At 42.8% G+C, this 144179-nt stretch overlaps 1 protein-coding gene across 2 annotated transcripts; it reads left to right on the forward strand.

Annotated features, from left to right (window-relative positions):
• Positions 1–30104: 30104 nt before the first annotated feature.
• On the forward strand, positions 30105–115127 carry GPAM (glycerol-3-phosphate acyltransferase, mitochondrial). Of its 2 annotated transcripts, XM_073595891.1 has the most exons (21): positions 30105–30200; positions 38272–38439; positions 41263–41385; positions 43185–43258; positions 60006–60119; positions 61595–61735; positions 63468–63567; positions 63680–63816; positions 66296–66395; positions 67117–67329; positions 70787–70900; positions 70995–71080; positions 73607–73716; positions 74960–75030; positions 76273–76534; positions 76618–76757; positions 77939–78016; positions 90130–90267; positions 95371–95560; positions 104160–104218; positions 110534–115127. In XM_073595891.1, exons 2-21 carry the CDS (start codon positions 38344–38346, stop codon positions 110648–110650), a joined length of 2463 nt encoding a protein of 820 aa, XP_073451992.1. In that variant the 5' UTR covers positions 30105–30200; positions 38272–38343; the 3' UTR covers positions 110651–115127. The 2 variants fall into 2 exon arrangements, with proteins under 2 accessions (XP_073451992.1, XP_073451991.1); XM_073595890.1 differs by lacking the exon at positions 30105–30200 and having other exon boundaries at positions 38184–38439.
• Positions 115128–144179: the final 29052 nt, after the last annotated feature.

A 144179-nucleotide genomic window follows, 5' to 3' on the forward strand; every position in this document is an offset into this window, starting at 1 on the left:
CTTCAGTTAACAGTTACCAGCATATCACTTATTCTACAGTTTGCTTTCTCTCTGTTTCCCTGTTTGGATTACAAATACTGCAGTTTAAAACTACAGGCTAGCTGAAGATATCTGGAGACAATGAACTTCTATCATCTTTTACAAAGTGTCACGGTTCTACTTTGAAGTTGAGACATTGAATCACAACCTAGGGGGAGCCCTTGAGTAGGTTAATTTTTGCATTGTGTTATTATATGTGAGAAACATTACCTTATAATTTAGTGTGTGTGTGCTAAGGCTTCAGTGGGAAGGTGTTCAATATAGATCTTTGAGAATATTGAACATTTGTTCCACTGTACCCCTGTCTATATACATATATTCTCTATGTTATTATATCTTCAGTTCTTCGTACTGATTGTTATCAACTGACATTTACTGTTTATATTTGAACCCATTGTTCTTTGTGTTTTTATACTCACTTCAGTAAACTTTCCGAGTGGTTAATTGATATTCTTGTGTGTCTCTATTACTACTACAACTGGTGAAGGGACGGGATCCAGGGCTATGGTAAATATATTTTATGGGTTGTCATTACTGTGTTTCTCCCTATTGCTGGGTCCCATACTAATATTACCAAGCAGGTGTGCCAGAGTGGTTCAGACCATTCTTGGGGTTGAGAGGCAGGGTGCAGAATCAAATGTTCATTAGCAGCTCCTACGGGGGTAGTGCTATATATATATATATATATATATATATATATATATATATATATATATATATATATATATATATATAATTTTTTTTTTTTGGAGAATATGTCAGCATTGGTCCTCATGATGTTCTAACACTTTTGCTTTTAAGATCATTTGTTCTTAACAGCAACTTAATTATGTGTATTATACATATACACATGTTCTATTGTTTTTTTCCTATTATTTTGTGTATGTTGTTTTTACCATACAATGATTTTGAATGATGTATTGCGTTTGCTCCAAGTTCATTTGATGTATCAGATTTCTTCTGGACCAAACTCTTCACAGTAGATTTGAGTGTATATACTGTCTACTCTAGCCATGTTTTCTTTGTGATACCTGCTGAGTACTGTTTTTAATTGGTTAGTTCACCTGTAACCTAATGATGACACATTACAGTACTGTATATAGGTGATTGTGGTGACTAGTTCCAATAGGTAATGACTAAGTGCTAAGATTTGCGTGAAACGCGTCTACCTTTTTGTCCCCTGCTCCATCTGTCAACCACCTGTCATTAGAAGCTTCAATAAAAGGATTTTTGGAAGTGCAGCTGTCATTTCCTTATGTTATCCATGTATAGCCTGTGGCCCTCTCACAGAACTTATACACTTTGACCCCATATCTGGCATGCTTGCTGAGGAGAAACTGTTTGAAAGCAAGGAGGCCAGAAAAATTAATGAGGGACTCATCTACGCAGACACTTTGTTGGAGCATATACAAGTCTGCAAATTTTTGGTTAAAATGATTTACGAGGGGACGAATTTTGTGAAGCCGATCATATCCAGGGTCACCCCTAGGAGGAGAGTTCATTGTTGTTGAAGTGCAAAAAGCGCATTATATTTTGGTATCTACACCTGGCCATGCAAGCAGAGAACACGGGCATAGGATGAATCGGGTCTGTGGACCAATATGACCATGACTCATTCTTTTTAGTAAATGCCCATGTTGAGGGTTAGGCCCAAAAAAGTCTTAAATTCTGAAACCGTGATAGGTTTCCATTCGAATGATCTGGCAAGGAACAAATCTGGGTTGACAGCATATAAATTGCTTTGGTCCACAATTGATTGATACAGATTTTCTGTGAAAAACAGCTCCAAAAAGCCAAGGGCAGTTAAATTTGCTGTTTCCACCTGAATTCGTGGTTGGGCAGTGAATGGGGGAAGCATAGTTGCCAACAGTCCCGATTTTCCCGAATTTGGGACCCTCGTCCTGATTTAAGACTGTCCCGATAATTTTCCCGGGGTTTTGAGTTTGTCCCGAGAAAATCGGGAATGTTTTTGCTAAAAAACAGCAGCGGCTACTAAAACATGGCCACCGCCGCCACGAGTGTTATTCCCCCTTGTGTTTAGTGCAGAGGAGAGGGGCAGCCAATCGGCTTCTCTCTTCAGTGTGCCTATTGGCTGCAGGGATTGGCGGCCCCTCCCCGCTCTCCACTGAACACAAGGAGGATGTTATCATCTGCCGCCGTCGCCGCCGCCCCTCTACCCGCGTGTGTCAGCTGCACAGACACTGCATGGGTGTCTGAGGATGAGGTACAGGGAGAGATGGAGCTGGTTTCTGTTAGACCAGGCTCCGCTGGGGACTCCTGATGTGAGGGGGGGGGCTCCGCTGGGGACTCCTGATGTGAGGGGGGGGTCCGCTGGGGACTCCTGATGTGAGGGGGGAGTCCGCTGGGGACTCCTGATGTAAGGGGGGGTCCGCTGGGGACTCCTGATGTAAGGGGGGTCCGCTGGGGACTCCTGATGTAAGGGGGGGGTCCGCTGGGGACTCCTGCCTATTGGCTGCAGGGATTGGCGGCCCCTCCCCACTCTCCACTGAATACAAGGAGGATGATATCATCTGCCGCCGTCGCCGCCGCCCCTCTACCCTCGTGTGTCAGCTGCACAGACACTGCATGGGTGTCTGAGGATGAGGTACAGGGAGAGATGGAGCTGGTTTCTGTTAGACCAGGCTCCGCTGGGGACTCCTGATGTGAGGGGGGGGCTCCACTGGGGACTCCTGATGTAAGGGGGGGTCCGCTGGGGACTCCTGATGTAAGGGGGGGTCCGCTGGGGACTCCTGATATAAGGGGGGGTCCGCTGGGGACTCCTGATGTAAGGGGGGTCCGCTGGGGACTCCTGGTGTGAGGGGGGGGTCCGCTGGGGACTCCTGGTGTGAGGGGGGTCCGCTGGGGACTCCTGGTGTGAGGGGGGCTCCGCTGGGGACTCCTGGTGTGAGGGGGGGCTCCGCTGGGGACTCCTGGTGTGAGGGGGGGCTCCGCTGGGGACTCCTGGTGTGAGGGGGGGCTCCGCTGGGGACTCCTGATGTAAGGGGGGGTCCGCTGGGGACTCCTGATGTGAGGAGGGGGCTCCGCTGGGGACTCCTGATATGAGGAGGGGGTCCGCTGGGGACTCCTGGTGTGAGGGGGGGTCCGCTGGGGACTTCTGGTGTGAGGGGGGTCCGCTGGGGACTCCTGGTGTGAGGGGGTTCTGCTGGGGACTCCTGATATAAGGGGGGGCCCGCTGGGGACTCCTGATGTAAGGGGGGTCCGCTGGGGACTCCTGGTGTGAGGGGGGGTCCGCTGGGGACTCCTGGTGTGAGGGGGGTCCGCTGGGGACTCCTGGTGTGAGGGGGGCTCCGCTGGGGACTCCTGGTGTGAGGGGGGGCTCCGCTGGGGACTCCTGGTGTGAGGGGGGGCTCCGCTGGGGACTCCTGGTGTGAGGGGGGGCTCCGCTGGGGACTCCTGATGTAAGGGGGGGTCCGCTGGGGACTCCTGATGTGAGGAGGGGGCTCCGCTGGGGACTCCTGATATGAGGAGGGGGTCCGCTGGGGACTCCTGGTGTGAGGGGGGGTCCGCTGGGGACTTCTGGTGTGAGGGGGGTCCGCTGGGGACTCCTGGTGTGAGGGGGGGTCTGCTGGGGACTCCTGGTGTGAGGAGGGGTCCACAGGGGACTCCTGGTGTGAGGGGGGTCCGCTGGGGACTCCTGGTGTGAGGGGGGGGGTCCGCTGGGGACTCCTGGTGTGAGGGGCGGCTCCGCTGGGGACTCCTGGTGTGAAAGGGGCTCCACTGGGGACTCCTGGTGTGAGGGGGGCTCCGCTGGGGACTCCTGATGTGAGGAGGGGGCTCCGCTGGAGACTCCTGATGTGAGGAGAAGGCTCCGCTGGGGACTCCTGATGTGAGGAGGGGGCTCCGCTGGGGACTCCTGATGTGAGGGGGGGCTCCGCTGGGGACTCCTGATGTAAAGGGGGCTCCGCTGGGGACTCCTGATGTAAAGGGGGGTCCGCTGGGGACTCCCGATGTGAGGGGGGTTCCGCTGGGGACTCCTGGTGTGAGGGGGGGCTCTGCTGGGGATTCCTGGTGTGAGGAAAATACTCCCCCAATACCACCTCCTAGCACATATCCCCCCCAATCCACCCTCTAGCACATATCCCCCTAATCGCCCCTCCAAGCAAATATCCGCCCAATCCCGCTCCTAGGACATATCCCTCTAATCGCCCCTTCCTAGCAAAAATCCGCCCAATCCTCCTCCTAGCACTTATCCCCCCAATTACTCTCCTAGCAAATATTGACCCCCCCCCCGCACCCCCCCATACCCCCTCCTAGCAAATATCCCCCCAATACCACCTCCTAGCACATATCCCCTTAATCGCCCCCTCCTAGCAAATATCCGCCCAATCCCCCTCCTAGCACAAATCCCCCTAATCGCCCCTCCTAGCAAATATCCGCCCAATCCCCCTCCTAGGACATATACCTCTAATCGCCCCTCCTAGCAAAAATCCACCCAATCCTCTTTCTGGCACTTTTCCCCCCAATTCCCCTCCTAGCAAATATTGACCCCCCATACCCCCTCCTAGCAAACATCCCCCCTAATACCACCTCCTAGCACATATCCCCCCCAATCCACCACCTAGCACATAACCCCCTAATCGCCCCTCCTAGCAAATATCCGCCCAATCCCCCTCCTAGGACATATCCCCCTAATCGCCCCTCCTAGCAAAAATCTGCCCAATCCTCCTCCTGGCACTTATCCCCCCAATTTCTCTCCTAGCAAATATTGCCCCCCCACCCCCACTCCCCATACCCAGTCTTAGCAAATATGCCCCCAATGATGTCACAAGCATCCCTACTCCCGTGTAGGGATGAGCTTCGAGTTCGAGTCGAACTCATGTTCGACTCGAACATTGGCTGTTCACAAGTTCACCGAACAGCGAACAATTTGGGGTGTTCGCGGCAAATTCGAATGCCGCAGAACACCCTTTAAAAGTCTATGGGAGAAATCAAAAGTGCTAATTTTAAAGGCTTATATGCAAGTTATTGTCATAAAAAGTGTTTGGGGACCCAGGTCCTGCCCCAGGGGACATGGATCAATGCAAAAAAAAGTTTTAAAAAGGGCCGTTTTTTCAGGAGCAGTGATTTTAATATTGCTTAAAGTCAAACAATAAAAGTGTAATATCCCTTTAAATTTCGTACCTGTCTATAGCATGCCTGTAAAGGGGCGTATGTTTCCCGTGTTTAGAACAGTCTGACAGCAAAATGACATTTCGAAGGAAAAATTCCATTTAAAACTACCCGCGGCTATTGCATTGCCGACAATACACATAGAAGTTCATTGATAAAAACGGCATGGGAATTCAACACAGGGAAACCCCGAACCAAAATAAAAAAAAAAAAAACGGCGTGGGGTCCCCCCAAAAAATCCATACCAGACCCTTATCCGAGCACGCAACCTGGCAGGCCGCAGGAAAAGAGGGGGGGCGAGAGTGCGGCCCCCCCCCCTCCTGAACCGTACCAGGCCACATGCCCTCAACATTGGGAGGGTGCTTTGGGGTAGCCAAGGGCCTCATCCCCACAACCCCAAAGCACCCTCCCAATGTTGAGGGCATGTGGCCTGGTATGGTTCAGGAGGGGGCCGCACTCTCGTCCCCCCCTCTTTTCATGCGGCCTGCCAGGTTGCGTGCTCGGATAAGGGTCTGGTATGGATTTTTGGGGGGACCCTACGCCGTTTTTTGTTTTTTTTTTTTGGTGCGGGGTTCCCCTTAAAATCCATACCAGACCTGAAGGGTCTGGTATGGAATTTAGGGGGAACCCCACGTCATTTTTTTTTTAAATTTTGGCCGGCGTTCCCCTTAATATCCATATCAGACCTGAAAGGCCTGGTATGGAATTTAGGGGGACTCCCACATCATATTTTTTTTTAAATTTTGGTTCGGGGTTTCCCTGTGTTGAATTCCCATGCCGTTTTTATCAATGAACTTCTATGTGTATTGTCGGCAATGCAATAGCCGCGGGTAGTTTTAAATGGAATTTTTCCTTTGAAATGTCATTTTGCTGTCAGACTGTTCTAAACACGGGAAACATGCGCCCCTTTACAGGCATACTATAGACACCCCTCAGGTACGAAATTTAAAGGGATATTACACTTTTATTGTTTGACTTTAAGCATTATTAAAATCACTGCTCCTGAAAAAACGGCCGTTTTTGAAACTTTTTTTTGCATTGATCCATGTCCCCTGGGGCAGGACCCGGGTCCCCAAACACTTTTTATGACAGTAACTTGCATATAAGCCTTTAAAATTAGCACTTTTGATTATTCATGTTCGTGTCCCATAGACTTTAACGGTGTTCGCGTGTTCGAGCAAACTTTTTTCCTGTTCGCATGTTCTGGTGCGAACCGAACAGGGGGGTGTTCGGCTCATCCCTACTCCCGTGTATACAGCTCATGGGTAGAGCAATGATGTCTGACTTTAGGATCCGGAATGAACCTGGGCTGATCTTGATTCCGTACTTCCTTATGTTGCAGTATCTCTTTCCATCGGTCGCTGACAAAGTCGAATCCAGAGACCTCTGATATTTCAGTTTTGCATTTCGAGAAATCCAATTTTAACTTCTGTGACCGATTCAACGTTGGGCTCTGTGGTGAGAATAAATATATTATAGACAGGAAATAAAGAGTTCAGATAATGCCTAATTATCACTATATGGAATATTGTTATTATTGGGCAACTTCTGTTATTTGCTATGTGCTGAGTGAATATATGAAAGGACCAGTCATGATTGGACCTATGCATCAATACTGTATGAATAATCATTATATCATTATCACTGTACCATAGTTACCAACTGTCCCGGATTTCCCGGGACATTCCCGGGGTTTAGACTATATTCCTGATTTTATAGTTTCCCGGGAAATGTCCCGAGAAATCCGGTTCTTCACGGATTTTCACCGCCGCCGCCTGCCGCCGCTAGAGGTCTGCGGCCGGCGGAGACATTGTCTCTGCCGGCTGCCATTTTTAAGAAGACCAGGAGGACGGCTGTGGGGAGCTAGACGGAGCTCCTGCATCGCCGCCCACCCTTCGCCCCGCTCCGCCTCACCCCGCCTACCCCCCGCCCCGCTGCCGGTCTGTTATGGAAAGGGGCAGGGGTTCTAATCAGGCATGTTTATAAATGATCTTTATATGCTGCACTGATTCTAAATTCTCTGCAGGAACTTGGCAGTTAGAAGTAGGAAGATCTCTATGAAATGTTGATAGGCTTCATACTTTATAGATGCTTTACTTATAAATGGTCTGCTATGGATTGTTTTTCCATCCTAAAGGCACAATCTATTGGATAGCAATAGGTCATGACACTTGCAAAAAAAGGCAATGTAGCTCTTTATACCCGCCTGTAGGGGGCAGAATAGAGAATGCAAAACAGCAGACATAGCACAACTACAGACGTGATCCCATTTCAAATGTCAAATACTTACAGGTTCCATGATGTATGGTGGACGTACGTTCCCAGCTTCCAATTCATCCCAGTTTATCCTTTCAAAGAATGGATGTTGCCGGAGTTGTGTTTGTATGAAAATGCACTGTGGATTTAAAAAAAAAAAAAAATATATATATATATATTAAAAAGATCATCACAAAAGCAAACAATTGAAAATAGCCACATTTGTAGCACAAATTTTTTCTATCTCTGCCAAGAGTAGGGCATTTTCTTACCTCCTCTATTAAGTCGAAGAATTGCAAACTAAGGTCATTGTCCTGGTATAGGCTTTGGACATTGTTCATTTGAAGTAATAAATTCCGGAAGTTTGCGTAGTCGCCGAGATAATAACACCATGGTTCATTAAGGCACTGGAGAAATAAAAAAAAATATATAATAATAACCCAGAGCACAATAAAATGTAATGATACAAATTATTCATTCAAATCCTATAGCAATTAATATGTACAGTATACATCGTAACAGCAGTTGGCTGTGTCATGATTCTGCAACACCAAGCAGAGGTCCAACTCCATTCTGTGGGTCTAAGCAAAGTTTCATTTTTCACCTCCTTTTATTACATTATTCAACTATTCAGCCCTTTGGACGTATCTGGTACGTCCAAAGTCTGAAGGCATTAAACAAGCTCACAACTGTTTCTGTTTTTACCAGCCGGCTTCACCATCTTTTATTACATTATTCAACTATTCAGCCCTTTGGATGTGCCTGGTTTATAAGAGTGATCTAGGCAGCTGTAGACCTGCCCAATCACTTTTATGTGACTCGCAGGTGACCCCCACCCCCCATCAAAGCTCCCCCCACAATGGTTCCTGGGCTCTCCAGCACCTCCTGGGAGACCCCTGATGTCTCATTGGGAGTACCTGTCACCTGCCCAAAGCTATCACAAACAGAGCTTATTAGCCCCCCCACAAGGTTATGGTGCACACATGTTGGTAAATATCAGTTGCGCAACACAAATTTTGTCTCGCTGTGGATGGAGGAGTGGGAGCAATAATTCTAGCTAGATATGTGTGTTTTCATAAGATGTGTTTTTCGGATGATCGAATGTCAACAAATCCGAAAAAGTTATAACAAAATTAAAGAATGCATTTGTTTCATTTGGATGATGTCACATGATAGGAATTTCATTCTTTTCGTTGTCCAATGAGCTCATGCCATCTCTCTTGGTGGGTTGGACTAGCGTCCAAAAAAATATCAAATCCTTCCAATTCGATTCTGTCCTATTTGATAGTATATCAAATATACAGAAAACCTGCAGATTTTTTAAAATCCACCAGGACCAACGAATATATGAAACAAATGCCGAAGATACAAAACAAATTACGAAAATGCATTGGTTAAACATACTGCACGAATATGGCTAAACTAGGGAGTAGTGGTTAAGAACCACTTTGTGACCAGAAAAACACTACAGCACTGCCAATAAATGGACAGTGTGTGCCTTACCTCATCAATCTTAGTGCCCGGGCAGAAAGGAACTCCTGTCATCTCTGCGAAACCAAAATCGATGATCTTTATATGTCCGGTATGATCCAAGAGAACGTTTTGCGAATGTAGGTCACTGTAAAGAAGAAGAAAAGGGTAAGCAGCTTGCTATCACCTAGAACAAGGGTCTCTAAAACTTTCTAAACAGGGGGCAAGATTGGGCTAGATTGCTAGACTTCAGACTAGGGGGCAGACTGTGGCCAGCGGGAATAGAAAATGTCTCTGCATCAGTGGGAGAAAACAATACCTTAGGCTGGCTGGTCATTGGGAGTAGGAAAATTACATTGTGCTTGTGGTCAGTAGGAGGAAGAATAGTGCCCCATTATTGGTATCAGTAGGAGGAGTAATGCTCCATCATTGGTATCAGTGCGGGGAATAATGCTCCATCATTGGTATCAGTAGGAGGAATAATGCTCCATCATTGATATCAGTGCGGGGAATAGTGCTCCATCATTGGTATCAGTGCGGGGAATAATGCTCCATCATTGGTATCAGTAGGAGGAATAATGCTCCATCATTGGTATCAGTGCGGGGAATAGTGCTCCATCATTGGTATCAGCAGGAGGAATAATGCTCCATCATTGGTATCAGTGCGGGGAACAGTGCTCCATCATTGGTATCAGTGCGGGGAATAATGCTCCATCATTGGTATCAGTAGGAGGAATAATGCTCCATCATTGATATCAGTGCGGGGAATAGTGCTCCATCATTGGTATCAGTAGGAGGAGTAATGCTCCATCATTGGTATCAGTGCGGGGAATAGTGCCCCATCATTGTATCAGTAGGAAGAATAATGGCTCATCATTGGTATCAGTGGGGGGAATAGTGCCCGATCATTGGTATCAGTAGGAGGAATAGTGCCCCATTATTGGTTTCAGTGGGAGGAATAGTGCCCAATCATTGGGGTCAGTGGGAGGAATAGTTCCTCATAATTGATATCAGTGGGAGAAATAGTGCCCCGTCATTGGCATCAGTAGGAGGAATCGGGCCCCATCATTGGTATCAGTGGGAGCAATAGTACCCCATCATTAGTGGCAGTGGCACTGGGAGGATTAGTTCCCCATCATTGGTGGCAGTGGGAGCAATAGTGTCCCATCATTGATGTCAGTGGGAGGAATAGTGCCCTATCATTGGTGTCAGTGGGAGGAATATTGCTTTGCACCAGTGGAAGGAATAGCTCCCCAAGGTCTGGATTGGGGCTTCCAGGCCGCAGTTTGGAGACCAATGAGCTAGAAGAATAAAATATGATGGCTGGATTACTTACCAATGTGCAATGCCTCTGGAATGAAGAAATTGTATGGCACACAGCAGCTCCGCAGCAATAAATCTGATGAAAAAAAAGGAGAAAAGATTTATTAGTGATAAACTTACCCTAGTAACCCAGTTCCCGATTAATATTAATACAAAAAAGACGCCACTTGCTCCCATCCATAACTGGCTATAGCAGTAAGAAGCATTGGAAGGCTAACAACAGGTACAAACAAGGCCAAGTATAAATCCAAGGAAAAAAAACAAGCTTAACTTACTGACCAGCTCACAGACAACCAATTAAACCTGTCTAACAGCATGTGTTAAAAGCAGGGGTTTAGTCTGCACACATTTGCAAATGCATGCGTAAGCCACAGAGCCTCGTCAAGGCACCCTGGTATCTGTGGCTTACCTAACTCGATTAATATTGCCTGATCCTAATGCTACAGATAATAGGTATATTTTTGAAGACATGTTGTTAATTGGGGCAATCACTTTAACAAAATATTGCCATAGGGGTATTCAAATTCTTTATATGGTGTAGTTTCATTATGGAGTGAAAGAAATGGCTGTTGTCTAGCTAAGAGCATAACCATGAATGTCTTCATTATACCAATCTCCTATTAGTTAGATCTTCCTGAATCCCATTCCATAAATAATGTCAGTCTAAAGATACCCATGGATATTAGAGTATATTTTTGGAAAGATTAAGCTATGATCTCAGGTCCATGAGTCCCTCCCATGGCTTTTGGCAGACGCCATTGGTCAGGCTACAAAATCTGGCCCAATAGCTAGGATTACTTCCCCATTTAATCGATATAGGCAATGTTTGGCATCTCAGCTATCCTACTTCCCTATTCCCTCTGCATTTTATAATTCTAAGGTCACCCCCTTAACCCCCTTCCCGCCGACCGAAACGCATATATGCGTCCTCGGCTTTCCGGGGTTATACCGGGATGATGCCCGCAGCTGCAGGCATCATCCCGGTACCGTTGTTTTCAGCGGGCGATCGGCTACCCGAATATAACAACCGATGTGGCTAAAAGCCGCTCGGTTGTTATACCGGAGGAGCGGGAGGGGACATCCCCCCCCTCCCGCCGCCTCCCGCCGCTGTTACCGGGGCCTCCCGTGCGATCGGGAGGCCCGGTGTCCGGTCCGCTGCCTTCGGCGGCTGGGGGCGGACTGGAACGAAGCTGCGAGCGGCTTCGTTCCAGCCTTCTTCTTGTAAATGCGGAAGCGACGTCATGACGTCACTTCCCGTTTACTCGGCTGCCAATGGCGCCAAATTTAAAAAAGTACACAGTATTCAGAATCGCCGTTTTCGGTGATCTGAATACTTTGAAGTGTAAAGGAGGGATGGGGGGTCTTTTAGACCCCCCATCCCTCCATAAAGAGTACCTGTCACCACATATTACTGTCACAAGGGATGTTTACATTGCTTGTGACAGCAATAAAAGTAAAAAAAAAAAAAAAAAAAATTTAAACACAATTTATAAAGTACAAAAATAAATAAATTAAATAAAAAAAAAAAAAAATTTTTAAAGTGCCCCTGTACCCGCGAGCTCGCGCAGCGAAGAAAACGCATATGGAAGTCGCGCCGCATATGTAAACGGTGTTCAAACCACACATGTGAGGTATCGCCGCGATCGTCAGAGCGAGAGCAATAATTCTAGCCCTAGACCTCCTCTGTAGCTCAAACCTGGTAACCGTAAAATTTTTTTAAAGCGTCGCCTATGGAAATTCAAAGGTACCATAGTTCGTCGCCATTCCACGAGTGCGTGCAATTATAAAGGGTGACATGTTTGGTATCTATTACTCGGCGTAACATCATCTTTCACATTATACAAAAAAATTGGGGTAACTTTACTGTTTGGATTTTTTAAAATTCATGAAAGTGTCACTTTTCCAAAATTTGCGTTTAAAACACCGCTGCACAAATACCGTGTGATAAAAAATATTGCAACAATCGTCATTTTATTCTCTAGATTCTTTGCTAAAAAAATATATATAATGTTTGGGGGTTCTAAGTAATTTTCTAGCAAAAAATATGGATTTTAACTTGTAAACACCAAATTTCAAAAATAGGCTTAGTCATGAAAGGGTTAAATAAGGAGCCCCATAGTTTAAAACTGACCTAACCACAATTGTCCATTCTACCCCCCCCCCCCCCCCCCCCCGACTACCAATGAGCCCCATTGTAGTACTTACCTTATGGTATCCAAATCCAGAGGATTTCTCTCCTCTATGAATTCACGCAGGGTCACACCATTCACATATTCCATGACATAGAAAGGGAAATTCTAGAAGATAAAACAGATACAAATTATAATGCATTCATTATTCACTAAGGGATTCCATATTCAGCCCTTCACCCTTGTCTTCTCACATTTGGAGACTGCCAGTGAAAATTTAGCAACAAGTCTGTGAAGGGTCTCATTTAGTCATATAATTTTATAGCTAGTAATAGTCACATTTACACATTTATTCATAGAATTTTATAGCTAGTAATAGTCACATGTGATGATAAAGATGTTATGCTCCTTTTTCCAAGCAGCAAGAACCAAAGAGCCTGCTTGGATGACCATCAAAAGCTCTTCAAGGTCACAGAACCAATCCAGTTGACTAGCATGTACCAACACAAGTGATTGAAGAGCTATAAGGACTAGGAGAATGTGATATTCTAATTGATTTGGACTCTCCTGAAATTCTAGAAAAATAAGTGAAAGATAAAGTTGCTTACGTTTTCCTGAAAAGTTGCGTATAATTGTGGAAGAACCTGCTAGGTCCCGTCACTTCCATGGCTTTGCGCTCTAGCAACAGAGTATCAAACGAATCGGAACTTTTATGAACTACTTTTATTGCCAGCAGCTGATCGATGCCAGGATGTGATGCCAGGAACACCTGAAGGAGAAAAAGTAATAAGATATTAGTAGTGTTAATCAAAGGTCATCTCACCCAACCATGATATTTCTTTTTTGGGTCAGATGTAAATATGCCAATCACCAGAGGCTCTTTACATCTCACATGGTCTCCAGTGGTGAAATTTACCCCCTGGAGTTCCTATTAGCACCCTCCCTCTTTTTTAAAATATTGTATCTTGGCACAACCATAACAGGTGTTAAAACACTGCAACGGTGTAAATTCAGCCTTAACCGCTTGCCAATCCACCCCAGTACATTTACTGCAGTGGGTTGGCTCATACAGGCACAATCACGTACCTGTACGTCGCGGCTTTGTTCCGGGTCTGCTCATGCATGTGTGGGCGGATCCGAAAGACTGTGCTGCCATTTGCTGCAGCACAAGCCGATCAACAGGCCCCTGCCAATGATTTGTAAATCTGATCACTTACCTTTCCATATATTCCATCTCCGATATGCTTATGATATTTGAAGCTTTTTGCAGTCAGAACGAAAACTGTGGACTGTTTCTTCCTGATTCCTAAAGCGAAAACAAACAGATTCGTTTACCTTCATCTTCATTTATTTCAATCATTTTTACTGAGTTTTTCCAAGTATGAGTAAAATTAACTGAACAAGTGTAAGTATCGAAGTGACTACATTCTGCTCACTCAATCCTATGGGTGAGCCGTATTCTGCAAGACTGTATTTAACACTGGGGCTGCACTCAAGTAGCCAGGGTTATTTAATAATGCACATGTTTTCTAAAAAATAAAAAAATGTTTTCTAAAAATAAACTTATCCCTTAAGGGTATTTGTTTTAAAGGGCATTGTTCACTAATTGCCTACGCAATAGAAGAATCTTGTACTAAGAACCAATGGAAATTAGACTTTTAAAAAAGGCACCAATAGAAGGGACTCATATTAGGGGAACCAAACACCCACCAGCAATGCAGGATTACAGTAGACACTTCAGGGTGACCATTGAGATAGGTGGTATACTATAAGTCACTGGCCACCACTGGAATTAAAGGCTATAATTAGGGATGTGCAATATAAACTGCTGTTCATTAATTAGAAGTATCAAAAAGCATAGAAAGGATGGCTTGGGGGGACTTTGGGTCCATGTGATTTGTAGATCATCTCTGGTCTATTTAGATGTATACCAAGTCCCCACCAATATGAAACATTGCTAAAAAAAAATATTCTTGTTCAGGCAACTTGTATGTCATATTGTTAATAATTCTTACCATTTCTTCTCATTCTACGGACAAAAGCCTTGACCTCGCTGAAGATTGACCGCCTTCTGCGCGCAGGGGTGGCATTCTGCTGGGTAGGTTGGACAGATTCTCCGCTGGGGTGGGGCTTCTCCTCTGCAGGTTCCTCCACGGTGGTGAGTGGAGGAACACTCTCTTTACCTCGAAGAACGGCGTGGTCTTGAACGTTGTCTGTGCCGTTGGTAACCTCAGTCTTGGTTTCTGAGGTGGACACAGTGTCGATAGTATTGGTGATCTCAATCCTGCTTTCTGGGATTGATGCAGTCTCTGTAGGGATGCTGATCTCCATCCCATCTTTAGGCTCAGCCAAAGTCTCTACAACTGTGGATTCAATCCCATCTGTCAGAGTGGGCACAGTCTCCACAATGTCTGTGGCTTTGGTGGATTGGATTGATTCTTCTGAGTCAATCTTATTGTCTTTAGTAGCGGTGATGTCAATCACACTTTCTGGGATTAATGCAGTCTCTGTAGGGATGCTGATCTCCATCCCATCTTTAGGATCAGCCACAATCTCTACAACTGTGGATTTAATCCCATCTGTCAGGGTGGGCACAGTCTCCACAATGTCTGTGGCTTTGGTGGATTGGATTGCTTCATCTGAGTCAATCCTGTTGTCTTTAATTTCAATCCCGCTTTCTGGGATTGATGCAGTCTCTGTGCCACTGGTGACCCCAGTGTTGATGTTTGACGCATGCACATGTTCGGTGCCTCTGGTAGCTTCAGTCTCTCTTTTTGGGACAGACACAAAGTCTTTGCTGTCAGTAGTCTCAGAAGGGATCGCATTGATTTCTGCAGAAAAAAAAAGAGTTACCTTCCATTAATATGTTTGTTTTTCTAGACCAGTGATGGCGAACCTTGGTACCCCAGATGTTTTAGAACTACATTTCCCATGATGCTCATGCACTCTGCAGTATAGCTGAGCATCATAGAAAATGTAGTTCTAAAACATCTGGGGTGCCAAGGTTCGCCATCACTGGTCCACTGTTCTAGACTATCAACTAGTACAAAACGAATCAAATAAATCACAAGACTGGCTGAACAGAATTAAAACCCCCTTGTCTGGCTGCCTTTTTCAAAATCAATTTCTAATTTTTTTTTTGTTTTTTGCATGTAGGTGTATGCATATGTATGTTGTATGTAAGTGTATGTTTAGCCAAAACTGGGGCAGGAAAGGGTTATAAAACCTATTAGGTTATTTTTGCCATCTGGATGAGGAAATTTCACTTCTCTTCCTGTCCTGGCCATGCAACAGGAAGTGAGAGGAAATCCCTACAATGTGAGGAGTGCAGTTGTTACTGGAACAGGTGTCCCCACTGCAAGAGTGACCCTGATGCCCAATTCTGGTGACAAATCCCACATTTTGGATCACACATATCTTCTTGTTTCAGGGACTACAGTCATCAGGACAAATATGTAGGCAGCTGTAGTGCAGGGCAGCCTAGTTGGCTGCAGGAGGTAGTGGGTTAGCAAGTGTATATTCTCACTTTCCAGCCTATTTGATATGTTTATGTGTACATTAAGCATAAGCACCGGCGTGTTCGCACACTCCACGTGCAGAGCCCGCTAGGAAGTCGGCACGGTGCTAATCACAGGCAGTGAGACATTTTCCCGATGTCCGGCTGCAGAGATTGGGATAATGTCTCACTGCCTGTGATTAGCGCAGCTCCGTGCCGACTTCCTGGCGGGCTCCCCACGTGGAGTGTTCCAACACGCCGGAGCTCATCCTTAGTGTACATATGTTCAGAGCTGTTTGGCCTCTACAATTGTCTCCAGCCCCATTTTGGAGAAGCTTGGTGTCCTGATAGGACAAGCAAATCTCGGTAGATTTGGGCAGCCATTTTTGAGTGAGTACTTTATATAAGGAAGCCCAGCCATGTTTTAGTTCAGTTCACGTGTGTGCATAGACAGGGAGGGAGAACCCGCTTGTCAGGGAGAGTTAGGAGAAGATAGGGAGAGTGTTCCGGCCTGTGAGGGATAGCTCAGGGTTCCTACAGAGTCCTGTATCAGCAATCCTGGTCGGATGAAAGACTCCCCATCACGGATAATAAATCTGGTGTCCTCGCTGTTAGGGAGGGACAAGTGTATCAGATGCCTATATCCATCTGCTGAAGGAATACCGCTGTTACCCCGGGTTTGTGTGTGAATATCAGCCTCTACAGATACGCATTGTGTGCTTGGGTTTATACTGTGTCAGTGGAAAGTGCCTATAGTGCTGACAAATACAACTACCGCTTACATCAGAAGTGACTGTGCTGTGTATCTATGCCTCCATGCTTGGAGTGAAACTACTTGCATTACTGCTGTAAATACTCTTTATACTACCGTCTCTCCGGTAATAAACGTTGCCTGGTTTATAAAGTCAGTACGTGTGATTTCTTCTGTGAAGCCGCTACAAATATATAGGTGAAATCCGCAGCAATATTAATCTGAAAGGGCTTCTAAACCATCACCACTCTTTCTTAATAAAAAAAAATACATTTTGACCCCAAGCAAGACTAAACCTGCCCAATCCATCAATGCTACATGTAATGTGACACTATCAGAGCTTCAAAAAGGAAAAGGCAGCAGATGTAACACTGTCAGTCACCCCTTCTGTGCAGTCAGTGTGGACATCCTTGCCAGAAGCCTGATTTGAAATTGCAGCTGGTGTGCAGAGAATGCTGTGAGTTTAAAGTGGAACTTTAGGCAGAAAATGAAGTCCTGCTAGATCACTTCAGGCTGGCCCCTTTTGCAGGTATAGCTATGTAAATCATTAAAAATAAGTGCCTATACTGTTTAACCCCTTGCCGACCGGTTCAAGCCGATATACGTTGGCCGAAGGGCACGTACAGGCATAATAACGTACCTGTACGTTGCCCTTTAAGACGCGGCATTGTGGGCGTGCGCGCCTGCCGCAAGCTCCGTGAGTGTGATCGTGGGTCCCGCGGACTCGATATCCACGGGGATACCCACGATCGTTTCACGGAGAGGAAGAACAGGGAAATGCTGATGTAAACAAGCATTTCCCCGTTCTGCCTAGTGACACTGTCACTGATCACCGCTCCCTGTGATCAGGAGCGGTGATCAGTGTCGTGTCACACGTAGCCCATTCCCCCACAGTTAGAATCACTCCCTAGGACACACTTAACCCCCACAGTGCCCTATAGTGGTTAACCCCTTCACTGCCAGTCACATTTACACAGTAATCAGTGCAAATGCATTCGCACTGATCGCTGTATAAATGTGAATGGTCCCGATCTGTCCGCTATAATGTTGGGGGATATTTATTAAAGCAAAAAGTAAAAAATATTGTGTTTTTTTCAAAGTTGTCACTCTTTTTTTGTTTATGTCGCAAAAAATAAAAACCACAGAGGTGATCAAATACCACTATAAGAAAGCTCTATTTGTGGGGAAAAAAGGACGGCAATTTTGTTTGGGAGCCACGTCGCACGACCGCGCAATTGTCAGTTAAAGCGACGCAGTGCCGAATCGGAAAAATGGTCCGGGGCTAAAGTGGTTAAACTCCAGTAATACACTATCTCCCCCTGCTCTGCACATGCTCAGTTGCTCTCCATTTTTAGGCACTGCTGAGTTTGTAGAGGCCAAACTACTGACAGCCTTAAAGCAAAATGAAACCCTCCTATCCTTTACAGCCAAGGAAGCTGTTTCTATTTGAACTGCAACTGCTATGGTGCTGCACATGTGATCAGTTATGACACCAGCCAGTGATGGTTTGACAGTTTGCTTGTTGACACAAGTAAATGTGACAGTTTACATTTCCAGCAATCCAGGAATGTAACTGTTTTTTGAAACCGGTAAATTGATGGGTTTAGTTATGCTTTATGATTTACTGCTGGGGTTCTGGGCTGCAGCAAAATTGCAGCCTCCAGTAAGAAGTAACAGGAACAATACGGGATGCAATTTACAGCACACACTAATTTTGATAACATAATTATTAATGTGGAATGTATGTTCCTTGCTAGAGAACATGATTTTTTTTATCAAGTTGTTATGGGTAAAGTTTCGCTGTGTCTCTGTAATTGTGTAAGTTGTACACTTGGGCTATGTTGTTTATATGTGTAATATATGTGTAATGTGTGTGTATATATCTATATATCTAATAATTATCCCCTTCCCGCTGACCGAACGCACATATGCGTACTCGGCTTTCCGGGGTTATACCGGGATGATGCCCGCAGCTGCAGGCATCATCCCGGTACCGTTGTTTTCAGCGGCTACCCGAGTATAACAACCGATGCGGCTAAAAGCCGCTCGGCTGTTATACCGGAGGAGCGGGAGGGGACATCCCCCCCCCCGCCGCCTCCCGCCACTGTTACCGGGCCTCCCGTGCGATCGGGAGGCCCGGTGTCCAATCGGGAATCTCCGTCGGCTGGGGGCAGACTGGAACGAAGCTGTGAGCGGCTTCGTTCCAGCCTTCTAATTGTAAACGCGGAAGCGACGTCATGACGTCACTTCCCGTTTACTCGGCTGCCAATGGCGCCGAATTTAAAAAAGCACACAGTATTCAGAATCGCCGTTTTCGGCGATCTGAATACTTTGAAGTGTAAAGGAGGGATGGGGGGGTTACCACCTATTACTGTCACAAGGGATGTTTACATTGCTTGTGACAGCAATAAAAGTAAAAAAAAAAAAAAAAATTTTAAACACAATTTATAAAAGTACAAAAATAAATAAAATAAATAAATAAAAATAAAAAAAAATTTTTAAAGCGCCCCCGTGCCCGCGCAGCGAAGAAAACGCATACGGAAGTCGCGCCCGCATATGTAAACGGTGTTCAAACCACACATGTGAGGTATCGCCGCGATCGTCAGAGCGAGAGCAATAATTCTAGCCTTAGACCTCCTCTGTAGCTCAAACCTGGTAACCGTAAAAAAATTTTAAAGCGTCGCCTAAATTTCAAAAATAGGCTTAGTCATGAAAGGGTTAATAATTATGTTATAACCCTTTCATGACTAAGCCTATTTTTGAAATTTGGTGTTTACAAGTTAAAATCCGTATTTTTTGCTAGAAAATGACTTAGAACCCCCAAACATTATATATATTTTTTTAGAAGAGAGTCTAGAGAATAAAATGGCGATTGTTGCAATATTTTTTATCAAACGGTATTTGTGCAGCGGTGTTTTAAACGCAAATTTTTGGAAAAGTGACACTTTCATGAATTTTAAAAAATCCAAACAGTAAAGTTACCCCAATTTTTTTGTATAATGTGAAAGATGATGTTACGCCGAGTAAATAGATACCAAACATGTCACCCTTTATAATTGCACGCACTCGTGGAATGGCGACGAACTACGGTACCTATGAATTTCCATAGGCGACGCTTTAAAAATTTTTTACGGTTACCAGGTTTGAGCTACAGAGGAGGTCTAGGGCTAGAATTATTGCTCTCGCTCTGACGATCGCGGCGATACCTCACATGTGTGACTTGAACACCGTTTACATATGCGGGCGCGACTTCCGTATGCGTTTTCTTCGCTGCGCGAGCTCGCGGGGACGGGGGCGCTTTAAAAAAAATTTTTTTTTTTTATTTATTTATTTTATTTATTTTTGTACGTTTATAAATTGTGTTTAAACTTTTTTTTTTTTTACTTTTATTGCTGTCACAAGCAATGTAAACATCCCTTGTGACAGTAATATGTGGTGACAGGTACTCTTTATGGAGGGATGGGGGGTCTAAAAGACCCCCCATCCCTCATTTACACTTCAAAGTATTCAGATCGCCGAAAACGGCGATTCTGAATACTGTGTACTTTTTTAAATTCCGCGCCATTGGCAGCCGAGTAAACGGGAAGTGACGTCATGACGTCGCTTCCGCGTTTACAATTAGAAGGCTGGAACGAAGCCGCTCACAGCTTCGTTCCAGCCCGCCCCCAGCCGCCGGAGATTCCCGATTGGACACCGGGCCTCCCGATCGCACGGGAGGCCCGGTAACAGCGGCGGGAGGCGGCGGGAGGGGGGGGGATGTCCCCTCCCGCTCCTCCGGTATAACAGCCGAGCGGCTTTTAGCCGCATCGGTTGTTATACTCGGGTAGCCGATCGCCCGCTGAAAACAACGGTACCGGGATGATGCCTGCAGCTGCGGGCATCATCCCGGTATAACCCCGGAAAGCCGAGTACGCATATGTGCGTTCGGTCGGCGGGAAGGGGTTTGTGGAATGTATGTTCCTTGCTAGAGAACATGATTTTTTTTTATCAAGTTGTTATGGGTAAAGTTTCGCTTTAATATAAAAAAAAGTGCCACAGCCGCTTACAGTATACAGATAAGGGTGTTATTTTTTTTTTTTTTTTGACTTGTCTCAAAACTGTTTGAAAGAAAATGTACTTCTAACTGTCACATCTACTGTGCAGGTTTTACATTTATAGGACGGCTCTGATTGGCTGCTGCTAGAATGTGCAGCTCAGCTCTGACACACTGCAGAGCTATTTTTAAATTTCTCCTATGCCGGATTACACCTGATTTTCTATTTCTGGGATAATGGAGAAATATAGATGTGAGACCCCCAGAGGAGACACGGCTGACAATAAAGATATGACAGGGCTCCTAACCAAAAAAAAATCGTCTATAGATGCATTTCAACCAATTCAAATATGAGCTGGTAATCCCCCTTAACTCCCATGTTTCAATGCTGTGATAGTTTGACTGATAATCACTCCATCATACAACACTGCACACAAATTATTGTTGAAAATTGAAGTGAATGTTCACACTTTTTATTGTGTGAGAATTCAGTAAATAAGCCTCACAATGTAACTCCTCTACATAAAATTGATTTTGTTCAGCCAGTTTGTATGTTGTACAGATCATAAACTTTACCTTCTGGATCCCTAACTGCTTTGTTCTTTTTTCTACGACGGAACAGATGCCGGAAAACAGCCCCAACCTGGCCAAAGAATGGCCGACGCTTGCCCTTAGGGGTGGGATTCTGATGAGAATCTCTGCTGGGGCTGGAATTCATTTCCATGTCCTGTCTGATTTCTGTAGATTCCTCTGTGGTGGTTAATTGAGGAAAAGATCTATTATTTTGAATTATGCGGTTCACTTTCCAAAGAATTACAATTTCTCTGGGAGCAAAACGATAACACAACCTTCTTCTTGCAATGCAGTCTGAAGAGTGACTGGCTGATCCCAGAGCTCCACTATGATGTCATCAATTTTCCAACTGCCATTTCTAGGAAAGCTGTGATTGGCTGAGCCGTTGCTATGGTTATATGGCTCAGGTCTGCCAGGTGCATACAATTCTTAACAGATCAGAGAGAAAGCTTTTTATTTCTGCTATCAGCCTTTTGATTTGACATAAATAACCTGATGTTTTTCCAGGCAAGGGCTTTTTGCGGTGATATTGTCAGCTAAAGAAATATTTTTTAATGCAATCTATAGACAAAAGTAAGAAGAAAAAATTTTTTTTTTTTTCTTACAGTGACCCGTGTTAGTTTTTTTATACCCAAGGTTGGGATTTACTAAAAACAGTATCCTGGATAAGAGGACATATGATGGGGTCCTGTGTATTTTATTTATTTTTAATTTTTTTGTTGTGGACATCACACAGCTTCTCTATCTATCCTATCTATCGATCGATCGATCGATCGATCGATAGATGTGTGTATAGATAGATATAGATAGATAGATGTATCTATATATATCTATATATATAGATATATCTCTATATCTACACACACATAGCTCCCAATTGTCCCTGATTTGGAACAAAGTCCCTCTGTCCCTCATTCCTCCTCATTTGGGTCTGATCTATATAGTTGCTTATAAAACACATTATTTATCTTTCAAAAAGTGTTTCCCAGTGCTAAACCTTTTATCCAATTTCTAAATTGCTGCATTTGTAAATTCCAAAATCCAGTATGAATGAATGGTAGTGGTAAAAAGAAGTGCTTTTGGGTTTAACTAATCATTTTTTGGATACTTCTCCTTTAAAGGGTAGGTAGCAAGGGCTTTTTCCTATTCTACATATTTTTGCTAATAGGTGTCCCTCGTTCCTATCTCAAAAAGTTGGGAGCTACACACACACACACACACACACACACACACACACACACACTGTACACTAGGACTATGTTAAACCTATGCTTTACACTATAATACATACATATTACACTATAGATTGCCCATAGTTGCTATGGGTTACCCATGGTCCTCTAAAGGTGAATGTTGACAACGCTAAGCTGCTGCCTCATCATTTTTTTAATGGACTTTATTTCCTTTATAAAATGAAGCAAAGCAGTACATTATATGAGCGTATGCAGTATATGTCTTCAGTCCAAGTAGTCAAGATGTCATCAATTAACCACTTGAACACCAGGCCTTTTCTGGAACTTTTTGTTTACAACTTTAGATTAGTATTTTTTGCTAGAAAATTACTTAGAACCCCCAAACATCACATATTTTTTTTTTAGCAGAGACCTCAGAGAATTAAATGCAATATTTTATTTGTGCAACGGTCTTCCAAACGCATTTTGTTTGGAAAAAATACACTTCACCTAAGGACCATGCCTATTTCTGACACATGTTGTTTACAAGGTAAAATCAGTATTTTTTGCTAGAAAATGACTTAGAACTCCCAAACATTAAATACAATTTTTTAGCAAAGACCCTAGAAAATAACATGGCAATCGTTGCAATATTTTATGTCACACAGTATTTGTGCAGCGGTCTTCCAAACGCAATTTGTTTGGAAAAAATACACTTCACTGAATTAAAAAAAAACTAAACAGTAAAGTTAGCCATTTGTTTTTGCATATTGTGAAAGATGGTGTTACGTTGAGTAAATAGATACCTAACATGTGACGCTTTAAAATTGCGCACACTCATTGAATGGCGACAGACTACAGTACTTAAAAATCTCCATAGGCGATGCTTTAAACATTTTTACAAGTTACCTTTTTAGTGTTAGAGGATGTCTTTTGCTAGAATTATTGCTATCACTCTAATGATCACGGCGATACCTCACATGTGTGGTTTGGACACCGTTTACATATGTGGGCGCGACTTACATATGCGTTCACTTCTGCGTGTGAGCACGGAGGGATGGGGCCCTTTAAAAAAAAAATTCTTATTTATTTTATTTTTTATTTTTACACTGTCCCTTAATTTTATTTTTATATCACTTTTATTCCTATTAGAAGGAATGCAAACATTCCTAGAAATAAGGATGACAGGTCCTCTTTATTGAGAGATCTGGGGTCAAAAAGACCTCAAATCTCCCATTTTACCTTTTAAAAGGAAAATATTTTTTTGCATTTTGACTTATAATTTTGCCCCTAGAACTGAAAGTGACGCCAGATATCGCGCCAGTCCTTCAAGAGCGTAGAGATGAGTGGCGGCCATCCTGGCCTCAATTTGATTCCTGCCCAGCAAACATCCGCATGGGATCGTTCCTGGGTTTTACCGATGGTGCTGGTAAACCCAGGAAGGGCAGCAGGAGGGGGGCACCCCTCTGCTGCTTCTAAAAGTTATCCCACAGGACCACTTTTATCTGACGCAGAACCGGCCATAGTAAAAAAAGTAATGACGTATTTTTACTATGGGTCGGTCAGCGAGTGGGCATTATGATATTTCTGAAAACGAATAAAGAAAATTTCCTAAAAAAAAATTCAAAAATTGCGCATACCCGTGAAATCGCGAAAAAGGATGGCACCCAAAGTTCTCCATAGGTGATGATTTAAAGGCCTTTACAGGTTACAGCTAACCATTACTTATGGACCTAGTATTATTGTTCTCACTCTGATAACTCCACGAAAATTTCCCACATGTAGCGCATTTGATGTTTACATACACATGCTTGTCCTACACTACATTTTTTTTTTTTGCTTTATTGCTAACAAGCCCCTATGTGATAGCATGGGCAAGTGACAGGTACTCTTTATGGAGACATCAGGGAATTAGACCCCCAGTGTCTCCCCTGCCTTCCTGTGCAGTTATTCAAACACAGATTGTGCTTGAATAGCTGCATCCTTGGCTACAGTGATGCAAAAAAGGCTACACCAACCAAGGAATGACAGTTGTGACCCCAGAAGTGACATCAAACACACACCAGTTCTTTTTTTTGGGGGGGGCATTCGTCGCAAAAAGGAACGAGGAATGAATGTTCCTTAAGCATGGAAACCACCGTCTGGGGGGGGGGGGTTTGGTGCACACTTTGAGAAGCAATGTGTTTGAGCGGCTCTAAATCCACCCGGTAGAAGAGAGAGGGAGCAAGGGAAATGGGGGGATGTTGGGACCAGAACCAAATGAATCAATTAGAATGTATTATTTAATGGTGCACATGGATGTGGAACAATAAATACATACAGTGGAACCTCGGATTACGAGCATAATCCGTTCCAGGAGAAAGCGAGTTTTCAAGTAAATGGGCTGGCCCTATGCCACACGCAATATCACATGCAAATTGCTCAAACAAAATTACGAGTGGGAATGCTGTAGTGACAGCCATGAACTTTATTTAGCCACTTGCCGTTTATAAACGTATTAAAGTTTAAATGTATTAAAGTGAAAAAAGGGAAAATCTCGGCCATAAAGGGTGTCGGAAGTGGGCAGGGGGCAGGCAGAACAACACCAATTTTTTTTTTTTTTTTTTGCTGCTCTGAAGATTCTTCTTTTTTAGGACGCTCTGGACAGCCGCAGTTTTCCATACTGCACAAGATGCAAAACCTCCGTGGTTTGCATGTTGTTACTCCAGCGACAGATGATTGGGAAACCTTTCCAAGAAAACTTTGGCTGGCTCTTCTGATCGGCCTGCCAACTCCGACATGTCACGTTCCCGTTCCCTTTTATCTTTACTTATGGCCTGAACTGTAAGGATGAGTGTGTTTTTAGGGCTTTGGGTCCCATTTACATCCAGCATATTTGACATTTTTTTGGTTTCCATGGGCTGTCCTATGCGTGGCAAAGTAGCTCATGGAGCTTTTACGTTTCAGCTTGCGCATTTTTTTCCAATGCATAGGTGTGCGCAGCTTCTTGCATTAGGGTGTGCACCCCAAAGCTCAAATACATATGCATGTGTATATGTACAGATGGTGTCAGTAGGGCAGTGGACAGTGTCAGTAGTTTTATTAGATTATTTTTTAAATGATTTTATTTTGTAACATTTTTTTTGGGGATGAAATATCAGTGGCCTAAACAGGGGGGAATATGCACCACACAAGGCGATTAGGGTGTGCCCAGGCACACCTGGCACACCCTGTGCGCACGCCTATGTTCCAATGTGTTTGTTGTGCTTTTTTTGCACGCCGTGTTTGATGTGCCCTTAAGAATTAGTGACTCCCGGAACATGCAGATGTGAATGGAACCTTACTGCTCCCCTTCAACCAGAGGTTTGATCAGAGGTTCCTACAAGCAGTGTTGTATTTTGGTTCTGTGCTGCCATAGGCAGGAATCAAATCGTGAGCCCCGATCTAAGTTATTCAAAGTGTAACTATGTAGTGCAACTTTGGTGCGTTTTGTATGTGGTTTGCATATTTTATGTGGCCTAATTGCACTGTAAATCACACCAAAGTAGCACAGGAGCTCTTTTCAAAATTGCACCAAAGAGAGTCACATTGATGTAAACAGCACCATTGAAAATAATGTGATTTCCATTGTCATTCGATTCTCAAATTGCACAAGTGTGAACCAACACTAACTGACATCATATGCAGATGGAAGCTCAGCCATTTGATCTGCAGATGAAAACAGAGTAAAACAGAGTAGATAGAATAGAAACAATTTTATATGGTGGTGTTCCGCGCTTAGGACAGGCTTGTGACTGAACTGCAGCCCCCCAAATAAAGAAAGCCCCAAAGGTGCGATCCAATAATTGTAAAATCTGAATTAGGGGATTGGCGCTGTTCACTAATATGAAATAAATGAATCCACTATAAACAAACTGCTACTCAAGGAAAGCCTTTTGCCCCAACTGTAAATGAATGAAAAGTGTAACACAAGTGCTCAGAATGGTCACAAAAATGTGCAGACTACCCAAGGTGAAAAATATATAATACATAAAAAATATTAAATATAAAAACTGTAACTCCAAACAATGAGTGATCGATCAAATGTGTATAGAAAGTGATTGTCAATGTCCACTGAAAAGGATGATGTGTATGTAAAAAATGCGATAAAAAATATATCAGTGAGTGATACCTAAAAATGGGGACAAACACACTGTTGCCCACTATAAATAAGTGTGTGTACTGGTGTAGCTAAAAATTGGAAAAAAAAAATTTTTTTTTTGGAAAAAATGTGTGAGAAAAATAGAAAACAAAAATAAAAATGTTTTTTTTTTTTTTCATATGTTTTCTTTTACATTTTTATTTTTGTTTTCTATTTTTCTCACACATTTTTTCCAAAAAAAAAAAAAAAAAAAAAAAAAATTTTTTTTCCAATTTTTAGCTACACCAGTACACACACTTATTTATAGTGGGCAACAGTGTGTTTGTCCCCATTTTTAGGTATCACTCACTGATATATTTTTTATCGCATTTTTTACATACACATCATCCTTTTCAGTGGACATTGACAATCACTTTCTATACACATTTGATCGATCACTCATTGTTTGGAGTTACAGTTTTTATATTTAATATTTTTTATGTATTATATATTTTTCACCTTGGGTAGTCTGCACATTTTTGTGACCATTCTGAGCACTTGTGTTACACTTTTCATTCATTTACAGTTGGGGCAAAAGGCTTTCCTTGAGTAGCAGTTTGTTTATAGTGGATTCATTTATTTCATATTAGTGAACAGCACCAATCCCCTAATTCAGATTTTAGAATAGAAACAATGTTTATAAACACTGTCAGACGGTCTGTTTTATGACAGCAGCTGGAGATTAATAATAAATATATATATATATATATATATATATATATATATATATATATAGTGGCTTGCGAAAGTATTCGGCCTCCTTGAACTTTTCAACCTTTTGCCACATTTCAGGCTTCAAACATAAAGATATAAAATTTTTATTTTTTGTGAAGAATAACCAACAAGTGGGACACAATTGTGAAGTGGAACGAAATCTTTTGGATTTTTGAAACTTTTTTAACTAATAAAAAAATGAAAAGTGGGGCGTGCAAAATTATTCGGCCCCCTTGCGTTAATACTTTGTAGAGCCACCTTTTGCTGTGATTACAGCTGCAAGTCGCTTGGGGTATGTCTATCAGTTTTGCACATCGAGAGACTGAAATTCTTGCCCATTCTTCCTTGCAAAACAACTCGAGTTCAGTGAGGTTGGATGGAGAGCGTTTGTGAACAGCAGTTTTCAGCTCTTTCCACAGATTCTCGATTGGATTCAGGTCTGGACTTTGACTTGGCCATTCTAACACATGGATACGTTTATTTGTGAACCATTCCTTTGTAGATTTTGCTGTATGTTTGGGATCATGGTCTTGTTGGAAGATAAATCTCCGTCCCAGTTTCAGGTCTTTTGCAGACTCCAACAGGTTTTTATCCAGAATGGTCCTGTATTTGGCTGCATCCATCTTCCCCTCAATTTTAACCATCTTCCCTGTCCCTGCTGAAGAAAAGCAGGCCCAAACCATGATGCTGCCACCACCATGTTTGACAGTGGGGATGGTGTTTTGGGTGTGATGAGCTGTGTTGCTTTTACGCCAAACATATCGTTTTGCATTGTGGCCAAAAAGTTCGATTTTGGTTTCATCGGACCAGAGCACCTTCTTCCACATGTTTGGTGTGTCTCCCAGGTGGCTTGTGGCAAACTTTAGACGAGACTTTTTATGGATATCTTTGAGAAATGGCTTTCTTCTTGCCACTCTTCCATAAAGGCCAGATTTGTGCAGTGTACGACTGATTGTTGTCCTATGGACAGACTCTCCCACCTCAGCTCTAGTTCTCTGCAGTTCATCCAGAGTGATCATGGGCCTCTTGGCTGCATCTCTGATCAGTCTTCTCCTTGTCTGAGCTGAAAGTTTAGAGGGACAGCCAGGTCTTGGTAGATTTGCAGTGGTCTGATACTCCTTCCATTTCAAAATGATCGCTTGCACAGTGCTCCTTGGGATGTTTAAAGCTTGGGAAATCTTTTTGTATCCAAATCCGGCTTTAAACTTCTCCACAACAGTATTACGGACCTGCCTGGTGTGTTCCTTGGTCTTCATGATGCTCTCTGCGCTTTCAACAGAACCCTGAGACTATCACAGAGCAGGTGCATTTATACAGAAACTTGATTACACACAGGTGGATTCTATTTATCACCATCAGTCATTTAGGACAACATTGGATCATTCAGAGATCCTCGCTGAACTTCTGGAGTGAGTTTTCTGCACTGAAAGTAAAGGGGCCGAATAATTTTGCACGCACTACTTTTCAGTTTTTTAATTGCTAAAAAGGTTTAAAATATCCAATAGATTTCGTTCCACTTCACAATTGTGTCCCACTTGTTGGTGATTCTTCACAAAAAATTTAAATTTTATATCTTTATGTTTGAAGCCTGAAATGTGGCAAAAGGTTGAAAAGTTCAAGGGGGCCGAATACTTTCGCAAGCCACTGTGTATGTATATGTATATATATATATATATATATATATACATATATATACACACACACACACACACAGTATCTCACAAAAGTGAGTACACCCCTCACATTTTTGTAAATATTTTATTCTATCTTTTCATGTGACAACACTGAAGAAATGACACTTTCCTACAATGTAAAGTAGTGAGTGTACAGCTTGTATAACAGTGTAAATTTGCTGTCCCCTCAAAATAACTCAACACACAGCCATTAATGTCTAAACCGCTGGCAACAAAAGTGAGTACACCCCTGAGTGAAAATGTCCAACTTGGGCCCAAAGTGTCAATATTTTGTGTGGCCACCATTATTTTCCAGCACTGCCTTAACCCTCTTGGTCATGGAGTTCACCAGAGCTTCACGGGTTGCCACTGAAGTCCTCTTCCACTCCTCCATGACGACATCACAGAGCTGGTGGATGTTAGAGACCTTGCGCTCCTCCACCTTCCATTTGAGGATGACCCACAGATGCTCAATAGGGTTTAGGTCTGGAGACATGCTTGGCCAGTTCATCACCTTTACCCTCAGCTTCTTTAATATATACCTATATATAATATTAGTATTATTTTTATTATTATTAATAATAATAATAATAATAATAATCTTACAATCACATTATTGCAAAAAAAAAAAATAAAAAATAAATAAAAATGTATTTATTTTGCAAAATACTAATTACTAACTAATTACTAATACTAAGTACCAGTTAAAAAAATATATTTTATGGCAATCAAATAATATTATTTGATAATATTATTATTAATATTATTAATAATATTAATAGTGAGGATGATGATGATGATGATGATGATGATAATAATAATAAAAATGACATTAATGCAAAATAATACTATAATAAAAAATATATGTATTTGCAAATTACCAATAGTGCCAATAAGAAAGAATAATGTTGTTTATGCTAAAATACTATTACTATAATAATAATACTGCAAAATTATATTAAAATAAAAATGTATTAATTTGCAAATTACTAATATAACTAATATGATTCATGGCGATCATATCATAATAATATTTATAATAATAATAACGATGATAGTATGCCATGCTGTAGCCTTCCCCTCCTGTACATATAAAGTCACCCCATAAAACACAATATACATCAGAACCTGGCTGTGCCCACAATGCCCACACTAAAGATGGCTGGCCGGGTGCTCGGAACGGGGCAGTGACGTCAGTGCGGAGCGCGGCCGGTGGGCCGGGCGGAGGGGGAGCGGCATGTTGCACACATGAGCCGGGCGCTGAATGGAGGAGGATAGAGCGGTGAGTTGTCTATGTGAATACATTGGTGGGGAGAGGTGAGGTGAGAGGTTGGGTGCCCCGCTCTGCCAGCACCGGGTGTCATTGTCTATAGAGAGCGGTGTGTGCGGCATCCCTATACCGTCACCTCCTCCCCCCTCCATAGAGCTGTGTGTAGTATTAATAGCCCAGAGATAAGCCGATCATCTGCTGTGCGGACCCGGAGTGACCTTGGAGCGGCCGATCCCCCCCCCCATAGAGGATCCACCATCTCCCCGATCCATACATCCCATCACAGAGGAGAAGATGGAGCCCCCCTCCCCCCCTACACCATTCTACCCCCGACCGACCGACAGTGTGTGTCCTTCCTATACATCTCTTCTATCACTCTGACACCTCTACAAATCTCCTGTAACATTTCCCACTCTGTGTCCTGCACCACCATTGTATCTGACCACAGCCTGTCCACAATCACCGACCGACAACCAATCTACATAATGAGTCATGACTAGTTTTTTACCATATCTGTCACAACTAATCTACATATGTTGTGATTGGTCTACATCTGTCATGACTGGTCTATACTTTATCTGTCGTGATTGGTCTACATATGTCATGACTGGTCTATACTTTATCTGTCGTGATTGGTCTACATCTGTCGTGATTGGTCTATACTTTATCTGTCGTGATTGGTCTACATATGTCATGACTGGTCTATACTTTATCTGTCGTGATTGGTCTACATCTGTCATGACTGGTCTATACTTTATCTGTCGTGATTGGTCTACATCTGTCATGACTGGTCTATACTTTATCTGTCGTGATTGGTCTACATATGTCATGACTGGTCTATACTTTATCTGTCGTGATTGGTCTACATATGTCGTGATTGGTCTATACTTTACTTTATCTGTCGTGATTGGTCTATACTTTACTTTATCTGTCATGATTGGTCTACATATGTCGTGATTGGTCTATACTTTACTTTATCTGTCGTGATTGGTCTACATATGTCATGACTGGTCTATACTTTCTGTCCTGACAAACTTACATGTGTCATAACTGGTCTATACCTTATTTCTCACAACTGGTCTACATATGTTATGACTGGCCTATACTTTATCTGTTGCGATTAATCTACATGTGTCCTGATTGGTCTACATACATTTTATTACTAAAAGTATTGAGACGCCTGCCTTTACACACACACAAACTTTAATGACATCCCAGTCTTAGTCCGTAGGGTTCAGTATTGAGTTGGCCCACCCTTTCCAGCTATAACAGCTTCAACCCTTCTGGGAAGGCTGTCCACAAGGTTTAGGAGGGTGTCTATGGGAATGTTTCACCATTCTTCCAGAAGCGTATTTGTGAGGTCAGGCACTGATGTGGACAAGAAGGCCTGGCTCGCAGTCTCCACTCTAATTCATCTCAAAGGTGTTTTATCAGGTTGAGGTCAGGTCTCTGTGCAGGCCAGTCAAGTTCCTCCATCCCAAACTCACTCATCCATGTCTTTATGGACCTTGCTTTGTGCACTGGTGCTCAGTCATGTTGGAACAGGAAGGGGCCATCCCCAAACTGTTCCCACAAAGTTGGGAGCATGAAATTATCCAAAATGTCTTGGTATGCTGATGTTTTAAGAGTTCCCTTCACTGGAACTAAGGGGCCAAGCCCAACCCCTGAAAAACAACCCCACACCATAATCACCCCTCCACCAAATGATTTGGACCACTGCACAAAGCAAGGTCCATAAAGACATGGATGAGCGAGTTTGGGGTAGAGGAACTTGACTGGCCTGCACAGAGACCTGACCTCAACCCGATAGAACACCTTTGGAATGAATTAAGAGTGGAGACTGTAAGCCAGGCCTTCTTGTCCAACAACAGTGCCTGACCTCACAAATGCACTTCTGGAAGAATGATCAAACATTCCCATAGACACACTCCTAAACCTTGTGGACAGCCTTCCCAGAAGAGTTGAAGCTGTTATAGCTGCAAAGGGTGGGCCAACTCAACTGGGATGTTATTAAAGTTCATGTGTGTGTGAAGGCAGGCGTCCCAATACTTTTGGTAATATAGTGTAAGTCATGACTGGTCTATACCTCATCTGTCACAACTAATCTACATATGTACTGATGGGTCTACTTTCACCATATCTGGTGTGGCTCCTCAATATCACACCAGATCTGAGTCCGGAGAGGAGTATTGTGACCAGAGATGCTTTTTTATTTGTACAAATTGGCCGGAAGATTTATTCAAAAATATAAAATTGTAGCTCTGGGCTTTCAACATTATGTTCACTGAAAATAGGATACCTGATCGAAACGGTTCTTGGTGATTGAAATCTGCCATGTTCTGTTTTTGGGTCCCCCCCAATCGTACAGCAACCAGTGATCTGGACCCTTGTATGGAATACACAAGTGGGGTCCTTCATCTGTCCGGATACAATGTATCCTTCTTCATCTTCTCCGTCACTTCTACAGACCTGGAGAGATCAGGGAATCGACCAATCGGTGGGAAGATTGCTGCTGGGTGTAGTCACAGTGGGATGTATATAGTGATTTGTATGGATTTGATTATATTTGGACCTTCAGTCATTTTTTCATCTTTCCATCTATTAAATCTTCTGCCCTTGTTGTTTTGGATGGTAAAACATTGTTTTTCTGCCAGTAAATACCTTATATAGCTCACTTCCTGTTTCTTGTCTGGTAAAAAGCCTAGGCTTAGAACATCATGCACAGCTCTCTCTCTCTCACTCTTAGAGTTTGCCAGGAAGGGGGGGTGAGCCATAGGAGGGCCAATGGGAGCTGCAGAGCTGGAGGTGTGTATCTATGGGTAAATCCAGGAAGTGAACAGGCAGCAGCTTCAGCTGCCCACAGTTAAAATGGACACAGCCAGACTTAGAGGAGGGGGCTTTCTGCAGCATATTTGGCAAGTACAGAATCACAGTATTCAGTTGTGCTCATAAGTTTACATACCCTGGCAGAATTGATGATTTCTTGGCCATTTTTCAGAGAATATGAATGATAACACAAACACATTTCTTTCACTCGTGGTTAGTATTTGGCTGAAGCCATTTATTATCAATGGACTGTGTTTACTGTTTTTAAATCATAATGGCAACAGAAACTACCCAAACGACCCTGATCAAAAGTTTATATACCCTGACTTCGGCCCAAAATTTGTCAAGTGGCTCCAACTTCTTTACCAGGCCCCCACTGCCCAGATCCAAGTCAGGTGGTAGGATATCCGACTCATTTGCGCTATCTAGAGGTACTCCCCAGGGTTGCCCTATATCCCCCTTATTGTATGCCCTAGCCGTGGAACCCCTCGCCATTGCCATCAGGGCACACCCCCACATTAAAAGTCTCCGCATGGGACGGGTGACTGAGGTCCTCAGTCTATATGCGGACGATATGCTCCTCTACCTAGAGGACGCCGGCGTTTTCCTTGCCGTGGCTCTACAGCTGATGGGTAATGATTGCCACCCCTGGTGGGCTCTAGTGGGCTTACCTGTGGTCATGGGTAGGCATCCCTGGTGGGCATTCTCGGGGGGGAGGGGGGGCTGCCTTCCTTGCCCCATGCTAATGAGACCTTTAAATAAAACTTTTATATTTTCATTAGATACTGTATCTAAGAGCCAGTAACATCAGTGGGTCTGTGGGCACCTATACAGTGGGGAAAATTGCAGAATTTGTAAGTTTGGCCACTTATAAAGAAATGAGGGTCTATAGTTTTTATCATAGGTGTATTTTAAATGAGAAAGACAGAATATCAACCAAAAATCCAGAAAAAACACATAAAACAAATGTTATAAATTAAGTTGCAGTTCAGTGAGTAAAATAAGTATTCGATCCCCAAGCAATACATAACTTAGTATTTGGGACGAGAAACCCTTGTTGGCAATCACAGTAGTAAGACGTTTCTTGTAGTTGGTGACCAGGTTTGCACACATCTCAAGAGGGATTTTGGTCCACTCTTCTTTACAGATCTTCTTTAAATCCTTAAGGTTTCTTGGCTGTCGCTTGGAAACTCGAAGTTTCAACTCCTTCTATAGGATTAAGGTCTGGAGACAGGCTAGGCCACTCTATGACCTTAATGTGCTTATTTTTGAGCCACTCTTTTGTTGCCTTGGTGGGAAGTTTTGGGTCATTGTCAAGCTGGAAGACCCATCAATGACCCATCTTCAGTGTTCTGGCTGAGGGAAGAAGGTTCTCATCCAAGATTTTACAATACATGGCCCCATCCATTGGCCCCTCAATGTGGCAAAGTCGGTCTGTACCATTAGCAGAGAAACAGCCCCCAATGTTTCCACCTCCATGCTTGACTGTAGGGATGGTGTTCTTAGGGTCACAGTCAGCATTTTTCTTCCTCCAAACACGGTGAGTTGAGTTAATGCCAAATAGCTCAATTTTGGTCTCATCTGATCACAGCACTTTCTCCCAAGCCTTCTCTGAATCATTTAGATGTTCTTTGGCAAACTTCAAACAGGCCTGTACATGTGTCTTCTTAAGGAGGGGGGCCTTGCGGGCGTTGCAGGATTTCAATCCATGGTGGCGTATTATGTTACCAATGGTTTGTTGCTCCCAACTGTCTTGAGATCATTCACAAGCTCCTCCCGTGTGGTTCTGGGCTGATCCCTCACTTTTCTCATGATCATCCTTACTCCATGAGGAGAAATCTTCCATGGAACTCCAGCTTGAAGGCAATTGATGGTTATTTTGTATTTCTTCCATTTGCTCCAATGGTTGTCTCCTTCTCACCAAGCCTCTAATGGTCTTGTAGCCCATTCTGGCCTTTGCAGGTCTACAGTGTTGTCCCTGACCTCCTTTGACATTTGTTTGGTCTTGCCCATGATGGTGAGGTTTGAATGGAAGAAAGATTCTGTGGACAGGTGTCTTTTTTTTATACACATAACGAGATATTAAAAAAAAAATCTATCCACTCATCTGGAGCAATTATAAATACAGAGATCTATAATGAAAAAGAGAATTTGCAAAATGAACAAATGCTGGACAGAAGTAAGTGGACCATAAATAAGAAATAATTACCTTAAATCTCCAACACATGTAATAAGGGCCGGTATGTAGAAATCTATGGAGTAAGGAGAGATGTGTGCTCCACCTGTGTATGGTCTCGATGGACACAACTAGCCACGGTATGTCGCCAATGCCACGCAGCCTTATAAAAGGAAAGGGGGAGGGAAGAGGCGGCGCCAGCACCCGGACATAGATTTCTACATACCGGCCCTTATTACATGTGTTGGAGATTTAAGGTAATTATTACTTATTTATAGTCCACTTACCAAGTTACTTATTTTCTCTACTCTGATCTCCACCCTGGCTGGATATGTGAGCTATATTAACTAGTATATCAATCCACCTGTTTTGGATAGTAATTGTTTAAGGCCAGTTCCGTATACTAATATAGTTATATACTTTTTTTTTATATAGTACATCTACTGGAATTGGCATATACCCTCTATTACCAACAGGAGTTCCTTACATCATCCATGCTCTCCATACTGTTTCCCTGGTTACTTTTCTGGCTGCGGTTTTGTGGCCTCAGCTCCCGTGGGATGTCTGTTTCTCTATGGTGCCCCCAGGTGGCTACAACACCACATTATTTTTTCCATTCTATGTAAAGGTATGAGAGTTCGGTAAATATTTATTCATTTTGCAAATTCTCTTTTTCATTATAGATCTCTGTATTTATAATTGCTCCTGATGAGTGGATAGATTCCACGAAACGCGTAGAGCTTTGCTTTATGCTGCATCATATGGTCATGCGATTCTGAGATTCCACATTAAAAATGCTATGAATTATTGATGGTTTTTTATTATGATCATCAAATAACTATGTTGATTATGAAACCCTACAATTATATTACTGTAGATTTATGTATTGTTATCCTTAAAATGGTTGTAAATTATGATATTACAATGTATAATAAAGTGTTAAGGCGTTCCTTATCTTATCAGGTTATGTTTTTAATCCATGTACATCTGTGTGGAATCCATTATCATGTGACCTTATTTTTCTAGTTGTGCTTCATTTAAAGTCCCAACCCTCTCCTTCCATTGACACACATACTGAGTTGTCGTTAGGAGGACCTTCTTAAAGCGGAGTTCCACACAAAAATGGAACCTCTGCTTTTCAGGACCCTCCCCCCCTCCGGTGTCACATTTGGCACCTTTCAGGGGGGAGGGGGGTGCAGATACCTGTATAATACAGGTATTTGCACCCACTTCCGGGAATAGACTCCCGCGTCTACGCCCCTTCCTGCTACCCCCCCGCTGTCTGCTGGGAAACACACGGGTCCCAGGCACAGCAGGAACCATCCAGATTGCGCAGCGCAACTCGCGCATACGCAGTAGGGAACCGGGAAGTGAAGCTGCAACGCTTCACTTCCTGATTCCCTCACCGAGGATGGCGGCGGCAGCAGCCGAGAGCCGAGCGATTGATCGGCTTCAGCTGCCGACACCGCTGGGACAGGTAAGTGTCCATTTGTTAAAAGTCAGCAGCTGTAACAAACAGTATTTGTTGCTGCTGGCTTTTAATTTTTTTAGGTGGACCTCCTCTTTAAATTGACAGGACTAATCTGTGTGCCACATACTGTGGGAGCCAGAATTATTGTTGGTTGGTAGGGGATCAAATACTTATTTTACTCACTGAACTGCAACTCTATTTCTAACATTTGTATCGTGATTTTTCTGGATTTTTGGTTGATGTTCTGTCTCTATCATTTAAAATACACCTAAGATAAAAATTCCAGACCCTTCAGGCCGGGTTCACACTTGTGCAATCCCAGACATCGCACGTGATTCGCACCACATTGCTGGCACATCACATGCGTCGTCTGTGCGATGTGAATTTAACCATACAGTTTGTATTTTTGAAATCACATCGCATTCGGACCAAAATGATGCTGGACCCTTTTTTTTGGTCTGCACTGGAATCAGATCACATGGGTGTTCAGGCCCTTGCGATTCGATTGCACAGTTCACACTGCGTTCTGCGAACCATTTTGGGGGTGTCATTAACTTTACATTGAAACCCGCAGAGGTTCGCAGATGTCAGTGTAAACTTCCTGCATTTCAGATGCGATGTGGGAACCTGCACAGGAATCGCAGGGGTTCTCTCATAGCACCAGTTGGAGCCCAGCTCTCTTTCTTCGTAAGTGGGCAAACTTACAAAATCTGCAGGGGATCAAATAATTATTTTCCCCACTATGTGCAATGTAGGCAGATCACGGCTGGTGGGAGGAGCCAGCAGGGGGCAGTATAGAAAACATCCCAGCGCCCTGTCTCAGTACTACTCTAAAGTCCCCCAAGATGGATGTAAGCAGTGGGCGGGCTCTTGGGAGGAGTTATGTAAATATCAGAATGCCTTGACAGGTGAATGTCGGTCTGAAGGAGTGGGAGTTACTAGGCTTATGCATACAGACCACCCCAGGTAATACCAACATGTGATGTTGATCCGCCATCAATGAAATAACCGAAATACAATCGGTGAAAGGTCCGGGGCCGGGGACAGGCAGGCTGGGGAGGAAAGGGCTAAATGAAGCTGGGTGTCCAGCTAGGAAATGAGGCAGGCTCTATCTGACATGCTGCAATGTCTTCATCACATGGTGAGAAGCTCACAGTGTGCAGTTAAATCAGCGTAAGCAATTTGAGTCCAGGAGAGGAGCCGGTACACCTGTGCTAGACTGATGGGAATGGTGGCGGTCAGCTCCCTGTAGGGTGAGCTATACAAGTATCATGTAGTAGAAATTCATCTCTAATGATTGCAGATTGGTCAAACTGTGTGCAATTAATTGCAACTATGTGCCACATTGTATAGGGAGCAGGTTTTTTTTTTCCCGTGTGTAATGATTGATCCCTACTATTACTCATTAATCGCGCTGCTCCTGTCCTCCTGGGAGAAAATCAAATCTGATTTTTTTTTTTTTTGGCCCCCCTGTATTTTTTTTTAGACATTGCACCTCCTGAGCTCACATGACCCCGGGACCATTGTAGAAGGGAAGGTCGGAGTGGTCAGCCCATTGCAGCGGCCGGTGTGGTGTGACTAAAGTGTTCTCTATTATTGTGTCCCCGCAGGGAGGGGAGGTGGAGGAGGTAGTGTCTCTGCACTGAGCAGCCTGCAATCCTGGATCTGCTAAGCTGACAAAGATGGAGGATTATTCCCTGGGGGGAGGTGAAGGTCGCTACTCTCCCAGCCTAGTGGATTGTCCGGCGGGGAGGCTGAAGAACTGCGGTGAAGAATGGGTGAGTGAAATCCATCATCTGCCTCATCACTGCCTTACCGGCTGGCAAAGTTTTCCCGTGTGCTCATTGCTGCTCCAGCCTCAACTTTATATAGAGAATGTGCTGTGTGTCCCGCTACATCCCTGATCTCACCGTCCAATCACATGTCTGTTCAGTAAACATTAATATTTATTCTTCTAACAAAAGTTTTACAATATTCTAAATAAACATTTATTTAAGTAAACATTATTTTTTGTAATAGTTATATTTTTAATAGTAAAGCGATTAGGGCTGAAACAACTAATCGATTAATCGACAACTAATCGATTATGAAATTAATCGATTACTATTTTCATAATCGATTAATCGGCCAGTAACATAATGGGGTTAAAAATATAAAATGAGCCCTTTATAGTACAAAAAGAGCAAATAATCGCTACTGTAAATATTACTTTCACAGTTCTACAGTAAAAAAATGAACCCCTTACAGTAGCGATTATTTGCTTTTTTTGTACTATAAAGGGCTCATTTTAGTTTCTTTTAACGCCATTATGTTACTAAACGTCTTAGACCTGGTTCACATCTATGTGTTTTTTGGTGCTTTTTGCAGAAACGCACTACAGTTCATTTAACATGGTTTCTTATGGGACACGTTCACATCTATGCTTTTTTTTCAGCCGCTGCGTATTTGGAAAGGGTCAAGGACTTTTTTTTTTTTACCGCAAAATGGTGCTTTTTAGGTTCAATATACTTCAATGGAGAAGCTGCAGAAAATCATGTAATGCGTTTTTGCAGCAATTTGTAATTTTTAATCTGCAACAAACTGGCCAAAAAACAGTATTTCTCTTCTAATTGTGTATACAGTATATCTCCTCTAATAGTGTATATACAGTATATCTCTTCTGTCTGTTATTCTCAGAGTGGATTCAATATTTTGCTCCCTAACCATATAGTTGGTTGTTTATATTTACCACTGCATAGAGATATTTAAGAATAAATTGTCTTTTTTTTTAAACTTTACATATTAACTAAATTATACACCACACTTTTTTTTTAAGGTTATTAACCGATTAATCGATTAATCGAAACAATAATCGGCCAACTAATCGATTATGAAAATAATCGTTAGTTGCAGCCCTAAAAGCGATTTTCAAAACCGTATGCTCTGATTTTCCCCATTGGGATTTAATATATATAAATGTTTATATATTATTATGTAAACATTATTATTATTATTCCTCAAACTGTATATGTTTGTTTTTGCGTGTTCTTATTTAAATATTTATTATTTCAATTCTCTGAAGATTTAATCAATTGTTTTTGTAAATTAAAAAAGTTTGATTTTTAATTGTGACCAAATTTCTAAATAGAACATAGTTTCTGGTTTTCCCCATTAGTATTTAATACAGATACATTTTTATATTGTTTTTACGTGAACAAACATTATTTCAATTCACCAAATAAACATTATTTTACTAAATGTTGTTTTTTAAATTTTGTTATTATTAAAATGATATATATTAAAATAATACAGGATTTTATATAGCGCCAACAGTTTGCTCAGCGCTTTACAAAATGAAGACAGACAGTACAGTTACAATACAATTTGGTATAAGAGAAATCAGCCCTGCCTGTTATATATATCTATATAGATAGATGCGTGTGTGCATATTTCTGCTTGCCCCCATATGTAATGTAGAGAAATGTTTAGGGTTGCAACGATACCACTTCCCGCCGATACCGTTTACCGACATTAGAAAAATAAAAAGTGTCATGTGACAGTTTTTTTTTTTGTATTATTTTTTAATATATATATATATATATATATATATATATATATATATATATATATATATATATATATATATATATTTTATTATTAATAATATTATTATTATTTTTTTTTTTTTTTACAATTTTACCCTTTAAATGTTTATTATTATTATATCAGCCCTGTTGGGGGGCTTTGGTGAGATATCAGGGGTCTAAACAGATCCCTGATATCTCCCCTTTGAGACAGGGAAAGGGACTGAGGATACAGATTCCCCAGTCTATTTCTCTGTAGCCTCGGCTGCACTGAAAATGAAAGGACAGGAGACAGAGGCTCCTCTCCATTCATAAACTGAGACACAGTTTACAATGCACAGTTATGAATGGACAGTCAGTGATTGCTGAGAAGCGGCTGTCAGATGCTTTATTGAAATCTATACAGGGAGATCGGTGTTTGTAAATCCCCCCCACCACCGCACCAATCACCCCTGACTGCCCAGGTACTCCTGCAAATGCTCGGTATCTGTGTAGCCCTAGAAATGTTTATTGGGTATTATTTAAAATGTATTTAAATAAACATTCTGTAAATGCAATTGTTTTAGAAAAAAATGTTTTACAATATTATATAATATGTTAAATGTGTAATGACATCATGTTTTCTACAGATAAATTTGTTCTGGTGGTTTTGGATAGAGTAGGGAAGGGGTCTAAAACATTAGAAACAAAGAAATAACAAAGAAAGATTCATTTAAAAAAACTAGTGTGATATATATTCTCTAATACGTTTTCACTGCATTACATTTTCTAAAGGGAAATTTGTTCTGGTGGGTTTGTATAGAATAGGGACTTTTATTTTCCACTTTCTGTCCCGCTGGGGATATTTCTCTTCACTTACTGTTGTCCTGGAAATACAGCAGGAAATGAGAAAATCTCTTCAAAATGAATGGAATTTCTTTGGGAGTTGTAATAGGAATAGTAATTGGGAACATTGGAATATTTCCCACGCCTGTTGCTTTAATAACATCTGTAACAATTTGGATTTTCCTCACTTTCTGTCTTCGGGACAATTTTCAGGGCGAGAAGATGTCTGGCCCGGCTGTCTTCAAGTCCACCACACTGAAATGGAAGGAGACCCTGCTGAGCCGGAAGAGGCCCTTTGTTGGTCGATGCTGCTATGTCTGCACCCCTCAGAGCCGGGTAAGAGGACCGAGGCAGATCATTGTCCAATATTGTCCCCCATACTTTCATATAAGTTTCCCATAGAATCATATCATCCCCCCCATACTGTCATTTCATTATCCCATATCATTCACATCATTATCCAATATCATCCCCCCATACAATCTTATCACTATCCCATTGCATCACCCCATACAATCTTATTATAATCCCATATCATCCCCCCCATACATTAATATCATTATCCCATATCATTCATATAATTTTCCCATATCCCCCCATACAATCTTATCATTATCCCATATCATCTCCCCCATACAATCCCATATCATCCCCCATACTATCTTATCATTATCCCATATCATCCCCCCCATACATTAATATCATTATCCCATATCATCCCCCCATACAATTATATCATTATCCCATATCACCCCCCCATACATTAATATCATTATCCCATATCATCCCCCCATACAATTATATCATTATCCCATATCACCCCCCATACAATCTTATGATTATCCCATATCATCCCCCATTATTATTATTCAGGATTTACCATACAATCATATCATTATCCCATATCACCCCCCCCCCATACAATCATATAATTATCCCATATCATCCCCCCCATACAATCATATCATTATCCCATATCACACCCCCCCCCCATACAATAATATCATTATCCCATATCATTATCCCATATCATCCCCTCATACAGTCTTATCATTATCCCATATCATCCCCCCATACAATCTTATCATTATCCCATATCATCCCCCATACAATCATATCATTATCCCATATTATTCCCCCATACACTAATATCATTATCCCATATTATTCCCCCATACACTAATATCATTATCCCCTATCATCCCCCCATACAATCTTATTATCCCATATCATCCCCCCCCCCATACAATCTTATCATTATGCCATATCATCCCCCCCCCATACAATCTTATCATTATCCCATATCATCCCCCCCATACAATCTTATCATTATGCCATATCATCCCCCCCATACAATCTTATCATTATCCCATAGTTATGCAAATATCAAAATGCCTTGAGTGAAAGAACTCAAATACAAAAATTGAAAGGGGCGGGGCCAGGGACAGTCAGGCTGGGGAAGAGAGAGCTGCATGATGCTGGATGATCCTCTAGCCAGGAAAAGACCTTCTGCCCCTTCTAATGCACATTGTAACAAGCTCACAGTGTGCAGTAAGCAATTTCAGTCCAGGAGTGGAGCCTGTACATCTAAGACTGAAGGGAAGGCTGGAGGCCAGATTTAATGTCTAAATAGTAATAGTTTTTTTTTTTTTTTAGATTTTCCTGAATCTTGTTCTGTTCCTCTTTGCAGTAAAAGTTGTCGCCTTTTGTAATCTCCATCTCAAAGGCAATCCCTCCAACATAATACCATTTTTTAAAAAAAAATAAAGGTCTCCAAGCTATCTATACATTTATTTTATGTTACATGCCACATGCTACTGCTATCTGATGCTGTAACAAGATAGAACTTAGCCCCCTTTACTTCTGGACCCCCTTTACTTCTGGGCCCTGTAGCAGTGGCATGGCTTGCTATAAGTGTAGTTGCTTCTTGCTGATGATGTTCCTGGAGACAAGGACATAGCCTCTGTGCAACACTAGGGGGCAGCCATGACAAAAACCTTCCCCTTTCCACGTATCGGAGCTGCTAAATCAACTCTAATCTATGTATGTCAACTGTACGTTTAGCTGGAGTTCCACTTAAAACGCTAATCATTTAAAATAATAATAAAATGCTCACTGGCTTTGATTTGTTGCAGGATAAATTCTACAACCCCAGCATCCCCTCCTTAGGTCTGCGGAATGTCATCTACATCAACGAGACACACACCAGGTGAGCGATGCTCCGCATTTCCTGAAAACCTAAAAATACAAGAGAACCTTATTCCAAAGACCCAAAAAACACTTTCTATTCCTTTTTGTCAAATCCTGAAAAACTTTTTATCAGGATCTGACTTCATTATCATGCTGGTAGGAGGAGAGCGCAGAGTGACAGATGAGTTCATTGCGCTGCTTTTTCTCCTTTCCAGGCACAGTATGGGGGAGAGACCAGACCTGTAAGTGTTGTTGAACTGCAGCAGGTAGGAAATCAGGTCTCCTGCCCTGCCACGCAGGGCCACACTATGTGGCAGAGCTGTGTAAATCCCTGGGCTGGATGAACAGAAATACAAATCATTTGGCAGTTAAAACAGCCCCCTTTGTGTATTTAGCTGTTTGCCTGGAGTGTAGATTTACTTCACTTTAATGATTCGAAACCTGCATGGAGGCAGACTGGCCGCTCATTACATTACTCTTGGCTATGGCTGTGCTTTTACTACTACTTTTTGCACTGCAGATCTGTGAGTTGGCTGACTCATTAAAAACAATGCACTCCATGCGTGGCTGATACTTTAAAGTTTAGTTGAAAAAACTTTTTTTTCTCTACAACTTTAATTACATTACATTTTTTACCTGTAATGAAGGTTGTCCTATAATGTTTAGTCAGCTGGATTCTTTACTCTTTCCGCTTCCTGTACTTCTCTGCAGGGATGCCCTGCCCCCTTCCTGCTGCTGAGCATCCCTGCAATGAAGCTTAGCAGCAGGAAGAGGAGAGGGCATCCCTGCAGTGAAGCTTATCTGTGGGAAGAGGACAGGGCATCTCTGCAGTGAAACTCAGCAGCAGAAAGAGGAGAGGGCATCCCTGCAGTGAAGCTTACAAGTGAAACTGGGAAGAGGACTGGGCATCCCTACAGTGAAGTCAGGAGCGGGAAGAGGACAGGGCACCCCTGCAGTGAAGCTCAGCAGCGGGAAGAGGACAGGGCACCCCTGCAGTGAAGCTCAGCAGCGGGAAGAGGACAGGGCACCCCTGCAGTGAAGCTCAGCAGCGGGAAGAGGACAGGGCACCCCTGCAGTGAAGCTCAGCAGCGGGAAGAGGACAGGGCACCCCTGCAGTGAAGCTCAGCAGCGGGAAGAGGACAGGGCACCCCTGCAGTGAAGCTCAGCAGCGGGAAGAGGACAGGGCACCCCTGCAGTGAAGCTCAGCAGCGGGAAGAGGACAGGGCACCCCTGCAGTGAAGCTCAGCAGCGGGAAGAGGACAGGGCACCCCTGCAGTGAAGCTCAGCAGCGGGAAGAGGACAGGGCACCCCTGCAGTGAAGCTCAGCAGCGGGAAGAGGACAGGGCACCCCTGCAGTGAAGCTCAGCAGCGGGAAGAGGACAGGGCACCCCTGCAGTGAAGCTCAGCAGCGGGAAGAGGACAGGGCACCCCTGCAGTGAAGCTCAGCAGCGGGAAGAGGACAGGGCACCCCTGCAGTGAAGCTCAGCAGCGGGAAGAGGACAGGGCACCCCTGCAGTGAAGCTCAGCAGCGGGAAGAGGACAGGGCACCCCTGCAGTGAAGCTCAGCAGCGGGAAGAGGACAGGGCACCCCTGCAGTGAAGCTCAGCAGCGGGAAGAGGACAGGGCACCCCTGCAGTGAAGCTCAGCAGCGGGAAGAGGACAGGGCACCCCTGCAGTGAAGCTCAGCAGCGGGAAGAGGACAGGGCACCCCTGCAGTGAAGCTCAGCAGCGGGAAGAGGACAGGGCACCCCTGCAGTGAAGCTCAGCAGCGGGAAGAGGACAGGGCACCCCTGCAGTGAAGCTCAGCAGCGGGAAGAGGACAGCTCTGCCGTAAAAATTTTTACAGAATCCAGCAGCTTGCAATTTGTGGGACATCTTTCATTACAGTTAAGTAATGTAATTAGAGCTGTAGAGGAAGAAAGGTTCTTTTTTTTTTTTTTTTTTTTGCTTAACTTTAGCTTCAACAGTTAAGACACTGCACTGAGATCTCCTTACATATTTAATAAAATAACAAAAAAGGATGAAGAATCTGGTAAAAATTTGAAAGTTGAATTTAAAATGACTTTGAGATAAATAATTGGAAGCAGCGCTAACTAAAAATATATAAATTTACTTGGCTTTTAAGCGATCCTGTGCTGCCTTCTATATAATGGAGATCCCTCAGCTGTCTGGATGTATTTCTGGATACACGGGGGGACTACTTGTCTTACATGGCCTCCTCTTGTAACATCAAGACAACGTTTAACCGTTACTTGATTCTGAGATTATCATTGAACGTGTCACACTAGGAAGGGACAAAGGATCATGTGAGCGTCTCGTCTGTCATTTTTAATCTTTCATGAATGCTCCAAATAGTGGGAATGTGCACTTATAGTTCTGGGCTCTTGCTTGCTGGGGCCCCTGTTATTAACTTCAGCTCTTATACCCTTACGCCCCCTATGGGCCAGTGTAAATTTTACATTTTTGCTATGGGCCTGTTTGACAAACTTCTTGCAGAATAAATAAAATATTGATATGTATTATAATATAGTACCTAAAAATAAAAAAAAATTAAAAAAAAGTGTGTGTGTGTATACAATATCTCACAAAAGTGAGTACACCCCTCACATTTTTGAAAATATTTTATTCTATCTTTTCATGTAACAACACTGAAGAAATGACACTTTGCTACAATGTAAAGTAGTGAGTGTACAGCTTGTATAACAGTGTACATTTGTTGTCCCCTCAAAATAACTCAACACACAGCCATTAATGTCTAAACCGCTGGCAAGAAAAGTGAGTACACCCCTAAGTGAAAATGTCCAAATTGGGCCCAAAGTGTCAATATTTTGTGTGGCCACCATTATTTTCCAGCACTGCCTTAACCCTCTTGGGCATGGAGTTCACCAGAGCTTCACAGGTTGCCACTGGAGTCCTCTTCTACTCCTCCATGATGACATCACGGAGCTGGTGGATGTTAGAGACCTTGCGCTCCTCCATCTTCCATTTGAGGATGACCCACAGATGCTCAGTAGGGTTTAGGTCTGGAGACATCCTTGGCCAGTTTATCACCTTTACCCTCAGCTTCTTTAGCAAGGCAGTGGTCGTCTTGGAGGTGTGTTTGGGGTCGTTATCATGTTGGAATACTGCCCTGCGGCCCAGTCTCCAAAGGCAGGGGATCATGCTCTGCTTCAGTATGTCACAGTACATGTTGACATTCATGGTTCCCTCAATGAACTGTAGCTCCCCAGTGCCCTCAGCACTTATGCATCCCCAGACCATGACACTCCCACCACCATGCTCGACTGTAGGCAAGACACACTTGTCTTTGTACTCCTCACCTGGTTGCCGCCACACACGCTTGACACCATCTGAACCAAATACGTGTATCTTGGTCTCATCAGACCACAGGACATGGTTCCAGTAATCCATGTCCTTAGTCTGCTTGTCTTCAGCAAACTGCGGGCTTTCTTGTGCAGAGGCTCCTCCTAGAAGAGGCTTCCTTCTGGGACGACAGCCATGCAGACCAATTTGATGCAGTGTGCGGCGTATGGTCTGAGCACTGACAGGCTGACCCTCCACCCCTTCAACCTCTGCAGCAATGCTGGCAGCACTCATATGTCTTTTTCCCAAAGACAACCTCCAGATATGATGCTGAGCACGTGCACTCAACTTCTTTGGTCAACCATGGTGAGGCCTGTTCTGAGTGGAACCTGTCCTGTTAAACCGCTGTATGGTCTTGCCCACCATGCTGCAGCTCAGTTTCAGGGTCTTGGCAATCTTCTTTTGGCCTAGGCCATCTCTATATAGAGCAACAATTCTTTTTTTCAGATCCTCAGAGAGTTCTTTGCCATGAGGTGCCATGTTGAACTCCCAGTGACCAGTATGAGAGAGTGAGAGCGATAACACCAAATTTAACACACCTGCTCCCCATTCACACCTGAGACCTTGTAACACTAACAAGTCACATGACACCGGGGAGGGAAAATGGCTAATTGGGCCCATCAAAAATAATCACATTTTGTTGCTTGGAAGTCTGAAATGAAGACAGACACAGTTTTTATTTTATGCAGCTGTATTTACCAGTGCAACTTACAACATCCAAGTAGAAGATATAACACTAACATGTCAGAAAAAATACAAATAAATCAAAAACACAATGACTGAGTTGGGTGTGGTAATATCCTGTTATGGGGGTGTTTCTCTGCAGCAGGGACAGGAGCACTTGTCAGGATAGAAGGAAAAATGGATGGGGAAAAATACCATCAAATTCTTGAGGAAAATCTGCTGCCCTCTGCCAGAAAGTTGTCAATGGGAAGAAGGTTTACCTTCCAACATGACAATGACCCAAAGCACACAGCAAAAATGTGGTTGAAGGAGAAAAAGGTGAATGTCCTTGCGTGGCCTAGTCAGAGCCCAGACTTAAACCCCATTGAAAATCTGTGGAATGACTTGAAGACTGCAGTCCACAAATGGTCACCATCAAATTTAACTGAACTTGAGCAGTTCTGCAAAGAAGAGAGGGCAAATAATGCAAAGTCTAGATGTGCAAAGTTAGTAGGGACATATCCCAACAGACTAAAGGCTGGAATGAAAGCAAAATGTGGTTCAACAAAATACTGACATAAAGAGGGTGATCCTTTTTCCAGCTCTGATTCTATTTTTGTTTTTCTTCTGACATGTTGGTGTGTTATATCTTTCACTTGGCTATTACAAGTTGCACTGAGTAAATACTGCTGGATAAAACAAAAGCTGTGTCTGTCTTCATTTCAGGCTGCAAAGCAACAAAATGTGATTATTTAAAGGGGAGCGATTCTTTTCTATACCCTCTGTATAGTTGTATTGTATAATATTTAATATCATGCATTTAAATGAATATGAATATGAATTTATATTTTGTCATTATCGGTACATTTTCGTCTGATGATTTTCGGCGGCCACATTTTTGTGATTGTAAATTCTTGTTAAAAAAAATAATCATTGTCATGTCATACTTGGCCTGCTCTGTGAAGGGGTTTTGCACAGAGCAGCTCCGATTCTCCTCTTCTCGGGTCTCTCTTTGCTGCTCCTGGCCCCTCCCTCCTGTAGAGTGCACCCGATCCAAACTGCAGCTCTCTGTGTCCAATCAGACATGGAACTGCTGTTCGGCCCCGCCCACTCTCTCTCCTGATTGGCTAACAGACTTTGATAACTGCGGGAGCCAATGGCCCTGTTGCTGTGTCTCAGCCAATCAGTAGGAGAGTCCCGGATAGCCGGGGGTTTCATGGACATCGCTGGAGAGAGATGGGGCTCAGGTAAGTATTAGAGGGTGCTGGGGAGGCTGCTACACACAGCAGGATTTTTTATCTTAAAGCAGAGTTCCACCCAAAAATGGTGACCCCCTGACATGCCACATTTGGCATGTCATTTTTTTGTGGGGTGGGGAGCGGATACCCTCTTTTTAGAGGGTCCCACCTCCCACTTCCTCCCCGGCACACCGCGGCACCTCTCCCCCCTCCCTCTCGACAATCATCTGGGACACGTCACAGGTCCCAGACGATTGCCCGGCCAGTCACGGCTCACGCATGCGCAGTGGGTGCCGACTGTGAAGCAACAGCTGGGCGCCCACAGTTACAATGCTGGCGCCGCAAAGAGGAGGGGTAGACGAGCGGGGCTTCCTTCCCCCGCATTGCTGGACCCTGGGACAGGTAAGTGTCCGATTATTAAAAGTCAGCAGCTGCAGTATTTGTAGCTGCTGACTTTTTTAATTTTTTTTTTTTTTTAAGCAGAACTCCGCTTTAATGCATAGAATGCATTAAGATAAAAAAAACCTTCAGCCTTTACAACTTCTTCTTTAGGAGAGTGTTTATTTATTTTTTTTTTTTCTTCAACTTTTGCGCTTATTCTTAATGAGACACTGATAAAAATAGAAAAAAGATTTAAATAATATTAATAGTTAGAAAAATAGAAATAAAAAGCAATAATAATAAAATAAAAAGCAATAAAAAGCAAGAAAATAGTAAAGGGGTTAATTACGGCTGATTAGGGTAAACTAAGGGGTTGTATAGTAATAGTTTTACCTGTCAGGTTAACATATTATGCAAATAAAGGAAGCTCGTCCCTTTTGATCTGCAGGTGAATGAAACAGTGTTGATACAAAAGTAACAGTTACTTTGTATCACTTTACCTCTGGTCTAAACGATGTTTATAAACACTGTGTAAATGTCTCTTTTTCAACAACAGCAGCTTCTACAACTGTTGTATTTACACTGCAATTTCAGTTCCAATTATCAGTAAGTTTGAGGTAGGAGGGGCAGAAGGGAGTTTTTTTTGTCCGTGTGCAATCCATCCTGGGTCCACAACTGGTTATTGATACTTTTTCTGTTAACAAAAAAATATGGGAATATTAAGGGCCAGTTGAAGTTACGGAAATAGATATTCAGTGACTAACAGCCTCTATTTTAGTAAACGTATCTCCACTCTGCTTTTATAGCCCCCGCACACTGACTAGATATGACTGAGTGGTCAGTTATCACCAGAATCTGACCACACTGCAACAACCTGGTCAGACACGCCCTCTATCAGGAAAGACACGCCCCCCCTCCCCTCCATTACACTGAAAGTCTGTATATATAGAAAGTAGATTTGGAATTTCCCGGAACAACTTCATAAATAATAAAGTTGCCAAAATTGATATTCGGGAAAAATGCCAAGAAAGCAATTTGTCCCTTTCTAAGGAGACCCCCTCCCCCCAACACTACCACCATAGTAAATATTAATAGGTCTTTAAATGATGTGATGGGGGGGGGGGGAGACAAGACCTTTGTGTGTTACTTAACTGCAAAGAAAAATCAGGTCTCTTTCCCTGCTAGGCAGGGGTGTTCTGTGTGGCGGAGCAGTGTAAATCTCAGCACTGGATGGCCCGAAATACAAATCATTTGGAAGTAAAACAGCTCTGGTATATGCGTCTTATTTTTGTATTAGCTGTTAGGAGTTCAAGCTTTAAATAAGAAAACAAAGTAGATATGGCGCTGTTCTGCTACTATCACATAGTGGTATAAAAATAATGGGGTGTTTCCTTTGAAAGATCCTAGAACCTAAGAAGATATTACACTGTGTATTATTGATGTGTATTACCAAAGTGTATGAACCAACCAAAAATTATTTTACATTAAAGCTAAAGCCAAACAAGTGATTCCTAGTGCAAAAAAAAAATCTGTATATTCGTAAAGGATGAGTTACTAAGCAAAATTGTGAGACTTGCTGAATCTAAAGTGCAATTACAAATGATATGCTTACATAAAACTTTCCAACATGCTAATTATTAAACTTTTCAACGTGCTGATTATTAAAACCACCAAACAGGCAGATTTCCTAGGTCTGCATTTCTATAGTGTCCATTATCCATATAACAAGTGAAAAAAACATCAAAACCCAAAACTGCTGAATGATGAAAATATGAAAATAAATGAATCAAATAAAATAAAAATAAAAATAAGAATGTAAAAATAAAAATAACGATAATAATATTGGATTTTAAATTATAAAATGCTCTGGTGCTCGTGAAGAAAATCCTCTTTCTAGTCAGATGGACTCTTCAGTGAGGTGAACACACCATGCATATCTTAATTCGCGTTCCTATTGCAGCTGCACTCACCAGATTCTTCTCCCCCTCCTGGGGTTAAAAGCATTCACAGTATGTGCCACTGTGTAGCAATAGTAAAAGACCGTCCTTAGTGCTGGCTATGAGGGGATTCCATTATAGTTGTATACCATGGAAGAGAGAGAGGGGGCCCAAATAGCCTGATACTCCATGGAAATGTTAAGCAGCAATGGAGATGGATGTGTGGGAGGTTATCAACTGGTCCAGGGAAGAGGTATAGAGTGAGAATACGAGAGGCCCAAGGACGGAGCCTTGGGGTACCCCAACAGAAAGAGGAAGGGGAGCGGAGGAGATGGAGTTGTAAGTGACACTGAAAGTGCGCTGAGATAGGTAGGAGGAGAACCAGGATAATGCAGAATCACGGAGGCCAAGGGAGTGTAATCTGCTGAGGAGCAGCAGGTGGTCTACTGTGTCAAAGGCAGCAGAGAGGTCTAGAAGTATGAGTATGGAGTAGTGGCCATTGGTTTTGGCAGTTATTAGGTCATTGGTGAGTTTCAGTAGAATGTTGTAGGCGGAAGCCATACTGTAGGGGGTCGAGAAGGTTGTTGTCCGTGAGGTAGCGACTCATTTGGTCATGAACAAGGCGTTCGATGAGCTTGGAGGCAAACGGGAGAAGGGAGATAGGTCTTAAGTTATTCAAACAGGTGGGGTCTAGTGAGGGTTTATTGAGTATGGGGGTAACCAGTGCATATTTGAGCGGGGAAGGAAAGGTGCCGGAGGAGAGGGAGAGGTTGAAGATGTGGGTTAGGGAGTTGAGGATAGAGTGGGAAGGTGGTCGCAGTAATTGAGAGGGGACAGGGTCCAGGGGACATGTAGTGAGGTGGGCCATAGAGAGGAGTTTATCAACTTCTTCTGTGGTAACTGGGCAAAAGGAGGAGAGTATTGAGTGTGGTGTTGGACCTGATATGTTGGGTAGGGGAGGAATTTGAATGCTGGATATCTCCTTGCGCATTGTGTTGATTTTGCTATTGAAGTGGTTGGCAATATGTTGAGTGGTAAGCAAGTTGGTGAATTAAGATATGCATGGTGTGTTCACTCACTGAAGAGTCCATCTAACTAGAAAGAGGATTTTCTTCACGAGCACCAGAGCATTTTATAATTTAAAATCCAATATTATTATCGTTATTTTTATTTTTACATTCTTATTTTTATTTTATTTGATTCATTTATTTTCATATTTTCATCATTCAGCAGTTTTGGGTTTTGATGTTTTTTTCACTTGTTATATGGATAATGGACACTATAGAAATGCAGACCTAGGAAATCTGCCTGTTTGGTGGTTTTAATAATCAGCACGTTGAAAAGTTTAATAATTAGCATGTTGGAAAGTTTTATGTAAGCATATCATTTGTAATTGCACTTTAGATTTGTTTTTTTTAGATTGGTTCAGCAAGTCTCACAATTTTGCTTAGTAACTCATCCTTTACGAATATACGGATTTTTTTTGCGCTAGGAATCACTTGTTTGGCTTTAGCTTTAATGTAAAATAATTTTTGGTTGGTTCATACACTTTGGTAATACACATCAATACACAGTGTAATATCTTCTTAGGTTCTAGGATCTTTCAAAGGAAACACCCCATTATTTTTATACCACTATGTGATAGTAGCAGAACAGCGCCATGTCTACTTTGTTTTCTTATTTTGTATCATTGCTCCACCCAGTGGTAGTAATTAGTAGAGGCAGCAGTTCTAACCCCCTCCAACCCTTAATTAACCTTTAGTCCGTTGCGCAGAGATTTTTCTCTATTTCTGTCAAGCTTTAAATGTTTGTGTTTAAAACAATATGTGTGTGTGTGTGTGTTTTTTTTTTTTTTTTTTTATGTGTGTCTAGATGGATACGGGCGGCACAGTGGTGTAGTGGTAGCACTCTCACCTAGCAGTAAAAGGGGGTCACTGGTTCGAATCCCAACCACGACACTACCTGCCTGGAGTTTGCATGTTCTCCCTGTGCCTGTGTGGGTTTCCTCCGGGTACTCCGGTTTCCTCCCACACTCCAAAGACATGCTGGTAGGTTAATTGGATCCTGTCTAAATTGGTCCTAGTATATGAATGTGAGTTAGGGCCCTTAGATTGTAAGCTCCTTGAGGGTAGGGACTGATGTGAATGTACAATATATATGTAAAGCGCTGCGTAAATTGACGGCGCTATATAAGTACCTGAAATAATAATAATATGGATTCTGGATAAAATGAGAATCAGGGTTTTTTTGCTTAGAATAAATATCACAATTCTCTCACCATAACATCTTTCACATTATACAAAAAAATTGGGCTAACTTTACTTTTTTTTTTTAATTCATTGAAGTGTATTTTTTTCCCAAATAATTGCGTTTGAAAAACCGCGGTGCAAATACAGTGTGACATAAGAAATCACCATTTGGGTGATTTCTGTTCTCATTATGATTTTAAAAGCAGCCAAAAAACTGTGATAATAAATGGCTTCATGTGATCGCTATCCTTAAATAAAAGACAGTTTTTTTGGCATGATCAGTCATATTTTCAATATTGATGACAAAATTTCACAATTTCTGCAAGTGTGTGCAAACTTTTGAGCACAACTGTGTGTGTATGTATGTATGTATATATATATGTGGATGCCTGCCTATACACGCACATGAACTTTAATGGCATTCCAGCCTTATAATATATAACAGCTTCAACTCTTCTGGGAAGGCTGTCCACAAGGTTTAGGTGTGTGTCTATGGGAATGTCTGACCATTCTTCCAGAAGCGCATTTGTGAAGTCAGGCACTGATGTTGGACGAGAAGGCCTAGCTCGCAGTCTCCACTCTAATTCATCCCAAAGGTGTTCTATCTGGTTGAGGTCAGGACTCTGTGCAGGCCAGTCAAGTTCCTCCACCCCCAAACTCGCTCATCCATGTCTTTATGGACTGTTTTGTGCACAGGTACTCAGTCATGTTGGAACAGGAAGGGGCCATCCCAAAACTGTTCCCACAAAGTTGGGAGCATTAAATTGTCCAAAATGTCTTGGTATGCTGACACCTTAAGAGCTCCCTTTGCTGAAACTTAGGGGCTAGGCCCAACCCCTGAAAAACAACCCCACATCATAATCCCCCCTCCACCAAATGATTTGGACCAGTGCACAAAGCAAGGTCCATAAAGACATGGATGAGTGACTTTGGGGTGGAGGAACTTGACTGGCCTGACCTCAACCCAATAGAACACCTCTGGGTGCGAAGAGTGTGAGCCAGGCCTTCTCGTTCAGCATCTGGAAGAATGGTCAACCATTCCAATAGACACTCTCCTAAACCTTGTGGACAGCCTTGAAGCCTATGGACTAAGACTGGGATGCCATTAAAGTTCATGTGCATGTAAAGGCAGGCGTCCCAATACTTCTGGTAATATAGTGTATGTAATTTGTGAAGTATTTTCGAACGGCTCCGAGTGTCACCGGCACCTCCGCACGTCTGGCCAAATGTGGTACAACACACCGCAGAGGCTTGAATCCTGCTCGTTTTGCAAGACAACACTCGCAAACCGAGTCAGGATTTAAAAAAAAAATAATAGCTCGTATTGCAAAACGCTCATTAATCACGTTACTTGCAACCCGAGGCTCCACCGTTTTATTCAGTTTATATATATATATATATATATATATATATATATATATATATATATATATATATATATATATATATATATATATAGCCTTGAAAAAGTATTCATACCCCTTGAAATTTTCCACCGTTTGTCATGTTACAAACAAAACGTAAATGTATTTTATTGGGATTTTATGTGATAGACCAACACAAAGTGGCACATAATTGTGTCGTGAAAGGAACATGATAAATGGTTTCCAAAATTCTGTACAAATAAATATATGAAAAGTGTGATGTACATTTGTATTCAGCCCCCCTGAGTCAATACTTTGTAGAACCCTTTTCACTGCAATTACAGCTGCAAGTCTTTTTGGGATTGTCTCTGCAAAATATCTCAAGCTCTGTCAGATTGGATGGAGAGCGTCTGTGAACAGCAATTTTCATGTCTTGGCACAGATTCTCAATTGGATTTAGGTCTGGACTTTGACTGGGCCATTCTAACACATGAATATGCTTTGATCTAAACCATTCCATTGTAGCTCTGGCTGTATGTTTAGGGTTGTTGTCCTGCTGGAAGGTGAACCTCAGCCCCAGTCTAAAGTCTTTTGCAGACTCTAATGCCGCGTACACACAGTCGGATTTTTCGACTGGACTTTTCGATGGACACCGACGGACCAAATCCGGTAAAAATTCCGATCGTGTGTGGACTTCACGGGACTTTTCCAGTCACAAATCTTTAGACTTTAGATTTGGAACATCAAATCTTTACGTCGTAACTCCGCCGGACCCAGAAATCCGCTCATCTGTATGCTAGTCCGACAGACAAAAAAACAACGCTAGGGCAGCTATTGGCTACTGACTATCAACTTCCTTATTTTAGTCCGGTGTATGTCATCATGTACGAATCCATCGGACTTTTAAAAACCATTTATCATTTTCCTTCCACTTCACAATTATGTGCCACTTTGTGTTGGTCTATTACATAAAATCCCAATAAAATACATTTACGTTTTGGTTCTAACATGACAATATGTGGAAAATTTCAAAGGGTATGAATACTTTTTCAAGGTACTGTATATATGATTTTTTTTTTTTTTCTTTCAAAGTTGGAGAAAAGCTTTAAAGAATACTTTAGTGAAACAGAAGAACAGTTGAGTTAAGGCTGTTTTAATTGTCAGTTGTGTACTTTATCCGCCCATGTACGGAGGCGTGTGTTTGTTTATATATAGGTATAGCCGTCTATACCTCCTTATATAACACTGCACACAAGTCACTGCCTGGTACATGTCCACAGACTGATGTTTGTTCAGACGGTGACGTTCTTTTCAAATATTGACATAAACCTTTATAATGTCAGCGGGAGTCCTTTCAGAATATAAAAAAAAAAAACTAAAACACATCAGATATCTTTAACCACTTCAGCCCCAGGAGGATTTGCCCCCTTAATGACTCATCACTGTGCTGCTTCTCCTTTCACTGTCCATTCACAGCTGGGAGGGGAGGTCCATGATGACCTGAGCTCAGAGGAAATGGTTTGAATTGTGTAGGGACAATGTATGATCCTTAATGATTCACACTACAGGATACATTAATAGTGGTTAATAATAATGCACATGCATACAGTGGAGATATAAAAAGTCTACACACCCCTATTAAAATGTCAGGTTTCTGTGATGTAAAAAATGAGGCAAAGATAAATCATTTCAGAACTTTTCCCACCTTTAATGTGACCTATAAAACTGCACAACTCAAGTGCAAACAAACTGAAATCATTTAGGGGGAGGGGTAAAAATAAAAAGCTAAAATAATATGGTTGCCTAAGTGTGCACACCCTCTTATAACTGGGGATGTAGCTGTGTTCAGAATTAAGCAATCGCATTCAAACTCATGTTAAATAGGAGTCGGTACACACCTGCCATCATTTAAAGTGCCTCTGTTAAAGTTCAGCTGTTCTAGTAGGTCTTTCCTGACATTTTCTTAGTCGCATCCTACAACAAAAGCCATGGTCTACAGAGAGCTTCCAAAGCGTCAGAGGGATCTCATTGTTAAAAGGTATCAGTCAGGAGAAGGGTACAATTTTTTTTCAAAGGCATTAGATATACCATGGAGCACAGTGAAGACAGTCATTATCAAGTGGAGAAAATATGGCACAACAGTGACATTACCAAAAACTGGGTGTCCCTCCAACGTTGATGAGAAGAAAACTGGTCAGGGAGGCTGCCAAGAGGCCTACAGCAACAATAAAGGAGCTGCAGGAATATCTGGCAAGTACTGGCTGTGTGGTACATGTGACAACATCCCGTATTCTTCATATGTCTGGGCTATGGGGTAGAGTGGCAAGGCGGAAGTCTTTCCTTACAAAGAAACATCTAAGCCCGGCTAAATTTTGCAAAAACACATCTGAAGTCTCCCAAAAGCACGTGGGAAAATGTGTTATGGTCTGATGAAACCAAGGTTGAACTTTTTGTCCATAATTCCAAAAGATAAGTTTGGCGCAAAAACAACACTGCACATCACCAAAAGAACACCATACACACTGTGAAGCATGGTGGTGGCAGCATCATGCTTTGGGGCTGTTTTTCTTCAGCTGGAACAGGAGCCTTAGACAGGGTAGACGGAATTATAAACCATTCCAAATACCAGTCAATATTGGCACAAAACCTTCAGGCTTCTGCTAGAAAGCTGAACACGAAGAGGAACTTCATCTTTCAGCATGACAACGACCCAAAGCGTACATCCAAATCAACAAAGGAATGGCTTCACCAGAAGAAGATGAAAGTTTTGGAATAGCTCTGCCAGAGCCCAGACCTGAATCCCATTGAAAATCTGTGGGGTGATCTGAAGAGGGCTGTGCACAGGAGATGCCCTCACAATCTGACAGATTTGGAGTGTTTTTGCAAAGAAGACGGGCAAATATTGCCAAGTCAAGATGTGCCATGCTGATAGACTCATAGCCAAAAAGACAGAGAGCTGTAATAACATCAAAAGGTGCTTCAACAAAGTATTAGTAAAAGGGTGTGCACACTTATACAACCATATTATTTTATTTTTTTAGTTTTACTTCCCTCCACCTAAAGGATTTCAGTTTGTTGTTCAACTGAGTTGTACAGTTTATAGGTCAGATTAAAGGTGGAAAAAGTTCTGAAATTATTTATTTTTGTCTCATTTTTTTACATCACAGAAACCTGACATTGTAACAGGGGTGTGTAGAATTTTCATATCCGCTGTATATATAAGTTTGCATATATCAATTATGATAATTGTTGATATAGTTGTATCCTCCCTTTTTATATAAGTAGCTAAGATGGCGTTTTTGAAAATCCCACCAGGATGTATACCAGCCCCCGGGACATGTCAATGTGTGCTAATGTCGTGTTACGTGTGTTGCCTTTGATAAAAAAAAAACCCTATAAAGGGGTATCTGAATATTTATGAGATCAAAGCATACTTTGACAGCCTTGTATGTGTGCTCTCCATAATTATGTCATGTAATTGTGTAACAAATTAAACATGGTTTGGAGCTCTCAGTCTGCAGGTTGATTTTACAGGTTTCCTATAAGCTAGGGAATGTGAGATATAAATCTCTGATCAGAATGATGCCAACCATCAGACTAAGGACATCTAGTGGCAGAAAATAGGTACTGTAGGGGAAATGTCTCCATTGAAGAAGAATGTTGTATTAAAAGAGGGGTTTTAACTTATTTTTTAATGGGCTATCTGGAGGTGTTCTGTACAAAGATATGGTATACAGACCCCCCCCAATGTAATTTCCTGCTTGTGTGATTGGCTGACTGATTTTCCAAGGAGTCTGATTTCAGGGATCCCCTGCAACAAAAAGGTCATTTTTTTGGTGAAATACTCCCAATAGGAACACTTGCATTTTGCCTGATCTGCTTCTGGGGGATCATTAACCACTTCAGCCCCGGAAGATTTGGCTGTTGAATGACCAGGCCATTTTTTGCGATATGGCGCTGCGTCGCTTTAACTGACAATTGCGCGGTCGTGCGATGTTGCACCCAAACAAAATTGACGTCTTTTTCCCACACATAGAGCTTTCTTTTGGTGGTATTTGATCATCTCTGCAGTTTTTATTTTTTGCACTACAAACAAATAAAAAACACAATATCTTGTACTTTTTGCTATAATAAATATCCCCATTTTTTAAAAAAAAAGTCAGTCATCGCAACAATTGGCCACGAGCATCGGCACCCCCGCAGTGCAGGCGGCGCGCCTGTGCCTGCTATCCCGCTCATGGGATCGTGCCAACCTGCTGCAGTATAATGACGGCGGCTGGTCGACAAGCGGTTAAGAGAATTTTGGGAATTCGTTTTTGTTTTGATTCATACTTACCTAGGTGGATGTTGCATCTGTCCCCCATGCAACACTGCCGATCGCTTGGTTCTTGTAGCTCCCTGAGCAGAGAGCTGCGTACTGTCAGTCACTGCTCTCTGCTCTGCCCTCGCTCACTGGAGTGCTGGGCTATGGAGGGGGCGGGAGTGGCCGGCCAGTGTGTTTCTTTTTCATGCATTTTACAGCGTTCCAGTACAGGCCAGTGCAGGAAAAATGCAGCATGTTCTACTTTTTTTTCTTCTGGAACTGCGAGCACTGGTGTGAACTATGCCATTGAAAACCATATAACCTACTTTCCATGCGTTTTTGATGCAGAAAACATGTGGTGTGAGCTGGCCCTCAAGGGGGCTGGGGGATCGACTGATGTATTTAGATATTTCGTTTTGGATAGAGGTACTGCCGGTTCACACAGGGGCGGCACAGCTTGCAGGCCAACTCTTAGAGGCGACCTGCACACAACTTCAGCAGCGACTTGCAAAACGACTTCTGTATAGAAGTCTATGCAAGTCGCCTGAAGTCGCCCCAAAAATAGTACAGGAACCTTTTTCTAAGTCGGAGCGACTTGCGTTGCTCCTATTAGAACGGTTCCGTAGTACAGAACGGGACGCGACTTGTCAGACGGCTAGGTCGCCTGACAAGTCGCCCCTGTGTGAACCGGGGCGTAAGGAAAAGTTAAAATTTTTGTTGTGTTTTTTTTTCTTTGAAGAGATTACCATTTACTTCCTGTCCTGTAGACGCAACAAGAAAGATTTCTCCTTCCTGTCCTGTGACCAAAACCTTTTTGGATTTCCCATCATTTATAATCTTGGTTACAATGGTCACCTGTTTAAAAAGAGAGGGTGATTCTCCCCAGCGGGGATACCACAGTAAAAACCTGGCAGAGGGTGTAACGTCCCACCCTTCCATCCAAAAACTACAAAAAAGTTTTGCCAGTTGCTACAATTTATGACAAATGTTCTACATTTTATAGCTCGTTGTAATTTTGTGCCACACTATAAATGTCTCTTCATAGTCTTGGGGTACATATTGTTACTTTATTCTTTATTTAACATTGTGAGTTTGGCACGTTTTTTTTTTTTTTTTTTTTACCTAAGTTTAGAAGGTTCTGTTTTAGTATCTGATGACCATTTGACCGAGGACATTTTTTTTGTTTTGTAATAGTGCCGTGCCTCCACAGGTAATAGGTGATTGTCCCACCCGCCCCCCTCTCTGATTGGCTGCGTTCTCTCTTGCAGACACCGTGGCTGGCTGGCTCGTCGCCTCTGTTATGTGCTGTTTGTCCAGGAACGGGACGTCAACAAGGCCATGTTCTGCAGCAATATGGCGGAGGCGGTGCTGAACCAGAGCAGGTGAGGTCACCAGGACCGGTGTAATGGGGATGTCAAGTAAGACATTAACGGTCAGCTCTTCCCAGAGCCAACATAAATATTTTATAGCAGTAGTTTTTTTTTTTTTTTTTTTTTTTTGCGTAGAAGAATTAGTGCGTGTTTATCCAAAATGTTTTTTTTTGTCTTTATTTTGGGGTTACCAGAGAAGGGTTGGAATCGCAGGCTTTTTTTTTTTTTTTTTTGCTTAGGACCTATGTTTTTATAAAGTTTGAGAATGCCAAACCAAAGATCTAAGGCAAGGGTAATGAATTAAAATTCAAAAAGGTCTGGTTGCTAAAATTTTCTTCCAGCCATCGTCCAAATTTCTATGCTATAAATCAGAAAGATTGTAGTCCTTGTGTGTCTATCAAAAATATATTGTGTTCCCCCATTAGGGTGCCGCCTTAGATCAGGTGTCCCTCCATCAGCGTGCCCCCTTTAGATCAGGTGTCTCTCCATTAGCATGCCCCCTTTAGATCAGGTGTCCCTCCATCAGCGTGCCCCCTTTAGATCAGGTGTCCCTCCATCAGCGTGCCCCCTTTTAGAACAGGTGTCCCTCCAGCAGCGTGCCCCCTTTAGATCAGGTGCCCCCCACCCCGTCTGCTTGCACCCTTAGATCAGGTGTACCTCCATCAGCATGCCCCCATTAGATCAGGTGTCCCTCCATCAGCGTGCCCCCTTTAGATCAGGTGCCCCCCCCCCCGTCTGCGTGCCCCCTTGGACCGCGTGTTCCCTGTCAGTTTCATTTATAGATCTGTTGTGATCAAGCATAATGCATCTAGAGATTGGTAGAGCCCATAAACGTGAATTGTGTACCTGTACTTGATAAATATGTTCCTGGCAGGCAGGCAGGGGCCAGGAACAGGGCGGAGAAGCTTGCTGCAGGGTGCAGGGCACACTCGTGACGTCCTTGATTGCTAGGACTCTGGCCAGTGGGGATCCGGTGCTGCAGACTGGCGGGCTGATGGTCTGGATGGGAGTGTCACTCAGTCCGGGTCCAGACCCCGGTCCACCCTTTTATGACCACTGATCTAAGGGCTCATTCACTCGTGAGGTTGGGGGGTTGGGTGTGCAGAACAACCCCACAGCTGGGTGGTGCTTATACCCCCCCCCAGCTGCTACACCCTCTAGCTGCAGAGGCAGCAAGCGGGAGTGTACATATGTCCCGGCACTTGGCTTTGGGGCCACGGCAGGAATTATACCCCCTGTCGCTTTCAGTGGACATATTGCCGGTCAGTGAATGGGGCCATTCTGCAAATACCCTGCAACCGCGGGATTCAAGCACCTTCACCACCTGTCAAATGCTTTCCAAAGAGCGATCCCAACGCTCAATGTTTTGCCCATTTTTAGACGTCCTGTCTTCACTAAAAGAAGGAAAAATCTGCAGGAGATATCCCGATATCAACACATATTGTGTCTACTCACAATAAATGATTCATGGTCTCCTTCCCCACCAGGGTGAGAGAAGCCATAGAAGCCGTGGCGGCTGAGGCCAGTCCCACTGGAACTGCAGACCCCAAGTCTACTAACAAAGTCAAGAGGAAAGCCAAGTACATCCTGCAGGAGATGGTGGCATCTGTATCCCCAGCATTGATCAGGTCCGGGCTTGTGTCTCACGTAAAGTATTGCAAATTCTGATTTAACCCTCTGCACACTGCTGTACACTTCTACATATTTCTAGCACACTTTTGCATAAAAACAGGGATTCTTGGTTCACATATATGGCGAAACACATTCAAGCCAGACAACTTTGTCACCATGGTACAGTTTGGGGAAAGCTACAGACTCCAGTCTGGTCACTGACCTTCATCATGGAGAGATGTCTGTGCTCAAATCCAAATAGCATTCATATGTAACACACTATGGATATGACCCAAGTATTGTTCTAGGAGGGCTAATTTGGGGGGTGTTCTAGGAGTTGTGGATTTGGGGGATTTGTGCTGGGAGAAGAGGATTTGTGTTAGAAGGCAGGATTTGGGGGGTTTGTGCCATAAAAGTATAATGGTGGAGGGGAAATATTTGGGGAGGGGGATTGTGCTAGTAACGATGACTGGGGGGGGTGTATTTGTGTTAGGAGGGGACATTTGTGGGGGGTTGTGCTAGGATGGGGGATTGGGGAGGGGAATTTGTGCTTTAGGGGGGGGGGGTTTAAAGTGAGGAGAGACGATTTGTGCTTGGAGGGGAACTTTGAGGGGTGGTGGATTAGTGTTAGGAGGGGGGAATTCAGCAATTTGGCATGTACATCCTGGGCACTAGATGACCTTATCTTGGCACTGGTATGATCATATGTTAAGGCTGGGTTCACACTGGTGAGAACACAGACATCGTATGTGATCCGCACCGCATTGCTGTGCAGTTCACATGCGATGCGGATTCAGCCATTCAGTTTGTATGGCTGAATTAGCATCACTTTCGGACCAAAATAGTACAGGACCCTTTTTTTTGGTCCGCACTGGAATCGGATTGTATGATCGTATGGCTAATTCACAATCATGAGATCACAACCTTTAGGCTCCTCCTGTTATGTACAGTAAATTTTATTTGGATTTGAACCCAGACATCTCTTCATTTCTGTTGCATCGTATAAAGTCTGACACACGCTTATATGAGCTTTATCACTAATCCTGGCCATCTTAACCAATCTTATCCATTAGTGATGAGCTTGTTAGACGAGGATCCAAACCCACGTGTGCAAGGCCGCCAGGAAGCTGTCACCTGTACTGGGTCAATCATTTGCAGCCAGGACGTTCCCCTTTAACCAGGGGAATGCCGTGGCCACAGGTGATTTGCCCGTACAGGTAACAGCTTCCTGGTGGGCTCACTCACACACGTGGGTTTGGATCCTCTTATTAACATGCCCAAGCTCACTGCTAACTATGGACATAGCAAGATGTGTTCATAGGTCTAAGCCATTTGTTGGTCAACTTGAAAACTATAGAGGGCCTTCAAGTGTGGTCCTTGACACTTCTAGAGAGCTACACAATGGCAGCACATTTTCGCACCTCAATGCCAAAAAATTTTGGTTATGCTGCATTTTTTTTTTTCAGCGTATCGCAGTGCACACTGAGGAAGTTGGAGTAAAATATCCCCCAGCTTTGGTGCCAGTGAGTGCAATAATAACCCCCAGTATTGGTGTCAGTGCAATGATAACCCCCAATAGTGGTGTCAGTGGATGCAATAGTAGCCCCCAATACTGGTGTCAGTACTATTCACTTTTCCCCAACATAGGTGTTCATGGCAGTAAAAGTTAACGCTCCTGTGATGAACAGGTCCTGAGGAACTCTTGGGATGAGGGGATGGGACAATAATCCAATTTTTATTCCCTTACAGGCTAACAGGCTGGGTGCTCCTGAAGCTCTTCAATGGCTTCTTCTTGAACATTCAGATTCACAAGGGGCAATTAGAGATGGTAAAGAAAGCGGCCACAGAGGTAGGTTGGCCTTTGCCAGCGTATGTTTGTTTTGTTTTTCTGTTTTCATCCACGTTGTTCTCCGCACCTCTCACAACCTAACGTCTCTCCCCTTTTTGTCTTCAACCTGTAGATGAAGGTTCCACTCGTCTTCCTCCCCGTTCACAAATCGCACATCGACTACCTTCTCCTCACATTCGTCTTGTTCTGCCACAACATTAAAGCGCCCCATATTGCAGCAGGGAACAACCTCAACATCCCCATTTTCAGGTCTGTACCGGCCCCTTCCATAAATAATCAGCCTTTCATTTTGGTGACTGTTTGCCCTATTTCACAGCTGTGTCTTTTTGTATAAACGGGAAGAAAATTTCCTGTTATAAGGCTGTTTTCTTTCCAGGTCGAATTCTTTTATTCATAATGAATCAGGAAAATACTACTTTATGACAACTAAATGGAGATGGTGTTAATAGGATATAAAATATTATCTACTATGATTGTCGGCTCCATCTAGTGGCCATAATGAAGTATTTTCTTGAACCCCTCCTTTTTTTTTTTTTTTTTTTTTTTTTTTTTTTTTTTTTTTGAGTGAATGAATAACAATTGAGCTAGAGAGTAAACAAATGTAAGTCCAATGGGCCCTACCAATCACAGTGGTGATGGGTGGAGACTGGCAGCCAAGGCTAGAGCCCCGACATGTCCTGGGAAAGGGTGACAACGCTGCCGATGATAGAAAGGCAGGTTTGTCACCCTTTTACAGGAAGTGGCTGGAGTTACCTTTTTGTTTTTTTTAATAAGAGCTAGAGCTAGTCTAATAAATGAATGAAAGCCTCAAGGGGACTAGAGATTGGCTGCTAGACCCCTTCCCTGTCACATGGGAGGAAGTCTCTTTAACCACTTGTCTACCAAGGTATGTTTATAAATAGAATTATAGACAAGCGGTTAAATGAAGCTCACTGCTGCTGCAGCTGTGAGCCTGGTACTGGCTTTAAATAGCTGGCTGATCACTTTTATCATGCTCTCAAAGTGCCCCCAATGTCTCCATAAAGAGGACCTGTCACCCTTGCTATAAAGTTCTAAAATAAAAGTGTAATAAAAAAAAAATATATATTGCAAGTGGGCACGCTCATGAAACGCATCAATTTTTGATGACGTCGTCCCCCTTTTGCCAACCATCCACTGTGTTCCAAGCTTCGCTCTGAGGCCGCTCTTCCGGAGCCGGCCTTTACATCATTCGGAAGATCCCCGGTCATCATACACAGCACAGATCTTGTCACAGGATGTGGGAATGTCATCTCGACTTTCTGATACCATGCTTTTAATTTATATACCACATGTGAGTTGATCCCACGTTGTCTATTAAATTGATTTAAAAAAAAACGACTGCACCCAGAGGTGCCTCTCCACTTGTGCTTTTTTTCAGCTCCTTGGAATATGGTTTCTTCCCTTAATTGATGGCAGCCTTGTGTGCTTCCTGTGGACGTTTTTTTCCCTCTCCCAATACCACTACATAGCTGATTTGCCTGTGTATGCCAGATAGACTATATTGTCAATTACTAGCAGATTTGTATTGGGACTTTTATGATCTCTGTGTTGATGCGCCTATACTTGTGTTCATAAATGAGTGCACCCCAACTGATTTGTCAGAAAACCTTTTACTTTCCTTTCAACATTTTCTATGGGACATTACAAAATACATACTAATGCGGGCCATTGATTGCAACCAACATTTTGCACACACAAAAAAGTATTTTTCCTAACAAATTCATTCAAGACCATGTTGCAAAAATGAATACACCCCAATGCAAGTCTTAAGGCCCATACACACAATATGAAAATCGGAAGTAAAATTTCATCTGAATGATCTGCCAATTTTCGGATCGTTGGTACGGTGCTTTCAACAGCCGATTCCGGTTTTTCATCTAACAAAAGCTGGATGTGCAGACTATAAAATTTTTGTCGTACGTGAACTCTACGTTCGATTTCCGTATAATTAGTATGGTTTTTCGAAAAAAAACGTAAGAGCAAGACTACGCATGCTCAGAAACAAAATAATGCATACAAAACTATTCAACACATTACGTCACTTCTAAAGTTGTATTCTGTCGTACGAGAATTCTCGTATGGTGAATAATCTCTTCACTTTCCACATGAGACTAGCATGCCACAAAAAATGGCACAAAAAAAACAGACGATCGTCCGAAAATCTGATCGTGTGTACGAGGCTTAAAGTATAACTAAAGGCAAAACTTTTTTTTCTTTTCTTTTTTTTTTTTTTTTTGTGAGATAATGTATGCATTATATATATATATATATATATAATGTGTATATATCTCACAAAAGTGATTACACCCTTCACATTGTTGTAACAACATTGTTGTGACAACACTAAAGAAATGACACTTTGCTATAATGTAAAGTAGTGAGTGTACAGCTTTTATAACAGTGTAAATTTTCTGTCCCCTCAAAATAACTCAATATATATGTAAATATATAACACAAAAAAAAAAAAAATATATATATATATATAATATTTTTTTTTTTTTTTTTTTGTGGGAGGAGGGGGGGTTTACAGTAATTTCTAGCAAAAATGCAGATTTTATCATGTGTGCAAAAAATAATTTTAATTGCCCCGGTAGGCAAGTGGTTTAGCATTTGCTAACAAAAAATTTCATATTTGTGTTAGTTTGTGTGAATATATAATATATGCTCTTGCAAACTAGGAATAAACTGCTGCTTTCTTATTGGACAGTACTTTGATTCGCTTGTTGGGCGGGTTCTTTATTCGGCGAAAGCTCGATGAAACCCCAGATGGCAAAAAAGACATTCTGTACAGATCCTTGTTAAACGGGGTAGGTACAAAAGTAGCCTTACTTTCAGAATAATGTTGTCCACCTTCTCATTTACGAATAGCATTGTTCACTTTCTTACTTGTCATGCTGTATAGTTGAATATTTTTTTAAATGTTTCAGAACATAATTGTCTTCTTATTGGCCGTTTGTTGTAGTTGAATGTTTGGGAAGATCATTGTTTTCTCATTGGCCGTGTCTCTTAGTTAAATGTTTTTGGGAATATTAGTGTCTTTTCATTGGCTGTTTCTCTTAGTTCAATGTTTTTGGAATGTTTAGGAATATAATTTTCTTCTCATTACCCATGTCTCATAGTTAAATGTTTTTGGAATATTTGGGAATATCAGTTTTCTCATTGGCTGTGTTTCATAATTAAATGTTTTTGGAATTCTTGGGAATATTCTTGTCTTCTCATTCGCCGTGTCTCGTAGTTAAATGTTTTTAGAATTTTTGGGAATAATAGTGTCTTTTCATTAGCCGTTTCTCTTAGTTAAAAGCTTTTGGAATGTTTTGGAATATCATTGTCTTCTCATTGGCTGGGTCTCGTAGTTAAATGTTTTTGGAATGTTTGGGAATAGCATTGTCCATCTACTTATTAGCCATGCCTTGTAGTTAAATGTTTGGGGAAAAACATTATCCTCCTTATTAATGGCTGTGCCTTGTAATAGAATGTTTTATATTTGGTAATAATGTTGTGCACCTTCTTGTTGGCCGTGTCTTCCAGTACATTGAACAGCTCCTTTGCAAGCATCAGTTCTTGGAAATCTTTCTGGAAGGAACTCGCTCTCGCAGTGGCAAGACCTCGTGCGGCAGAGCCGGCATCCTGTCCGTCATCGTGGACACTCTGTGCAACAGCTCCGTCCCCGATGTTCTTGTCATACCCGTGGGGATATCTTATGACCGTATAATCGAGGGGCATTATAACGGCGAACAACTGGTGAGTACCAAGTTTCATTTTAATAGTTTTTTTGTTTTGGTTTTTGAACTTGTAAGGTTGACATGGGTAGTTTTGTTTTCTAAGGTAATAATTTGTCACTATTCTCTGACCCTTTCTCATTTTTTTAATACAATATACCAGTTTCTGTGGTGCTCTTATGCTTACAATACAAAATGGTCACCAGAATGACCATAACTCAAATGTAATTGTGGGACTTGCACAATGCAGCTTGTACCAAGCCTCGATAATGCAGCATATCTCAATGAGACACCCAAAATTACCAGAATCCTTGTCTAAGAGCAGCTACCAAAAAAGCAGCTTCTCAATGAATTACAGTTTTTGGGTGGGAGCAACCACAGTGGAGTTTTTTTGGCTTCTTTAACCCCTTCATGACTCCAATCTGTTACATTGCTGTCATTGATTTGTGATAAAGAACCAATCCGCGTGGTTTCTGACTATGTAATCATAACAGCCAATCGTGATGAAGGCATGAACACACAAAACCACTTCTAGCGCTCCAAATCTTGCCACTTGTCCGGTGTGCAGTGAACACTGAATCACAAAGATGATATCAGTCAAGAATGCTCAGCCGATGCTGCCCCTCCTCAGACCAGAGAATCCAATAAAAACTACAAAAAAAATACACCGGAGAGCGCAAACGCCTAGTGCATTACCAGGGATTTATTGAAAGACAAAAATATGAGTAAAGATGAATACTCACAAAGGTAGAAGATTAAGAGCAGGAAACATAATGAGATGCAATCCAACCCAAGAATCATGTAGCCTAACCGGCGATGCCACTATGCTGGTGTGCTGTTGCGTTTCAGGGGCGTGCCACCTTTTTTAGAGCTTAGCTGACCAGCACAATTAACAGAAAATATAGTGTATATACATACTCTCTTATATACTGTATATACTCTTTCCTAACCTCTGTACCACCCCCTGAAGGGGCAGAAGCAAGGCCACAGACAGGGTCAGGGTCTATGATGGCTGTGGCTTCAGCAGAGCAGAGAATTCTCTGCATAGAAAAAATCGTGAAAATACTTTGTCAAGATCACAAGGGGGGAAAAAAATCGAGATAATGATTCTTAACGATTAATCGTGCAGCTCTAATGTGTAGTAATAAACAATTTCTCTAGATTGAATAAGTGATGGTCCAAGGGAGAACATTGCTTCATGTCCTCAGATAGTGTATGCAATGGCCACTGGAACGCAAGCCAGTGCCAGACTGGAAGTGCGTCACGCCAGCTTCCGGTCATCTGCATTCTAAGGCTTGTTGGTCAGTGGGAATAAGAAGAAATGACATAGCACTCCTGTGGTCAGTAGGAATAGTGCTTTATTGCTGGTATCAGTAGGAGGGATAGTGCCCCATCCTTGGTGTCAGTGGGAGAAATAGTGCCCCATCATTGGTGTCAGTGGGAGGAATAGTGCCCCATCCTTGGTGTCAGTGGGAGAAATAGTGCCCCATCCTTGGTGTCAGTGGGAGGAATAGTGCCCCATCCTTGGTGTCAGTGGGAGAAATAGTGCCCCATCCTTGGTGTCAGTGGGAGAAATAGTGCCCCATCCTTGGTGTCAGTGGGAGAAATAGTGCCCCATCCTTGGTGTCAGTGGGAGAAATAGTGCCCCATCCTTGGTGTCAGTGGGAGGAATAGCTCCCCATTAGAGCTGCACGATTCTGGCTAAAATGAGAATCATGATTTTTTTTTTGCTTAGAATAAAGAACAACGATTCTCGCGGTGTAACATCGTCTTTCATATTATGCAAAAAAAAATGTTCTAACCTTACTGTATAGTTGTTTTTTTTTTTAATTAAAGTGTATTCTTTCCAAAAACTCATTGCCCGACGATTACAACCCATTCTGCCCACAATTATTGACTCGGACCAGACTGGGTTTATGGCAGGGAGGGCCACAAATGTGAATTTACATAGGTTATATACTAACATCCACGCCTCACATCTTAATATGGGTACCAGGGTTGTGGCCTCCCTGGACATAGAGAAGGCCTTCTACACTGTTGAGTGGCCTCTTCTGTGGGAGGTACTTCGTAAGTTGGGTTTTCAATTGATATTCATTACATGGATACAGGTTTTATATAGCTATCCTACAGCTGCAGTAAGACTGGGGGGAGGGTTGTCATCCCCTTTTTCTTTATATAGGGGCACTTGCCAGGGCTACCCTCTATCTCCGGCCCTTTTTGCCATTGCGATGGTGGCGGAGGCTCTTCGCATCCCTCTGAATATCAAGAAGTTGCTAGTTGGTTGGCTGGAGAAGAAGGTAGCCCTATATGCGGATGACCTCCTCTTGTTCCTAAACGAGGCTGGTCCTTCCTTTATAGGGTGCTCTACAGATATTAAATTCCTTTTTGTCCATTACCAGGTTGAAGGTTAACTGAACAAAATCATTGTTATTTCCAATAGATATTGAAGCTCGAAATACAGCTCCTTCTAATATCCCATTATAGTGGGTAGAGAATTTTAAGTACCTCGGAGTAGTGATATCTCAGCAGACTTCAGAGTTCATTTCTTTGAATTTGGCCCCAGTTTTGAGTGACATGCGGTTGAAGGCATTGGAATCTTTACCGTTATCCCTATTGGGATACATTAATCTTCTGAAAATGAAAATTATTCCAAAATTTACTTACTATTATAGACATTCTCCTCAGTGGATCCCTAGATTATTTTTGTAAGACTTAATCAACTATTTTCCTCTTTTTTTATGGGGCCCAAAAAAACCGAGATATAAATTGACAACTTTGATGCGCCCCTGTAATCAATGCTTACTACTATTCGAGCTTGGGGGGCTGGCCTTGGATGTGAGCATTATCCTAGAGCAGCAATTTCTCCAAATGCCCCCCCCCCCGGTTGAATCCTACTTTACACCATTGTTCTATAAATTACCTGAACCTATTGTATGGACTAAGTATGTTAAGTTGGTTTCTCGGATTGTAATTAATCAGAAGTTATCCTCTTTCGCTTCACTTACCTTAAATTGTCAGACAGGCATTTAGGGCAAGAAATGAAGATAGTTTTGAATAGGATATATGGAGGATAATATGTACAATGTAGGAACTTGCCACCTTTAACTGTCATTGTACTGCCTTCCCTTTGCATTAATTATGCATAGAGAGAGAAGCACAGATACTTTTAGCATCTTGCTTCATCATGATTGGCTGTTGTGGAAAATAAAAATTTCCCTCTGTGCCCCTAGGGCCCCCCTACTGTACTAATTGGGCCAAGGCCTAGCACAGGAGGGCCAGCTCCACCCCCATCAGCAGCCCAGCACATACCAGTTTATGCCCATGTATAGGTGTATCCTATAGTTGCTTTCTATGGGTAGCTGTATGAAGCAGGGGGTGCTTCTGGAGACTATTTATCTCGCTTTAAGTTTCTGTACGCTCTTTAACTTTACACGGCCAAGTGCATGAGCCCTTAAATCATTTACTGGTTACCATTTCAGGGAAAGCCCAAGAAAGACGAGGGTCTGTGGAGCGTGGCCAGGGGGGTGTTCAGAATGCTGCGCAAAAACTATGGCTGTGTACGAGTAGACTTCGCCCAACCCTTCTCTCTGAAGGTAAGTGACCTCATGCCATGCCGAATCCTCATGCCGTGATTTCTTCCAGTACTGTTTGTGTTTATTTGATGTGATATTTTCTCTATAACTTCAGGAATATCTAGAAAACCAGAGACAGAAGCCATCGCCCGCACCTCTACGTTTAGACCAAGCGCTGCTTCCCGCCATCCTCTCATCCAGGTACAGCTCAGACCGAGAATCCCAGCCATATCTCTTTTCATTATTCTTCCAGCTGTGTGTTAAATGAGACGCCATTTACTCTGATTTCACAATGTACATTACAAGCTGCAGCAAGTCAGATAGAGCCCGCCTCATTTCTTGGCTGCAGGACATCCAGCATCATCTAAGTTTTTCCTCCCCAGGCTGACTGTCCCTGGCCCCCCCCCCCCCCTTTCATTGGATTTCATTTCTTTCAATCATGGAGGCTCAGCATTACATGTGGGCATTGTCTAGACTTGTCTGCATGCAAATACAGCCTAGGAAAGCCCACTCCTCCAGACTGACACCCACCCATCAAGGCATGTAGACATTTGCATAACTTCCGCAGAGCCAGCCCGCTTCTTACATCAGGGCTGAGGGCTCTTGAGAGGAGTGCTTGAGGCACCTTGCCGGCCCTTCCCGCCAGCCATGATCTGCCTGCATTGCATTAAGAAGCACAGAGACCTAGTGATGACACCAATTGATCTAATATAAGTTTATGTGTAATACAAACAGGTTTTTTTTTTTTTTACAAATGTCATGAGCTTGCTGATGAGGAGGAAGGGAGGAACTAGGAAAGGCAACATATAATCAGATTAAACATCACCTTTAAAGTGGTTGTAAACCCTGTTTATAATAAGGCTTACCTGTAGATACTATAAATATCTCCTAAACCTGCACGGTTTAGGAGATATTTACCATATACGCTTGCGTCTACGTCATCGGCGCATGCGCACTGAAGAAACGGCTCAACCGTAAATAGTCCACCTGTGTGTAATTTCATCTCAGTATAAATACGGCTGTTCTGTGAAGCCCTCAAAGGTTTGCTAGAGAACCTTAGTGAACAAACAGTATCATGAAGGCCAAGAAACACATCAGACAGGTCAGGAATAAAGTTGTGGAGAAGTTTATAGCAGGGTTAGGTTATAAAAAAATATCCCAAGCTTTCAACACCTCAGAGAGCACTGTTCAATCCATCATCCGAAAATGAAAAGAGTATGGCACAACTACAAACCTACCAAGACATGGCCTCCACCTAAACTGACAGGCTGGGCAAGGAGAGCATTAATCAGAGAAACAGCTAAAAGGCCCATGGTAACTCAGGTGGGAGAATCTGTCCACAGGACAACTATTATGCCCTGTACACGCGGTCGGATTTTCCGACTGAAAAAGTACGATTGGATTGTGTTGTCGGAAATTCCAATCGTGTGTGGGCTCCATCTGACTTTTTCTGTCGGAATTTCCAACACACAAAGTTTGAGAGCAGGCTATAAAATTTTCCGACAACAAAATCCGATCGGTTAAATTCCGATCGTGTGTACACAAATCCGACGCACAAAGTGCCACACATGCTCAGAATAAATTAAGAGACGAAAGCTATTGGCTACTGCCCCGTTTATAGTCCTGACATACGCGTCTTACGTCACCGTGTTCAGAACGATCGGATTTTCCGTCAACTTTGTGCGATCGTGTGTATGCAAGACAAGTTTGAGCCAACATCCGTCGGAAAAAATCCATGGATTTTGTTGTCCGATCGTTGTACAGGGCATTAGTCATGTACTTCTCAAATCTGGCCTTTATGGAAGAGTGGCAAGAAGAAAGCCATTGTTGAAAGAAAGCCATAAGAAGTTCTGTTTTCAGTTTGCTAGAAGCCATGTGGAGGACACAGCAAATATGTGGAAGAAGGTGCTCTGGTCAGATGAGACCAACATTGAACGTTTTGGCCTAAAAGCAAAATGTTATGTGTGGTGGAAAACTAACATTGCACACATCACCCTGAACACACCATCTCCACCATGAAACATGGTGGTGGCAGCTTCATGTTGTGGGGATGCTTTTTTTCAGCAGGGACAGGGAAGCTGGTCAGAGTTGATGGGAAGATGGATGGAGCCAAATACAGGGCAATCTTAGAAGAAAACCTGTTAGAGTCTGAAAAGACGATACTGGAGCAGAGCTAAACATACAGGCAGAGCTACAACGGAATGGTTTAGATCAAATCATATTCATGTGTTAGACTGGCCCAGTCAAAGTCCAGACCTAAATCCAATTGAGAATCTGTGGCAAGACTTGAAAATTGCTGTTCACAGACGCTCTCCATCCACTCTGGCAGAACTTGAGCTATTTTGCAAAGAAGAATGGGCAAAAATGTCACTCTCTAGATGTACAAAGCTGGTAGAGACATCCCCAAAAAGACTTGGAGCTGTAATTGCAATGAAAGGGGGTTCTACAAAGTATTGACTCCGGGGGGCTGAATACAAATGCACCCCACACTTTTCACATATTTATTTGTAAAAAATATTGAAAACTATTTATCATTTTCCTTCCACTTCACAATTATTTGCCACTTTGCGTTGGTCTATCACATAAAATCCCAATAAAATACATTTACATTTTTGGTTGTAACATGACAAAACATGGGAAATTTCAAGAATACTTTTTCAAGGCACTGTATATTCTGTTTTCATCTTTAGTGCAATTTAGAAAAGTTTTTTTTTTCTTCTGTGTTAGAGCCACAGATGCTGTGAATGAGAGCGTTCTAATCTCTAATCCTGACCTGAAGGTGGACAGCCCAATCAGGAGACAGATAATCTCCAATCTGGCCAATCATGTCTTGTTTAGTAAGTATAGTTAAACTAAAATAATAATTTCAGTCCTTACACTTATATGATTCAGGCTGTGTGTGTACTTTCTAATACTTAAAAAAAAACCTGGGGATATACCATTTGTATGTACTTTAATTGGGGGGGTCTTGTGATTGCTCTGTCCCCTCTTCTCCCCCAGCTATGATGGGTGGTGGAGGGAGATTTTAATACGCTTAGTGGCTTCCACCAATGTCATATATCCAAGGATCTACTTGTCTCCTATTGGGGGTAAAAGCCTTCACTTTTTCTCATGGAAACACAACAGGAAGTGAGAGGAAATCTCTCCAAAGTGAGAAAATTCCCCTCATAGACCGTTGTCACCTGAAAAGGTTTCCCCATTGGAAGATTTTACCTCTAGTTCTGGTTTAGTGACAAGTTTTGGATTTCTTGTCACATCTAGTCCTGTTATGAGGACCACCAGAACAAATGGGAGGGGGGGGGGGGGTGTTTCTCCCCATAGACGGCAATACTAATCTTTATCATATTTGATCTGCCAAGACTTGATCTGCCGAAGCCGGGCAGTAGAAGGAAGGGGAAGCTTGACAGAGAGGTGGCATTTACGGGAACTGATCCCTAGTATTTTCCTCCTGCAGCAACTAAACGCCAGCGGGAGGGAAAGGAGGAGAAGCCGTCTTTCAGTTGCTGCAGAAGGAAAATTGCAGGAGATCGGTTCCTGGAAATGCTGCCCCCGTTCCTGCCCAGGTTCTTGGGCTTGACTGCCCACTGACCATGATCCATGGGTTGTCGACCCTCCCGCATATGATAGGAAGATGAGCTTAACACTGTGCTGCTGCTTTTCCTTTCATTAACAAGTCACAGGCAGGGGGTAGGTCCAGGATGACCTGGGTTGCAGGAAACTGTCCTTAAGAACTGACTCCATGAATATCCACCCCCCTGGTCCCTGGAAAAATTGGCTTCCATGAAACCGGTCCCTGGTGCCAAAAAGGTTGGGGACCTCTGCCCTATGAGATGTTTTGTCTATACTTCTTTTCCAATGACAAATGTAAACTGTTACATATCCCCTCACTGCTAGTGACAAAAACCCTTTTTTACTTTATCAGGTATAGAATAAATGTTTTAGGCTGGATCTCCACTTTATGGTAAACTCTGTGGACTAGCATGCTTGCAGTGTTTGCTGTATAATGTTATCTGTCTGTTGATTGGTGCTTTTTGCTCTCTGACATTGATTTTGTAATATTTTGTCATTTTCCTTTTCCAGCTGCAGATCAGTGCTGTGCTGTGATGTCAACGCACATAGTGTCCTGCCTTCTCTTGTACCGCTATCGGGAGGTAAGTTGGGAGACATGCATGTCACAATATTGCCGAACCTTAAAGTACGCATGTCATTTTTTTATTAATTTAAAATCCTGCTCCGCCCCCTCTGTACTGATTCTCCCTTCCCCAGTCTTAAACTTATAAACCCAAAAATAAAATGAACCCAACATTGTTGTAGTTTCCCTTTGAAAACAAAGTGCATTTATGCTTTTTGCCTTTTCACTTGATCTGACTTAACTCACTCTCCTCCATTAATGCAAACTTACCTCCAGCCAATGGCTGTGGTTTTGTTGGCTGTTTACATCCAGCAGTTCAATTCTTCACTTTTTTTGCTCCCTGTGTTTTGCACCCCCTAGATTTCTACTGAGCTGTGTCCCAAGCTGGGGACTATTAGAGATAGACCCTTAGAAGTCTATGGGGCTGTAACGCGTAAGGGCAGTCAGAACAATGAAGACGTGAACCGCTGGATGTAAAAAATCAGCAGTGTGGTGGCCATCGGTTGGAATAAGTATGCAGCTATGGAGGGGGACGGTGGGTTTAGGTTAGGTCAGGGAAAGGGGGGCAAATATAAATGCACAGACCTGAACTGCTGAATGTAAACAAACAATGGAATTGCGGCCATCAAATGGTGGTCAATATGAACCTATGGGTGGATGTAGGTTAGGCCAAGGTAAGGGGCAAGAAGGGGAATAAATGCACTTACATCACACAGTGACATGCCTGGCCTCAGGTGATACCCAGAGATTAAACAAATCCTCCTGCATAAGTTGTACCTATTTATCTGCTGCCTTCTCTTCTCTACATCTGTTCATATTCAAGAATTTATACAGCTTGTCTGAGTTGTCAGAAAGCAGGGGGTGGGGAGCTGAAGTTATGTTCTGCAGAGCTCCATGAAGAGAGCTCTGACAGCTGATTGGAGGGAAGGGACACACCCCCCTGCACACAGAAACAGAGCTGGGGCTGTCAGTCACAGGCTGTGTGCTGGAGATCCCTACCCTGTGACCTTTTTTCTTTTGGTGTCAGGGTAACCTGTCGGAAGTGATTCATTCTGATAGCAGAGGAATGAAGCAGCAGAGAGAAATGACACTAAGTGCTCTGGATTGAGACAAGTACACACTATAGAGGGATATGCTTTGTTCATATTTCATGTCTCAGGTTTACAACCACTTTAAAGCAGATCTGCATCTTGATCTCAGGACTGTTTTAATAAAGCTGTGACTGCCATGTTAGGACCCTGTAAACCCTCCTCTCCCTCAGGGTGTCAGCCTGTCAATGTTGGTGGAGGACTTCTTCTCTATGAAGGAGGAGGTCTTGGCTCGGGACTTTGATCTGGGGTTTTCGGGAAGCTGCGAGGACGTAGTAATGCACGCCATCCACCTATTGGGCAACTCCGTGAACATCACCCACACCGACCCCGGTGAGTTCTTCATCGCACCCAACACCAACATCCCGGCCGTCTTCGAGCTGAACTTCTACAGCAACGGCGTCCTTCACGTCTACCTCACAGAGGCCATTGTGGGTAAGAGGCCGGCGGGCAAAATGGCGGTAAAGCCAGGCCAGTTGTGATTGGTTAATTAAAGAGATGCTTCTCTTGTTTTGCAGCCTGCGCGTTACATGTCGAACAGAGGAGGAGGTCAGATGGGACGACGGGAACTGCCGACGGAACGATCAGCCAGGAGAGACTCCTCCGCACCGCTGCGGCCTTGTGTTACCTTCTCTCCAACGAGGGAATGATAGCTTTGGTAAGTAGAGAGGGATCGGCACCCATGAATGTTGGGTGGCAGATTATGAACACTTTGGCTGTCAAAAGGGGTTTGAAGTGAACCTGTCATGCAAGAAATATAGGACGTTATTGCTAAACTTTTGAGAAAATGCTAATTGCCTGGCTGTTTATGTTTACTAAAAAATGTTCACAACCTATATGCTATTGGTCCCCTTGTGATAGCAATAAAGTTATGTATTTAAAATAAAAAGTTTTAAACATTTTAAAGTGACAAAAAAAACCTAGAAAAATCGTCTGCACACTGAAGCTGCCGCTGATAGCTCAGCATGGGACCGGAGCGGCTTCAGAAAAGGTATGTTTAGCGATTTCTTCTTTACAGGGTTAGATAGATTAGTTTTAGAATATGGCTGTGAGTAGGTTAAGCCCCCTTTCACACTGGGGCGGCGGGTCCATTAGCGGTGCTTTTCGGCCGCTAGCTGGTCACTTTTAACCCCCGCTAGCAGCCAAAGAAAGGGTTAAAACCGCCCGTGTTTTGGCTCTTCCGAAGCGTTTGGATGGGCGGTGTGGGAGCGCTCTATACAGCGCTTCCAAACTGCCCCAAAGATGCTGCTTGCAGGACTTTTTTTTTCCCCGTCCTGCAAGTGCACTGCCCCAGTGTGAAAGCACTCAGGCTTTTACACAGGGGAGGCATGAGAGGCAGTTTTCAGGTGCTATTTTTAGCGCTAAAACTCCTGAAAAGTGCCTCAGTGTGAAAGTCCGTCACACAAAAGTCCAAAGTACAAACACGCATGCAATCAATGCTCACCAAACACAACATTAGCAGAAGGTGTTCAAAGTGGGGCACTCAAGAGCTGAAATTCCACATAGTACATCACTACGTTCGTGTTTGTTGGCCGACAATTGTGTACCGTTTGTACTCAAGACAAGTTCCTGGCACACGTCCTTCAGACAAAAGTCTGACACTCTGTTGGCCAACAATCCAAGTGTGTGTACGAGGCTTTACTTATACGGCGGCAAGGTGGCACTACTGTTCTGGATCACGTACCTACTATGTGATCTGACACTTCCGGGTCTGGGGCGCACATGCGCGCCTCCCGCGACCCGTTCCCCCTGTGGGTGGAGCTCCGCTTTAAATTTCAAGCAAGGTTTTTTAGAGGGTAAATGCGTACTGTAAATCCTTGTTTGTGTTTTCTCTTCCAGTCCTGTCAGATGTTCTACCAGGTTTGTCATGAGGCTGTCCAGCGTCTGGTCACCTATGGGATATTCTTGGTAGCCGAGGTAAGTGGCACGTAACTCTCGGGTGCAAATTTTTCCTGGAGAGACGATGTATTGCACAAACATTACAGAACACCTCATCCTCAAAACAAAATAATTTGCACTCTGTAGGATTCATGTTAGGTAATGATCACTTCTAGATGGAGCGCAATGAGCCAGTGGACCCTTCACTGGAGGGGTGAAGACGGGCATTCACAGGGGTGGTTGGTGATGGGATATTCATGGAGTCGGTCCTCCACACTGTAATGTAAAGGGGACTGCACTGTAAAGGGGCACTGTAATGGTTACTTCCTTTATATCACAGCACCCCTTTACATTACAGTGCCCCTAGCAATCACAGCCCCCCCATCACAGTACCATTTGCAGTAATGCCCCCCTTTTTTCTCTAATCACAGCGTCCCCCTTTTACTCTCTGCCTCCCTGCACAGTCCTACCTTCGACAGGGCAGAGGCTGGATTCCCCCTGTGTCTCCTCTCCAGGGTCTCCCACCCTACCGATGATGCCATCCTATCAGCAGAGCAGGATGCGGGGATCTGGATCATATCAACAAGCCGGTGATTATCCTCTTGTTGATATGGAAAGACTCCCGTTCTCTGTACAGATTTCCAGTTTCTCACGCTCTCTGCTCTGCTGATAGGATGACATTGTTGGCGGGGGCTGGAAAGCTGGGAGAGGAGACACAGGCATTGCTGTATAGTGGCCCGGTCATCAGCAGGACACAGACTGGTACCGGTATGCGCCCCGGGGGTTGGGGACCTCTGCATTAGCCAGTTCTTGTTAGGACATGCGACCCTGGCCCACCGGGTGCCTTATGTCCAGTCCAGGCCTGCATACAAGTGAATGGCTGTGTATTGGCATTTACCTGCATATGTGTGTACAACATAGTTTTTTCCCTATGTGGAAGTTTAGTGTTCAGGAAATCTGTCTGTGCACAGAAGCATCAGGATTTGAAACAGTACGGCCGCGTACAGCCATTCACTTCTATTGCCAGTTGTTTGCAGCACTAGCGCCTCACCGGGTGCCCCCGGGCATATTTTCAGCCTTTTACCATCTACATGCATGAGGCTTTAATGGATAAATTCACCTTTTGAAATAATATAATAAATTAACATATTTTTTGCAGCTAAAAAAATTGGCGTTTTGTTTCCTAAGGCGATCTTCTGATCACAGGTGCAGCGTTGGGCTCCTGCAGACTCTTGGGATAACTGTCTGCCCATACGGGCAGACTGTTATTGGAGACCATGAAGATCGATGGACTACGAGAGTACTCATCAGCACCCTCAAAGTTCATTGAGATCTACAAGCCCTCTGCCGCAATTGCTGACAGTACTTGTAGTCTATTCATTCACAGGCAGTGTTAATTTTGGCAGCAAATTTTGATCCAGTTTTAGTCTTAGTCGTTTGACTAAAATGGCATTTTAGTTTTAGTCCCATTTTGGTCTTCTGCAACTGTTTTAGTCGTATTTAGTCGACTAAATCTCGAGTACATTTTAGTCATCTAAAATCTAATGGTTGTTGGGTAAATTGCAAATGCATTATTTAGGCATTTCTCTACAATTTCCAAACTCATTATATACTGCTGGAGTGAAAAATCTAATATGTTATTATTTATAGCATTAAGGTTTGAACATGCACTACAGACCAGTGTTATTTTGACTAAAATGCCATTTTAATTTTAGTCATCTCATTTGTTTTAGTCTTATTTTATTCAATGAAAATAGCATTAGTTTAGTCGACAAAAATGTTTTAGTCAACTAAATTCACACCGTGATAGAGGAAACAGATGCGGAACATGTTACATGTTCCACCCTAAACACAGGTGTAATATGTAACATGTTTAGAAAGGTGAACTTGTGCTTTAATCCATTGCAGACCAAAATGTAATGCATTTATACAAAACAAATTTATAAATACAACCGAGTTGTTAAACTGTACACTGCGACGTTAAAAATGTCACGCCATCAAACCTGTCAGCCTTTATAACAGGGGTAGGCAACCTCGGCCCTCCAGCTGTGGTGAAACTACAAATCCCATCATGCCTATACCCCTAGGAGTCACGCCTGTGATTGTCAGGGTCTTGCAATGTCTCATGGGACTTGTAGTTTCACCACAGCTGGAGGGCCGAGGTTGCCTAACCCTGCTTTATAAAGACACTCAAATTAACCACTTGCTGACCTCCCTATAGCAGTTTTACTGCTACAGGGCGGCAGCTGTGCGCCGGATCATGTATATTAATAACAGAATTTGGCGTTTCCACCTGTAGGGGGCGCCTACATGCAGCTTCTACTGTGAATATTCACAGCAGAAGCCGATCTGCGGGTGTGCCGGGCACTCGATGCTCCCTGGCACCAGCCAATTGTCAGTAAAGATCACAGAACTGACAACTGACAGAACTTATGCAAATTAAGCAGATCGTCGTTCCAACAGGGGGAGAGGGAATGGATTCTGTGTTCCTACTGAGCAGGAACCTAGAACCCATTTCTTCCCCTAGTAAAAGCAGCACACTGTGTACAACAAAACACTGGCTAGGCACACATCTAAGCCTTTGATCACCCAAAATGTTTAACCACTTCCCAGTCAATGTCGGTACAGTGACAGTGTATTCCTTTTTTTATCACTGATCACTGTATTAGTGTTACTGGTTCCCAAAAAATGTCAGTTAGTATCTGATTGTCTGCCGCAGTATCGCAGTCCTACAGATCGCCTCCATTACTAGTAAATAAAAATTTCATAAATATATCCCATAGTTTGTCGGCGCTATAATGTTTGTGTAAATCAATATATGCTTATTGGGATTTTTTTTACCAAAAAACACACAGTGACCTAAATTTATTAAGAAATTCGATTTTTTTTTTTTTTTTATTGGATATAGTGTATAGCAGAAAGTAAAAAAAATATATTTTTTTGTTTTCAAAACTGTAGTTTATAGCCCAAAAAATAAAAACTGCAGTGGTGTTCAAATACCACCAAAAGAAAGCTCTATTTGTGGGGCAAAAAAAAAGGACATAAACTTTCTAAACACAGGGCCAGTTTACTGTCCCTTCTGACTTTGAGGGGGCCGTTCTCTAGCCAGTGTGAGTAGAAAATGTCCTGGTGTCAGTGGGAGGAATAGTGCCCTGTTGGTGTCAGTGGGAGGAACGGATAAAGGCAGCAAAAGGGTCACATCTTGGCCCACAGGCTGCAGTTTGGTGACCACTGCACTAGGTCGGTAGATTTAAAGGAGGTTGTACTGTCAAATTGTAACATGTATTATTTAAACTAGGGTTGCACCTATAGAGTTTTTTTATGTGTTTATTTTTTTTTTTTTTTACTGGCAAGTACTGATACTTATGGTCAAGTACTCACTGATACGGAGTAACGATACCTTTTGCGGTGTGATGTGAGCCTATACAAAATTAATGGGCTCGAATTGCACTGTAATGAATCGCATGTGATTTGAACATCCAAATCGCATGCATTTTCCCGCACCGCCCCTGTGGGAGCACAGGCTGAAGTCATTATGACAAACCTGGGTTCACACAGGAGTGGTGTGCGAGACTGCATGCAATTTTAAAAGGAATTGCACTGCATTCCTGTTCAAATCGCATGCGATTCAAGCCCATTCATTTTGCAGTGGAATAACGTCTTTACAGGATGCCTCCAACTCACAAGCCGACCTCAATGTACTGTTTATTTGGGCTGCTAAGTGGCAAATGAGGTTTAATGTTGATAAATGTAAAGTTATGCACTTGGGGGCTAAGAATATGTATGCATCATACATACTAAGAGGAATACAACTGGGGGAATCCATAGTGGAGATGGATTTGGGGGTTTTGGTAGCTCATAAGCTTAATAATAACATGCAATTCCAAGTCCTTTCTTGTATTGAGAGGTATTGACTGCAGAGAGAGCTATCATTTTACCCCTGTACAAATCGTTGGTAAGACCTCATCTGGAATATGCAGTTCAGTTTTAGGCACCAGTTCTAAAAGGATATCGGGAACTGGAGAAAGTGCAGAGAAGGGCAACCAAACTGATAAGAGGAATGGAGGAGCTCAGCTATGAGGAAAGATTAGAGGAACTGAATTTATTCTCTCTTGAGAAGAGGGGATTAAAGGGGGGATATGATTATCATGTACAAATACATACAGGTGTATTTTAAATGATGGAGACAGAATATGAACCAAAAAACCAGAAAAAACACATGATACAAATGTTATAAATTGAGTTGCAGTTCAGTGAGTAAGATATGTATTTGATCCCCAAGCAAAACATCACTTAGTACTTGGTGGAGAAACCCATGTTGGCAGGCACAGAGGTAAAACCTTTCTTGTAGTTCAGTGGTTCTCAACTCCTGTCCTCAGGACCCACTAACAGGCCAGATTTTAAGTATTACCTTGGGGAGATCCAGACTAGAATACTGCAATCACTGAGCAGCAAATTATATCACCTGTGAGGTATTTCAGTTATCTTGCAAACCTGGCCTGTTAGTGGGTCCTGAGGACAGGAGAACCAGGTTTGCACACATCTCAGGAGGGATTTTGGTACACTCTTCTTTACAGATCTTCTCTAAATCCTTATGGTTTCTTGGCTGTCTCTTGGCAACATGAAGTTTCAGCTCCCTTCATGAATTTTCTATAGGATTAAGGTCTGAAGACTGGCTAGCCCACTCCATGACCTTAAAGTGCTTCTTCTTGAGCCACTCCTTTGTTGCCTTGGCAGTATGTTTTGGGTCATTGTCATGCTGGAAGACCCATCCATGGCCCAGCTTCAGTGTTCTGGCTGAGGGTAGAAGGTTCTCATCCAAGATTTTACAATACATAACCCCATCCATTGGCCCCTCAATGCAGCAAAGTCGGCCTGTACCTTTAGCAGAGAAACATCCCCAAAGCATAATGTTTCCACCTCTGTGCTTGACTGTAGGGATGGTGTTCTTAGGGTCATAGTCAGTCGAGTCAATGCCAAAGAGCTCAATTTTGGTCTTATCTGACCACGGCACTTTCTCCCAATTCTTCTCGGAATCATTTAGATGTTAGTTGACATGACTGTACATGTGCCTTCTTGAGGAGGGGGACTTGCTGTGTTTGGAGGAAGAAAAATGTTCTTAGGGTCATAGTCAGAATTTTTCTTCCTCCAAACACAGCGAGTCCCCCTCCTCAAGAAGGCACATGTACAGTCATGTCAACTAACATCTAAATGATTCCGAGAAGAATTGGGAGAAAGTGCCGTGGTCAGATAAGACCAAAATTGAGCTCTTTGGCATTGACTCGACTGACTATGACTCTAAGAACACCATCCCTACAGTCAAGCATGGAGGTGGAAACATGAAGCTTTGGGGCTGTTTCTCTGCTAAAGGTACAGGCTGACTGCCACAATGAGGGGCCAATGCACGGGGTCATGTATTGTAAAATCTTGGATGAGAACCTTCTTCCCTCAGCCAGAACACTGAAGATGGGTTGTGGATGAGTCTTCCAGCATGACAATGACCCAAAACATACCACCAAGGCAACAAAGGAGTGGCTCAAGAAGAAGCACATTAAGGTCATGGAGTGGCCTAGCCGGTCTCCAGACCTGAATCCTATATAAAATTTATGGAGGGAGCTGAAACTTCGAGTTTCCAAGTGACAGCCAAGAAACCTTAAAGATTTAGATAAGATCTGTAAAGAAGAGTGGACCAAAATCCCTCCTGAGATGTGTGCAAACCTGGTCACCAACTACATGAAACGTCTTACCTCTGTGCTTGCCAACAAGGGTTTCTCCATCATGGACTAAGTCATGTTTTGCTTGGGGATCAAATACTTATTTTACTCGCTGAACTGCAACCTAATTTATAACATTTGTATTGTGTTTTTTTCTGGATTTTTGGTTGATATTCTGTCTCTATCATTTAAAATACACCCATGATAAAAAAAATTATAGACCCTTCATTTCTTTGTAAGTGGGCAAACTTACCAAATCTGCAGGGGGTCAAATAATTTTCCCCACTGTTAAGGGGCCCATATAGTGAACTTGGTGTTGAGTTATTCACTTTGTCATCACAGAGGACAAGGGGGCACTCTTTACGTCTAGCGGAAAAGAGATTTCATCTCCAAATACGGAAAGGTTTCTTCACAGTAGCTGTGAAAATATGGAATAGACTCCCTCCAGAGGTGGGTAGTTCAGTAGATTGCTTTAACCACTTGAGCCCCGGACCATTATGCTGCCTAAGGACCAGAGGTCTTTTTCCAATTTGGCACTGCGTCGCTTTAACTGCTAATTGCGCGGTCATGCAATGCTGTACCTAAACGAAATTTGCGTCCTTTTCTTCCCACAAATAGAGCTTTCTTTTGATGGTATTTGATCACCTCTGCAGTTTTTATTTTTTGCGCTATAAACGGAAAAAGACCGAAAATTTTGAAAAAAAATGATATTTTCTACTTTTTGTTATAAAAAAAATCCAATAAACTAAATTTTAGTCATACATTTAGGCCAAAATGTATTCGGCCACATGTCTTTGGTAAAAAAAATGTCAATAAGCATATATTTATTGGTTTGCGCAAAAGTTATAGCGTCTACAAACTAGGGTACATTTTCTGTAATTTACACAGCTTTTAGTTTATGACTGCCTATGTCATTTCTTGAGGTGCTAAAATGGCAGGGCAGTACAAACCCCCCCCAAATGACCCCATTTTGGAAAGTAGACACCCCAAGGAAATTGCTGAGAGGCATGTTGAACCCATTGAATATTTATTTTTTTTGTCCCAAGTGATTGAATAATGACAAAAAAAAAAAAATATTTACAAAAAGTTGTCACTAAATGATATATTGCTCACACAGGCCATGGGCATATGTGGAATTGCACCCCAAAATACATTCTGCTGCTTCTCCTGAGTATGGGGATACCACATGTGTGGGACTTTTTGGGAGCCGTCGCGTACGGGGCCCTGAAAACCAAGCACCGCCTTCAGGATTTCCAAGGGTGAAAATTTTTGATTTCACTCTTCACTGCCTATCACAGTTTCGGAGGCCATGGAATGCCCAGGTGGCACAAAACCCCCCCAAATGACCCCATTTTGGAAAGTAGACACCCCAAGCTATTTGCTGAGAGGCATGGTGAGTATTTTGCAGCTCTCATTTGTTTTTGAAAATGAAGAAAGACAAGAAAAAACTTTTTTTTTTTTTCTTTTTTCAATTTTCAAAACTTTGTGACAAAAAGTGAGGTCTGCAAAATACTCACTATACCTCTCAGCAAATAGCTTTGGGTGTCTACTTTCCAAAATGGGGTCATTTGGGGGGGTTTTGTGCCACCTGGGCTTTCCATGGCCTCCGAAACTGTGATAGGCAGTGAAGAGTGAAATCAAAAATTCACGCCCTTAGAAAGCCTGAAGGCGGTGATTGGTTTTCGGGATCCCATACGCGGCTAGGCTCCCAAAAAGTCCCACACATGTGGTATCCCCATACTCAGGAGAAGCAACAGAATGTATTTTGGGGTGTAATTTCACATATTCCCATGGCATGTTTGAGCAATATATCATTTAGTGACAACTTTGTGCAAAAAAAAAAAAAAATTTGTCTCTTTCCCGCAACTTGTGTCGCAATATAAAATATTCCATGGACTCGACATGCCTCTCAGCAAATAGCTTGGGGTGTCTACTTTCCAAAATGGGGTCATTTGGGGGGGTTTTGAACTGTCCTGGCATTTTATGCACAACATTTAGAAGCTAATGTCACACATCACCCACTCTTCTAACCACTTGAAGACAAAGCCCTTTCTGACACTTATTGTTTACATGAAAAAGTTATTTTTTTTTTTGCAAAAAAATTACTTTGAACCCCCAAACATTATATATTTTTTTAAAGCAAATGCCCTACAGATTAAAATGGTGGGTGTTTCATTTTTTTTTTTTCACACAGTATTTGCGCAGCGATTTTTCAAACGCATTTTTTGGGGAAAAAACACACTTTTTTAAATTTTAATGCACTAAAACACACTATATTGCCCAAATGTTTGATGAAATAAAAAAGATGATCTTAGGCCGAGTACATGGATACCAAACATGACATGCTTTAAAATTGCGCACAAACGTGCAGTGGCAACAAAATAAATGCATTTTTAAAAGCCTTTAAAAGCCTTTACAGGTTACCACTTTAGATTTACAGAGGAGGTCTACTGCAAAAATTACTGCCCTCGATCTGACCTTTTGCGGCGATACCTCACATGCATGGTGCAATTGCTGTTTACGTTTGACGACAGACCGCCGTTTGCGTTCGCCTTAGCGCGAGAGCAGGGGGCGACAGGGGTGCTTTTTTTTTTTTTTTTTTTTTTTCTTTATTATTTTTTTGCTTTTTTATCTTATTTTTAAACTGTTCCTTTCATTTTTTTTTTTTTTAATCATTTTTATTGTTATCTCGGGGAATGCAAATATCCCCTATGATAGCAATAGGTAGTGACAGGTACTCTTTTTTGAAAAAATTGGGGTCTATTAGACCCTAGATCTCTCCTCTGCCCTCAAAGCATCTGATGACACCAAGATCGGTGTGATAAAATGCTTCCCCAATTTCCCAATGGCGCTATTTACATCCGGCGAAATCTAAGTCATAAAATGATCGTAGCTTCCGGTTTCTTAGGCCATAGAGATGTTTGGAGCCACTCTGGTCTCTGATCAGCTCTATGGTCAGCTGGCTGAATCACCGGCTGCATTCTCAGGTTCCCTGTTGAGACAGGAGAGCCAGAGAAAAACACGGAAGACGGTGTGGGGGGGGGGGGGCATTCCCTCCCACGGCTTGTAAAAGCAGTCTAGAGGCTAATTAGCCACTAGGATTGCTTTTACATGAAAGCCGACCGCTGGCTGAAAAGAATGATACCAAGATGATACCTAAACCTGCAGGCATCATTCTGGTATAACCATTCAAAGTCGTGAATGGCGTACCTGAAGACAAAAAAATGGTTAACAATGGTTAACAATAAAGCACAGTAAACAGTAAAGTATAAATAATTACATACCTGAAAAACAAACATGATAAAACATAATAACAATAACAATAACAATAAAACATTGCAGAATAGAATACAGTAAAAAAAGAGCAGAACAATAGAGAGAGAGAATAGAGAGAGAGAACAATAAAACGACAACTATTTTTTTTTATTTTATATATATATATTTTTTTTTACACTTTTTTTGTAACTAACTTTTATAACTGTAACCGGTTCCAGGTTCGGGTCTCTCAAAATGCGATGGCATCTTGGGAGACCCTGTGAAAGTGTGCCTAGTCTGTGCAATGCTGTACCCTACGCTAATAACTAGTGCATGGTAGCGTTCAAAACATTCACCAATGCAAAGACCAGGATTGTCAGGACAGGAGGGACAATAATAGCGGGTGTCACGCCTATATCCGCACTTGCTGCAGACACGACATCTTTTTGGGGGGGGTCGTTGGGTAGGGGTACTCGGGAGGACATAAAAATGCCTCTCATGCAGCCGACTGCATTTGGTTGGGGATGTGAATGGGGGAAGTACGGGCGCTGCAGAAGCGGTGTGGTCCCAATTAGGATTGGCGAATGCAGCAGGAAGGGCACTATGGGCATGACGGGCCTGTGTTTGTCTTCTTGGTGGCAGCGGGACACTACTTGTGCTTGCCACCTCACCAGCTTGAACTGCACTTATGGGACTCGCCACGTCACCAAGTGTTACTGCAGTGCTGGTTTGACTACGACCGGGGTGTACTAGGCCGCTGGTGCTTGCCAGTTCAATAAAAAGCTTCCAAAAAAACTGTTAGCGATCGCAGGGATCAGGCCTGACTCTGCAAACGCTGCAGTTATGCGTTTAGTGTTTTGTAAGTGACAGTGATCGATCGATACTGCACTTGGGTGGGCTGGGCTGGGCCGGGCGGAGGGGCAAAACGCAGGTGCTAGCAGGTATCTGGGCTGATTCCGCTAACACTGCGTTTTTGGGAACCCTAAACTGCTGGGGACGCTAGTATAGATCTGATCGGATCAGATATTGATCCGTTCAGATACTATACCACTAAAGGAGGCGTATGCTGCGTGCGTGGGTGTTAGCGGTACTGGCGCTAACCTGACGCTGCCTGGGGCCGGTGCTTGCTAGTTCACCAAAATGCTACCAAAAAAACTGTTAGCGATCGCAGGGATCAGGCCTGACTCTGCGAACGCTGCAGTTATGCGTTTAGTGCCTTGTAAGTGACAGTGATCGATCGATACTGCACTTGGGTGGACTGGGCTGGGCTGGGCCGGGCGGAGGGGCACAACGCAGGTGCTAGCAGGTATCTGGGCTGATCCCGCTAACACTGCGTTTTTGGGAACCCTAAACTGCTGGGGACGCTAGTATAGATCTGATCGGACCAGATATTGATCCGTTCAGATACTATACCACTAAGGGAGGTGTATGGTACGTGCGTGGGTGTCAGTGGTACTGGCGCTAATCTGGCGCAGCCTGGGGCTGGTGCTTGCCAGCTCACCAAAATGCTACCAAAAAAACTGTTAGCGATCGCAGGGATCAGGCCTGACTGTGCGAACGCTGCAGTTATGCGTTTAGTGTTTTGTAAGTGACAGTGATCAATCGATACTGCACTTGGGTGGGCCGGGCGGAGGGACAAAACGCAGGTGCTAGCAGGTATCTGGGCTGATCCCGCTAACACTGCGTTTTTGGGAACCCTAAACTGCTGGGGACGCTAGTATAGATCTGATCAGATCAGATATTGATCCGTTCAGATACTATACCACTAAGGGAGGCGTATGCTGCGTGCGTGGGTGTTAGCGGTACTGGCGCTAATCTGACGCTGCCTGGGGCGACGCATATCACCGCCGGGCGACCGGGGGGCTAAACCTTTATTCGGTAATAAACGACGGGTGCCCTGACACTATAAAAAATAAACAAACTAACCAGCGTCACCCGTAACAGTTATATGGTGATCAGTGGTGAAAGGGTTAACTAGGGGGCAATCAAGGGGTTAAAACATTTATTAGATAGTATATGGGGGTCCCTGTCGCTATAAAACGCTGACGGCGAACCTAAATATTTACCTCACTAACTAGCGTCACCAGCGACACTAATACAGCAATCAGAAAAATGATCGCTTAGTGACACTGGTGACAGGGGGTGATCAAGGGGTTAAAACTTTATTAGGGGGGTATCCTAGACCTAAAGGGGGGTAACAGTAACTGTCCCAACACTGTAACTGTCACAAACTGACACCAATACAGTAATCAGAAAAAAAAAAAAAAAAAAAACTGCTGGTGTCAGTTTGTGACGGGGGGGGGGGGGGGGTGATTGGGGGGGGATCGGGGGGGGGGATCGGGGTGTTTTGTGTGCCTGGCATGTTCTACTGTGTGTGTAGTGTTGTGCACTCACTCACTTGTCTTCTCTCCTCGGGCCGGAACGGAAATTACCGAGCCGAGGAGAGATGACATCATTTCCTTTGCTGCTGTTTAGCATACAGCAGCAAAGGAATGTTCTCATTGGCCGGCGGCGATCGCGAGGGGGGGGCCACGAACGGATGGCCTCCCCCTCATCTCCGATCGCTGTGGGAGAAAAGACGACCGCCTCGGGCACCGGGGGGGGTCCCGATCGGACCCCCCACCCGCGGAAGGCAAATCACGTACATGTACGTGATTTTGCCTGTCCGTGCCACCTTGCCGACGTAAATCGGCGTGAGGCGGTCGTCAAGTGGTTAAGAAAGGCCTGAATTATTTTCTAAATGTACATAATATAACTGGATACTAACATTTATAGGTAAAGTTGATCCAGGGAATATCCAGTTGCCTCTTGGGGGATCAGGAAGGAATCCCCCCCCCTGCTGGAGCAAATTGGATCATGCTTTGCTGGGGTTTTTCACCTTCCTCTGGATCAACTGTGGGTATAGGATTGTGTGTATGGGATTGTATGGTGGTGGTGGTTTTTTTTTTCTTTTATTGGTTAAACTAGATAGACTTGTGTCTTTTTTTTTTTTCTACCTGACTAACTATATATGGGTTCAAATCGCATCACAAAGGTATCGGTTTCAGGTATTGGAGCATATGCATGAGTACTCGTGGAAATGCTCGCTATCAGTATTGGTGCAACCCTAATATAACTTTCAGACTGTTTATGGAGAAAGGTAACAGATTCTAAATTTGATGGTTTTTTTTTTGGTGTCCCCAGGATGACCAGGAAGATGCCAGTCCCAGTCTTTCTGAGTCCACATGGGATAGCAAGATCCCGGATCGTGTGCAGTGGAGGAGCGACGAGGAAGATGAAGATAGCGACTTTGGAGAGGAGCAAAGAGATCGATATCTGAAGGTACAAACACTGAGAACCGTATTCATCAAATCTGAACTGTAGTCTTCCCATAACATGTAACAAGTTTTAGTTCCTGCTCCCTCTTCCCCGTTCCCCTGCTGATCGCAGGTGCAATGCTTTACGGACCCCGGTATAAAAAAAATAAAATAATTATACTTTTTTTTTTGACCTGCAGAAACGTGAATTTATTATTATTATTATTTTATTTTTTTTTTAATAAAAGGATAACTTATCCTTTAACCACTTGACTTCCTGAAGATTTACCCCTCTTCATGACTAGGCCACTTTTTGCTATATGGCACTGCGTTACGTTAACTGATTGCGGTCCACCCCACGCACATATACTGCAGCAGGGCGGCCACTCTGTGCCGGATTACGTACCTACTACGTGATCTGACACCTTTTGGGTGTGGGGCACGCTCCCCCGCCTCCGGCAACCTGCTCCCCCTGTGATTGGACACAGCAGGAGCCAATCAGTGGGTCCAGGACCCTCTGATCATTTGGGAGACGGGCAGAACGGCTGTCTGCCTATGTAGACTAGGCAGACCACTGTTCTGTGAGAGGGAAGTGTACTGATCCTGTGTTTCTGCTAAGCAGGAACAAAGATCTTTATCTTCCCCCAGTCAAAGCACCTCCCCCACAGTTAGAAGCACTTCCTAGGAACACATTTAACCCTTTGATCGCCCCCTGATCTTAACCCCCTCCCAGCCCGTGTCAGTACAGTGACAGTGGATATGTTTTTAGCACTGATCACTGTATTAGTGTCACTGGTCCCCAAAAAGTGTCAGGTGTCTGATTTGTCCGCCGCAATATTGCCGTCCCGCCATTACTAGTAAAAAGAAAAAAATAAAGAAAAATATCCCATAGTTTGTAGATGCTTTAACTTTTGTGCAAACCAATCAATGTACGCTTATTGGGATTTTATTTCCCAAAAAACATGTAACAGAATACATACTGGCCTAAATTGATGAAGAAATTCAATTTTTTATAAAAAAAATGTTTAAATTTGAGATTTTTTTTAGCATATCAGGCGAAATTGCTAACCACTTAGCCACTATGCTGCCCACTAATAAATAAGCTGGGATCAGGGACACTCCAGTCACATGACTCATGAATAAGCTCATGTATGTAGGTGTCAGTCTTCTGCATCAAGGTTCTCTGGTCACATGACTTATAAATATTCTCATGTATGTAGGTGTTAAGATCTGCATCAGGGGCGGCTCTGGTCACATGACTCATGAATAAGCTCATATACACTCACTGGCCACTTTATTAGGTACATCTTGCTAGTACCGGGTTGGAACCCCTTTTGCCTTCAGAACTGCTTTAATCCTTTGTGACATAGATTCAACAAGGTGTTGGAAACATTCCTCTGAGATTTTGGTCCATATTGACATGATAACATCACACAGTTGCTACAGATTTGTCGGCTGCACATCCATGATGTGAATCTCCCATTCCACCACATCCCAAAGGTTCTGGTGACTGTGGAGACCATTGGAGTCCAGTGACCTCATTGTCATGTTCAAGAAACCAGTGGTGAGATGATTTGAGCTTTGTGACATGGTGCATTATCCTGGTGGAAGGAGTCATCAGAAGATGGGGACACTGTAGTCATAAAGGGATGGACATGGTCAGCAACAATACTCAGGTAGGCAAGGACTTTAAATAGATGCTCAATTAGTACTAAAGGGCCCAAAGTGTGCTAAGAAAATCTCCCCCACACCATTACACCACCACCAGCCTGAACCGTTGATACAAGACAGGATGGATCCATGCTTTCATGTTGTTTACACCAAATTCTGACCCCACCATCTGAATGTCACAGCTGAAATGGAGACTCGTCAGATCGGGCAACGTTTTTCCAATCTTCTATTGTCCAATTTTGGTGATCCTGTGCGAAGTTTAAACCCAGTTTCCGGGTTCTTAGCTGAATGGAGTGACACCCGGTGTGGTCTTCTGCTGCTGTAGCTCATCTTCTTCAAGGTTCCTGTGCATGCAGAGATGGTATTCTGCATACCTTGGTTGTAATGAATGGTTATTTGAGTTACTGTTGCCTTTCTATCATCTCAAATTAGTCTGCCCATTCTCCTCTGACCTGACATTAGGCATTTTCCTCCACACCACTGGATATTTTCTTTTTTTCCAACTCTGTAAACCTTAGAGATGGTTGTGCGTGAAAATCCCAGTAGATCAGCAGTTTTTGAAATATTCAGACCAGCCCGTCTGGCACCAACAACCATGTCACGTTCAAAGTCACTTCAATCCCCTTTCTTCCCCATTCTGATACTCAGTTTGAACTTCAGCAAGTCGTCTTCACCACGTTTAGATGCCTAAATGCATTAGGTTGATGATGTGAATGTACAATGTATATGTAAAGCTCTGCGTGAAATTGACGGCGCTATATAAGTACCTGAAATAAATAAATAAAAAGAAAGAAAATAAATTAAGTTACTATGTGATTTCAAAAAAGGGTTATAATCCTGCACTTATCCTACCCTGCTGGTGAAGGGAAGTGTGACTATTGAAATAGAGAAATCCAACACATGGATAAATAAGTGAAAATATATAAATAAAGAAAAGCTGCAACAAAAAATGTCCGAACCTTTACCATAAGCATAGATAATTAAAAGAGACAGGTGCGCTGATCTATAAGAATATACATAGTGCAAAAATACACATGACAAATATTTAAGGGCATAAAGTCCACTCCTATAAAAACAAGGGTATAAAAATAAAGAACGGAGTGAACCAGATATGTGAAAACTTCTGTGCTCTTCAAGGGAATTGGGTGAACCAAATATACGAGAACTTCAGTGTTCTTCAAAACACAAAGACTTTAATATCACCACGTAGATTCACTTCTTCCCAGATAGCAGTAGTTCCAGGCATTGGATAATATTCCCACCATGCTCCAACAGACTGGGCTGTAAAAAGGAACCACATTCCAGATAGTGGCGTTATCAGACACTGGACAATCATCCCATCAGGCTCCAACACCTTAAGCTGTAAAAGTGGACCCGGTTTTTCAATGGACACGGGAATCACGGTATCTTTGGAAGAGCTGATATCCAATCTGGCAGCTCAAAGATAAATTCCAGAGTATAAGGGAAGAAGAGGATATCCTTGTAGTGCAATGTGTTTCAACAAAAAGGGTTTATTAACCACTTCAGCCCCGGACCATTTGGCTGCTCAAAGACCAGAGCACTTTTTGTGATTCGGCACGGCGTCGCTTTAACGGACAATTGCGCGGTCGTGCGATGTGGCTCCTAAACAAAATTGATGTCCTTTTTTTCCCACAAATAGAGCTTTCTTTTGGTGGTATTTGATCACCTCTGCGGTCCTTATTTTTTGCGCTATAATCAAAAAAAGAGCGTCAATTTTGGGGAAAAAAGCAAGATTTTTTACTTTTTTGCTATAATAAATATCCCCCAAAAATATATAAAAAAAACTATTTTTTTCCTCAGTTTAGGACGATACGTATTCTTCTATATATTTTTGTTAAAAAAAACGCAATAAGCATTTATTGATTGGTTTGCGCAAAAGTTATAGCGTCTACAAAATAGGGGATAGTTTAATGGCATTTTTATAAATTTTTTTTTTTTTTTTTTACTAGTAATGGCGGCGATCAGCTATTTTTATTGTGGTTGCGACATTATGGCGGACACTTTTGGCGCCATTTTGGGACCATTCACATTTATATAGCAATCAGTGCGATTAAAAATGCACTAATTAATGTGTAAATGTGACTGGCAGTGAAGGGGTTAACCAGTAGGGTGCGGGGAAGGGGTTAAGTGTGTCCTAGGGATGTGTTCTAACTGTTGGGGGGGGAGGGGCTACGTGTGACACGATACTGATCACCGCTCTCGATCACAGGGAGCTGTGATCAGTGTCCTGTCACTAGGAAGAATGGGGAAATGCTTGTTTACATTAGCATTTCCCCATTCTTCCTCTCCGTGAGACGATCGCGGGTATGCCCGCTGACAGACTCACGGAGCTCGCGGCAGGTGTGCACATGCATGCCCCAATAATATCGGCGTTAGCCGGTCGGCAAGTGGTTAAAAAAGCACACTAAAAACTTACATCAAGGCAGCCAAACGTCAGCAAAAATAAATGCACATAAAAAACAGAGCGGTGGTTTGCACCAGCCAGTTTATACGGTTCGACGTCTCACAATGGGCTCCACCCGACTAGTTTCTCCATAATAGGCTTCATCTGGGAGAGGAGACTCACCCAAGGCTTCTGCTAATAGCATATAAATACAAATGGATGTGGGTGACACCGGAAGTTGAATTGATCTATACATCCTTTTGGTGTCACCTAGATGGGACATGTGAGAAATTCTAAATAAGAATAAAAATATGCTATGCCACCAAAATGTAATCAATACTTGGTATTAGGAGTGCATAGAGATAAACAAAAAAAAAAAAATACCAAAAAATAAATTAAATTAAAAAAAAAACCTCTTTCCAAAAAAATATACTTTTTTAATTTTAAATATGCTCAGAAAGTCTTTGTGTTTTGAAGAGTACTGAAGTTTCCTTATTTTTGGTTCACCCAATTCCCTTGAAGAGCACTGAAGTTTTCACATACTTGGTTCACTCCGTTCCCTTTTGTATAAGGGTCTACCAGTTGGACATTTTTTATGCATATTTTTTTTATGAACTGAATCGTATATTTTTCACTTTGAGTCATTTTATCTATTTTTTTATTTATTTTTATTCACTTGTTTTTATAGGAGTGGACTTTATGCCCTTAAATTTTTGTCATGTGTATTTTTGCACTATGTATATTCTTATAGATTAGCGCACCTGTGTCTTTTAATTATTGCTACTATGTGATTGGCTGATTAGCAATTTGTTTTACCAAGCAATTGAACAGGTGTACCTAATAAAGTGGCCGGTGAGTGCACGTATGTGTTGAGATCTTCTGCATCGGGGGCGACTCAAGTCACGTGACTCATGAATATGCTCATGTATGTAGGTGTTGGGATCTTGTGCATCGGGGTGCTACAGTCACATGACTCATTAATAAGGTGTCTTCACCACTCTGTACCTCTACCATGGCGATAAGGCTCACAAGCTGTCCTTTCCTGTTCTCTAGGTCAGTCCATCACAGAAGCATCAGCAGTTCCTGTCCTTCCTGCAGAGACTCCTCGGTCCCATCCTTGAGGCCTACAGCTCCGCTGCCTCCTACATCTATGGTTTCAGCGGTTGTGTTTCAGAGAGGGAATTCATCCAGAGTCTGCAGAAGTACCTTCTAGCCAGGACGGAGCGAAGAGTTGCTGTATATTGTGAGTCACATTTACCGATCAATCCTCACTTTACATTTTTACCATGGAGAGCTCCAGCAGAAAAGTAGTTATAAACTCATATCACCAACTTAATGATCGCAATATATAAATATCTAAATGGTGATTCTAGGGAACTGTTCAGTCTTAGGTCTTTCAAGAGGACATTTGGCCACTCAATGAAGTTGGTCGAGAAGCAGTTTAACCTTAAACTTCCTATATGTGTGAAAAAGAAAAAAAACCTTACACTTCGTAGGGGGTTCTTTACTGTTAGAGCGGTAAGGATGTGGAACTCCCTTCCACAATCGGTGATGTTAGCAGGAAGTGTTGATCATTTCAAACTTCTAGATGGGCATCTTAGCGAACACAATATACAGAGATATGGGAAGGGGTAGAGACATACAGTAAATGAATACACACACCTACACAGGTTGAACTGAATGGATAGGTGTCTTTATTCAACCTTAACCAACTATGTAGATAACTGTGTAACTAACCTTTATTAGAAACTTTAAACATTTTAATGTCTTTTCTAATTTGCATGTTTCACTTCCTGTTATAGGGGGACAACTCTATCCTTAACTTCCATTTGTGCTCCTGCGTTGTCACCCTTATACATGCTCCCCTTGCAGAGACCACAAGCGGCCCTTGCTGGCATTGATTGCTCAGGCATCTTTCACCATTGTCACTATCTGAAAGGCAGTCTAGAGCTATGATTTGCAGCTGATGCTGAGCGGGTGCATCTAGATGGGAACAAAATATGCTGATGGACATCTGCAGTACTGATATAGAGAAAAGTTGAATTTTAGTATTAGAAGCATTAAAAACACTGTAAAAATGTGCAGATTTTCTAAAATGCACTTCAACTCCAAATAATGCTTTCCAGGCTTTTTTTTTCTTTTTCCTGAATTCCTTGGCGTGTTCTGTCTTTCTCTTTTCCAATTGATTTGCTGTGTCAGTGCTGCAGGAGAATAGGCCATAAATGCTTTTGGTTGCTTTATTTTACCCAAGTCTTATTCTTTTAATTGCCTCTTTCGATTTGCTTGTTACATCCTAAGGTTTTACTGACTGCTTCTTAAAGCAATATTTGTTTCTAAGTTGACCACATAATTTAACCTCTGTGAAGCTTCAGGACAATCACTGTTTCAGTAGAACATTTGTTTATGGGATCTCAATGAATCCAACAGTCGCGTATGAAAAAGTTAGTAGCCTCCTCTCCTCGGCATGCCTGCAGTGCTAGGTTTGGGCACAGGAACAGAACAATTCCAAGTGACTAATATTAGAGGGGAATGTACTTATAACAAAATATTGTGGATGTGCTTGGTGTACAGGTTTAGCTGAGGTGTAGAATCTCTCCCTTGCCTACTTTGTCTATTCTCCTCTCCCTTTGCCTTTTCTCTCTCCCTTGCCTTCTCTGTTTGTCTTCTCTTTCTCGCTTTGGCTTGTCTTCTCTCCATCACCTTGCCTTCATGCTGTTGCCTTGACTTGCCTTCTTCCTTATTGCCTATCCCTCTCTCCCTTTGCCTTGCCCCCGCTCCCTCTTATTGCCCTGCCTCCTCTCCCTCTCCTTGCCTCCTCTCCCCTCTTCCTCGCCCCGTCTCCTCACCCCTCTTCCTCGCCCCGTCTCCTCACCCCTCTTCCTCGCCCCGTCTCCTCACCCCTCTTCCTCGCCCCGTCTCCTCACCCCTCTTCCTCGCCCCGTCTCCTCGCCCCTCTTCCTCGCCCCGTCTCCTCGCCCCTCTTCCTCGCCCCGTCTCCTCGCCCCTCTTCCTCGCCCCGTCTCCTCTCCCCTCTTCCTCGCCCCGTCTCCTCTCCCCTCTTCCTCGCCCCGTCTCCTCTCCCCTCTTCCTCGCCCCGTCTCCTCTCCCCTCTTCCTCGCCCCGTCTCCTCTCCCCTCTTCCTCGCCCCGTCTCCTCTCCCCTCTTCCTCGCCCCGTCTCCTCTCCCCTCTTCCTCGCCCCGTCTCCTCTCCCCTCTTCCTCGCCCCGTCTCCTCTCCCCTCTTCCTCGCCCCTCTTCCTCGCCCCGTCTCCTCTCCCCTCTTCCTCGCCCCGTCTCCTCTCCCCTCTTCCTCGCCCCGTCTCCTCTCCCCTCTTCCTCGCCCCGTCTCCTCTCCCCTCTTCCTCGCCCCGTCTCCTCTCCCCTCTTCCTCGCCCCGTCTCCTCTCCCCTCTTCCTCGCCCCGTCTCCTCTCCCCTCTTCCTCGCCCCGTCTCCTCTCCCCTCTTCCTTCCCCTGTCTCCTCTCCCCTCTTCCTTCCCCTGTCTCCTCTCCCCTCTTCCTTCCCCTGTCTCCTCTCCCCTCTTCCTTCCCCTGTCTCCTCTCCCCTCTTCCTTCCCCTGTCTCCTCTCCCCTCTTCCTTCCCCTGTCTCCTCTCCCCTCTTCCTTCCCCTGTCTCCTCTCCCCGTCTCCTCTCCCCGTCTCCTCTCCCCGTCTCCTCTCGCCCGCCCCGTCTCCTCTCGCCCGCCCCGTCTCCTCTCGCCCGCCCCGTCTCCTCTCGCCCGCCCCGTCTCCTCTCGCCCGCCCCGTCTCCTCTCGCCCGCCCCGTCTCCTCTCCCCCGCCCCGTCTCCTCTCCCCCGCCCCGTCTCCTCTCCCCCGCCCCGTCTCCTCTCCCCCGCCCCGTCGTCCGCCCCGTCTCCTCTCGTCCGCCCCGTCCCGTCTCCTCTCGTCCGCCCTGTCGTCTGCCCCGTCTCCTGTCGTCCGCCCCGTCTCCTCTCGTTCGCCCCGTCTCCTCTCGTCCGCCCCGTCTCCTCTCGTCCGCCCCGCCCCGTCTCCTCTCGTCCGCCCCGCCCCGTCTCCTCTCGTCCGCCCCGTCTCCTCTCGTCCGCCCCGCCCCGTCTCCTCTCGTCCGCCCCGTCTCCTCTCGTCCGCCCCGCCCCGTCTCCTCTCGTCCGCCCCGCCCCGTCTCCTCTCATCCGCCCCGTCTCCTCTCGTCCGCCCCGTCTCCTCTCGTCCGCCCCGTCCCGTCTCCTCTCGTCCGCCCCGCCCCGTCTCCTCTCGTTCGCCCCGCCCCGTCTCCTCTCGTTCGCCCCGCCCCGTCTCCTCTCGTCCGCCCCGCCCCGTCTCCTCTCGTTCGCCCCGCCTCCTCTCGTCCGCCCCGCCCCGTCTCCTCTCGTCCGCCCCGCCTCCTCTCGTCCGCCCCGCCCCGTCTCCTCTCGTCCGCCCCGCCCCGTCTCCTCTCGTCCGCCCCGTCTCCTCTCGTCCGCCCCGCCCCGTCTCCTCTCGTCCGCCCCGCCCCGTCTCCTCTCGTCCGCCCCGCCCCGTCTCCTCTCGTCCGCCCCGTCTCCTCTCGTCCGCCCCGTCTCCTCTCGTCCGCCCCGTCTCCTCTCGTCCGCCCCGTCTCCTCTCGTCCGCCCCGTCTCCTCTCGTCCGCCCCGTCTCCTCTCGTCCGCCCCGTCTCCTCTCGTCCGCCCCGTCTCCTCTCGTCCGCCCCGTCTCCTCTCGTCCGCCCTGTTCCGTCTCCTCTCGTCCGCCCCGTCTCCTCTCGTCCGCCCCGTCTCCTCTCGTCCGCCCCGCCCCGTCTCCTCTCGCGCGCCCCGCCCCGTCTCCTCTCGCCCGCCCCGTCTCCTCTCCCTCGCCCCGTCTCCTCTCCCTCGCCCCGTCTCCTCTCCCTCGCCCCGTCTCCTCTCCCTCGCCCCGTCTCCTCTCCCTCGCCCCGTCTCCTCTCCCTCGCCCCGTCTCCTCTCCCTCATCTGGTATTCTCTCCCCTGGCCTCCTGTCCCTGGTTTCGTCTCGTCTCACCTTCATCGTCTCGTCTCACCTTTCATCGTCTCGTCTCACCTTTCATCGTCTCGTCTCACCTTTCATCGTCTCGTCTGCCCTTTCATCGTCTCGTCTCCCCTTTCATCGTTTCGTCTCCCCTTTCATCGTTTCGTCTCCCCTTCATAGTTTCGTCTCCCCTTCATCGTTTCGTCTCCCGTTCATCGTTTCGTCTCCCGTTCATCGTTTCGTCTCCCCTTCATCGTTTCGTCTCCTCTCCCTTGTCTCCTCTCCCCTGGCCTCCTCTCCCTTGTCTCCCCTGGCCTCCTCTCCCTTGTCTCCCCTGGCCTCCTCTCCCTTGTCTCCCCTGGCCTCCTCTCCCTTGTCTCCTCTCCCTCGTCTTTCCTCGTCTTCTCTTCTTTGCCTCCTCTCCCTCGTATCATCTTCTCTCCTCTGGCCTCCTCTCCCTCGCCATCGTCTCGTCTCCCCTCCCCTCCCCTTCATCGTCTCCTCTCTCTCGCCATCGTCTCCTCTCCCTCGCCATCATCTCCTCTCCCTCGCCATCGTCTCCTCTCCCTCGCCATCGTCTCCTCTCCCTCGCCATCGTCTCCTCTCCCTCGCCATCGTCTCCTCTCCCTCGCCATCATCTCCTCTCCCTCGCCATCGTCTCCTCTCTCTCGCCCCGTCTCCTCTCCCCTGGCCTCCTCTCCCTCGTATCGTATCGTATGGTATCGTCTCGTCTCCCCTTCATCATCTCCTCTCCTCTCCCCTCCCTCGTCTCCCCTGGCCTCCTCTCCCTTGTCTCCTCATTCATCGTCTTGCCTCATCTTCTCTTCTTCGCCTCTTCTCCTTCGTATCATCTTCTCTCCCTTGTATCGCATCGTCTCGTCTCCCCTTCATCGTCTCGTCTCCCCTTCATCGTCTCGTCTCCCCTTCATCGTCTCGTCTCCCCTTCATCGTCTCGTCTCCCCTTCATCGTCTCCTCTCCCCTTCATCGCCTCGTCTCCCCTCCCTCGTCTCCTCTCTCCTCCCTCGTCTCCTCTCTCCTCCCTCGTCTCCTCTCTCCTCCCTCGTCTCCTCTCTCCTCCCTCGTCTCCTCTCTCCTCCCTCGTCTCCTCTCTCCTCCCTCGTCTCCTCTCCCCTCCCTCGTCTCCTCTCCCCTCCCTTGTCTGCTCTCCCTCGCCATCATCTCCTCTCCCTCGCCATCAACTCCTCTCCCTCGCCATCAACTCCTCTCCCTCGCCCCGTCTCCTCTCCCTCGCCATCGTCTCGTCTTCTCTCCCCTGGCCTCTTCTCCCTCGTCTCGTCTTCTTTTCCCTGACTTCCTCCTCCCTTGTATTGTCTTCTCTCCCCTAGCCTCCTCTCCCTTGTATCGTATCATCTTCTCTCCCCTGACCTCCCTCGTCTCCTCTCCCCTCCCATGTCTCCTCGTCTCCTCTCCCCTCCCATGTCTCCTCGTCTTCTCTTCTTCGCCCCCCTCTCGCTCATGCCTTAACTTATTTTCTCTCCCTCACCCTGCCCTGTCTTGTCGCCCTTGCCTTGCCCTGTCTTGTCGCCCTTGCCTTGCCTTGCCCTGTCTTGTCGCCCTTGCCTTGCCCTGTCTTGTCGCCCTTGCCTTGCCTTGCCTTGCCCTGCCCTGTCGCCCTTGCCTTGCCTTGCCCTGTCTTGTCGCCCTTGCCTTGCCTTGCCTTGCCCTGTCTTGTTGCCCTGCCCTGTCTTGTTGCCCTGCCCTGTCTTGTCGCCCTTGCCTTGCCCTGCCCTGTCTTGTCGCCCTTGCCTTGCCCTGCCCTGTCTTGTCGCCCTTGCCTTGCCTTGCCCTGCCCTGTCTTGTCGCCCTTGCCTTGCCTTGCCCTGCCCTGTCTTGTCGCCATTACCTTGCCTTGCCCTGTCTTGTCGCCATTGCCTTGCCTTGCCCTGTCTTGTCGCCCTTGCCCTGCCTTTTCTCAATTGCAAAGATATTGTCACCGAATAACTTTATAGTTCAAATGGGGTAAGATAATCCCCTTATTCTTAATGAATACATCTACAACTCCTGTGATATTGTCCAGGCTTCTGATGCCATATAATGCTAAGCACCTCTGCTGAAATAGAAATGATCCACTGTTGTATGTGGCTGCCCCTTCACTGTAGTGGGTTATAGTTAAAGAGGGCTAAACTGGGTAGTAACCAATAGCCCCTTTGCTCTGCTCTTGCATATATGCTTTGGTGATAATTAGCACGATGTAAGTATTGACCTGTAAGCGAATTTGTTTTTGAGTCTTTACAGATATTATATTTTTGAAATGTAACCTTGAAAGTATTTTTCCCTGTAACTTCCACATTTTTTAATTCTTGCTGTTCTATATTTTAAGCAAGGCAGCCTTGCGTTACATAGATTAGAGAGACATGGGACAGAGGAGGTAAATTGCAGTAGTAGGAGTGCCCAGTGGATGGCAGTGTTGTAGTTCTGATAACGGGCTGTGGAGTTTTACATAAGGCTCTTAGTTCTATTCCCCTGAGCCCGCTCAGAGACATCTTGTTATACAGCTGTCTGTACACTGATAGAGTCCTCCAGCTAGTCCGCTTTACTGAGTGACATTGTAAAATTGTTCTACTCGTCTCTGGAGTGGACTGCAGTGTTTTGGAGACAATGTTCTTTATTTGACTTTATGTGTAGCATTGACCATTTATTGGCAGACCTTTGCACAGGACATTGAACCATTAAAACCTTTACATAGCCCTGACATATTCCATGGCACTGTACAGAGAACACTGAGCCAGTCACATCAGCCTTTGCACCAGAGACGCTTACATTCTAATGTCCCACCACTTTCACACAGCCACATAGACTGTTGATCTCCTGCAGCCTATTTTTAGCCATTTCCTGTCTACAGTGAGGGAAAAAGGTATTTGATCCCTTGCTGATTTTGTACATGACGGGGCGAGGGAGAAATGATCAGTCTATAATTTTAATGGTAGGTTTATTTTAACAGTGAGAGACAGAATGACAACAAAAATATCCGAAAAAACGCTATTCAAAAAAATTATAACTTGATTTGCATTTTAATGAATGAAAAACTATTTGATCCCCTATCAATCCGTAAGATTTCTGGCTCCCAGATGTCTTCTATACAGGTTACCAGCTGAGATTAGGAGCACTCTCTTAAAGGGAGTGCTCCTAATCTCAGCTTGTTACCTGTATAAAAGACACCTGTCCACAGAATCAATCAGATTCCAATCTCTCCACCATGGCCAAGACCAAAGAGCTGTCCAAGGATTTAGTGGACAAAATTGTAGACCTACACAAGGCTGGAATGGGCTACAGGACCATCTGCAAGAAGCTTGGGGAGAGGGTGACGATGTTGGTGCAATTATTCGCAAATGGAAGACACACAAAATAACTGTCATTCTCCATCGGTCTGGGGCTCCATGCAAGATCTCACCTTGTGGAGTTTCAGTGATCATGAGAACGGTGAGGAATGGGCCCAGAACTACACAGGAAAATCTTGTCAATGATCTCAAGGCAGCTGGGATCATAGTCACCAAGAAAACAATTGGTAACACACTATGTCGTGAAGAACTGAAATCCTGCAGCGCCCCCAAGGTCCCCCTGCTTAAGAAAGCACATGTACAGGCCCATCTGAAGTTTGCTAATGAACATCTGAATAATTCAGAGGAGAACTTGGTGAAAATATTGTGGTCAGATGACACCAAAATCAAGCTCTTTGGCATCAACTCAACTCGCCGTGTTTGGAGGAGGAGGAATGCTGCCTATGACCCCAAGAACACCATCCCCATCGTCAAACATGGAGGTGGAAACAGCCTTTGGGAGTGTTTTTCTGCTAAGGGGACAGGATAACTTCATCGCTTCAAAGGGAAGATGGATAGGGCCATGTACCGTCAAATCTTGGGTGAGAACCTCCTTCCCTCAGACAGTCAGGGCATTGAAAATGGGTCGTGGATGGGTATTCCAACATGACAATCACCCAAAACACACGACCAAGGCAACAAATGAGTGACTCAAAAAGAAGCACATTTAGGTCCTGGAGTGGCCTAGCCAGTCTCCAGACCTTAATTCCATAGAAAATATGTGTAGGGAGCTTGAAACCTTAGTGACTTGGTGAGCATCTGCAAAGAGTAGTGGGACAAAATCTCTCCTGAGATGTGTACAAACCCAGTGGCCAACTACAAGAAACATCTTACCTCTGTAATTGCCAACAAGGGTTTTGCGAAGAGGTCAAATACTTATTTCACTCATTAAAATGCAAATCAATTTATAACTTTTTTGAAATGTGTTTTTTTTTTGTTGTTCTGTCTTTCACTGTTAAAATAAACCGACCATTAAAATTATGGACTGATCATTTCTTTGTCAGTGGGCAAACATACAAAATCGGCAGGGGATCAAATACTTTTTTCCCCTCACTGTACATACACTCCAGCAATGGCTGCATGGCATTTCACGGGGTGGGTTTCCTGATGGTGACAACAGCGAGTAGAGTAAATTGACAGACACAGCATCCACCTCTCTATTGCAGTTTATTCTTCTGTCACTGCTTTGTAGCTAACTGGCCTGCCTATAGCAGAGAGGGTTTTTTTACTAGCTTGGACTGTCCATAGGAGGTGCTGTCTTCTGTTTCTGCCTAGTGTCCTACTCCTGTAGGTGGCGATATAACCCTATGCTCAAGAGTCAGAAGAGCTGTGTCCTTCAATGAACTCAGAGAAAGGGATTTTTACAGTGAGTAACAGAAAAAGTTAGTTCACCCTGACCATACACAATGCTTCCTGTAAAGGGAATGTGATCTGTTTATAATTTTCCCGCATGGGATTAGTCTGATGGGTGTTCAATGATAATTCCTATGCTAGGTGAAGCTGATTCCATCATACACAGATCTGTCCTTATACCTTCTCTTGGTTTTCTACCTTGCAGCGGAGAGCGCCACCTTTTGTCTGGCAAGAAATGCTGTGAAAACCTTTGTGGACCTGGGGGTGAGTTTTATTTTATAAAAGCATTGCCGAAGCAAGTCCTTTCTTTCTTTCTTTCTTTCTTTCTTTCTTTCTTTCTTTCTTTCTTTCTTTCTTTCTTTCTTTCTTTCTTTCTTTCTTTCTTTCTTTCTTTCTTTCTTTCTTTCTTTCTTTCTTTCTTTCCTTCTTTCCTTCTTTCTTTCTTTCCTTCCTTCCTTCCTTCCTTTCTTTCTTTTTTCCTTTCTTTCTTTTTTCTTTCTCTCTTTCTTTCTTTCTCTCTTTCTTTTTCTCTGTTTTTTTCTCTGTTTTTTTTCCTTTATTCTTCCTTTCCTTAATTTCCTTCTCTTTCCTTCCCTTCTTTTCCTTTCCCACTTTCTGTCTTTCCTGCTCTTTCTCTCATTTTTTTTTTTCTCTCCCCCTCTTTCGTTTTCATTTTTTTTCTCTCTGTCTTTCTCTAGCCCTTTTTGTCTCTTTCTATCTTTTTTCTTTCTCTCACTTTCTTTCTCTTCCTCTTTTTTTTTTTTCTTTCTCTCTCTCTCTCTCTCTCTCTCTCTCCCTTTTTCCTGTCTTCCCATTTAGCTGTCCCTATCCCCTTTGGGAAAAGCTTGTAGTCTTGTCGGGCTCTTGTACTTCTGTTGTCTTTGTCCATTTTACATACAAACATATCTTAGAGGAATTCTCCTTTATAGTCGCTCTCCATTTCACTTCAATTAGAGAATTTCCAGCTGTTGTCCATTTGTAGCCATCGGGCGGGCTGGTCCATTGTACGCTGGCGGCCTGTTCTTTGTAAATCCAATTCCTTTGAACAGCGTTCTGCTGCTGTTTTGTGTGTTCTATTTTTTTTTTTTTCAAATCTTAAAAGAGATGTATGTCTTGCCATCCAAGAGCGGAAGCCCTTGTACGTTCTCATACCCCGGTGATTTGGTGTGTATTGGGCCAGGGCTGTATGTACACCGCAGGAAAACAAGGCAGGGTAGTGCAGAATGAAAGCAGCGCCTCCCTGTATGAGCGGAACTGGAGAGCTTTGAAAGCTGCAATCACACTGTGATGGGCCGGAGCGGCAGATTTCTGCATTTGTATCTTCTCTTGTTTTATTTCAGATCTTTATTCAGCTTCAGTCGTAGGATTAAGACCTCAGACAATGCAGCCATCTGTAACAAACCTACCTGGGGGTGGCATTGTCTGTGAAGCATAGAATCTATTTGTATATACATTAGAGCTGCATGATTCTGGCTAAAATGAGTATCGCAATTTTTTTGCTTGGAAGATAGATCACGATTCTCACGGCGTAACATCATCTTTCACATTAAAACAAAAGAATTGGATTAACTTTACTGTTTAGTTTTTTTTTTTTTTTTTATTCATTTAAGTGTATTTTTCCCCAGAAAAATTGCGTTTGAAAGACCGCTGGGCAAATACAGTGTGACATAAAATATTGCAGCAATTGACATTTTATTCCCTAGTGTCTCTGCTAAAATATATATAATGTTTGGGGGTTTCAAAAAATTTTCTGGCAAAAAATATTGATTTTAACTTAAGAAACAAGTCTCAGAAAAACATTTAGACTTTAAGTGGTTAAACTTCCTGCATTTACAAGTTGTTAAAAACTTGGCAGACTGCCTGGATTTTTCTTTATACACAGAAGTTTATCCCTTTGATCTAAGAAGGAAGAGTTAGTTACAATGTTTCATGTTAAAAACTTTGGCAGACTGCCCCATGTTTTCTTTTGACAGCTGAGTGAGCAGATAAGTCTCTCCACTTGTTATATGAAAGAATCTGCAAACTCTGCAATAGAGACATCAGGGGGGTTGAATCAAGATCACTATTTTTTAACGATTAATTGTGCAGCTCTAATATACATGCATGTAAATTAAAAACCTTATAGTGCATTCAAGCCAAAGTAGGGAAGAGATAAACCCCCTTTTTGTGGGGGAAGTCTGTGTTCCATTGGGGAGATTCTCCTTCAAATCCTGTCCTGAATATAGAACAGAATGTGAGAAGAATATTTCTCCAAAGTGAAATAGATGTCCTTATCCATTTGAAGACCAGGCCTTTTCTGGAACTTTTTGTTTAAATCAGTTATTTTTGCTAGAAAATTACTTATAACCCCCAAACATTATATATATATTTTTTAGAAGATGCCCTAGGGAAAAAAAAGCAATTGTTGTAAACTTTTTATGTCAGATGGTATTTGCAAAGCTTTTTTTTTTTTTTTTTTTTTTTAAACGGTATTTTTTTTCGTGGGAAAAATACACTAACGAATTCTAAAAAAAACAAAACATTCCCCCCGCTCCTCTCCCCTGCCTCTCCGTGGTGCCAGCATTGCAAGCTTGCGGCTTCACAGCCGGGTGCGCACTGCACATGTGCAAATCATGCTGCGCTCTCTTAGTGCCCAGGCAATCTTCTGGGACCTGTGACATGTCCCAGAAGATTGCAGATAGGGGGGTGGAGAGCAGGAGTCACCTAGGCGGTGAGGCGATGAGAGAAGTGGAAACTGGGTATCTGTCAAAATTAGGTACCCCCCCTCAAAAAAATGACATGCCAAACGTGGCATGTAAGGGGGCGAGGCGTGCTTAAAGCGGAAGTTCCACTTTTGGGTGGAACTCTGTTTAAAAATCTCCATAGATGACTTTAAAAATGTTTACAAGTTACCTGTTTAGAGTTACAGAGGAGGTCTTGCGCTAGAATTTTTTGCTCTCGTTCTAAAGTTTGCGGCGATAACTCAAATGTGTGGTGCGAACACTTTTTACATATGCGTGCGCGACTTATGTATGCGTTCGTTTCTGTGTGTGAGCACGGAGGGATGGGGGCGCTTTTTCTTTTTGTTTTGTTTTTTTATCACTAATGTAAACATCCCTTGTAAAAGAAATAAGGATGACAGGTCCTCTTTATGGAGAGATCAGGGGTAAAAAAGACCCCAAATCTCTCCTTTACCTTTTAAAGCTAAAGATTAAAAATACAGAGGGTGAATCGTAGGGTTAGAACCCCCACCAGGTTTTTATTCCTGTCTCATTTGTGCACTGGGGCTCACAGCAAGTCAAAGCCTGCCTCATTCCTTGGTGGTGGTGGTGGGGGGGGGGGGGGTGAGGGGTGTCCAGCATCACCTAGTCAGAGACTGAGATGATGCCATCAGTCTGTTGTGGACATGATGAAGCATTTCCTCAGTCTCCTCTCCTGCAGTGATCAAGACTGTACATTGTAACTTTGTGGCAAGTCACAAAGAAGAGACTGCAGCAAGGGGTTGGGCTGTGTGTCAGACCTTTGTGAACAGAGGCATCAGGATTTACATGATTGTGTTATCTCTGAGCCGGCATCTTAGTCCAGGACGTACAGTGCATCCGGATATTCACAGTGCTTCTCTTCCACATTTTGTTATGTTACAGCCTTATACCAAAATGGATTGAATTCATTACTTTTCTCAAAATTCTACAAACAATAACCCATAATGACAATGTGAAAGAAATTTTGTTTAAAATTTTTGCTAATTTTTTTTTTTGTTTTTTTAATTCTCTTTATTGGAAAATTATGTATTTAGTACAAAACATAGCCTTGGGGCATACCCCGGCTAGAAAGCGTACATAACCATGTACCTAAAATAAAAGTAAACATGACTTACATACATAACATCTAACATTTAAATATGCATTTAAATTCAACATCCATCAGAAGTAGTAATATGTCTAAGGAAAAACTCTCTCCCTCCTATACACCAGGACTTGTCATCATAGGGACACCAGTTCGCTGCCACTGTCCAATTAGGACCACCACCTGAATAGAAGGCAATAATGTCTTGTATATCATGGATAATGGTTTAGTAAGATCTGCATTCTGCAGGAGAGCCTTTAAATCATCCTGCTCTAAACTAGTCATAAGAGACTTGAACTGCAATTCATAGGCATGCCATAGTTGCAGGAACCTGAAGAGGAAAGAGTTGGGGAGTTTAAATTTGTTTTTTAGCCTGTCAAATGTGATCATTGCACTTCCATCACAAATATCCGCTAAAAGTTTGATTCCTTTATCAGCCCGTAGACTGGGATCCAGTAGGGATTGAAATGGTGGCAGATTTGGATTAAACCATAGTGGAGTATCTGGGGACCAACAGGCTTGAGATTGGGTTTAATTACGGTAATATAACAGGCTTTGATAACCACTTTCAGAGCTGGCGTTTTAAAGATGGGTATGAAGGCTCTCCATCCTCTATAAAGGGCATTACGAAGAGTCTCAAAAGAACCCAAGTGAGCTGCGTCTAGAACTATTGAGACATTAGACAATTGTGGGTATGAACAAGCATAGGCGCCAGATAGTATGTATAAAAGTCTGGGCAGGCAAGTCCCCCGTGTGTCCAAGGTTTGCGTAAAACAATTCTACTTAATCTGGCTGGATGTGATTGCCACAGGAAATCTTTGCAAATTTGTTAAAAATAAAAAACAAAAAAAATTGCATGTACATAAGTATTCACAGCCTGTGCCATGACACTCAAATTTAAGCTCAGGTGCATCCTATTTCTACTGATCATCCTTGAGATGTTTCTACAACCTGATTGGAGTCCACCTGTGATAAATTCATTTGATTGGACGTGATTTGGAAAGGCACACATCTATCTATATAAGGTTCCACAGTTATCAGTATATGCCAGAGCACAAACCAAGCCATGAAGTCCAAGGAATTGTCTGTAGACCTCCGAGACAGGATTGTATCGGTGCACAGATCTGGGGAAGGGTACAGAAAAATTTCTACAGCATTGAAGGTCCCAATGAGCACAGTGGCCTCCATCATCCATAAATGGAAGAAGTTTGGAACCACCAGGATTCTTCCTAGAGCCGGCCGCCCAACCAAACTGAGCGATCGGGGGAGAAGGGCCTTAGGCGCCATTCGCACTTGAGCATACCATTTTCAGGCAGAAAGTCGCACGATTTTGCTGCGGTTTTACCGCTATTTTGTTGTGTTTTTGCCGCGATTTTGTACAGGTCAAAAGGTCACCAATGTAAAAAGCAGAAAAACGCCCAAATCTGCCTAAAAAAAGTTCCAGAACTTGTTTGCGCTTCAGGCATTTTGGAGCTTCTGGCTTCAGGCGTTTTGGAGTGGAGATGTGAACCATCTCCATAATTTATTTTTTCCCAGTGTTTTGTAGCTTCAGGCTTCAAGCTACAAATTGCTCAGGTGTGAATGGGGCCTTAGGGAGGTGACCAAGAGCCGATGGTCACTCTGACAGAGCTCCAGCATTTCTCTTTGGAGAGAGGAGAACCTTCCAGAAGAACAACCATCTCTGCAGCACTCCACTAATCAGGCCTGTATGGTAGAGTGGCCAGACGGAAGCCACTGCTCCGTAAAAGGCACATGACAGCCCGCCTGGAGTTTGCCAAACGGCACCTGAATCTCAGACCATGAGAAACAAAATTCTCTGGTCTGATGAAACAAAGATTGAACTCCTTTGGCCTGAATGGCAAGTGTCATGTCTGGAGGAAACTAGGCACCGCTGATCACCTGCTCAACACCATCCCTACAGTGAAGCATGGTGGTGGCAGCATCATGCTGTGTGGAAGTTTTTCAGCAGCAGGAACTGTGAGACTAATCAGGATCAAGGGAAAGATGAATGCAGCAATGTACATAAACATGCTTGATGAAAACCTGCTCCAGAGCGCTCTGGACCTCAGACTGGAATGAAGATTCATCTTCAAACAGGACAACGACCCTAAGCACACAGCCAAGATAACAAAGAAGTGGCTACAGTCCAACTCTGTGAATGTCCTTGAGTGGCCCAGACTTGAACCTGATTGAACATCTCTAGAGAGATCTAAAAATGGCTGTGCACTGATGCTTCCAACCTGATGGATCTTGAGAGGTCCTGAAAAGAAGAATGGTAGAAATTGCCCATAAAATAGGTGTGCCAAGCTTTATAGCATCATACTCAAAAAGACTTGAGGCTGTAATTGGTGACAAAGGTGCTTCAACAAAGTATTGAGCAAAGGCTGTGAATACTTATGTACATGGGATTTATTTTTTATTTTTAACATATTTGCAAAAATTTCAAACTTCTTTCACGTTGTCATTATGTGGTATTGTTTGTAGCATTTTGAAGAAAATAATACATTTAATCCATTTTGGATTAAGACTGTAACATAACAAAATGTGGAATAAGTGAAACGCTGTGAATACTTTGCGGATGCATTGTATTTGGCTACCAAGGATGATGCCTGAACAAAGATGGCACTGTCTTTTTGTAAAGGAAGGAAGATAAAGACTTTGTCGGGGGGACCTATTATTGTCATAGAACGGCTATAATAAAAATGTAAGTATTTTTGTAACTCATAGGCTCTCTGCCTCTCCCCTTCTTCGCAGGTGTTTCAGGCCTGCAAGCAAAACCGTGACAACATTCTAGAACTAAGCAGCACGTTCCTACCTCAGTGTAACCGCCAAAAGCTTCTGGAATACATTGTAAGCTTTATGGCTCTGTAGATGCTCGGAGATTGGCCATCATCGCTCACCCACGCCTTGGCTGTGCTACCCTCCAACCCGGCACCATCGCTGCATTTTATGCACTGACAAAAGAAAAGTGCCTACTACACATGAAAACCAACTTCCAGCAACTCTACTGTGACAATCCAACGCATGAGACGTTTTTTATATAACAATGTCACAACCTGTGGACTCCGTCAAAGACTATTTTTTTATTTTTTTTTTTTCCCCTTTTTTTGAAAAAGATTATTTATAGACATTGCTGCCAGTCGCACATAAAATGGCAAAATCTGAGAATTTTCTTGCCATATGTTATTGTGGTTTTTGCGTCTCTGGTACTTCACTCCCCCCCCCCCCCCCCTTAATGTCACTTTCTCAGTATGTTATTTCCTTGGCTTGCAGTTTTTGTTTTTTTTCGCCCTCTGAAAAAAAACCCTTTTTTCATGTAATGTCATTTGGCTGCGACCCAGGAGAAGTCAGCATTAGTCTTGTGTTGCATATTGTGGTCTATTTTTGTTTTGTCTTTTTTCCTGTTATTCTTATTGCCACCCTTCATATATACATTCTGGGGGGTAGGATTCCACCCTTCATATATACATCCTGTGGGGAAAGATGCCACGCTTCATATATACATTCTGGGGGGGTAGGATTCCACCCTTCATATATACATCCTGTGGGGAAAGATGCCACGCTTCATATATACATCCTGGGGGTAGGATGCCACCCTTCATATATACATCCTGGGGGTAAGATGCCACCCTTCATATATACATCCTGGGGGTAGGATGCCACCCTTCATATATACATCCTGGGGGTTGGATGCCACCCTTCATATATACATCCTGGGGGTTGGATGCCACCCTTCATATATACATCCTGGGGGTTGGATGCCACCCTTCATATATACATCCTGGGGGTTAGATGTAAACCCTTCATATATACATCCTGGGGGTTGGATGTAAACCCTTCATATATACATCCTGGGGGTTGGATGCCACCCTTCATATATACATCCTGGGGGTTGGATGTAAACCCTTCATATATACATCCTGGGGGTTGGATGCAAATCCTTCATATATACATCCTGGGGGTTGGATGCAAACCCTTCATATATACATCCTGGGGGTTGGATGCCACCCTTCATATATACATCCTGGGGGTTGGATGTAAACCCTTCATATATACATCCTGGGGGTTGGATGCAAATCCTTCATATATACATCCTGGGGGTTGGATGCAAACCCTTCATATATACATCCTGGGGGTTGGATGCAAACCCTTCATATATACATCCTGGGGGTTGGATGCCACCATATATATATATATATATATATATATATATATACACACACACATACATCCTGGGAGTAAGAAAGTACAGTCATGTCTCTAACAGCCAATGAGATTTAAAGTAGATCTAAACCTGAAGTAGGTGGCATTTGCTCTGTGAATTGTGAATCATAAACAATTGCCTTTTTTTTTTTTTTTTTTTTCCATAAAATACGGTTTTCACCTCCTCCCTTTTTTTTTTTTTTTTTTTTTAATTTTTTTTTTTCCTCTTCTTGCTTCATATCACCTCCAGCCTCTGTCAGCCACTTTCTGTCTACATGCACTTGCCTCAGTGTTCACTGCATGTCATTCATTTAGACAATATAGGAAGTCCCGAGTTACGAACACAATAGGGACTGTAGGTTTGTTCGTAAGTCGAAGTTCGTAAGTTGCAACACTGCATTTGTAAGTGTAACGTCCGCCTGTGCATGGATGTGGGATGTTCCGGGCGCTTGTTATGTTATCTGGGGCTCTTCTGGCCATGCAGTACATGTAGTACTGCAGTATGGGATGTGTCCGGAGGTATCCAGGACCAGCGTGGAGCACAAGTGGCCGGCATTTGAGGCCATTCGTAAGTAGGAGTCATTCGTAACTCAGGGACTGCCTGTACAGGAGCACAACTGGGAGACGGTTGTCACCCTATAACAGAAAGTGCCTCAACATGAACCTTTTATGGCAGGATCACCAGGCATTATCATAATAAAAGCTGTAGATTTATAAAGAATATAATCAACACCTTATGAAATGGTATTAAAATTATACATCTGATGTGAGATCTAAGTAATTGGGTTCAGATCTACTTTAAGCTTTGATGCTGTGTGATGGCAGTTGGTTAGTACCAGCAGCTTTGCTCTAGAATGTATTCATTGGTCTTTTATGGAAGCCAATTATTTCAGTCTAATGTATGTAATTTATAGTCTGGTTGGACCCACAATGTAATTATCATAAATATGTGATTGTTGACCAGTGGGGACCTCCAGTATTGAATGTCATAAAAGACATTGAAACGTTGTACCTAGGCTTGGTCATTGGTCTGAGATGCCATGTTACCTTTCAGATTATATGTATCTCCTTTTGAGTATCTTTTAAAACTGTTATTTGGTATGTTACAGATTTTCATCTATAAGTGTCCAGCCGATCTTCTACATAGTAATTTTATGGGGTGCCTAGACTGGGCACAGTAGAATGTTCTCAGAGTGACTACTGAAGACTAGAATTTGAGGTTTTAGAAAAAATCATTTCTTTCCCATCCATTGAGGGACACAGGATATCTGTAACCATTTGGGTCATAAGTCGTGGACCCTGGCAAAAAAAAAAATCTGTAGGACAGCCCAGAATATAACTCCTCCTATGTATACAAAAGCAGATTTCCTCATCTGGAAATACCTGGATCCAGGAGCGTGGTCCCTACACCTAGAGTTGTTGTATGACCCTTGTCACTGGTGGGGGACATCAGGTGGCGGGTTTCCAGGTTCAACAACAAACTGGAAATGTTTGCCTCCAGATACATGGATCCTTTGGAAGCAGTAGATGCTTTGTTGGATCAGTACACCTGATCTATTTCTGCCTCTCCTGAAGCTCATCTGTTTCGCAAGATCAAGATGGAGGGCATTCTGATGATCATAATTGCTTTGGACTGGCCCACGTAAATGTGGTATGCAAACCTGGATGGACTCCTGACAGACACTTTAAAGGCACTGCCAGATCCTTAGGATGTTCTGTCCCAAAGACTGATTTGCCATTCTGGTTCACAGTCACTGGCTTTAATGGCAGCCCAGGCAGGTTTGGAGGGATAGGGGCATATCTGAGTCTGTGATTCCTACAATGCTATAGACTGTGAAGTAAACTTCCCATAAGGTTTCTCATTAGACATGAAAGATGGACTTCACCTGGTATGAATGTCAAAGCTTCCACCCCAGGAGTTTCTCTGTGTATCCTTTCCTTCCTGCAGCTGGGTTTGGACCAGAGTTTGGTTCTCGGCACAATTTAAGGCTCAGATTTCTGCTCTTGTATTCTGTTTCAGAGACCATTGACCATTCCCTTTTTACCATCCCAACGGAACCCCAAAAAGGAGCATCGGCTTCTCGTTTGACTATCTTTGGGTGGCTCAGCAGACCATCCAAGACTTGGTCTCAAGAATCAGGTTCCAACTTTTTTCCTGTCAAGACACACTCTATTATATCTGTGAGTGCTTATTGGGCTTTTTGGCATCAGGCAACAGTTTTTTAGATGTTCAATCTGGCCTTCTGTTCTAAGTTCTACAAGGTGGACATTTTGGCCTCATCTGATGCCAGTGTGGGTGTAAGGTCCTTTGGGCACCTGAAGGCAGTCTCCCTGTTCTGTTTTCTTTTCTTGGGCCTGGTATCATTTGTTTTCTCTGTTGCCCACTCCTCAATTAGTCTGAATTTGGATCTCCTAAAGGTTAATGTTGTCTTCTTCTGTCCCTCAATTGATATGAAACAAACTGCTTTTTTTGTACCGACCGTAAAATCTTTATCGTGGAGTACATTGAGGGACACATGTCCCACCTGTCTGTGTTTTATGATCATGCTCTCTGTACTGCTTTGCTACAAAACTGAGGATTGCTGGTAGTGGGGGGTTATCCTGAGCTGGCCTAGTTTTGTTTTTTATTTTTCTGTTTGTCCAAGACCCCTGCAGGTGGCAGTATAGCCCAAAGGTTTTAGACTTCATATGTCACTCAATGAACGTCAAGAACAGGAATGTACGGTGAGTATTTTTCAAATAGACGCATTTGTAATTTAATTTGTAATTTAACAGAAGCTAGAGTTTTTCTTTTTATTATAAAAAATAAAACAAAAAGTTTTCTTGCATTTTATTCTCTGTTGGACTGAATTAGGAGTCAAAGGGCTACAAAATGTAGTTATGATAGAAATGAATGTGATTCTTTAAACGCTTTTACTACTCTTTAATACTTCACTGTCAATAATCTAACAGCACTGCAGTGTTAAATGCTCCCTTGCGGATTAAACGTAGTGTTTATTGGCTTTGACGGTAAGAATGAACTATGTACTGTAACCATAAAACCACTAAAGAATGACCGGTGGGCCTCTGTACATAATGAGTAAAAAATAACTTGATTTCCATGTGGAAATGTTAATGCAATAAAAACACCTTCTAATGTGCTTTATTTCAGTTGGAAAGCATCAGAATTATTGAAGGATATGAAATAAGGTTTGCAGTATCCTTCCTATTATAGTCTGGGCTGGCCCTTTCTGACAGCTTTGGTAGGTGAACGGACCACTCATCATCCACATTACCAAATGGTTGCTTCGTGTGTTGCCTATAGCAACCTTTCTCAACTAGAGTTCCTCCAGAGGTTGTTAGGGTTTCATTGAGTAAGGAGAAATTTCTGCCATCCAGATAAGTTGCCTCTGAAACCACTTTTCTTTTTCTCTATCTGTAAGAGGGAGGTTATTCTCTCTGACCACACATGCAAGGAGCGTTGTTCTTCTTGGCCATCACACTAGTGGACAGTGAGCTGTACATGAAATAATTTTTAGTAGAGGTTCCCTGATACCAGAACATTATTTCAAGGGTTCTTCCGCATTAAAAAGGTTGAAAAAGGCTGGTCTATAGCCTACATTGTGCCCAGCAAATTGAAAGACTGTTAATGATGGCATTGCCAGCAATAAATATAACTGATTTACCCTAAGAAATCTTCTTAATTATAAGCACGCTGTATAAAGTAGTTTCTCCCAGTGACCACTGGAGGACACAGCAGATCCAAAGGTACAGTTCCTTCTAGTGGCTTTACAGCAGGAGTGGTAAACCTTTTGAAGAACAAGGGCCACTTAAGCAACTTGGTAACCGGTTGTGGGCCACAATGAGCGGAGAGGGCAGATGACAGGTCCGTGACCACTCTGCATATGCAAAACGGACACAGCCCACTCTACTTTATGGGCTCTCCAATACAATCCGCCCAGACGGATTGGATCGGAGGATCACCTTTTCTTTATTTTCAGTGAATCAGATTGGAGGTAGGCGTGTGTAAAAGGACAAAAGTCAGTTTACATCTGCTGCTCCATAGGGGTGAAGGGAGGGCCCGTCTGAAAAACGGACAGACAAACCCTATTGGACGAAAGGGGCTTTCACACTGATGCGCTGCGTTTTACCCGCAGTTCACCTGTGGCTTTCCTGCAGGTTAGCTGTACTTTGCCATAGACTTTTATTATATCCTGCAGGTGTGGTGCATTCAGGAGTTTTGGTTTGCTTTCAAAAAGCGCACCAAACCCGCAGGTAGTAATAGAAGTCTATGGCTCAGTGCAGGTAACCCGCAGGTGCACTGTGCTGCAGATCAGTTTGAAAGCAGCCCAGTAACCACTTCAGAACAGATATGCCCACATACACACAGTGATTTTATTAATAAACTTACCTTGAATAACAGTCTTCCATTCAGGTATCGCCAGCTGTTGCTGTCCCAGAAGGAGTGCATTTGGTATGGGAGTTGGCGTTATACAGTAAGCATCGGCTTATGTGGCTCTGCTCTGCAGCCGCTTGCTTCCTTTAGCACCAAAATACATGGCAAAATACATTTTTGTTTTAGGTCCTGAAGGCCACCATCTTGTTCTCCATTCACATGTCTACAAAGTTCATCATATTGAAATGTAAGAGAGGGGCATTGAGGCCATGATATGGTCCTCAGGGACTTTTTACGGTGCTTAAGTCAAATGATATATCCAACATATCATAAAATCATATTTTATTAAACAATCTTATAAAAGGAAACAGACATAATGAAGGACAATATACAAAACAGGAAAAAAGAAAAAAAGGGGGAAGATACCCCTTTAATACACAAGTTAATACCACTTTCTCGATACACAAGTTAATACCACTTTCTCAACATGTTTCGCTTGCATAAGCTTCTTCAGGAGATATGTTTGTGATATTAAAGTCAACTATAAAAAATAGAAAATATCTGTAAATAATACATATACATGTCTGCTAATACCTCATACAGTCATGATATTAGAGTATAAACAATATACAAAATAAATCTGAAAAATGAATCTGCATATGTGTAAACATTAAATATTTAAACATAAAAAAAAAAAAAAAAAAAAAAAAGGGGGGAAAAAAAGGGGGAGGGGGTTTTTTTATGCATTATCATCATTCAGCTCAAAAAGAGCTTACCTGTAGAGAAAAATCTACAATTCACATGGAAATTTGGGTAATGGCGGAAAGCTTCCTCCCCGATTCTCACCTCAAGCTTATGCTTCGCATTATTTTTGACAAATCCGTACAATCCAACATAACACCTCCTCAATCCACAGTGGAAAATATCACACTGAATGAAATTAGAGCAATGGAAGAGCTCATGGAGCTTTGGAATGAGGGTCATATAGACGAAACTGATCTCATGGAGGCCCAGACTCTTGAACAGGATGGGTCTCTTGATTATGGGCCTAGTATTTCCTATCCGGTTGTCCCTTATATCCCCAAGGAATATAAACCCAAATCTAGAACTTTTCCCACACCACAAGGTAATCCCAATGTGTGGGCTTTTGTCCATCAAGTCACCGAGGATATCGGTAGGACCAAATGGAAGGGCACAAAACGATCAAATCTTACTAGCAAACAAAAACAGGCTTTAAAGTCACTGCAGTTGGACTCCCGTCTGGTGGTTAAACCATCAGATAAAGGAGGCAATTTAGTAGTAATGACAACCGAACAATATGAATCAATGATTTTGCGTCTCTTACAAAATCGAGACTGGTATAGGAAAGTCTCAGAGACGCATGTCACCAACATGATTCTCTGTTATAAAAAGTTGATTGGCACTGCATACAATAAGGCCCTAATTACCAAATCTACATGGGAGTTCCTCAATGTGCCTTGCCCTCGGATTCCCACACTGTATGCCCTCCCCAAAGTTCACAAGGATTTAAACAACCCCCCCGGCAGACCGATTGTGTCCGGAAACGGATCCCTTACGGAAAATGCCAGTCAACTAATAGATGAATTTCTCAGACCACATGTGGAGGGATTGACATCCTATTTACAAGATACCAGTGAATTATTGAGGGTCTTGGATGGGCTGACCATCCCGGAGGGAGCTTGGCTCGTGGCCTTGGACGTGGAGGCCCTCTACAACTCCATCCCCCATGATTTGGGGGTGGCAGTTGTAGAGGGCTTCATTTCTCGTGATGGAGATGTACCTAAGGCATACAGTTGTTTTATTTTGGATCTTCTGAAGTTTATTCTTATGAATAACATTTTCTTGTTTGCTCGCTCCCACTACCTTCAGGTACAGGGAGTCGCTATGGGGACCAGATGTGCCCCCACCTATGCGAACTTGTACCTGGGGGAGTGGGAGCAGAACCTTCTCTTTCGGGAAGATTTGGAGAATTTGACGAAAAACATATCAATATGGAAACGATATATTGATGATGTTTTCCTAATCTGGACAGGAAGTAGAGAGGAGCTTTCATCTTATTGAGAGCTTAAAGACCAATTCCTATAATTTAACTTTTACTATGGAAGCAAGTCAAACGACCTTAACATTCTTGGATGTTACTCTCTTCATTAATCCAGACAGATCGATTGGAACCACCCTTTTCCGTAAGGCATCAGCAGGAAATTCACTCCTGCATGCTGCCAGCTCCCATCCCCAACCACTTATAGATAATGTCCCTTACGGACAGTATTTAAGACTGAGGAGAAATTGCAGCGAGAACAGTCATTTTGAGTCCGAGGCCAGGGCATTGAGGGAACGTCTTAGAGCAAGGGGCTATAGCAACAAATGTTTAAAAAGAGCCTATCTTAGAGCGAAAAGAAACCCACGTAATCAACTAATCTATGGGCCCACAAAATCAAAACCGACCTCAGGCCTTAGAATGATTACTACTTTCTCTGGTCAGCATCGACAAATGCGGGAGTTGCTGCAAAAACACTGGTATTTGTTGATGGGGGACCCTAAGGTGTCTAAACACCTCAAAGAGTACCCTGAGATCACTTTTCGCAGATCCCGGTCAATTAAAGACCATCTAGTTCACAGTCATTATGTCCCACCATCTATAACGCAGATTAAAAACAAAGGCACCAGACCTTGCCATAAATGTGATTTTTGCAGATACATCTATTCATCCAGCAATATTACTCTTCCCAATGGTCAGTTATATAATCCTAAGTTCTTAGCTACATGTCAGTCCATAGGCATTGTCTATATAATGATATGCGAATGTAACGCATACTATGTGGGCAAAACCAAACGCCCCTTTTTTCATAGGATTAGAGACCATGTATCCTTAGTGTGTAAAAAGAGGATGGAGACCCCTATAAGTCGACATATGGGCCTCCATCATCAATTTAATGATCAGTTGATGCACTTTTACGCTTTGGAACACGTCCCCCCAAATGAAAGAGGGGGCAATTATGATAAAATCCTGCTACAACGTGAAACCAAATGGATTGTCACCCTCAATGCTCTAAAACATCCAGGCCTAAATGATACTTTGAGTTACAAACCTTTTTTATAATTTATTTCTTTTAATAATGTAAAAAATAATTTTTTTTTTTTTTTTTTTTTTTTTTTTTTTTTCCCCTGGTATTATGCATTATATATTATTAAATCAATTGACGGTTTTATTATCCGATTTTTATTGATTTAAAATGTGGTATGAGCTCATGCTTCTTCCTCGATTTTCTCCCTCTATACTATTTGGCATGTACGGACACCCCGGGCACCTGGTCAATCATTTCTTAATCAATGTTTTGGTTGCTCGGTTGCCCGTTTTCTAGACTCCTTGCGCTGCGGCCCTCTTCTTTCTCCGAAGTATTCGTGCAACACGGTATTCATTATTTTTATTTAATCAATGATAGTTTTATCTTTGGGCTTTTTCAATTCCGGACCATTAATGAATAATCCCCAATCATGGCTGTGTTTTAGCCATGTTATTTTAGTGATCCTTGACTCTAATTCAACTCCACCACATTCACCGAGTACAATTCAACTTTATTGCTGCTCTTCTTTTTTGAGCCTTACGAGCCTTCTTACTATCATACTCATGACGCAGGATTTTTAAAGATGGCCGCGAGCCCATTTGCCATTACTTTACGTCACTCACCCTGTCCGATGTACGGAAGTCGGAGGTATGCGCATGCGCGGGCGTCTTCCTTGTGTCCGCAGCGTGACGATGAGTCAGACGTCGTCACGCTGGAGGGTTTTAAAAGCGGGGCTTCATTCCCCTGCCAAATTTCTGTCAGTTCCTGTTTGACATACGGGGCAGAGAGATCTCCCGGACGGGCCATTCTAATTTAACAAGAACTTTTATCATCACAGTAAGTCTATGCTTATTTGCTTTCTATATTAATTATGCATCTCTAATATAGATGATACTCAGAGACATTTCCTCAATATGTCTTTACATATATTTTTTAGGTTCTCTGTGGTTAGTTTGCAGCAATACCTCCAGGTCCAGCTTATCCATCAGCTGTGTATGGACGTATACTGCCCCCCTCTGCGTTTGCTACTCCACTGCAATATTAGAACCATCATTTACATCTGTCAGCAATTTTGCAATCTACCATCTCTTGGATGTAGCCTTCTTTTTATCTTGAATTGATTCTATTGAGGTATTTCTAGATTGAAATTATTTTATATTTATACATAATATCATTGAAAATTACTTTAATTACCTAGACTTACTTCTTTCTATTTTCTTCTTTTCTACAAAGAGCTTAGGCTTAAAGATTTTTATCTCTCTCTGCATGCCTCCCAAGTGAGGTGAGAATCGGGGAGGAAGCTTTCCGCCATTACCCAAATTTCCATGTGAATTGTAGATTTTTCTCTACAGGTAAGCTCTTTTTGAGCTGAATGATGATAATGCATAAAAAAAACCCCTCCCCCTTTTTTTCCCCCCTTTTTTTTTTTTTTTTTTTTTTTTTTTTTTTTTTTTTTTTTTCATGTTTAAATATTTAATGTTTACACATATGCAGATTCATTTTTCAGATTTATTTTGTATATTGTTTATACTCTAATATCATGACTGTATGAGGTATTAGCAGACATGTATATGTATTATTTACAGATATTTTCTATTTTTTATAGTTGACTTTAATATCACAAACATATCTCCTGAAGAAGCTTATGCAAGCGAAACATGTTGAGAAAGTGGTATTAACTTGTGTATCGAGAAAGTGGTATTAACTTGTGTATTAAAGGGGTATCTTCCCCCTTTTTTTCTTTTTTCCTGTTTTGTATATTGTCCTTCATTATGTCTGTTTCCTTTTATAAGATTGTTTAATAAAATATGATTTTATGATATGTTGGATATATCATTTGACTTAAGCACCGTAAAAAGTCCCTGAGGACCATATCATGGCCTCAATGCCCCTCTCTTACATTTAAAGTGATTATTTGGGATGTGGTGCTATTGAATTTTCCTCTCTTTCCGTAATCTTCTATTTTCATCATATTGAAGTCAGAGCACCAGCTGATACCCGTTTTGGGTGGAACTTCCTGTTACCACTTTGGAGAATTGTTTAGGATGGAAGGAAACCATTGACATTTTAACCAACCCCTAGAAAGGGAGAGAGAAAATTAAGTTGACAGCAGTACTCTGGTAGCCACCATAACAGAGAGTGAGGGTAAATCTCTAATACAACTCCAAATGCAATGAAAACTTGTATGAGAGTCTATCCGGTCTCCACTCCACCCAGATCATTAAAAAAAAAAAAGTCTGGACATTGACTTTAAAAATGAGGGTAATTTTTCACCTTAGGCCCATGTAATATTATTATCATTACCAGACTTACAGAAATGCAACTTACACTTTGCCTAATCGAAAAAGCAGAGCAACATTAGTGGTTTGAGCAGTGAGGGAGCAACATCATAGGAGAAAATGGTTTGAGTCTTAAATGCATATAGTCATACACTAGTAGTACTTTATTCAAAAATGTTCTTAAAAAGTTTGATTTTCTAATGGTTAGTGGGGGTTAAGATGATCGTTTTCAACCACAGCGATTAAAAAATTCAAAAGGAGGATGGAAATTTTTTTCTACCAATATATGTGCTTTTTGTTCAGGGAGGGCCATTCATTCCAAAATCAAATGTTAAAAGTGAGCAAAATTTTTAACTACTTTTGAACGACATTCAAGTCATCAAATCTACTAAGAATTGTCATAGGGCTGTTTCTTCAAAAATCTATTGGTGTATGGCCAGCTTTAGCAATCCGGTTGCTTACAATAGTAGCCTATTCCCTAAAAAAAAAAAAAATAGGAACGTCACCTCATTGGTCATAGACTGAGGACCAACAAAAGCATGGATCTGCACATTTAGAAAAGACTGATGCAACAAGGATGGGGAACAAGAGAGAGATCCTGTGTTCTGTACCATCGTTATGTGCATGGCTATCTGTAAGCTCACCGCATTTCTTTAAAGCTGGGGAAAATAAAATATGCACTTGCCTAAATTATGTTTGGAAAAAACTTGTAGAATTCTGTTCTAAATTTACCAAATCACAAACATGTCTCATTTATTACGTAAAGCTGAACTCCAGACAAACAACTAAATACAGCAGCAGAATGAGCTCGTCTTTGTCAGTCTGATCTCTCCTCCTATCAGCATGTTCCTTGTTTGCATATGAGCACTGCAGCACATTTGAATGGCTCCTTGTGCTTCTCCCTCTCTCAATGTGAGCTTTACCTAATGGAGAATGCAAGAAAACTGATTCTAGGTCAAATTTGAACATATTGAAGATTACAGAGCTGCATTATTTTGTGTTTTTTTTTTTTTTTTTTTTACATTAACATGGAGTTTTAAAACAGCCAGTGTTTGGAAAAAAAACAGTAATGCTCTCCAGCTCCACTCCTCAATGTACATTGCCTGTTTTCTCTATGTTTGTAAAAACATAATCCTGCAGTAAATGTTCATAATCCTGCAGTAAATGCATTTATGAACACTCTTATCTCTGTTGCTTGTGTTCTTAGAATAGTTATTTGTAGTTGCGTTCTGTAATAAGCACACAGACTGACATACTCTAAAGAAGATACATCAAACTCAAACAATTCCAAATGCCAAACGGGGTACCATAATCCAGCAGGGGGCTGCATTTACTAAATTGGAAAATGTAACACAGCACTTCGGAGATTCAACAGATTACCTACTCTAAAAACATTTTTCCATCAAATCTTTTCTAACATACACCTTTTATGATCTATAAAAGAGAACACAGCTTTATTCAGTTTAAAAACTAAAAAAGAATGCGAGGCACGCAAGCCATTAAAACCCAATTTGGTGGGCCTAGCTGAAGACGCCAATAGAAAGGACTAGAGAAATCTGGGCACCATTTCTAATTCGGAAATAGCTAAGAACCATCCACTGCTTCTATGCATGAATCTCCCCACCTTTTCCTAAAAGTCGGGTGCTGGACCGAATGGGAGCTATCCGTGCACCAAATGCACAATTGAAATGAAGCCTAACTATGACATTGCCATATCAAAATTTTATTCCACAGTTAACTACAAGGATAACCGCCACCTAGAGACTGCCCACTCTAATGGCTTTTAACCCACCAAGCTCAAAGTGGTTCTAAAGGCTCAAGGTTTTTTTACCTTCATGCATTCTATGACTGCAGTGTCTCCCCTCCTCAATAGAGTAAAAGCAGGCTCAAGACATCTCTTTAGGAATCCTCTGCCTATGTGAATGGCTGTTCCAGACTCTTTGCCCACAGAGAAAACTTTCACATAGTATAATAAATTCTTATAAAGCCATTTATTAAAACAACTAATATACTCACAAGTAACACGTGAGCAAATGTAGGCATCAAGACATAAAATCAGTCCGGTCCCCAGTAAACTAAAAGTGATGTGTACGGGGCGTGGTCTGGACATAGCCGGTTAAAGACGTGTGCTGGATGAGCTCCTGGCTTCCCCCTGCCTAGCCCGGCTTGTATAGCTCTTTACACTGGCATGCTCTCAGGAAAAAGACACAAGACACATTCGACAACCCGGGTGACTCGTACAACTAAACCTACAGGGGAAATTCAAAGTTTTTTTCCCGACTTCGCAGAAAACATCCTCAGGCAACAAGATGGCAGAACCACATGGCGCATATCAGAAGGCCCAGGGCTCCCAGTCAAGGCCTGCTTTTCCTACCACCTCTACAGCCTCCGATAGCCTGGCAGAGACGTCGGTGGCCTTTCTCTCTAAAGTATCCAACTCTCCATAGTACTGGGGGGTGAACCGAATGGACACAGACATCTGAGCACTCCTACAGGCCCTCCCTAACAAAACAGAGATTGAGGTCCTCATTCTCCGTCTGGAGGATTCACACCACCAAGACATACAGGAGGTTAGGACGGACGTGCAGTCACTTTCCAACAGGGTGGACTCCAGAGAATCATCACTATCGGAACTGGAACATCCAGCCCTTGAAAGCTCCCAGAGGATACAGATGGTTGCAACCGTGGCCTTACAGCTGCACCTAGAGAACCTGGAAGACTGGAGCCGGCGGAACAACTTGCGCCTCCTGGGTCTCCCAGAGGCTACAGGCACGGAGAATCTGGCAGAGACAGACATTGCCATTTCTCACAAGGTTCTGGACTCCCCTCCGTCCTCTCTGGAACTGGAATAGGGTCCACAGGGCCTTAGGCCCTGGACCATCTGATCCTAGCAGACCACACAACGTTATATGTCCCATACTTCGATATACACAGAAGGAGACCATTTTCCGTAAGGGAAACATGGGAACGTGGACAGGTGGACTCTAATGGTGCCTCTATCAGGATTCTGCCAGACCTGTCCAGAGCAACCTTACAACGCAGAGACGTGCTGCGTCCGGTTCTGGATCTTGCACGCCAACAGGGATATACCTACCGCTGGGGCTACCCATTAGTGGTCACATTTCGTAAGGCCGCAGCATCATTTACCCTGCGCTCACTGGCAGATCTACTTTCTCTGTTTTAATTCCTGGAAACAGGTCTCATCCAGGTTCTCGACTGGCTCTTGATCCTTCCCCGCCAGGCAGGCCGCACAGGCATGATCACAAACTGGGGTAACCTACAAGCCCACCTGCAGAGAACCAGGAAGAAATCTCGAGCCCCATCTGCTGAAGGGTCACGTGAGTAATGACTGTGAGGGTCCTTACAGGATTAACCCAATCTCCCCCCACATTATGTGCCTTGAATAGCCCGCTGTATATTTACCTCATATAGCCAATTGAGGCCTTTTTGATGTGCCCTTTTCCTTTAAGGATCTTTGAAGTGTCAGCTCTGCCGAGGTCTCCTAGTGATCCCCTTGTTTGGATTACTCAGCAACCTCTGCAATCAACACAGGATAATCCATAGTCTATCCGGCTGGACACTGAGAGGCTTTGTTCCCTATTATTTTCCTTTGATGCATCCTTTGCAATATGGTTGTTTCAGAAGGCTTAGATGCTACCTGCAAATTTTTTCTGATTTCAAAAGGACGTCATGCCTTTAAAGTTTTTCATTGTATATGCTTATACTGAGTGTATACCCATGCCATTATGTCTTACATTCCATGAAGAGAATACGTTTACTATGGGATTTGATTACATGTTATATGTTCTTTATGTTTATGACTCCAAGTTTCTTGGATGTTTTTTGGGGTAATCCCTGAGTATGCTGGGTGGGTATTAGGGTACAGGGATGGGTTCTTCCCTGTTTGGGGGCTACCCCCCACCTGCCTATGTGCAACTCATTTTGGACCCTTGGGGGTGGTTTCTCCCTTCCTTGCTTGGTTTCATGCCACTTCCTATATTTGAAAATGCCTCCATATTTCCCCTAGGGCAGGGACGGTCTTTGGCTGGGGGTCCCTTCACCATGTCTACTGCTCCCCTATATATCAGTTACATAGTCAGGTTAAAAAAAGACCCAAGTCCATCTAGTTCAACCATAAAAATAAATAAATAGAAAATCAATAACATACAATCCCATATACTCAATCCTATACCCACAGTTGACCCAGAGGAAGGTGAAAAACCCCAGCAAAGCATGATCCAATTTGCTTCAGCAAGGGGAAAAAATTCCTTCCTGATCCCCCCCGAATGGCAAAGTAGCATTCCGATTTTCCCTAGATCAACTTTACCCTTTCCAGTTGTAGAATTTCCGGAAATGCTCTGTTTGACACTAATGGTGTAAATCTTGTATATCTTGAAATACCCAGTATTGTTTTAGTGGACTGCCAAAGCTTGTATATCAATTATATTGTTGGATAGGTAAACTGATTAAAAGGTGGACTAGTGGAATCTAATGCCAGCAAAGGGTTGCCGTTGTGAAATAAGTACCGGTACGTACTGTATATTGTAAGATGACACATGCAAACTGCCCACTTCCCAACCTGCAAGATGCTGAAGTTGAGTCACCAGAAAATATGCCCAGGGATTTGGTGCCTATAGCCCGATCCCCTGGTCCTTTAGATATTGAAGGAATTCATATCTAATTCTGGCAGGCTTATTACACCATATGAGGTTCCAATTAATCTTAATAAATTATATAAAATAGTTAAACGGAATTCGAGTTATGTAAGTAAGACATTAACTAAGGCATACATATAATTTTTAAGAGATTGGTGTGGCCAGCCACGGAAAGTGGCTGCTTGCACCAAGCCTTACCCTGACATCTGTCTTTAAACAAGAATGGATTCACAGTCAAATGCTTCCTCCTGCCTGCAGCAGACTGATGACATCATCTCAGCCTAGGAAAAGTTGTTGGACTGGAATTTGAGGATGGCTTTTTAATGATAAAAGGTAGAAATTTTCTAAATTAATGATACTATTGTTGCCTGTTGTGACATGTCAGGAATGTATTCAAGGAAAGGTTTTCTGCAAAATTTTGTTTTCCAATCGTTTTTTATTAAGGCTATAAACCATACAGATATAAAACTGTACAATACAGTATAGAGAAGTACCATTTCATAACATTAATGACCTACAGCATTGGTCATTAAGGAACTGGTATAGCCCTATTTTGGGCTATGACTAAAGTTCTGAAGAACAGAAGATACATCCTCTGAAGAGGAACTGCATGGCCAGAGGCAACCTCATCTAAGATGAGGGGTCGTCTCAGCCATGAATTGATCATATTAGTGCAAAATCAATTTTAATGACTCCTTACACATAATCCCATATGATTTATCTATCCTATATTATGAAGTATCTATTTGGGTACCACAGACCATTATTGGACTTCAAAATGACCAGGCCAGTTGGAATTCTGTTGTCCGCCATCTGTTCACGTGTATCACTGAGACATTTAAGAAACCAGTACATGGTTCAGCTTGCCGACAGTCTCAGATAACTGAAATATCAGTTGTTGGCTTTTATATCTGTAGCACCCTCTAGTGTGCTAGAAGGAGAACATGTCTTGTTAGTGTAGGTAAATTGTCAAGCTTGGCTAGTAGCCAAGCCTGTGTGGTTTTGTTAATCTGGGTCAGGTGAGTGATTCAGGAAGGGCTGGATGACTCACAGGCAGCATCTCTGAGACCTCCTCCTACTGCTAGAAACTGGAAGAAGATTCTAGAAGAATGGGAGTGGAGGTGAGGGGGAGCTGCCTGGAGTATTCATGAGGGCCCTGACCAATCCCCAACAAATGGGTTGGCAGGGGACAGGCCCCCTCATATACTCAGTCAGCTCAGCTGGGGCAGTGGAGTTCGGTTGGAAGCTAGAGATGCAGTGTTAGGCTGTCGGTGGCCCTTGAGGGTGCCCCTAGTCTGGGGGGGGGGGTGACCTCGGGCCTAGGCTCGGGTGCGGAAGGGACCTTCTTCACGACACACAGAACTGTCCTGACCAGGACGCTGAGAGGCATACCTGAGAGGACAGGGTGCAAGCAGTCTGGGAGGACAGTGGAGAAGTAGCCAGGTTGGCTAATGAAAGGGGCAGCCAGGAGGGCCAGCAGTGCCTGAAAAGGTGGTGCTGGGATCAGTAGCCACAGTGGTAGGACAGCTGAGCACTTGGACTTTTTGCTACACAACCAAAGGGGCCCACAGTTCCTGCCTGTAAAGGGCATTTGCTACAGATCTAACTGAGCTTTTTTTTGGATCAACCAAAGGTGCCAGCTGGTCCTGGGAGGAGTTCTACAAGAAAGATTGTGCTGGAGGTAGAAGAAGTGTATATACAGACTATATGTTTGTGTCCCTGAAGAGTTTTGCTATTACTTTGATCAAGTGGGCTTCTTATAATGCCCTCAACCAAATCCAAGTTCAATACCCCAAATAAAATACAAAAACAAAGCTGCAAGGACTATATCTTGACTCCAGCGTGTGGTGGAAAATTCTGTGTGCCTGGCTTTGCATGGGAGATACCTTCATTCACCAGTGGCTCCTGCGGGGGGTAGCGCTACATATCACATCTGGCCCGAGAGATAAAAATCACAGCAGAGTTTTGAAGGAGCAAAACTTTTCTTGTTCCAAGCCTCGAAAAAGTTGAGTCTGGAAAGAACCGAAAAGGTGGAATGGATTGGGGGAGATCTGTGCATGCTTTATTGGACTGGTTGGACATTTGTGAGATGGCAGAATTGACTCCATTTGCTCTTTTCAAATGAGAATGGATTTCATTTCTATTAAGCGCAGTCTTTGTTAATCACACACTTATCCAGAGCTTAATTGGCCTTATTTCTGATAAGGGGGATCTGCATTTATAAATAGACTGGGTGAAATAACCTGTCAATGTTCGGTAGATTTTCATTACAACATCCATTTCACTGTGCTGTGTTAGTCTATGGCCAGTCTAGTTGAGGGAGCAGCCATTTTGTTCAATACGTTTGCTTTCTGTCCTGGTAGTTTTTGGCAGAGGACTTTGAAAAGTTACACCTAAAGTGTGTCCAGCATCTCCCTGACCTCCAGAGCTGACTATACATCTTTTTACTGCTTTGGTAAATCTAAAGAAAATAGTTCCTTCAGATTATAATTAACTACTACTATTTTAATGTTGTTCTATTAATATAAGGCCAATTTTACTGGCCATTTTTTATCCAATGTTAATAAATATATATATATATATATATATATATATATATATATATATATATATATATATATATATTTATTAACATTGGATAAAAAATGGCCAGTAAAATTGGCCTTATATTAATAGAACAACATTAAAATAGTAGTAGTTAATTATAATCTGAAGGAACTATTTTCTTTAGATTTACCAAAGCAGTAAAAAGATGTATAGTCAGCTATATTTATATATATATATATATATATATATATATATATATATATATATATATATTTTTTTTTTTTACATTTATATGTTTGGTTGCCGACAAAATCCCATAAGAAGTTTACAACAAATTCTAGTTCAGTTGAACAATTTGTTGTAAAATTCTTATGGGATAGGATTTTGTCGGCAACCAAACATATAAACGTATAAATGTAAAAAATGGCCAGTAATGTTGGCCTTATATTAATAGAACAACTTTGCATTACAATTGTACAAAGAAAGACCAACAGGAATAAAAAAAAAAAAAAAAGTCAAATTTGTATTGAACAGACAATGGTACAACCAGTTGTAGTTCACAGACTGAGATGACCCCACCACAGCCCGTGTCAACTGAAGAGATCAAATGCATTTCGAACATACATTATATATCGTTCTTCATCAGGGAAGTACCACACTACAAAATAATGACATTATTATCAAAAACAAATGTTCAAATGCTGTTTTCAACAGAATTTTTAAATATATATGATATTTTTAACTTGCATCATAGCATTTGAACATTTTGTTTTTGATAATGTCATTATTTTGTAGTGTGATACCTCCCTGATGAAAAACGATATATAATGTATGTTTTAAACGCGTTGGATCTCTCCAGTTGAAACGGGCTGTGGTGGGGTCATCTCAATCTGTGAACTACAGCTGGTTGTACAATTGTCTGTTCAATACAAATTTGATATTTTTTTTATCTCTGTTGGTCTTTCCTCTTTGTAAAATTGTAATGCAATGTTGTTCTTTTAACCCTTTCGCCGCCAGGTCCATACATCGTAGTCACTGGGATTGTGTGTGTGAAACTGACAGTCAGACTCCTGCCTGTCGGGTGAGAGCATTCGGTGTGGCTCCGCTACCCCCTGATCACTCGCACACACCCCTGGTACTGGCATCCCCCCCCGCCACGGCGGGTAGAGGGGGAGGAGAAGATCGGACACATGTCTGCTCTCCACCCCTTCTTCTTGTGACCTGGAAAGCGCCCTCTCTGACGTCACTTCTGGGTCCTCGGCCCACTTTGCCAGGAAAGGATGTGTTGCAATGCGATCTGCATTGCAAAACATTCAGGGGAGACATGCAGAGTCTTTTAGACCCTGCATATCTCAATAAAGAGAACCTGTCACCTAAAAATCATCACATAGGGGACTGAAAAAAGTTAAGTGTAAAAAATTACATATCACTGGGCACGCCGGACTAAGAGCAACAATTCTAAGACAAGCAATAATTCTAATGCTAAATGGCTACCTATAGGGGGCTTTTGAAGCGTTGCCTGTAGAAAATATAGGGTACTGAAGTTTGTTGCCATTTCACAGGCGTACATAAATTTAAGGTTTGGCATGTTGGGTATCTTTTTACTCGGTGCAACCTTTTACCAAAAATTTGGGTAATTGCTTTTGTTTGCCCTAAAATTCACGTTATTGTATTTTTTTACTGAAACGTTGCGTTTCCTAGACCTTTGCAGTAATATCTTGTGACATAAAAACTTGCAACTACCACTATTTTATTCTCTAGGGTGTCTGCTTTCAGAAGATATATACTATTTGTGGGTTTTGTGTAATCTTCAGGTCTAAAATGATTTTTTAAACGTGTGCAAAATAAAAAAAAAAAAAAAAAAAAAAGCAAAAACGCCCCTGGCAGCGAAAGGGTTAATATAAGGCCAATATTACTGGCCATTTTTTATCCAATGTTTTTAATAAAAATCGTTTTTATATAAATTTCTAAAGCTGATTTAATAGGGGAAGGGAATATATATATATATATATATATATATATATATATATATATATATATATATATATATATATATATATATATATATATATATATATATATATTCGTGCCAGAACTCTCGAATAATGCAAAAGTTCGGAGCTGAACCGCAAACCCTATTAAAGTCTATGGGTTCTGAGCTTGAAAAATCAAAAGTGCCCATTTTGAAGGCTTATTAGACATGTCCAGTTCATTCAGACGAATTTAAGTTCTTCAGAAATTCGGATGTTTTTGAATTTCAACGAATCCGAAATAAGGGACTTGGATTGAAACAGAATTTGAATAGTTTTCAAATTGATTCGTATAGTTTTCGAATTTCCAAAGAGAATGAAATAGAATAGAAAAGAATATAACAGAAAATAAAAGAATACAATATAATAAAGTAAAACAGAAAAAAATAAAAGAACATAATAGAATAGAAATGAATAGAATAAAAAAAGAATTGAATAAAATAAGACTATAACCATCTTCTGAAATTCGAATTTTCAAATAGAATAAATTTGAATACACAAGAAAAAAGAATAGAATAGACTAAAAAAGAATTTGAAAAACAATAGAATAGAAAGAATACAAGCATTTCACAAAATTCAAATAGAATCAATTCAAATCTGAATAGAATGGATTAGAATAGAAAACAGAATAGTATAGAAAAAATAGAATAGAATATAACCGTCTTGGGAAATTTGAATTTCGAATAGAATAAATTTAAATAGAAAAGGATAGAATAGAATAAACAAATAGAAAAAGAATAGAATTAAAAACAATATAATAGTATAGAAAGAATATAACCATTTCCCAAAATTCAAATAGAATCAATTCGCTTTGAATAGAAAAGAATAGGAAGATGTTTATATTCTTTCAAATCAATAACGACAGAATTCTATTCTGTTGTTGTTTTTTTTTTTTTTTTATACTATTCTGTTATTTTCTATTCTTTTCTATTCTATTTAAATTCGAATTTCTATTCTATTGTTTTTTTTTTTTTATTATATTCTTTTCTATTCTTTTCTATTCTATTCTTTTTATATTCGAATTTCAGAAGATGGTTATATTCTATTTTATTCTGTTCTTTTACTATTCTATGTTGCTCTGTTTTACTATTATATTCTATTCTTTTATTTTCTGTTATATTATTTTCTATCCTATTATATATATTTTTTTTTTCTATTCCATTCCTTTATTTTCTATTCTATTTTATACTTTTTGGAAATTGAAAAACGATTCGAATTTGAAAACTTTTCTAAACTAATTCGAAAACTATTTGAATTACGAAAATTCTAATCGTATAAATGAAACAAATTACAAAAATAAATTACACAGGTTAAACTAATTTAACTAAACACATTTTTTTGTTCTGAACGGGTCTAAAGCCTCGTACACACGATCGGATTTTCCGCAGACAAAACGTCAGACTTTTGTCCGAAGGGCGTTGGCCAGGAACTTGTCTTGCATACTAACGGCACACAATTGTCAGCCAACAAACACGAATGTAGTGACGTACTATGTGGCTTTTCAGCTCTTTAGCGCCACCCTTTGGGCACCTTCTGCTAATGTTGTGTTTGAGCACTGATTCCAAGCATGCGTGTTTGTACTTTGCTCTTTTTTCTGACGAACTTCTGTACGCACGATAGGAAAATCTGACAACAGACATCTGTCCACGGAAAATTTATAAGCCCGCCATCCAACATTTGTCTGCGGAAAATCCGACAACAATTGTCCGATGGAGCGTACAAACGGTCAGATTTTAGGCCAACAGTCTGTCAACACACAATTCCATCTGAAAATCCGATTGTGTGTACGAGGCTTTAGGCTTCTATGCAAGTTGTTGGCTATAAAAAGGATATGGGGACCCGGGTACGGCCCAGGACATATATCAATGCAAAAAAAAGTTTGAAAAAATAGTTTTTACAGGAGCAGTGATTTTAATGATGCTTAAAGTGAAACAATAAAAGTAAAAAATTCCTTTTTTAATATAGTGTCTGTGGGGTCCTCTTAGTCTTAAATAAAAAACAGCATAGAGGCCCCCCAATCCATACCAGGCCCTTTGGGTCTGGTATTGATTTTAAGGGGAACCCCATGCCAAAAAAAAAAAAAATGGCCCCAAAATCCATACCAGACCCTTATCCGAGCATGCAACCCAGCAGCTCAGGAAAGGGGTGACGAGCAAACCCCCCTCCTGAACCATACCAGGGCACATGTTCTTAACACAGGGGGTGCTTTGGGGTGGGTGTGATGGCTACTCCCCTATCTACTTCTGGTGCCTGGTCACAGTAGGGAACTGGGTGCAGTACTACTAGCGTAGGCAGGACCTGGAGCTCTTGGGGGTTTATTTGGTCTTTAGTTGGTCTGTGTCACGTTGTCCACATACTTGGGTTTCAGCTGATCCAACCAGGAGACACACAATGGAATAAGACTAAGACCCCATACACACTATTAGATTTTCTGCAGATTTTTGTCTTCAGATTTACCGAAACCATGTAGTGCAAGGGTCTGCCTGATTGCATACAAATTTAAACTCTTAAGGTTTGACCTCATATTATATGGTTTTGGTAAATCTGAAGACAAAAATCTGAAGAAAATCTAATATTGTGTATGGGGCTTGGGGCTTTAGGCTTTGCTTGCTTCTAAGGCCACGCTTCGACATACTTATAACAATCACATTCATAGCTTTGCCTAAACAAAATAATGTAAATTTAAATTTTTCAACGTGAATGAAATAGAATACTCGATCACTTTGATTTTAATACGCCGTTATTAAAAACCACCGGGCAGTGCCGCCAAAAAAAAAAAAAAAAGAAACCACCAGAGACTCTCCTAAAGGACGCCAGGAAACTGACGCCATTGATGAGCAGCCTGCCAATTCCACCGAGATGATGGAAGAGTTTTATTACCTTGTTTATTTCTGTTTTTTATTAAACAAACTGGCATGGGTTCGTGGCAGCCGGGGGATAAAAAAAAAAAATCGTGCAATTTGTTAAGAAACTTACAGGGCGCCTGGGGGCCCCCACAGCAAGAGGGCTACAAGGAAGATTTCGATGCATTTGATAGAACACAAAGGCTGACACCGGCTCTAGTGGGGATGACAGCGAGGAAATCAGCAGCTGTGATATGCTTTGAAAAAAATGGATCAAGTGCCGCCAAAGGGGGGGACATGACGGGAAACTGAAACGATGAGGTGACGTAATTGCATTAGCGCACATCTCGGGCTGTCTCTGATCCATTAATCAGTGCGCAGGATACGATTAAAGCAGGAAGAACTGGGTGCCTTGCTTCAAGCACATGTCCCACACAGCAAAATACATTACACATTAAAGTGGGAACGCTCGACTTGTGTCTGTTTCAATCTGCTGTGCTGAACACTCGTGTAATTGCTTTTCTGGGATACATAAAAATGTATCAATGTGCCTTTATTTTGGATTATTTATAATTGCCTTTTTTATGTAACATCCAACAAAGACAGGATTCACAAGACACAGGTGAGCCTACAAAGACTATAGGCTATCATCTCCAGCCTATAATGAATATATAGTATCCATTCTTAAAGGTGAACTCCAGGCAAACCGCTAAATATACATATGTAACGCCCAATTAGGCTGTTAGATAAATTTAGATTTGGGGCTTCTGCTGTAATCACAGGAACAGGGATTGTATAGATTGGTCTGCTTTGGGGCTTCACAGACTGGGAGTTTGATTGCTTCCCCCTGCCCCCTAGAAGAATCTTCTAGAGCTTAGGGAAGGAGAATTCAAATACCAGTGTGAATAGGTACAACATGATGCAGTGACAGTAAACACTCAGAGTCCAGCAACCCAACGGGGGCGCATTCACAGGATGTACAGCAATGAGTAGCAGCAGTAGGTCTCAGGTGTGCTGACAGCATCTGTCGCGAGGGGCAGAATGTGGCCTGGCCGGTCCAAAACCAGGTAGGGTGGCATGTCCCTGCACTTTCCCTACTCATCTGGAACCTCTCCCTGACGCTAAGCACTGCTACTGACAGATGGGTGACCTGTCCCTACTCTGTCCACATGCGAAATGGACGCCAAACTGGGGAGCCAGGGTCTTAAATAGATGTAGCACTCTCTAGTTAGGTAGGTGCTAGAGGTTAGGTTTTTTTTTTTTCTATAGAGCAGGAAAATTTAGACAGGCCTAGCTGTTGGCTAGGCCTGTTTGTTTTTTTTTTTCTGGGCTGAGAGTGGCTTAGGGCAGGGCTGGGTGACTCACAGGTAGCATTGCTGTCACCTCCCTCTTCTTTCTAGAAGGTGCTAGAAAGGAAGGAGGAGGGGAGAGGTGGGGCTGCCTGGGGTATTGTGAGGAACCTTGACCAATCCCCAACTTGGATTGGATTGGCAGGGGGCAGGCCTTCTTTAATACCCAGGGTCATCCCAGCTGGGGGAGGAATTGTCGGATGGAAGAGCTAGAGTGAGAGAGTGTGGGGGCCCAAAGGGAGCTCCCCAGTCTGGGCGGGGGGTGACCTTGGGCCTGGGCTCGGGTGCATCCATGAGAGGAGAAGAGATCCTGGGAGAGAGGTACATGAGAGAGCAAGGAGAGGACAGTGGGAGAGAACACTTCTAATGCCGCGTACACACGGTCGGACTTTTCACCTACAAAAGTCCGACAGCCTGTCCGACATACTTCCGGCGTACCTTCGGCGGACTTGCGGCAGACTTTCTTACGAACGGACTTGCCTACACGCGACCACACAAAAGTACGACAGCCTAGTACGCGGTGACGTACACCAAGGCCGACGAGACTATAAAACGGAAGTTCAATAGCCCGTACGACACCCTTTGGGCTCCTTCTGCTAATCTCGTGTTTATCTCGTGTTAGTAGAAGTTTGGTGAGAGACGATTCGCGCTTGTGAGACTCGTATTTTTCAGTTCGTTTTAACTGTTGTTCAGTCTGTGCTTGTGAGGTTTGTATCTGCTTTTCAGTGCGTTTGGTCAGTTGGCATTGAGAAATCTTTGTTTTATTGGCCGCTCGTTCCTGATTTTCAGGTCGTTCTTCACAGGCCTTGCTGTTCTTCAGTGCATTCTGTTAAGTGCGTTCTGACCAGCCGACCGTTTTGAAACCATGTTACCTGTACGTACTCGTCGTTGAGCTCGTGCATTGTATGTGTTTGGTGCTGTAGTTTATTCTTCAGCCCAAGACCAGTCCATGAACAGGGCGAGGAGGAGTTCATGGACCAAGAATTGGTTGCTTCAGCGTGACCAGTTCTGTCACATGCCTTTGCTCCGTGAGATCCGTGAGAATAATCCTGAGGATTTCAGGAACTTTCTCCGGATGACGGACCCCGTTTTTGACCGTTTGTTGGCTTTGCGGACCCCCTATATCAGCAGGCAGGATACCTGCATGAGGCAAGCCATCACTCCGGAGCAGAGGCTAGTTGCCACGTTGCGGTACTTGGCGACAGGGAGAAGCCTGCAGGACCTTAAGTTCTCGACAGGCATCTCCCCCCAGGCTCTGGGTATCATTATCCCAGAGACCTGTTCTGCCATCATCCAGGTCCTGCAGAAGGACTATATTAAGGTAAGATATTTTTCTTTTATTAGCATCACATGTTCTTTTATGTAATCTTTGATAATGTAATGTATTTCTTGCTTCAAACACTACTTACCATCATTGCAATATAGTGTGAATGTCCCCTTTTTATCCTCACACATGCTGGATTTTTTTTCCTGTTATTTTTTGTCATGCATGTATATTTTCCTTCAATAACCTCCCCAGCATGCAGTGATGTGAACATATCCACCTAGTCTACTCATTTTGAATGTATTTTGTTTGAGTGTATTTAGTGTGCTTATAATTAGCAATTAGCTAGATTTCACAACCCCCCCCCCCCCCCTAAACTCACTCCAAATAGTGTGCTGCTAATTAGCAATTAGCTAGATTTCACAACCCCCCCCCCCCACCACCACCCTCGTAAAAATTTGCTTGAATGTTCTGTGGTGTTGATTTGTCTCAAGCAACTATATGTTGCACTTTGCTAAATGCATGTGCACTCTACAAGTGCATTTGTTCCAGTGCTTTAGTAAATGAGCAGAAGCTCTGCTGATTTCCATCATCAAATCATATGCAAGCCTCAAAGTGTTTTCATTAATTGCCCTTACATGTGATTGTGTACTCCTTGCAACATGAATGCCTTTTTACATTACCTCATTTACTGTAAGCTGGTTAGCAACTGCACCTGCAGAGTGCGACAACTGCAGTCTTGTAGCCTTTTTAGTCCCTAAATTCCTGCGTGTCCTAAAAGTAATCTTTTTTAGGGATTTCACAACCCCCTAAAATGTAAGCAATGTTCCATCAGAGGGGGTGAGCAATCTGATAAGTGTGCCTTTCCATATTAGTTATTCCAGAAGAATTAAATTATTTAATGTTATACTGATGCTGGGGACTAATGTTTTTAATTGTCTAATTTTCTTGCAATGTTAGCTTACAAATTAATTGATTTTGGTTTTCTTGTTTGATTCCCCAGTTTCCTTCAACGCCACAGGAATGGCAGACTGTGGCATCCCATTTTGCCAGCCGTTGGGACTTTCCCAATTGTGGAGGGGCTATAGATGGGAAACATGTCCACATCGTGCCACCACCCCATTCGGGGTCATACTATTTTAATTATAAGGGGTTCCACAGTATTGTTTTAATGGCGGTGGTGTCGGCACACTATGAATTTTTATATGTGGACGTGGGGAAGAATGGCCGGATGTCGGATGGAGGAGTATTTGCCCAGACGGAGTTCTGCCAGCGTCTCCAGAGTGGTGGCCTGGGATTGCCACCTGATGCGGATAACGTGGAAGGACTCCCCTTTGTCTTCATTGCCGATGAAGCCTTCGCTCTCAGCAAGCACCTCATGAGGCCATTCCCCCAAAGAACCCTCACCCCGGAGAGGAGAGTTTTTAATTTCCGGCTGGCCAGAGCTAGAAGAGTGGTTGAGAATGCGTTTGGAATTCTGGCCAGCCGGTTCCGCCTGTTTCAAACAGCCATTAATTTGGCGGAATACAAACTTAATTTTATAATTTTATCGTGCTGCATTCTGCACAACTTTTTAAACAAACATTCTCAGAATTATATAGGCACAGTTGGGCCTGAGGCCGGACAAATAGATGCCAACCTTACGGGCCTGGATACTGTCCGTACTGGCTTGGCCCCCCAAAGTGCCCGTCAAGTTAGACAGCAATATGTTAATTATTTTATGGGTAGGGGGGCCATTGCAATGGGCCAGGATATTTAATTTTTTACAATAAAAAAAATATTGATGAAATCTTGCATTATATTTATTGCTTGCCTTTCTTTTGGGCTGTCTCCTAGGTTATGGTCGAGCAGTTGTAGTGCCAACTGTATTTTAATTTTAAATGTCTAAATAAGCTCCATTGCCACTGTAAACAACTTTTTTACAATTATAACCAAACTGATACTGAGCATTGAAATAACAAACCACACATTTATTTAATTCCTATAAGGAGATGTTTTTATTCATGGTTGTTATGCATTCAGTTCTGCATTTAGTATAAAATGTTCATAGACAAAAATATAATGATCTCTTAATAATTTTGCAAAATATAATTATATTTAAATATTTCTCCCTAATCCACAAAAAAATATTTTTGGCTTTTTGATTTTCGCAAACAGGCTTTTTTTTTTTTTTTTTGTTTTTAAAAATCAAGTTTTATATTTTTTTTGGTTTTTTTCAAATCAAGTTTTTTTTTTTTTTGGGGTTTTTGAGAAAATCAAATTTTTTTTTTTTTTTGTTTTAAAATCAAGTTTTTTTTTTTTTTTTTGGTTTTTGAGAAAATCAAGTTTTATTTTTTTGTGGATTTTTTAGGTATTTACGAGAAACAGCCCTCCTTTTTTAAATTGGGTTAAACAGCCATTTCTGTTCAGCCAAAAAAATAAAGAGAAGGCCCAGAATGGGGTCAGCAAAACAGGAAATGAAGGACATGATTGATGTTTTGGGGTTTCAAAAAGGGCATTTAGATTCGACCCAAAACATCAATCATGTCCTTCATTTCCTGCTGCATACGATCCAGCCGATTACGCATTTCATCGATGTCCTTATTCCAGGCCATTATTTGACCAATTAGCCGTTGGGCACTTTCTGAGGTGAAATAGTCACTTCTTGTACCTAAAGTGGAATGAAACCAAAAAATGTATTTAGAAATATGCACACATACATAGTTTACCTTACCATAATAAAGCTGTTGTCTCAGACACTGACCTGGTGGGGTGCCCATGTAGCATAATTCCTCCACATCCTCGGGGTGGCACTGTTGCTTGAATCAAGCACAACCAGATCCCCTAAAATAGAGTAGACAAATTACATTAAACAAAAGGCAGCCATGCATAGATTACCGTAAGCTGGTGTGTCAGACACTCACCTGGTGGGGTGCCCATGTCGCCCACCTCTCCTTCCTCCACATCCTCAGTGGGACTTGGGCTGATTTCCCAATCATGTTTGGCTTGGGGTGGACTGTCTTCTTGTTGGCTGAGTGATTTTTTCCCATATGTGAAACAAAAAATTATTAATCTACTTAGCACACAGATATTTTAGTACATAGTAATTTTCCAACATTTGTAGTGAAGTGGTTTGTGTAGAGTTCCTATTTTACCTCAATATTTAAAATTATAAAGACATATCGTATAGATAGATATCTAGATATCAATATCTCAAAATATAGTTAATAATCTTTTGATCGCTCTCTCTCTCTCTATATCTGGAACAAAATCTCTAAATATCTAACTAAATGTAAAGAAAAAAAAAAAGCTAACTTAAAATATTCCAAAAGAATGTTTTACATTTCTATATCTATCTATCTACCTATCTCTATATTTCTCTCTCTCTCTCTCTATATATATTTCTCTCTCTCTCTCTCTCTCTCTCTCTCTCTCTCTCTCTCTATCTATATATAATATATATCTATCTCTCTCTATATATATATCTATATATATCTCTCTCTCTCTCTATATATATATATATACCTATATATATATATATATATATATATATATATATATATATATATATATATATATATATATATATAGATATATAGATATATCTATATATATAGATATATCTATATATATAGATATATATATATATCTATATAGATATATATATATATCTATATAGATATATATATATATCTATATATATATATATATATATATAGATCTATATATAGATCTATATATATCTATATATAGATATATATATAGATCTATATATATAGATCTATATATATAGATATATATATCTATATATATATCTATATATATAGATATATATATATATATATATATATATATATATATATATATATATATATATATAGAGAGAGAGAGAGAGATCTATCTATAGATATGTAACGAGGTTTAGTAAAAGATCGTTTAAAACGATGAACAAAAAAATCGTATAGGAAGGAAAAGCACATGGAGCAGTATACAAGGTAATAAACACAAGAGAAAAACACGACAAGTACTTACTTTTTTTAAGAACTTTCCGGATACGTCTGTATTGATCCGGCTCCCTGAGTTTCAGGTCAGACCATCTTTTTCGAAGTTGATCTCTGGAGCGCTGGACCCCAAAAGATGCCTGCAAAGTGTCCACGACCTTCGCCATTATTTTGGCCTTGCGCAAATTTGGCCGTGCGTACGGCCCATACTTCCCATCATAGTCGTCTTTGTGAAGAATGGCCACCATCTCCACCATCTCTTTAAAACTCATATTAGAGGCCTTAAATCTAGGCCTCACAGATCTTGACGTTCCGGCCTCCGGGCTGTCTCCACTACCTGAGGTCGTCAACATATCAGGTGTCTCCGCCATTATTTACCCCACTACGCGCCGTAACAAAAAATGGGCGGAGAACATGAGTTAATTTCGAACGTCAGGGGCGGGCGACGCAGGCGGAGTTTCACACATGCGTAGTGTATAAAGAGGGCCCTTGCGCACGTGTCGTACGTACGTTCTGTGCGTCGAATTAGGGGGCGGAGAACATGAGTTAATTTCGAACGTCAGGGGCGGGCGACGCAGGCGGAGTTTCACACATGCGTAGTGTATAAAGAGGGCCCTTACGCACGTGTCGTACGTACGTTCTGTGCGTCGAATTAGGGGGCGGAGAACATGAGTTAATTTCGAACGTCAGGGGCGGGCGACGCAGGCGGAGTTTCACACATGCGTAGTGTATGAAGAGGGCCCTTGCGCACGTGTCGTACGTACGTTCTGTGCGTAGGTGATAGTGGACCAGGACGTTACAAAACGAAGGTAATTTTAAATATATTTTTTTTTGGGTTTTATGGTCATGACTTTGTAGCAAGCGGCCTATATGGCTTGATAGATTGATGAGGCCTACATAGGGAGAAGATGATGAGGGGTTAGCAGAAACCTATAATAAGTGTTTTTTGTCTTGTGACTTTATCTTTTCCAGATATAATGAATCCCCTATTTAAGGATCCAGAGTTCCTTACAGCTTTTATTTCTAAATATCGAGAGATGAGGAATTTGTGGGAGGTGAAACACCCTCAGTATTATGCAAAGCATGTGAGGAAGTCAACGCTGGAGAGACTTCTGTCCTTTGTCCAGGCGACCATCCCGGAAGCAACAATGGAGACATTGCTCAAGAAAATTGGGGTCTTGAGGAACATGTATAAGAGGGAGCATAAGAAGATCCAGGAATCAAGGAGATCAGGAGCATCAGCAGATGATGTTTATGTACCCAGGCTGTGGTACTACAATCAACTCCGTTTTCTTGATGACCAGAATGAAGCCAGGCCATCACTTTCAACCCTTCCCTCCACCCTTCCCTCCACCCTTCCCTCCACCCCAGCAGAGGCTGATGAGGAGCAAGCTGGGTCTTCCATCCTGGATGAACCAGATATGACCATCTGGAGTCAGGTAAATTATTTTAACAAATATTTACTGTACTAATATTAATGATGTTAACTGGATGTTATAATTGTCTAAAATAATTTTGCACTCAAAATTGTGTATACATATCAATTGACAGTAGTGGCTAAATATGTTTGGCACCTGCTTGAAATAATTAGGGTGTCTGATTAGACTCTTTTATTAAAGAGATGTATTCACATTGAATTTGCTATTCATGAGAAGCAAACTGTGTGTCATTGATGAACCCAAAAAAATATACTCAAACTATTGTCCTTTTTTTATACACAGGATGAGTCCATCCAGGAGGAATGTGGGGAAAGTGGCAGGCAGGAGGAGACCGGGCCCATGGACAGCCTGGAGGAGGCCGGATTCACCATCATCCTGGAGGAGGCTGGGCCCAGTGTCAGGCAGGAGGTGGCTGCTCCCAGTGGGGTGGCTGCTCCCAGTGAGGTGGCTGGGCCAAGTGAGGTGGCTGGGCCCAGTAGGAGCCTGACCGAATCCCAAGTGCCTCCCCTCCACCTTCCCAAAAAAAGGGCCAGGAAGGGGATGGTCACACAGGACGCATCCCTGCGCCTCATGCAAGAGGCCACCCGTTTTTTAAGGAGCCCCCCCGAAGTGGAAGAATCCTATGGCTGCTACTTAGCCAGCAGGCTTCTTCAGATGGATTGGGAGCAGTGCCTCATTTGTGAGCGCCTATTTGGGGAAACAATCCATAAGGGGCTGCAGGGCACGCTAACACGAAACACCCAACTACATGAGGCAGCCCCCCCTCCTCCTCCTCCTCCTCCTGCCACAACTGAAACACCACAGCCACAGCCTCAAAAGAAGGCTACAGGGAAGGCTGCAGGGCAGCATGGAGGAAAGGCTGCAGGGAAGAGAAGAAAGTGATGACCTGGGTTCAGTCTGGTCTGACAGAAGACGCAGGCTGTTGTAGGACCACAGTCTGGGGACATCTAGATCATCTGCTGGTGCTGTTGATCTCTGGGATTCTTGGACCAGATTGTGCTCCCTCTTATATGGACTCCTCAAGATCCCAATTTTCTTGGACACCGACTTTTGCCAGCGTTGACTTCCTCTTTATTTTATTTTGACCATGAATAAATGGATCTTTTTTGAGTTTAGCCAAAGACTTTATGTGTTTTCTTTTAAATCATTGATTTTACACACAATGTTAAATTAACAAGGGACAACAATCTCATTGAGTTTGAAAAAAACACACCAAAAATACATTACTAATGTTAATAATGTTCAAGTGGTAAGTCTTGAAAATAAAAAAATCTACATAACCAAAAAGGGTGCTTTGGGTTAACTTTATCTAAAAACTAAAAAATAATCACTAGAAAAAAAAAATAGAATAATGGGTTCTTTGTGGTAACTTTACAAACCTAAAAAAAAAAAAAAGGGAAAAAGTATTATTAGTATGGAAACATTGTTTTTAAAAAGCATACTATATCATTCATGAGATCAAAGAGAAAAAGAATCCAGAAATCAGTTTGGGAGAACTCTGATTATGAACAGCAAAACACCTTCGTTCTTTAGAGCATTCGTAAAGAAGAAATAAAATGCGCTGCATTGAACGATCACAGATTTTGCAGCGTGATGAATGTGCTACCTACAATACGAACACTAGTTTTACTAGACCGAGTGCTTCCGTTTAGTTTTTGCTTATGAGCATGCGTCGTTTTTTTGTCCGTCGGACTAGCATACAGACGAGCGGACTTCGGGGTCCGTCGTAGTTACGACGTAAAGATTTGAAGCATGTTTCAAATCTAAAGTCCGTCGGATTTGAGGCTAAAAAAAGTACGTTGAAAGTCCGGAGAAGCCCACACACGATCGGATTACCAGCCAGCTTTAGTCCGTCAGCGTCCGTTGGACTTTTGTAGACGAAAAGTCCGACCGTGTGTACGCGGCATAAGAGATTCCAGGGAGGAAAACCAGTTGCAGCCAGGAGGGCTGGTGAGTGAAACACAGTCAGAAGGACTGGGGAGGCACACCTGAGAGAACTAGGAGTTTGCACTATGTGATAGGTGCAGAATCAGAAGAGTGGACTGTGGGAAGGGCAGTGGAGAGAGGTTGTTGCAGCCAGGCTGGCTGGCAGGGCCTGAAGAGAGCTATCTGGGATCAATAGCTGGGTGGAGGACAGTTAGAACCAATAACTTTCTATTTACTACACTATAGGGGCCCACGGTCCCTGCCTGCAAAAGACAATTCACTGAGACATGGCTGAATTAATGTCAGGCCCAACCATGTGGTGCTAGCTGGTCTGTGAATCTGCAGCAAGTGAAGTGCTGGAGGAGTAATGGTCTGCAGCAAGTGAAGTGCTGGAGGAGTAAGGGAAAGAGGTCTTAAGCAAGAG

This window comes from Aquarana catesbeiana, linkage group LG08 (genome assembly GCF_042186555.1).
Source record: "Aquarana catesbeiana isolate 2022-GZ linkage group LG08, ASM4218655v1, whole genome shotgun sequence".
NCBI classification, from domain to species: domain Eukaryota; kingdom Metazoa; phylum Chordata; class Amphibia; order Anura; family Ranidae; genus Aquarana; species Aquarana catesbeiana.

Bases quoted from the DNA above. Each gene is read 5' to 3' on its own strand.
- GPAM (XM_073595891.1), top strand. From the start codon at position 38,344: ATGGAGGATTATTCCCTGGGGGGAGGTGAAGGTCGCTACTCTCCCAGC. The intron at 70,901-70,994 runs GTAAGTGACCTC...CTATAACTTCAG, and splicing joins CCCAACCCTTCTCTCTGAAG to GAATATCTAGAAAACCAGAG. The intron at 95,561-104,159 runs GTGAGTCACATT...TCTACCTTGCAG, and splicing joins GCGAAGAGTTGCTGTATATT to CGGAGAGCGCCACCTTTTGT.